Source organism: Phascolarctos cinereus, unplaced genomic scaffold (assembly GCF_003287225.1).
Source record: "Phascolarctos cinereus isolate Bilbo 61053 unplaced genomic scaffold, phaCin_HiC Scaffold_4;HRSCAF=312, whole genome shotgun sequence".
Lineage (NCBI taxonomy): Eukaryota > Metazoa > Chordata > Mammalia > Diprotodontia > Phascolarctidae > Phascolarctos > Phascolarctos cinereus.
The window spans coordinates 385903031-386047209 of record NW_027555847.1 but is presented as its reverse complement, the minus strand read 5'-3'; positions in this window follow the sequence as shown (position 1 = coordinate 386047209).

Below are 144179 nucleotides of genomic sequence, written 5' to 3'. Positions count from 1 at the left end.
CCATGAGGCTTCTGTAATTTAAATACCCTATCTTACACCAACCATTAAGCCAGCCATAAAGAAGGATCTTTGGAACTTCAAATGAAGCTGTCAGAGATCTTTCCTGCCATCATATGATTTGCAGCTGTGTGACTCATTTGTATCTTTATAAGAATTTGAAATAAAAAAAAGGATTATTAGCATTTCAATTCCTGTCAACTACTGTAGTTGATGATGCCTGAAGATCTGCCTGGTTCCTACATGCTGGAATTGAAATGAGTGTTGGATTCAGTGATCTTGGTAGGGATGTTAAAGGAAGGTATACTTAAAAAGAAAGCATTCATTTGTACTGAACAAATTATTACGATCAAGCAATACCATATGCACATGCAGACTGTCAATTGTCATGCTCAGCTTTACTCCATAGGCAGTGGATAAAGCTCTTTATTTGAAAGGCAGACCTACTAAGTCAACAAGATAATAAAACTCTGGCAGATGGGAGAAGAGAGCTTTGGGAAGTCCCCTCTTTACTATTCATATAATTTAGTATCTACCAAAGGCCTGGAAGAGAGACAGTAGCATGGCATGGTGAATGGAGGCCTGGCCTTGCAGGCAGAAAGGTTCAAGTACTGCATTTGACACATACTAAATATGTCACTGGACAAATCACCTAATCTCTCAGTGCCCCTCAAAACTCCGTAGGACTATAAATTACATAAGAGTTACAGATCTGAAAAATGGAGTTTCCCATGTTGATGAAATCATAGGTACAAATCACTCATATGCAGAGTCTAGGAAAGACATATATTACTACTTTCTTTTGTAAAATTGAGATAGAGTTCACTATTTCTCTTGTTGCGAATCACTTCATTCCTGTAACTATGACTTTTCTTCATGCACTTTCTTAACCCCCATCACTCTGGGTCAAAGCTACAGGAAAATAATGTTGGTGGTAGCTCCATTTATGTGGATTGTAAGGGACACAACTCTTTGGCTAAAAAAGATGTTTCTCTTACTCAATGGCATTTTTTCTTTTCCAAAAATACAACTACCTGGATCTAGTAGTTTATATAAAGGAATCCTATCTCTAGGTGCTTGATACTGGAAGACTGAAAAAAAAATAAACACACACACACACACACACACACACACACACACACACAAACCGGTATTATTCTGATCAATATATTAATGAATTAGAAAAAAAACTCATTAATTCACTTAGTATGTAAATTTCTAACTACTGCAAACAAGTTTAACTTATAAGGAAGCATGATAAAGTAATAGAGTGGCATTAAGGATATAAGTTTGTCTCCTCACTGTCATGTACCAACTTATACTTTGGAGGTCAATTGACCTCTCTAAGCCTCCATTTTCTCATTTGTCAAATGGAAATGATATTGTGTGGCATTCTTACATTACAGGGTTATGGTGAGAATCAAATGAGTTATCACATGTAAAATTCTAAGTCTGCCACAAATGTAAGCTATTTAAGTTCAGAAGCTTATGTGGGGGTGAGTGGAAAAAAGAAGACCTTGTTGAAGAAGACTCTTTTAAAAATAGTATTTATCAATGCACATATCATCTGCCTATGACTATGAATAGTCATTTTTGTACATTTAGCATAATCCAGGGCCCCACAATGAACTGGTCCCTTCATGGGTACATATAACCATGTGTGTTTACACCAATATGTTAATGAAAACACTAACTTCAGAGCTATATTGTGATCTCTTTTATAATCATCTACATTTCCAGCAAAGATGTCCAATTTGGTATTTGAATCTTCCTTTCTATGTTTGTATCCATGGTGATAGGGATGTCTTTTTTGTGAATGCTTCTCCCCTCAAAGAATGAACCTTGGTTTATGATGTTTTCATTTCATTTGGTTCATTGGTTCGAGGTGAGCTCTAGTCATTCTTATAGAAAGGTCTGGCAGGGGGTCATCTTAATAAATGCAGCCATATTGAAAGAGACTTAATGATTTCCTGGTTGACTTCATAGAATAACAGCATTCTAGCACTGCAAGAGCTCTTAGAGACAATCTAGTCAATCCTTTTATCTAAACAATGAGGAAACTGAGGTTCTGAGATTTTTAAGAGATGTCTGTTATGCAGGTAGTTAGTGGCAAAGCTGAGATTTCAATCCGGATGAGCTGTCTCCTTGTCCAGTACTCTTTCCATTATGCCACAGTGCTTGCTTGCTCCTGCTTCTCACAGCATCACAGGATTTGAGATTTGGAAGGTACTTCAGGGACCGTAGAGTTTAATTCATCCAGGAAAGGAATCCTTACTCTAACATACTCAACAATATGGATTTTTCTTGAAGACCATTCTTCTTGCTTTCATATTTCAATGTGCCTGTACTTCACTCCTCTTATGGCTAGAGGTACTCTTCTCAGTGGTATAAGAGACTCTTTCTTAGGCATGTTTAAGGGAAAGTTCCAAAGGGAAGGCTACATGGCTTAAGTAGAAACACTCAAGGGATCAGAAAGTAGGGACAAGTTCAGGGCACTATCACAGCCCAGTGAGGAAGGATCATGACTCATGCCTCTAAACTTGAGTAGCCTATCAACCCCCTCACACTGGAGTTAGGAATGACCCCTCCAAAGTAGGATAGCCCTCCAACTTCCCTCATACTAGAACTGGGGCTAATACCTCCAAAACAGAACCAGGAAAGGGCATAAAAAGGCCATAAGCAGGGATATCATTTGGGAACTTTGGGGACAATGGTCTTTAGACCATAGAAAGAAGATAGAGTCCATAATGGACTATGATTTCTTGGTCCCCACTTCAAGACACCTCAGGCAGTCGGGAGTCAGAGCAGTTGGGTTAGTTTGCAGCCATGCCAGCTTTTGGATTAGATCAGACTGAGTATTTTTAAAATGTGGAGTGGCCCTGCTCAGGTAATTCTGATTGGTTTCCCAAGCCTAAGGTCACAGGCATGTAGGAACTAGTTTGCTTGGAAAATGGAAATTTCTATTTAAGGAGGAAAGATTCTAGATAAGAGGATTCCAGAAGACAGGGGTAGGGTAGAAAGAGCTGCCAAGTAGAAAGAAAGGACAGGGCTAAGGAGAAGACAACCTGTTGGACAGAAAAAGAATAGGGCAGCAAAGCCAGAAGTTTTTCTGGACACAATACTCCTGTATTTATTGGATGTTATCCTTCAAATTTTGCCTTGGAGTTTTTGCTACCTCAGTTTCCTCATCTATTAAAGGGAGTTGATTTAATAGCACTTATCTCACAGGGTTGTTTTTGAAATCAAATGAAATAACATGCTTTGCAAACCGTAAAGCACTATATAAATGCTAACTATTTTTTTTTATTGACACTACTTCTGTGTATCCCTCCTTGTTGACTTTTGGGTGACCTTCAAATTTACTTCTTCAATCAACAACAAATCAATAAGCATTTATTGGCTACTGTGTACCAGGCACTGTGTGGAGCACTAGTGGTGCGGATAGAAGGAAGGAAATGATCCCTAACCTGCGATGAGCTACATTCTGGAGCTCCATAACTCACAATTATATAAAGCACTTTGCTAACCTTAAAGTGATACATAAATGCTATATTATTATTATTGTAAGTTAAGCTTTTTAGACTTTACAAAGGGTTTTGACTTGTGGTATCCCCATCCAGTCTACCTTTACTTAAAAAGTCTGTAAATTTGTTCAATAACTCTTTTTTCTAACTCAACTACATTGTTTTCAATTGTCTAATATTTCACCTGATTTCTCAAGAAATAAAAGTGATTAGTCTTTCCACAATAGGTTTGGGGAAGAGCATAGAAAGTCATCAAGCCAAATGAAGTTGTCTTTTCCTATCCCTCCTCCCAGTCTAATATACTTCCATGGGTCATTTTATAACACCCAGGGACTAATCTACCTACATTCATTATGTTAATAACTTACTTTGAAGCTTCTTTCAGTGTATATCCAATACTAGCAGATTAAGTCCAAACTTGGTATTCAAGGCTCTTCACATTCTGACTCCAGTCTCCTTCCAACTTCTACTTGCTCTCTAGAATGAGATTCCTATGTACTTTTGATTTTGTTTTTCTATTCCCATATGCTCTTGAAGGGTGGAAGAGAATATTTCAAAGGGCTGTGAAGCACAGTTATAGCTAACCAATTCCACAGTCATGAAACTGTAGTTGAGTTAAAATAACACAAGCTTTAATGAAATCCTTTAATCATGTGAGAGACAAGGAAAGAAGGCAAATATCTTGTAAGTAGAGGAAGATTAGTTGTTGTTGTTCAGTCATTTCAGACTGTTTGTGATCCCATTTGGAATTTCCTTGGCAAAAATATTGGATTGCTTTGCCTTTTCCTTCTCCAACTTCTTTTACAGATAAGGAAACTGAGACAAACAGGGTTAAGTGACTTGCCCAGGTCACACAGCTAGTAAATATCTGAGACCAGATTTAAACGTAGGAAAATGAGTCTTCCTGACTCCAGGCCTAGTACTCTATCCAATACGCGAACTAGCTGCCCCAGGGGGAGAGTAGTATTAAACTATAAACATCCTTTGAAAATTGAGAACTAAAAAAAAATTGATTCCTGTCATCACTTTACACACATAAATATATAAATACATAAATACACATACCTCATCCCATGCCTCATTGTAAATTTCTTTATACTGCTTCATGGTAAATTCTTTTTCTAATACCTAAGATATTGGATTATTGTCATCAGAAAGCAGGAAATGGCCTAAGTGAAGAAAGCCCAGAAGGGATCTAGACTTTGGGGAATATATAGTAAGGAGAAATGATGGTTTTTGGAAATACGAAAAGGTATAAGTGAGGGTGAGACTAGAGAAATAGGATAAGATTGCAGGCCACAAGTAGTTTTCTAGAATCATAGATCTATACCTAGAAATGATCTCAAATCTATTCCAAAACCAAATTTTACAAGCACTAGGAGGCACTGAGGATAGAGTGATAGTCCTGGAGTCAGGAAGACCTCATCTTCATGAGTTCAAATCTGATCTCAGACCCTTACTAGCTGTGTGACCCTAGGCAAGTCATTTAAACTTGTTTACCTCGGTTTCCTCATCTATAAAATGAGCTGGAGAAGGAAATGGCAAAACACTCTAGTACCCTTACCAAGAAAACCCCAAATGAGGTTGTGGTGAGACAGAACTGAAAAGCAACAAATAAAGTTTCTATTCTTTCTGTAAAGTCAGCAATTTTCTTACTAGTCCTCTCAGGAAATAATAGATTTAATTTGGACATTATCTTGACATTATAGAGTGTGACTCATTTAAACCAGGTCCTGTTTATTGTCCCTCTGACTTCTCTAAGGCTTGCCTGGCTAAGCCAACCAACATTTGCTGAGTCAATCAGCATGTATGCCAAACAGAGGACCTGGCCCTTAGAGTTATAGGTACGGTCAGCTTGGAACATTCATTGGGAACCTCCCCACAGACCAGTTTCTGACCAACCAGTATTCCTCCTTGAAGTGGTGGTGCTGCCTCTGCCCACCAACAGAAAAGCAGCCTGGAGTCAGGAGTGTCTATGTATCCAGATCATGGGCCCGCCTCCAAGGTTTTGCAGACAACTACTTTGGCCTCCGCAGCTGCTAATCTATGAGCACTAAATCTACTTTAAAAAACATAAAAAGAAAAATAGCAGCACACTAAGGAAAATAAATGTTTAGATGAATTCATGTGCTTTCCACTGGAGAGGATGATAATAAATCTGCTGGGCAGTACAAATCGCCCTCCAACTTTAGCGTCCCCTCACTGTTCCCATAGAGATCAGCTGTATTAATGGACAAACATGTTAATGGAGTAATGGACTTTCTTTAACCATTCCTGGAGGGTTAAAGAAGAGAGGGGAGATATTGGATGCTTATTTTATGGCAATTTATGTCAGTGTGAAAGTTATAAAGATTACCAGAAAGTAAAGGAGTATGATGTAGAATCACCGGAGAAACTGTAAAATCAATATCTCTAGGGTTTTCAACACTGTACTTGGCAGGCCCTTTCAAATCCATAGCCCACACAATATTTTATGTATATAACTGGCACTGGTGATGGCAAATGATGTTCAGCTCATGGAGTGGGCACCAGATCAATCACTTTGGAGGAGAACGTGTAGGTCTTTCTCTCCCCAGTCTATTTCCTCATGTGGTCTGCAAAAAGATCCTGAAACCAGAAGAAACCAGTTCACATCCAAGCCTGCCACGAGGAGTTTGGAAAGGGCCATAATCACAGAAAGAAAATTGGTACTAATCGATTTTCCTGGGTTAATTGAAGAAACTAAAATAGTTGAGTAATTGCACTTTGAACTTTCATAGCTGATCATGGGATACAAGTTACATTTGGGGAATGTCCGCTTTAGGATGAATCCAGTTGCAGTATATTCAGTGAATATAAATAAATGCCATATTCCCCTAATCCTCTCTTTATAAATGTTTAATAACCAGGAAGCTTACCACTCCAACCAGGCTGTTCTCCACATGGTTCCCTGGAAATACCTGTGCATTCTTGCCTTGAAGCTTCTATTCCTACTGTTCTCCCACCTGGAATGCTCCACCTGCTTTCCCTTCTGCCCACATTAACTGAATACATCCTTCTCATCCTATATTGAGTCCTCTGTAGTACAAGTAGGGCTTTCTCTAAGAATTCTGTTCAACAACGATCTCTTGTTCTTTTGCACACTTATATGACATTCTTGTTATCCCTTATTCGGACATTCAATCATGGCCTTGTGCAATGACTTCTCAAGTAAACCATTACTTTCTGGGATAACTCAGGTGCTACCTCAAACACAAAACCCTTAATGATCCTTCTCCCTTTGGTTAAACACTCTCCTTTTGAAATTTTTTTGATGTGCTCCTCACCTATTGGCAGAGATTTGATGAATCACAGGTACTGAATTAGGCATACATTTTCAGAAAAGGGGAATATGTTGATTTGGTTTACTTGATTCTACTTATTTGTTAAATGGAGTTTTCCATGGTTCACATGTGTAAAATATGTGTGTATATATAAACATATGTAAAATATAAATATATGTAAAATATACTTGAAATGGCATCACCCAGGTAGGAGATATGTGGGACCTGCTCCTGGAAGATAGGACAACTGTCAAATGTAAGGACATTCTGTGCTGGCCTTTCATGTGGTTAGGAATAGCCTATTTGAATTAGCTGCATAGCCAGAATTGTCTGCTTCTTTAAACTGACATGATTAAGCATGAATATTCCTTTTCTGGAGAGACCAGGGATGAGGATTTCATTTACTAACAGCAGGTAACATCATCAAGTTATTAGGAACAGGGGTCTGAAGGGTCTCTTCTACCTTCCCTTAGGCCATGTGACCCAAAGAAATGGACTTCAAGTTTTGGTTAGTGTCATTTGTCCTTTTCAGTTCTAGGTGCAAGGAAGGAAGTCCAAGACCCATACCACAAACCGGGGGATCTTAGAGTTCATGATTACAGACCAGCAGCCAGCCCAGACGAGAAGCTTTGAGGAACAATGCTCTAGAACACTAACCAAGTGAGACTTTTGACTTTAACTTGTTGAAACTAATGTGATGTTGGGACTAAGTGGATCTGTGAACCAAATCCCTCTCCCCTTCTCAAAGACTGAAGCAGTGTGTGTGTGTGTGTGTGTGTGTGTGTGTGTGTGTGTGTGTGTGTGTGTGTGTGTTGGGAATGTGACCTCAATGTTTTGGATTTGATTTTGGTGTTTGACTTTATGATGCTCTTGAATTAAATATTCCTTTGCAAAAGATAATCTGAGGTTAAGTGATTAAAGGAAACTGGCATGTTAATCACTATGTTCCCTAAAAAGTGGAAACAATCAATGGAAGTTCTAGGAAATGACAAACAGGAGAGACCTCCAACTTCTTTGTGGTAATAAAGAGCCCTAGAGTCAAGGATAAAAAGGAATCTGGATTTTAGACAGTGGGACCAGTGTAACGCAACATGTATTGAATAAAAGGAACATCAATAAGACAATTAAAAAGAATTGAACGCTAAAATTAATTAAAATAGAATTTTAAAAAAACTAAAATTTTTTGTTTATTTATCTCTATATATGTTATAAATGATAGTAGAATTTAAACTCTTGGAGCAGGAACTTTTTTGTGTTTGTATGTTTTATACCTACTATGTAGCTTAGTATCTTGCACAAAGTAGTCACTAAATAAGTCTTTAGTGAATTAAATTGAATTAAATTGTGACTGTGAAACAGTCTCTGTGCAAAATATTGAGGGGTTAAAATTGATTCAATATGGGTCAACATGCCATTTGACATGGCAGGCAAAACAAAACAAAATATTATCTTGGGATGCATTAAAAGAATTAGTGTCCAGAATGAGGAAGACGAGAGCACTTTCCCATTCTGCAGCTGTTAAGTTACATCTGGAGGACCAGGGTCAATTCTAGATACAACATTTTAAAAAAGACTAAGACCATTTGGCCCATGTTCCAAGGAAGGCAACCTTGGTGGCTTGAAGAGGATTAGAGGTCATACTATGTATACATGGATTACTCAAAAGAAATGGTAATGTTTATTCTGAGAACAAAATGTTAGAGAACATGATTGTTGTCTTTAGGTATTTGAAGCTTGCCATTTGGAACACAAATTAAACTTATTCCATCTGGCCCCAAAAGACAGACAAAGTAATAATAAGAAGTCACAGAAAGGTGGTTTTAGAATGGTATAAAGGAAAAAAAAAATCTCCAAATTGGTGATATCCAAGACTACACCAAATTGCATTGGGAGCTAGCAATTTCTTCTTCATTGCTATATTTCATGCAGAGAGTTCTTCCTCACATTAGGGGGATTTTTGCTCATATACGGGTTGGACTTGCTCATATATAGCTTAATTTTAAGATCTCTTCCAGTTCTTAGATTCTATGGATGTGTAAAATACCTGATGTCAATAGCTAAGGCAGGGTAGCCATGGAGTATTATGTCTGATGCTGTGGTTTAATCAACCCCTTAGCAGAGATAGGCAGAAAAAAAAAATTCTTAAAATGAATTTGTCTGTGGCAAACAAGAAATCAAGGCCCCGGGGCAGCTAGGTGCCACAGTGGATAGAGCACTGGCCCTGAAATCAAGAGGACCTGAGTTCAAATCCAGCCTCAGATGAAACACTTGACACTTACTAGCTGTGTGTCCCTGGGCAAGTCACTTAACCCTAATTGCCTAAAAAAAAAAAAGGAAGAAAAATAGAAATCAAGGCCCCTATTAAAAAATCACAGTATAGGCAATAACTGAGGCAGGAAGTAAGGGCATAGATATGGCTTCCATTCAGCCAAAGTCTGGACCCAGCTGCTTCAAATGCCTTCTCAGCAGTAGAAATTGAAAACAAGGCAACATAAACCAAAATCAGAGGAAAAATGGGGAAGCTACCGGCAAACCTCAAATCCTCCAGGGAAGTTCCTAGCAAAAGTGACAAAAGACTAAGGATGCTTATTCTTAGCAAGAATGGAGAGAGCAGAAAGAATTGTGCAGTGACCATCATAAGTGTGTGTGATCTGAATTTCTACCACGAACAAATGATTTTTATCCATGCTCAAAATGCTGGCTAGTCTTCCTCAAAGATGAAAAGGAAAAGAAGTTCAAAGAATGACTCTGCTTTCTCAGGATAATCCAGATTTTAAAATAAAGTAGGATTTCAATGTGAAAAGAGATGGAAAAGTGACTCAAGTGGCAGAGAGGCATCATAACATCTATTAATTATCAGGTAACAGGGTGGAAGCCCAAATAGAGGGAAAGAGCAAAAGGAAGCTTGGGCCTAAATAAGAGATATGTAACTGTCCCCAAAACAGGGAAACTAGGCCTTCTGAAGAGGAAGCTGCTTGTCCTCCTTGGAATGATGATGTGGATCCTCAGGTTTAGTCAAGTGAGAGAACACTCACTAAGGGGCAAAAGAGATAAGTGATGGTGGCTGATGACTCCCTCCTGATGGCAATGAATCACCTCTTGATTAACCTGATGACAATAATGTCAAGTTCTGCTGTTTTCAGGGAAAGTATAAAGGTCATGGTAGAGAATCTCCCTAGACATATCATCCTCAATGACTACTACCAACTGACAATGCACATAGATTATACTGCCATAAATGATCAAGAAATCATTGCCAATGATCATGAAGTTTTAGGTAAGAAATCAAAATCCTTGGGTTTTATCACTAGTATTAGTAATGTTAATAATAAGTTCACATTCACATAGCTCTTTAAAGTTGGCAAAGTGATATACATATGTGTATGTATATGTGTGTGTATCTGTATGTCAGTATCAGCTAGATGGCACAGTGGATAGAGCTGGGCCTGGAGTCAGGAAGACTAATCTTTTTGAGTTCAAATCTAGCCTCAGAAACTTACTAGATGTGTGACCCTAGGCAGGTCTTGTAAGTCTATTTGCATCAGTTTCCTTATCTACAAAATGAGCTGGAAAAAGAATGACAAACCTCCCCCAAGTCTTTGCCAAGAAAACTCCAAATGTGGTCACAAAAAGTAAGACAAGAGTGAAAAACAACTGGAGTTGGAGAATATATGTGTGTGCGCATATGTATATGTATATACGTATGTACATAGATATGTATATACATGTGTGTATATATGTATGCATGTGTTTCTCATTTGATGATCATAACAACCCTGTGAGATATGTGGTATTATTCTCCTCATCTTATAGATGAGAAAACGGACTCTAAGGGAGGGTACATATCTTTCCCAGGATCACACACATAGGAAATTTCTAAGGCAAAACTTGAACTCAGGTCTTCCTTTCTCCAAGTGAAGAAGTCTATCCACTACAATATGAAGCTATCTCAAATCTTTGTAGGAGGGTGGGGAAGAAAAGAAAGGAAGAGTTGGAAAGTGAACAGAAATGTCAACACAAAGTGAAATAATATGGTGTCTGAAAATGAGTTTTGGAATCCTGGAGCACAGTTTAAAATATAAACATCATAGACTTATTAAGATGGTGAAATCATGCCATGTGAGGTTCTACTGAAGGAAATGAGGATAGTTAGCTTAGAGAAAAGAAGACTTGAAGAATATGCTGTCTTTCCATGTAAGAAGAGATATTGATTGCAAGAGTTCAGATGAACCTATCCAAATGTTCTCAAATACAAAGATACCAAAGAAATTTAAGGAAGGAAAGCCTATTACAAAAGCACCTTATTTTTATCTTTTACTGTCAAGATCAGTTCTGCTTGACCACAAAATACAGAACTGGGAGCAAATGATGGAAGTTACCAAAAGACAACTTTTTTGACATATGGAAAGAACAAAATCAGCCTTCCTAGAAATTGCAACTATCCAAGAATGGAATTGAATAACTTGAGAGGAAGTAGTAGGTTGCTCCTAACTGGAGGTCCTTGTGTGAAGGCTGGAGAGCCACTTGTCTGATATGAATGTAGAGGAGATAGTTGTCACCTGTGGGTTAGAACTATAATATTACCCAAGTCTTTCTTAACTATGAGGTTCTGTGTTTTGATGGTTTGTGGTTTCTAGATCCATATTTCCTTACTGGGGAGTTGATATCTTTCCCACTTGTTTCACTTGAAAGGATTCAAACTTAGTATTTTGATGCATTCATTCTGTATTCTGAAAGCATGGATCCCAGATGGAAACCTATTAGATATATTTTATCATTAAGCACTAGGGGCTGGTTAACCTTCTCATGCCATAGTGTGAATCAGTCTATGATAATACCTGGCCCCAGACACTCAAAATGAATATTCCAGATGTATGTCTATTTCAGTTTTTCTTTTATTAATTAATTAAGAAAGGTGTTTCTTAACATATATGAGATAAAAACTAAGATCTATCACAATAACCTCCTTTTTCAATTCAGTTGTTTGCTGTTCCTGAGACTATCCAGGTATATTTACCAATGTCCATTCTCAGTCCCTTTCCTCTAATGCAGGGTTTAATCAGATATGAAGATGGGTTATAGGGCTGTTTCAGAAGAAAGAAAGCAGATTCATTTGGCTTTGGGAAGACAAGTTTTAGGTTAAATTCTGATGTTACTTTGCTTCTGGAGATGAGGAATCTTTAAACTTCTATCTATCGAACCCTTTGTCAAGATGCTGGAGATCACAAACAAGACTATGGACTATTAATGTATTTTTGCACTTGGTTGAATCTCTAACATTACAGTTGCTTGAAAGTATTGTTTAGAAATTATTAAAATATATATGTAGCAGGCATGGTTGGGCATGTGCCAAGAAAAATAAACTCTATTCTAATCTACTCTTTCCTAGACAAGGCATGACTTTTTAACAAAGTGATCACCAAATCAAAACCTTAGAAATTAGTGTGTTAACATTCCTCAGATGAACCTTTGGCTTGTTCCGTTAAAAAAGAACTAGAGACATTTCAGTCAGAGATGGTGAACAAGTAGGGAAGAATATTGTATACATGGTCAGATATAGTTTCTGTATTGGATATTTTTGTCAGATCCTTTTTTTTTCCTGTAAAAGGAAGAGTTCAATCCAAGGCTGGAATAACTGGGTGGAATAAATGTGACACATGGGCAAAATGCAACAATAAAGTGTACTTTAAGAAGAAAAGGAGGTAGATCATGAAGAATGCTGTCAGACACAGAACAAAAGAGATTGAGACACAAAAAGAAGGGGAGGCCAGGCTATGCATGGACCTGGAAAGATCCCTGTGTATCCATGATGTCTTTATAAGGAATTACATATTTGTAGGAGCAAATGGCAGATCAAATGTCTATAATTTAGTTACTATATGTTATTCTCCTGGTTCTGTTCGGTTCAGGCTGCATCAGTAAATGCAAGTATTCCCAAGTTTTTCTGGAACCATCTCTTTTTTCATTTCTTACAGTACAATAATACTCAATTGTATCCATATACTACAATTTATTCAGCCATTCTTCAACTGATGAATACTCCACTTTTTTTCCAGTACAGATATAATGTCTAAAGAAAAATAGTTCTTTTACCAAAATTTGACAAATGAAGGTCAGAAGGGATTTAGACATGTCCAAACTGTCACAGACCTATAAAAAGGCCCACAATTGTTGCAATTTACATGACTCCAAAGTGAAAAAGAGTCAGCATAGCAGGAATGACTTGTGTCTTGGAGCCATTCAGAGCTTATACTGCAAGTCCCTTTGCTTATACTGTAAGTCATGCACTGTAAAATTCTGAGAGAAGGTGAGATGCAAAGCAAGGATAAGTCATAGTCCTCCAGAAATAGAGGAGAATTTTCCTGACTATTCAAGGATTCATTTATAAGTCCACCCTCTGTGTTCTTATAGATTAAAAAATCTTCCTATATATGCTGTCTTGTCAGTATGAGGGGAAGCTGAGGACACTTTAAGGAAGAACAGATTGAACCAGATAATGATATTGTCATGTTTTCCCAAATAAAGGCACAAACCAAAGACTTCTGGGGAAGGTATAAATCAAACTCTGAATTTCCAGGAAAATCCTTGTTGGGAGCACATACCAAAGAGATTTATGAGAGCTCCCCCAAGATTGTCTTTGGATCTGTAGTGTCAAGGACCAGGAATATATACATACACACACACACACACACACACACACACACACACACACACACACACACGTATGTATATATACATATATACTTAAGTATATTTATGTGCATATATAATTATACACATGTGTATATGTGTATATATACACACATATTACTTCACCTCAGTCTAATTTTCCTATTTGTGAATTGAAAGACTGCATGATCTCTAAGAATACTTTCCTTCTAAATTCTGTATATGCTTTCTTATATTTAAGCATTTACAAGTTCAGATTATCTGGTACGAGAATAAATACCACTTCATGGGTATGTCCTTAAATTCTAAACTACATTTGGAACCATGGACAACTCCATATGTTTCTGACCTCCACTAATGGTCAGTTTGTCTTCCTAGCAATGAGTATGGTGAGAGGGAAATATCTTCTATGAAGATTTCACCAGAAATAGTTCACCAGAGAATTGAGTGCTGCCAAAGTGACTAATCTGAGGGCAGGGTTATATCTGCCAGATACTTATGTCATTTGGCTGGACACTGAGAGAGCCATGTATTAATGAACATAGTTAATGTTTCTCCAAATGTTTTTGAAATATACAAGTGGTATCTCCCAATGAAGGTAGATTATTCTAGCAAATACTGCTTTTCTCCTGGTATAATACAGGGACATTAAAAGAACAAAGAAAAGGACTTTTTATAAATCACATCTAGATGCCAAAGATAAAGGCTCATTACTTTTATAACAGCATAGTTCTTTTCACCCAGTGCCAGGCCACTGGGCTGGATCTGGAACTAGGCCATCTCCCCCACCCTCATACCCATCTCCCCATTCCCTTCCCCAAAATCTGCCCCCCTCCACCCAGGCTGAAGTGTTTAATGATACACAATAAAATATTAATTATTGTGCTCATTACTTATTATTATCACAATTAATATGCTTCTCTCTGATTAGGAAAGGACCTCCTAAGCCCTCAAGTCATGGAATCACAGAATGTTAGTGGTAGAAAGACATGATAAATGGGCAATCCTTGCTTGCAAACAATTTCATGAGCCCATAACTAAAACAAGACAAATGTTACATTCAGGAAAATAATTTGAGGAAATCATTTAAGGAGACTGAGATGAGTTTTGTGAAAGAACTTCCATCCAATGAGGTCATAGGGAAGAGCCATTTTAGTCCTCAGATGGAAAGATTCATTTCTGGGGTGCCAACTCAAAATGTTACCAAACAGCAACTGGAGAAACATGGGAATTACATCTCTGGCTCAATTTGGAGAAGCCAAACATTACTTCCTTAAGCAAGCAGAGGAATGGTCCTCCAAACATGCAGAATTACATAATGATTCTCAGTAAATGTCTTGTTGTTGATGGTGGCCTGTGACCTACCACTAGAAAAACTTGGCCCTCCAGAAATACTCTCCACAATTTTAAAGGCATATTGGTGCTCAACCCAGATGGCACCACAATTCCAAAAGATTTACTATGACCTTACGAATTTCTAAAAACTTAACTTTGATTTATGTTTAGGTCTTTTAAGAAAAGTGTTATGTATCATTAAGAGTAGTCCTCCCTTCCACTCTCAACCCCCTAATCTTTCAGAGAGTAATTTCATAGCCTCCCAGGAGACAAAGTTCACTACTGCAGGGAAGGCATGTGCCCATTAGCAGAGATTTTGTAGCCTGGGGCTATATAGTTTCAAAAGCATCACTCTGCTCCTCATTTCTCCTGCTCCTGCCCTATGGAATAGAATGTGGCCACTCTGAACCTCTTTCTCTTCTTTTTATTACTAGTTCTAAACTTTATACAATTGCTTTATATAAATATTATGTCTTTCTATCCTAAAAGCAACCCTGGGAAGTAGGGGCTGTTATTATCCCCATTTCACAAATGAAGAAACTGATGGAGATGCACATTATGTACCATACTGAGGATCACACAGCTAACCAGTGTTTGAGTCCAAATTTGAACTCAGGTGTTTCTGCCTCCAGGTCCAACACTCTATTCAACGTATCACCACCACTTAATGAACATCTCTTAGAAGGCTATGTAGTCCCTAGAAGCTTAGAAAACCTCTGGATTTGGTAAGGTTCTTAGATAGGATTATAGATTTAGAACTGCCCATCTAGTTACTGGGGAATTTCTCAATCTAGAGGTCCAAAAACCCCAGAGAGTAATTTATCTTACCTACATTGCTCTGACTGGAAGTCAATAAATCAAGAAGTAAGGCTAGAAGACCAAAACCAAAGTTTAATTAACATCAGCTGATGGGCAGTTGCCAGGTGGCTAGCCACTTCCTATAACAGAGGGAAATAAACACTTAGGGTTTGAAATAGCTTTAGGGCAGGTTACAAAAGAAAGAAACCTATCAGTTAAGGCTGCTCATTTTCCTTTTCTTAGAACCTGAGTAATGGGGACAGGTTTTTAGATGATTTGATGGGTGGGAGGAGAGAAGGTCTTAACTTTGGAAGAACTTTGATGTCAACCAAGATCAGGTCTATTCTAGTTAGGGATGTTTTCTATATTTAATCTGATTAAATCGTCTAAATTTCTAGGTAGGACCTGAGGTCTAAAATTGTAGAAGCCTCCCTTTGAAATGGAATCAGGCAGGTTACATTTCTTTGGTCTCTTAAGCTACCATTTCTGGGGAGATAACTCTCCCAAACTCACAGCATCCAGGTTTTGTACATTTCCTCCACATAGTCCAACCTCCTCATTTTATAGGTGAAGAGCTTGAGATCCAGAGGGGGTTAAAGGATTTGTTCATGGTTACATAAGTAGCAAATGGCAAAGGCAGGATTTGAACCCAAGTTATTTAATCTCACCAACCAGATTAGCAATAATAGAGGCATATATTTAGTGATGGGGCAAGTAGGTGGTGTGGTGGCTAGAGTTCTGGGCCTAAAGTCAGGACCGTAAAGTCACTCATCTTCCTGAGGTCCGATCTGGCCTCAGACATTTACTAGCTGGTGTGACCTTGGGCAAGTCACTTAACCCTGTTTGCCTCAGTTTCCTCATCTGTAAAATTAGTGGAGAAGGAAATGGCAAACCACTCCAGTATCTTTGCCAAGAAACCCCAAATGGTGTCAAAAAGAGTGGGAAATAAACAACATTTTACATATATGTAGACAGATATTCCTGACTGAAATTTCCATGCTAGTCCCTAAATTTAATAAAGGCAATAGGAGCAGGGTAAAAATGCAACTATGTAATCCAAAAGCCATTGTATCTGCCATTAACATTATAGTGTGGATCAGAAGAGGTCAGCAGGGCCGTAAGTGCATTGGGCATAGAACAAATATGATTTAATCATAAATTTATAGACTTCATAGATTGTTGGAGCTGGAAGGGAAGGCAGTAGCTTACAGATCATCAAATCCAAGCCCCAGTCATACAGATTAGGACATTAAGTACCCTGACAGGGAAGTGATGCCCAAGATGGTTGAGAAAGTCAGTAACGGTCAAGAGCACACCTCCAGCCATGTCACTCACAGCCCAGGTTTCTCTTTACCTTGCTGCCTGAGGAAATATTTTGAACATAACAAACCAAGAAAGGAAGCCCTTAGTGGGAACCTGAGGGTTCAGGGGAGAACATAAAGACCTCAGGTGCATGTAAACAGGGACCATTAAAAAAAGGAGGAAGGAGACAGTTTGAGGGGGAGGAGTCATCGAAGACTTAAGGTCATGTCCTCCACAACTTCTCTCAGGAGTGACTGTGTAAGGTCAGGGGATTAGATATTGGTGAGAGAGAACATTCCTTTATTTGTATCATGAGACACTTGTAGAGAACGAACAGGGGTTAACCTCCTTACACTGGGTATTATTCTCTCATCTTCTCACTGTCATCGTCTTACCAGCAGCAGGCTAACAGCTATACCTTCTGCCCACAGCCCACATCCTGCAAGATTTAAACCTTTCAGCCCCTGTACTTTAGAGATCTGCTATATCTCACAGGGCCTGGTATTTTTAGGTAGCCCCAGCCTCTCTTCATCTTCCATTCTGACCATCTTCTTACCAGTCACTGTTCTGCTATACAGAACACTGTATATACACTGATATACAACATATATATATATATATACATATATATGTGTATATGTATGTGTGTATATTTGGATATATGTATATATATGTATATATGTGTGCATATATATGTGTGTGTGTATACATATATATATGTGTGTGTGTGTGTGTGTGTATATATATATATATATATATATATATATATATATATATCATGTTCTCTCCTTTTCCAGTTCTACACCATAATCAAATCCAAATCACTGCTGCTGTCAGAATGGGGAATCTCAATCTACTCCCTTTTGGCTCCACTCACTATTCCTGTGACTTTTTAGACCAATGCATCCTACTGTTGATCACCATTCCCTTACAAGTGCCTCAGTGAGTACAGTATCAGACCTGAATTCAGGAGGACCTGAGTTCATATCTTGCCTCAGATGCTTAGTAGCTGTGTGACCTTGGGCAAGTCTTGTACACCTGTGTTTTCCTCAGTTTCTTCATCTGTAAAACAGGGATAATAACAACACCTGCCTCCCGGAGTTGTTGTGAGGAACAATTGAAGTAATATTGGTAAAGCACTTAGCATAGTTTCACCCACTCATAACAAACTAGAGAAGAGTGTGTGATAGAGGTAAGAGTCCTGACTTTAGAGGACCTGGGATGGAATATCATGCTCTGATTATTAACTTTGTGACTTTAGGTAAGACATCTTTCAAGTTTTCAGTTTCCTCACCTATAAAATGAGAGGGTTAGACTAGAAATGACTTCTAAGATCCTATTCAGCTGTAGATGCATGATCCTGAGTCATTTCACCCCAACCTTTGGGTGTCATACAATTCAAGGAGTCATCCTTTATAAAATGTGAGGATTGATATCTAAGGGATATCTAGGGTCATTTCCAGTTCCATAATCAGAAACATGTTTCAACATTCTAGGAACATTCTCTCTTGTTCATTATTTTCCTGACAGCACAGGGCAAGAAGGAGAAATGAATCAAAGAGGATGTGGCCTCAGATAAACGTACCTTCTATGTGGCTAGCAGTCACTCTTCATTAATTCATTCACTCAAGAAACTGGCATTTTTCAGTACTTTTGTAAACCTAGCACCTTAGTTGCAGATAGCGGAAGAAGATCAATACCCTTCCTTACAGGTTAGTCAAAGAAATAAGACTTGTTTCCATAAGAGAGTAAAAACAACTGCTTTAATTCACACTGCTGATCAAGTGTCAGTCTAAGGATGGGGTCAGGGTGAGGAAAAGGAGTGAAAAGAGAAATAGACTGACAGCTAAGAGATAAGCGTTCTTATCTCCCCCCAGTTGCTGTGTGACCTTGCTCATGTCTCTTTACATGTGGCCTCAGTGAATTCATTTCAACTGTAAATCCCTTAAAGTAAGGGACTTGTGTTTTGTTGCTTCTTACTAACCCCAGTGATTAGTATAGCATCTCCCCCCCACCCCCCGCCCCTTGCCAAAGAAATAATGAACACATATCAAGCATTTGTTGAATTCAATCAAATCTGTAAAGTGAGGGAACTAGTGTAAAGAATCATTTCAATCACATGATGTTCTAAAATTTTATGATTCTTTGAATGGAAATAAGATGATATCCACAATACAATCTCAGGGAAATGTATCTACTTAGTTGAGTGACATTGAACATATTCCTTAAGCTCTTTGCTTCTCTAATTTTCCTCTAGAACTGTAACCTTAATCTGAGTTGAATTGTATTTTTGTCAGAGGACCTGGTTTGGACTTCCTATTGTGCCACTTAATACTTGTGTGACACTGGGCAAATTATTTAACCTCTCTGAGCCTGCTTCCTCATCTGAAAAAAAAACACATTTTTTTCTTTCCTTTTTTTTTGTATCATGGATCCCATTGGAGTCATAGTAAAGCTCCTTTTTATAATAATGTCATAAATGCAGAAGATGAAATAAATATGCTTACAAAGGAAACCAACAATATATAAGTACAATAATCAAAATGTTGAAAAACAAAAAAAAACAGCTCAGAGATTGCAGAATCCCTGCTCTAAATCTATAATTCTATAATCCCTAAGGTCTTTTCTAGCTCTAACATACTGGAAATGTCATGAATAAGATTTATTAGGGGTGGTAGTAGATGACCTTTGAGGCCTTTTCCAAAACCAAGATTCTATGAGGCTATCATTTTACTCAGGAAGGGAAAACTTGAGCTATATCTCCAAGTAAGTAAGGGACACAGATCAACAAAGAGGGGTCAGAGACCTCTATTCTTTTTTTTTATCCCATTAGCACCCTTTCATTCAATCTGACAAATATTTATTAAATATTTGCCATGTGCTGGGTGTTGGGTATTCAAAGACAAAGTGGAAATATCCCCTACCCCCAAAAGTTTACATTCTATTGAAGGTGAGGGTGGGGGAATTGTGTACAAAAATAAGCAAATATGCCCATATGTGCATGATATGGATATCCTATAATACATATATAGATGCACATCTTTATGTATATGTGTTTGGGTGTGTGTGTGTGGGAAGCACATTGTCCTCCACTTCCCCAGTTGGTGAAAAACTGCTCTTACTCCTACTGTATTCATGCTCCATTTTGGCTGTAAAAATGGTAATGCTACCCAACCCCAGGAAGACTCTGCTTTAGGAGAATGAATAGAGGTTCTCAAAAGAAAAGAACCACTGGTGCACTTGAGGAAGGGCACTGTCTCTTCAGAAGAATAGAAGGCCCTTCAGTAGGCCTGGTTTAACTGCCCTGGCTCCTGTGTGCTAATATTAAGAGGAGCTTCCCCGCCAATGTACTTAGGCAGCACAATAAAGCATCTTTACAGCCCAGCTTCACCACAGCTACTATTGATTCACTGGCATGTGCTCCCTCAATAGTAAAAGGCTGCCAGGATTTACTCCCAAAGCTTTTCCCTTCTCTAGGCCGTCATTATTCAGTGTAAAACTCCTTTAACCTGGTGGAGTTGTTGCTGTTGCTAATACTGCGTTAGCAAATTATCGATCCAAATGATGAGAACAGAATCGTTTCTCCTGTTGCAGGATGTGCAATTGGATCTACATTCTGCCCCAGTAATTTTCTCTATAGATCTTTCAGGGGGACTAGACAAATGGACCATTAAAAGGAGGGGGGGAGCTGCCTGAGGTTGATGGTACACTTGAGCTGAATCCAAACTTTATTGGTGTTTCTCAGTTTCTATTTGAAAACTTGTAAACACTGCTCTTTGGCATTTTATGGTTTCATTTTGTTTTTTCGTTGTTTTGTTTATTTTATTTTATTTTTTATTTTCTCTTGCTTTTAGAGGGGAAAGGGGGACAAATTGATTTTCCCCCCTCTCCTTTTTAAACTGAAATTAAAGCTTACCAACAGCTCAAGAAATCCTGACAAGGCCAACACAAAGTCAATGGCCCCCTGAGTAAAAATGAGAAAGAAAAGATAACATGGGATAATGGAAGTTGGGTGGGTTTCAAGAAATCTACACCTTAGGGGAGAATCAAAGGGCATAATATCTTGAGAGGGAAAGTCACATCAGTTTCCATCAGACTTTTATTCTTAATGAATTATTCTATGTATTTTCATTAATCCAATTGTATTTTAGCAGCTGGCTAATAAATAGATTAATAAAATCTCAGGTAACATTAATTGAACTAGAGTATCTAAAATAAAGCAGGTGTAGTCCCACTGTAACCTGACCTCCACATTTTGGAGCTTTGTATTCAGAGATTGAGTGCCTCCTTTTAAGTGGAATATTAGCAAAGAAAAGTAAGTAGTTTGATCACATAGTGAGAATGAGAGACAAGAGTTAGACTGAATGAATGTTGTACAGGAATCTAGAAAACATTAAAAGGCTAAGTGGAAATAACTGTGGTACATTTTATAGATCTCCACTGGAGGCTTTAAAGAAGGACTGGGGGGAAAATGCATCCTATGAGAACACATGGATAGGTTGTAATCTGTGCTAGTTGGAAGAGTGGAAATGCTTATATCTGAAGATGCATAAGGGTGTGTCGAAGAATGGAAGTAACAGTATTGTAATATTTTAATGTTTCACCATGACAGTAACCAGGATGGAAAAGGGCACTTGAGACAAAGTCATACGAGGAAAAAATTGAGTGAACTGGAGTTCTTAGTTTAGAGAAGACTTAGGAAGTGATTATATTTGTTTTTAATGCCTATAATTCCAGAGAGCAAAATTATGTGACAGTTGGAGGGAGACATATTTCCATTAGAAATGAAATTCCCAAAATCAAAGCTATCCAAAAAATGTAATGAGCTGCCTGGTAAGACAGTGAGTTCCATATAATTAGAAGTTCCCAACCAGAGTCTTCATGACCAACTGCCAAGGATATTCTAGGTATTCTAGCAGGTAGTTAGGAGTATACAGGTGCTATCTGTTAGATCTATGGATAAGGGAAGAATTTAAGGGCCAAACAAGATATAGAGGGTTAAAAATGCAAAATAAAAGATTTTGATTAGATAAAACTAAAAAAAATTCAGCAAACAAAACCAATGCAACCAAAATTAAATGGAAAGTGGAAAATCAAACAAAATTTTGCAACTACTTTCTCTGATACAGGTCTCATTTCTCAAATATATGGTGTACTGAGTCAAATTTATAAGAATACAAGTCATTCTCCAATTAATACATGGCATATGATTCTGATGGAACCTTATTGTGCTGCAAGAAATGACAAGCTGGATGATTTCAGAAAAACCTGAAAAGACTTATATGAACTGAAGCAAAGTGAAATGAGCAGAACAAGAACATTGTACACTATAATAGCAGTATTGTACTATGAAAACTGTGAATGACTTCACAGTTTTGCAGTAATACAATGATCCAAGATAATCTCAAAGGGCTTCCAGAGAAGAACTGATTGAGTAGAGACTGAAACTTTTTTTAAACTTACTTTTGCTCTTTCTTTTCCTTCCTTCCTTCCTTCCTTCCTTCCTTCCTTCCTTCCTTCCTTCCTTCCTTCCTTCCTTCCCCTGTCTTCCCTGGGGCCAGATTTGAACTCAGATCTTCCTGACTACAAGCCTGGTGCTCCATCCACTGCATCACATAGATGCTCCTTTGACTTTCCTTGTTGATGGTTCTGAATGATCTTGAAATCAGCCAGCTAACTACCAAGTATTTATTAAGTGTCTGTTTTGTGGCAGACACACTCTGCTTGAAGATGAAGATACAAGGACAAAGAATGAAACAATCCCTAACCACAATGAGTTTATTTTTAACGGGTGCCCCTCACTTCTATCTGAAAAATCAAGGGTTGGACTAGATGATATCTAAGGGTCTCTTTTAGCTCTATATCTATGATCCTATCAGCATCCCTCATCTACACCTGCCACAATACCCTCTACAATCACCCTACATGACCCAAACTGGTGATTCAAACCAACTTATTTCACATGAAAACAAGCATTCTTTTAATTTGCTTTCACTCAGTTTCCTCAAGTATACCACATTTCCTTGGTAACAATAATATTGTTAATAATAATACTTAAACTATCCATTGTTTGCCTGATAGAAGATACAATCGGAAGCATACTCGGGTCAGCTGGTACCGGGTGATTGTTAAGTTTTCACTATCTGGAAGAGCAACTGGGTGGTGATGGAGAGAGTGCCAGACCTGCAGTCAGGAAGACTCCTCTTTGTGAGTTGAAATCTGGCCTCGGACACTTTTATTAGCAGTGTGAGAAAATGTTAATAATTCACTTTAGACTTAAAAGTGTGTCATGTGTACTTTGTTTTTTCCTGGAGAGCCGGTTCTTAAACATTTAGAAGCACATCCCAGACACTGCAGATCTCAGCCTTACTATTAGTTGACATTCCATGTGAAATCCTGGGTCCAAAAAAAGTAATAACATCTATTGTCCAGCCTGATCCATGGGCCTCTCAGAACTGAATTGGGCCCCTTTTAGATGATAGCTGAAGAGACTCTCATCAAAGCCCAGGGAGAGCTGGTGTCTCATTTGCATAGTCTTTGAGAACTCAAAGCTGCCATCATACTACAATGAGATGTTGGAGGACTCCAATGCAGCAATACTGAGAACATTTAAACATCCCTGACCCCAGCATAATCTTTTTTTTTAACTTTTCAATTTGTTTCTAACATATAGAGTTCCCCTTAAAGTAAAATGACTTTATTATTTCCATTTTAGAGGTGACAGAATAGAAGCTCAGGAAGGTTGAGAATTATCCAATTTCACATGGTCAGATGACAACATAGTTAGAACAAGAATCTGTATTTTGAGAGTGAATATCCAAGACTCCCAATGGGTTAGTCTGTGCAATACTTCCATGAAAAAGGTAGCTTCACCCTAATCCAATTGGACTGCTGGGTGGCTCAGTAGATAGAACAGTAGGCCTGAAATAATGAAGATCTGAGTTCAAATGTGACTTTGGATACTTACGAGGTGTGGGACCCTGAGCAAGTCGCTTAATCTTTAGTTTTAGGGTGTTTTTTTTTTAAGTTCCTTCAGTTAGAAAGTTCCTGATGTGCTGCCCTCCTTGTTCTCCAAGGCAAAGGCTAAGTCCATAATGATGTTTGATGTCTGACTTCTTCCATTAGAATGTGAGCTCCTTGAAAGCAGGGACTCTGTTTTTGCCTTTGATTCCTCACTAATTAACATGACACATAATAAGTGCTTAATAAACTGCTTATTGATAGCGCTGTGCATATTGAGTATAATGCAATGAATTGAGTAGATGGAGTGAAAAGGAAAGAAAAAACTCAAGTTCTTTCTTTTTTCTGTTTGAGCTCAGTTCAAGAATAGTTCAGTTCAAGAAACAACTTTAGTGTCTGGTAGCTTATTTTGCCAGGTGATCGTCAGAATGTTCTTAAGACAATTCAAATGGAAGTCATTCAGTTTCCTGGCATAGTACCGGTATTGCTATTCAGGTTTCAAAGGCATATGCAATGAAGTCAGAAGACCATTTCTGTAGACCCTCAGTTTGGAAGGCAGTCTAATACTTCTTCTCTCCCACACTTCCCTTCGTTGCCTCCCAAACACTGAGCTCATCCAAGAAGGAAGAGGATTGAGAAAAGACTATTAGATATGGCAGTTAAAGGATATTGGTTAACGTCAAAGAAAAAAATTTCTGTTAAATGATGAAGTCAGAAGCCATATTGCACAGGATTTAACAGGAAGTGAAAGAAGAAGGAATAGAGGCACCTAAAATAAACTCCCAAAGACTTTAGCTGAGAAGGAGGAGAGATATGAAATAATAGCTTGTGGTCATAGTTGGATCAAATGAGGTTTTTTTTGTTTGTTTTTCCTTAATGGGTAGGCAGTGGTTGCAGGAAACAGGGAAGGAGCCAATAGATAGAGATTTTTTTTTAATAGACTGTGAGGATAGTAATGGGGGGCAATCTGTTGGAAAAGATAGGAGGATATGGGATTGCTGTGGCAAGTAGAAAAAAGATCTTTTCATCTGTAACAGGGGTGAAGGGGATAGTAAGGAAAGATATCTGAGTGATAGGAGAAGTAGAGGGGACAGGGAGAAGCTTGTAGCAGATGGCCTCAATTTTATTTTTATGAAGTATGAAGCTGAGTCCTCATCTGGAAGGATGGAAGGGGGGATGGGAAGCTGAGGAGGGATGAAAAGGTTACAAATAACCATGGTGATGAGTAGAATAGTGAATCAATTAGGGAACTATGAAAGGACTGCCTTCCTAGAGAAAGGAAGGGTCCTGCTGAAATGATGTAACACAAATTTGGAGTGGACCCAATCATCCCTGATACATGATCACAAGTTGGCTTGTATCTTCTTAATAAGATGACAATGGTCCAGTCCAGATTTTATAGGGAGAAAGCTGTAATAAAAAATTTGTTAAGAAAAGATCACATTCCTATAAGTTTGTCAAACTGATCAGCTACAAACCCTGCCTCCCTCCTTGCTTTAATAAGAATCAAAGCTCTGAGAAAGAACCTTTGAATGAGAAAGCAAAAAATATAATACAGACAGAGCTAAAAAGAGGATTGAGCCCACACCAATTCTATCATATTTAGGTCTATGAGAAGGGTGTATCTGTAGGACAGGTTTTTGTGCTTGCACTGGAGTAAGAGGTTTGAAGGAAAATCCTTTGCTATTGAGAGACCATCCTAGTACACTTTACATGTCATACATTCAGCACAAGATATAATCTATGAGTAATAAATGTGCAATTATGGGACACCAAATTTGATCTGAAAAAATAAACTCATGGATGCAAGTACTGTAATTGAAATTCTAATGTTCCATTTTTGTATTTTAATAGAAAAGAAACACACTTTTCTCTGCCCTATCTTGGCTCATTTTTGTAAATAGCATCTATGAATATCTCAATTGTGAAGCTTAACCACTTTGGTTTAGTGAAACATGCCTGATTAAGTTTTACTGAGATTTCCAAAATGAAATAAGAAAGAAATTTCTCCATTGATTCTGCCAGAAAAGTACGGGGGTAAGGGGGGAGGGTTGGCGAAAGGACCATGATCACATTTGACTACATATAACTACTGATTCAATCACATTCCAGTCAAAACTAAAAATCATCTTAACTTTTAGGAACCACAGTGCATAAAACCATTAAGTATTCCAACATCTCAGAGTTTGCTGAAGTCCAACCTTTTCCTGGGAGGGTAGATATAGGGAGAAGGGTGGGGGGAGAAGGTGCTGACAAGAAGGGACTGCCCTGCAGTGATGCAAATGACTATCATCAGAGAACCACTTTTTGATATACTACAAGCATAATGAGCAAAAATCAAATATACATATATACACATATACACACATGTGTGTGTCTCTGTGTGTATATATGTATTTCAGGGATTCTTATTAACTGTAGGCATATAATATGGTCGTACATTTGAATAGATAGGAGAGCAATATCCCAATCTCTCTCTTAAAAAGTTAAAGAATGTAGCACAAAGCCATTCACCAAAGGAGAGATTAATCTCAGGGTTTTGCGTGTTTTATAAAATATTTTAAAGCACTTCTTCCTTAACAACAGAAGGACTGGAGTATATAATTCCTGCTGTAGATGCAATTATAGAGCTTCAGTCTATGAATATCTACAATTGAGTCCTATTTTTCTACATAAATAAGAGAGGTAGGGGTGGAAGAGTCACAAACACTCATTATAGCTATTGGTTTCAATTTCTTCCTCTATAAAATAACTTTCTAGAGTTCTTAAAAATTGAACAGTTTAAATTCAACTTCCTGTACTTTCCATCAGCAAATATTTATTAAATAGCCAAGATGATGTTGAAATAGAGTGCTGGACTTAAAGAGTTACAAAGCAATGGATTTAAATTCTACTTCTGATACTTCCTAGCTATGTGACCATGAATGAGTCACTGCTCTGTGAATCTCAATTTCCTCACCTATACAATGGGGGGATTACAACCTGTAATAGTTCAGGATTGTCATAAGGCTCAAAGGAGATATTGTATATAAAACAATTTGAAAATATCAAAGTGCTATCTAAATATGGAGGAAGCCTCATGCTTTTCAGTTAGAAAGGACATTGGATTTGACATCAAGAGCCAAGTTCTCAAAGTCTGTTTATCTTCAGAGAGAATCCTTGAGAAATATCAGTTACAATTTATGGAATCATAGATTTGTTCATAGGCTTATACAATCAGAGTTGGAAGGGATCTTCTAGATGATCAAGTCTTCCTCATTTTGCAGTGAAGAAACAGGACCAAAAAGTTTAAATGAATGATTCAATGTCACACAGACAGTAAGTGTCAGAGATAGTTTTGAACCCAGGTCTTCTGATTATAAATCCAACATTCTCTCCACTACACTACTAAAGCATTTTTCTTTTCCTTTATGTATTATGAAACTAATGCTCAGAAAGGTTATCATGTTGTCATCACTACTACCAATACCCCACTACCATCACAATCACCACCTATTATGTGCTCATCATTGCAGTATATTTCATGGGAATACAAAAGTATAAAGCAGAAGTACCTGCCTCCAAAAGCATATATAACAATTATCATATATCACATATAACAATTATCATTACAAAAATCATGTGGAGGAAAAAATGATGACCACAACTTACATTTGTGTATCACAACAGTTTTCAAAATACTTTCCCACATATCATTTGATCCAAATTTCCTGTGAGTAAAGAATCAACCTGGGACCTAGAGCCTTGAGGAACTAGTCAAATGAAATGATTATGTTCACTGTAGATAGAAAGTCATTCAGCCAACACTAAAGTGTGATCTTTCTGTTACCTGCCATTCTGATTGGGGAATCTAAGACTAATGAACAAGGCAATAGCACACAAAAGCAGCCTTCTGTTATGAGGTAATCTGTGGGTTATATGGGATGGAAAGATGCAGAGAAGTGATGACCTGGGCTTCAAAAAGAGGGTGCAAGGATTCAGGTAAAGAAGAGGCCATTTTTAGAAAAGAGAAGTGAGTTTCTGTTTATCCTTTGGTGAAAATAGTCTTGAACAATTAAATGATTTTTACAAATGGGCCAATGATGTTACTGGAACATTGAGCCCTCCTTGAGGAACTCCCTTTTCCAAAGCAGGTCTTATCTTCTCCACAACTTACTACATCAGAGCAAAGCTCGTGTGTGTGTGTGTGTGGTGTGTGTGTGTGTGTGTGTGTGTGTATGTGTATGTATCATAGACACCTTTGGTAGTCTGGTTAAGCCTTTAAACTGTTCTTAGGATAATATTTTAAAATGCATTAAATAAAATGCTTAAGGTTATAAAAGAAACCCATTACATTGAAACACAGTTATCAAAGTTCTTTTTTAAAGCTATTTTTTGAACAAAGAAGCTCATGAACTTCACAATAAAAACCTTTGCATTAGAAAGTGTTGAACTGATTTGCCCAGGGTCACTGAACCAATGTGCATCAAAAATGGGTCTTGAACCCAGGTCTGTACATCTGCTTCTTCAGCAAGTGTTATATCTAAATACTGATTAAATGTCTTTCCAATAAAATGATGAACAAGTTCTAATGGCTTCAATATTTAATTAAGGTTGGTCGTACACAATAAACAGGAGTGGAATTGGACCAGTAAAGAGACCCAGCTCCTTCTCTTTTTATGCCTTAGCCTAAATTTAATCCCCAACACTATATGCTGTGCCTCTTTACCATCTACCCTTTAGCCACAGCCTTGCTAACTCTTGTGTACCCTTCAGAAAGGCAATTTGATAATAGCAGTCCTAATTACAGCACTAGATGTCATTCAGAATACCATCTAAAAAGTTGGACATGACTATAGAAGAAAACTAAATGAGTTGTGTATATACAGTATGCGTGCATTGAATTAAGTAAACACTAATGTAGCACTTACTATGATCAAGACTAGATAGCAGAGAAAGATACAAGGATTAATAAAAGATAGCTTTATATATGGAAATTTCATAAATAGAGCAAGCATTAAGGAAAGGATCTCTAGACTGTATGATATAAGACCCTTGGATTCAAATCTCAAGTCTAATGGTTATTAGTTGTGTGACCCTGAGCAAGTCTTGTGCCATTTTGAGTCTCAAGTTTCCACATCTGAGATATAACCAGATTTTTTTTTAAATTTAGGATAAACCAAAACAATTAGGGTAGGGGAGGGTAAGGCGTAGTAACAGAAGTAGAAAAGAGGATGGTCTGCCCATGGATACAGTTGTACAGGGAGAGGGGGAGGCCCTACTTGCACCATGTTCCTGCAGGAGTAAAGGGGAAAGACTATACTCTTCATTACGATATTGGATTCTAATGGTTTCTGTGCAGTACTGAAAGGTAAGGCAAGGTAGGAGAATAGCTATCACCATGGAGAGAAAGTGCACCCCCTAGACTAGATGTTGCAACCAAATTAATCATAGTTCTACTCATTGGCAAATTTGGGTTCATAAAACCTTCTATACATGGTTATTCTTTTGAAAGTTCTTTATAAAGCATTATATAAAATATAAAGAAAGAGTCATAGCCCTCAAGACATTCACGGTATACGTAGAATAAGGTATGCATTGATATATAGTACTATATAGTGAATGAATGTAACTTTGAGAGATAGAAAGTGCTGTGAATATTTACAGGATGCATCCATTGAGTATTGCAATGATTCAAAAAGTGTTGATTGCTTGATTTTATGAATTTAGAAAAAAATAAATGGTCAAAGTGCTATGGTGAAAAAAAGATGTAAGAACTAGAAAAGATTAAACTGGGTTAAAATATGAGAAAATATTGAATATGCTTTCAGAACACTCAATGATTTGGTTCCATTGTCATAAAGACTGTTATGGAAACTCTGTCCTACTGGCCTTCAATGCAGTTTAATTTAGGCTGCCTTTCCAGAAGCTACTCAATTTTAAAATTAAACATATTTGGGATAGGTACAAGAACTCAAAATACCACCCTCAGTGATTAGCACAGTTTCTTGCCCATTTCTTTTTATTTTGATTTCTCATCACTAATTTGAACCTGTTAGTTCTCTTGCATTGGGAACTTCCAGTAAGGTTGCTTCCTCTACCAATGCAGATTGTCAACTGTTCTCCATTTTACAGGTTTGGAAAATATCCTCCCTAAGGCAATTTGCTAAATAACATTTCATCTAGTAGAAAATTAACAAATGCATATGATATTGGATTGACTAACATCAAGTCTCTTTGATGTAACATCTACAATGTACAACATAATGTACTAGGAGCTAGGGATACCAAAAAGTATAAGGTAAGGCCAGATTGTATATGCCAAATGTTCAATTATGATTCTGGGCAATAAGTGCATTAAAACAATGAACAATCAATTATAATTTCTGTTTTAAGCAAGAGGAAAATAAAGAAGCTTTGGTTTAAGTAGGTGAAACTTGCATTTTGTACAGACAAGTTCTGTCTATGTAAAAACCTTCTGTTCCAGTTTGACTTTGTCATCCTTCTGAACAGGGGCAATTATTTGGCTTATCAATGCAAGCAAAATAACAATGAGAGCTGCTTCTCAGCAGTACTGCCTTTAAGCTAGTGGTGGTCCATTTTAGAAGAAACAGTCAGTGGTCCTGTCATCCCTTGAGCTAGCATAATCCTTTGGGAGCCCACTGAATAGAGAATACAGTTTTGCCTGAGCTAGGCTCTCCAAGTGATGCACACACACTAATTGTAAATATCTCATAGATAGAACAGCCACCTGCTTCCCAGACTTACATCATTCACACTTAATTTATATGCAGGTGGCATGCACATCATTTTCTCTTAATTTCTGCATAACAGTTCATTTTCACTTTAGTTGGAATCAGCGTTTCTCTTAAGCATTTTTTAAAAGTACAGCTTTGCCATAACCTGGACCAAAGCCATGAAATCAATGACAGATCTATTTTGAGGAATGTAAATAAAAACAATCAAGGAAAACTTCAAAACAAAAGAACTTCTTTTAAAAAAAAAAGAAAGAAAAGGAACAATCAAATCTTGAATTCTGGCTTGAATGTGAGACTGTCCCTTTAAAGAAAAATGCCATGAGTTCATTATGTATTCTCAAAGAGTCTTCACTGGGGGGAGGGGGAAGGAATGAGGAGGAAGGCACCTTAAATTCTTCATAGCTGTCCTGGTTGGTTTATCTACTGTGATTTACTGTTGTGATTGTTGACTAGCTGACCACTGATTTTAACACTGGGGTATGGAAGAGACAGATTGACATGGGTTTCATTAAAATTCAAGAAACTCAACTCCACAGAGAGCATGACTAACTTCCTTATACATGACAGGAATCCCCACAGATGGTACTTCACCCTTGCTAAAGGAATTAAGTCTACCAAAAGAATCCCTGTCTATAAGCAGCCAATTCCCCAAATCTACAGGCTCATCTGCACAGAAATTCTTTATACTGTCATTCTTAAGTACCTTAGGGTAGCTCTGAAAGACAGGGGGCCGAGAGGGAGCAGCAGCGGCTGCCTTCACTACCCCTCAAGCATGCTGGTGGCATGGGGATGATGGGATTATAAAGTAAACATCATAAAACACAGGGCTAGGGCATCCAGTGGCCACAGTCTATTTGCTGGCTTCCCTTTGCCCAGGAAGGGCCGGAGATAGAATTCTTATTACAATTACACAGAATCTCTGTACCAAATTGGCAGTTATTAAACCATTAAGTGAGTGCACAAATGAATATTATATTTGTTTCCTGGGTCAATTAACTTCTTCCTTATCCCCTGTCCCCCACATTTTTCATGCTCATAATTTCTATGTTTTGTCTTCAAACGTTTAAGTAGTCTATGGAATAAAAAAAAGTCACACAGAGCAGCCATTACACATTCATTAAATTGTGTCATACAGGAAATAAAGAAGGCTGCCTTGTCTTTCCTTGCCTGTCTGCCTGTCAATCAGAGGGAGCATAATTAAAACAAAGGAGGAGGGTAGAGGAGGAGAAAGAGTGATGTCAAGACATTTTCAAATTAAGAATAAAAGAACAGGCATTTAATAAGGAGAGGAAAACAGTAATTTAAATAAATAAATAGCCTGGTTATCTGCATTGCCAACGGCTAAACCATGCAGTGTTTTTGTCTTGCTGGATTTTCTATCTCCAACCCAACCAGACACAGGGGTAACATTGGTTTTGGTCACTAACAATGGAATATTAGAAAGGTCTTCTAGTTCAGCTTTCAGTTTATATGAAATCAACTGAAATATAGATTCAAACAGTACAAGCACAGCTGGTCAGCATAAAACGTATGGGAGGTTCCAGTACAATTGCTGTTGAATTAGGAAATATACACATTTGGCATCTTTGTTCCTAGAGTAGGAGTTGTAATAGACCGTACAATTACCTTCTCTAATCCTTCCCAGATCTCGCTTCTAGTTAGGTGATGTGGTACTTTGTTACTGAGTCCAGAATGAAAGTTTGCATTGTGCTTTTGTCAATAATTATCTTCTTTCTTTCTCCTTCTACATTTTGGTAGTGGTTGGTGCATTGTTACTTGATCAAAATAGAGGTAAGTGACTTATGTGCCTGAGAAAAGTTTTAAAAAATTATCTCCCTGTATTTGAGAATTGTACTCTTTGTGTTACTGTCCATCAAAAGCTCCGAGTCTTCCCTGTAACAAAACACTTTGGTACATCATGAAAAATACCCATATGCCATGACGGGTGCTGAGAGTGGGGAGGATTTCTACCATTAAAAATAATTCATTCATTAATGTTAATGATAATTGCATCTTTTGTGCTAGCAAAAAAAAAAAAAAATTGGTGACAGAATATGTACTCACCAGAAATCCAATCTCATTTTTTGGAACGTGCTTTTAGGCAATGAGACCAGACAGTAGGTATGGGACTTGTACATTAAAAAAAAATAGAAAATGACATGTTTGATGCTCATTTTCCCAACCCCCCCAATGTAAAACACTGCTCAGAGATGAACAAAAACTTTTTTTATGTATACCTTTGCACTTCGAGTCCAGGTAGAAATTATTGTCCCTAGAAAAATGATCTTATCATTATAACATGATACAGCATATCACTGAATTGGGACAACTGTGACCTGAAATGGGGGTTTCTGCTAAACCTGAAATGCCAGATGGTAAGAACTTCTCCTTTCTATGATACCATAATCTTTCCAGTTGTAAGTTTGGGATGAGGGAACAATTCAGAACCAGCTTTCTCTGAATTAGCAATGGCATATTCATGCTTGTTTAATGGGAATAGTCATCTCCTCTGCCAACCACAAAATAGTTTCTTTATATAGTTTTATAAGGAGCATATAGTAACAATGAATTAATAATTACATGATTAAGAGTGAATCTTTTGCTGGCTTTTCACATGTCTTTATGTGGAAATCCTAATCCTCTGGAGCTACTGAAAGGAGTGGATTTTACACTGTTGAATCTGTAAGGCCATCCTCATTTAGCATCAGTCCTGTCTGAGATTTCTCTCTCATGCCTAAAAATCAATCTAAGTTGAGGTGGTCCGAGATCTTAGTGAATTTTTGCCGTTGTAGTTTCCACACTGGTGGTGTCAAACTCAAAGAGCAACATGGGCCACTAAAACTACCCATAAGGAGCCCTGTGGGTCACATGTTGACATAGGTAAAAGCAAGTTAACATTATCTTTTTTAAAAATTTATTTTGTTAAATATTTTCCAATTATGTTCTAATGTGCTTCAGGCATACTTGGTGGTATTTGGGGTTATGTGCATTTCCTGGGCTGCATGTTTGACACCTCAGTTCTAGACTAGAGGGGAGAAATTTTGTGTGTGCTTGTGTGTGTGTGTGTTTGTGTGTGTGTGATTGCATTATTACAGGGATTATCTTTTTTGTTTATGGCTTTCTATCTAGGCAGAATAATTGCATATATACCTGTTCTTAAGACAGGGAGAAAGAGTGAAGAAAGGAGAGAGAGGGAGAGGGAGACAGGCAGAGAGAGAGAGAGAGAGAGAGAGAGAGAGAGAGAGAGAGAGAGAGAGAGAGAGAGATTAGGATTTTGTGATTTTGTTTATCTTGGGATGGGTTTTATTTCTAACCTGCTAAGTATCTCTCTAGAGCAAGAGTGTTGGAGGACTGTCCATCATTGAGGCAGATGTGTCAGGCATCAATTTATAACTTTTTTTCCATTTGTAGGAAGGCTAGAGTCATCTATAATGGAGAAGGGGTGAGGTACAGGGCACAAGCCACCATCAAGAGACTTTGGTATGTTCAAAACAGAGGCAGTGAGGGCAAGAAGTGAGCCTCAGAGATATGCTCTGAGGGAAGACTATGCTCTGACCAAGACTAGAGCTATAAGCAAAGGGAAAGAGCCCCTTTCATCAGGGTCTGTTTTAAGAATTTCCTACATCCTATGTAGAGGAGCCATTGTTGTGCTTTTTTAAAAACATGTACTTCACTTTATCCATGTAGATTTGGCCCACCCTTTAAATCCACCTCATCCATGAGGCCTTCTCTTTCAGCCCACAGAGTGACTGAGGGATGTAGCAGAAAACCACTGACCTGGGAGTCAGATGTTCCAAGGCTAGAACTCAGGCTTGCCACTGACTTATTGGATAAGAATAGGAAAGTCATCACCTCTATGAACCTCATATTCCTTATCTTCAAAATGCAGGGGTGGAAGGGAGAAGGGTTAGACTAGAGAGGATTGAGTTCAATGGTATCTTTTTTCTTTAAGAGTTTTTTATTCTCTATACTTACACCTCCCATACTCTTTACTCTCTGTCTTGCCTATACCCAATTAGTTTCCAAATCTTGTCAATTCTGACACCAGAACATCTTCGATCCATCTACTCCCTTCTATAAACTCAGTCACAAGCCTAGTACAGGCTCCCATCACCTCTTGGCCTCCTAATTAGTATTCCTTCTCCTAGTCTCTCCCCCGTCCAATCTATTCTCTATACAATCATCAAAGGATATCGCTAAGACATAGATGTGATCAAGAGACTCTTTAATTCAAAAATGTAAGTAACTATTTTCTCTGGAATGAAATAAAATTTCTCTGTCTGGCATTTAAAGCCTGCCTGGCTTTTGTCTGACTTTTCTAGCTTTAGTCCTGATGACTTCTCTTCATATTTTTGATATCCAAAACTGTCCTACTAACTCTTCCTTATAAACAACACTTCATCTGCCATCTAAGCATATATTCATATGCTGTGCCTTTGCGTAGTATGTCCTCCCCATCTGTAATATACTGCCTCCTCCCCTCAGCATATTAGAATCCTTTTGTTGTTTTTGTCTAGCCGTTTCAGTCATGTCTGACTCTTTGTGACCCCATTTGGAGTTTTCTTGGCTAAGATAATGGAGTGGCTTGACATTTCCTTCTTCAGCTCATTTTACAGATGAGGAAATTGAGGAAAACAAGGTTAAGTGACTTGCCTAGGGTCGCATAGCTAATAAGTGCTGGAGGCCAGATTTAAACTCATGTCTTCCTGACTCCAGGCCTAGCACTCTATGCACTGTACCACCTAGCTTTCCCTACTAGAATCCTTAGGGTTTTTCAAATTCTCAGCTCAGGTGCCACTTCATTCAGGGGTCCTTTCCTAATCTGTCATGTTGTTAGCTCTCTTATAATTTGGAAATTACTGTTTGCACTTATTATGTACTTTTCTCTCTATAGATTGCCATATTACCCATAGAGAAGCATAGGGAGCTAGACTGCCTTCAGAAAATCACAGTCTTTAATACCTCAAGTTTCCCTAATAGACAAGGGACCATATTTGTTAATAACAACAGTATATTACTATTTCTGTGTGGCAATGAGACAGAGAACACAAAGCATCAAAAATTATAAATAAATATGACTTAGAGGACCACGGAGATGTGCGTGATAGGTATGAGCAGGCAGTAGCTTATTATTATAATGGGGAACTTGGAAGAATTGTATTGTATATGAATGTCATCAAGGAAACCTGTAATAAGATGACAAGATGAGTAGCCCATATGGTACAGTGGAGAGATTATAAGCAGACAGTCATAGAACTATATTGATATTCTTTCAATTTCAGGGGAGGAAATGAAGAAGGCCTGCAGCATATTGGGTGTATCCTCTGCAGCGAACTAATGGGAAATCAGGCATAAAAGTTGCACAGAATAGGCAGAAATGGATGGGTCGTAATCTACAATGCTACATAGAGAAACCAAATTGATGAAATCACAGACCTCAAAAGTATCATTTATTTTATTATCTCCCATACATTTTGAATTTTCCATGTTAGAATGTAAGCCCCTCCAAAGAATTGGAAATTGAGGGGATGCCCATTGATGGGGAAATGACTGACCATGTTGTGATATATGAATATAATGGAATACTATTGTGCTATAAGAAATGATGAGCAGGTAGACTTCAGAAAAACCTGGAAAGACTTGCATGGACTGATGCTGAGTGAAATGAACAGAACCAAGAGAATGTTGTACATAGTAACAGCCATGTTGTGCAATGACTAATGTTGATAGACTTAGCCCTTCTCAGCAATGCAAGGATGTAAGACATCTCCAAAGGTCTCATGATGGAAAATGCTATCCGCATCCAAAGAAAGAACTATGGAGTTTGAATGCAAATTGAAACATGCTATTTGCTATTTTTTTCTTCTGTTTTGTTTTCTCTTTCTTGTGGTTCCTCCTATTGGTTCTAATTCTTCCTTACAACATTACTAATGTGAAAATATGTTTAATAGGAATGTATATGTATAGCCTATATCAGATTGTGCACCTTCTTGGGGAGGGAGGCAGGAAGGGAGGGGGAGAAAAATTTAAAACTCAAAAGCTTATGGTAGTGATTGTTGATAAACCTAAATAAATTAAATTAAAAAAAAGAATGTAAGCCTCTCGGGGTAAGAGAATGTTTCATTGTATCTCTGGTGCCTAGCACACAGTGCTTTACATGCAGCTGGTACTTATTTGATGTTTGAATGAGTCTTGCATAATTCTATATTATTTATGAGTTTACATTTATGTATATGAAATTGTTAAATGCTTGAAGGCAAGCACTATGTCTTCTACCTGTATCCCTCAATATCTAGCATGTTGCCAAATTCAAATCAGTCATTTGTTCTCCTGCTCCAACCACACTGTCCCCCATCCCCACCCCCACACATCTAAAGAATAAAGTTCCAAATTCTTAGACTAACAATTCCCAATATAACTCCAATCTAAACCTCCGATATTATTCATTCCTAAGAATTCTCTAAGTGAAACCTGCATGTTTACTATGAGAATCTTTTTTATTCTGCATTGTAAATTTCACAACATCTTTTTACCATATTTTGTAAGGACTAGGTAATCCTCTCTCTCTACTCTCATTCAAGAACGTGGACTAAACATTGGACACATTGTTTTGTGAAAGACTGCCAGTTCAAGATGTCAGCTAAACATATGATGCCAGATCATGGTGATGACGACTTCAGGCTTCTTTTATCTGTAACTTTTGGTGGGGGAGGGAGGGTCTTATTAGTATGGATAAAGAAGACCTGCCTTAAAAGGATAGATGATACAACTCTGAAAGGTGAGCAAATATCTATTGTTTTCTTCTCTTTCAGGATAATACCTCAACTTTATGTGGTAGGGAAAAATTATTGATATATTTTTGCTTTCACATGATTTTCATTTTTAAACAGATCCTTCATTCCTTTCCCACCCGGAGAGCTTTAACTTTTGTCTTTCTTGGTATCCTCAACTATGAAATGGGAATCATAAAGTACCTGCTTCACAGTGTCATTGTGAGAATCAATTGGGATAATATCCAGTAAAGCACTTTGCACAGTATTAGGCACATAGAAGGCATTTAACATGTTCTTATAACCCCTCTCTCCTCCCCCATATGACCATGTTAGAAAGTAGTACAGCTAGGATCTGAACTCAGTACTCCTTGCTTCATAATACTTATGACTTCACCATACCAAGGTGAATCCTTGTTATCAGTAGAGAATTTAAAACTTAAAACCAAAAGATTTATAAGAGGAAAATATGATAAATGTGGGTCGCTGGAAACAAGGAGATTTTATATTATTTAATATTGATGATCCTTATTGTATTACTCTAGTTTTAACATTTCCTGGTATTCATGTTCATAAGAGATGTAAGCCCAAATTCCTTCTATTTATTGTTTGGTGATCAGGGCTATTCTTCCTACAGCTTTTGGCTAACTCAAAACCTGTCTTCTGTTAATATTAACTTCATCTCCAAAACCTGACTTATGGAATAACAGTGTGAACATTTGACATTCTTCCAGTAGAAGCCAAAGGGAATTTTGAGCTCCCCAAAAGTATTTATTTATTTGTTAGCTCCCCTAGCTAATTGTGTAATTGTGTAAGGAGTTTCCCCTGACAAAGAGTTTTCTTGGTTATCTTGGTAATATGCAAATCTCCTTTCTCAATCAGTCCATTATGAACACTCCAAGTGTAGTTTAATCTATAACTTGATTTGGTTTATCCATAGATTCTGTTTATTGAGGTTTGTCTAATTAGGGGATGTATGAGATTATGACACTGATTAACTAAATTTGTTCAACTTTTATGACGTTGAAGGAAGCATGTGACCACAATTTTTTATTTTTGGTGATACTCTGGCTATAAGCATTTTTCTCTGCTGTTGCTTTCAATGCCTAGGAAATTTCTATGCATTGTGTAGTGTACATTTTTGTAGTCACAAGTCTAAGACCCTGACTCACAGCCACTGAGATTTGCTCAAATTGATTCTTTTGATGATGAGAGTTTAGCAAAAGTTTGCTGTTAACCTGGCCTCAATCCCTCTTTAAAGGAATTTTACCAAGCTTTAGAAAAGATAGTAAGGAGGGTGCTTCCATTGAATTAGGTTATTTTAATGAACTTCCTTTGAACTCTTAAACCAGCTCTCTGCTTATGATAATGCTGGGCTTTAAAAATCCCAAGGGAGGGGAATTGTGGGAAAAAAGCCTTATTATTTATTAATATTGTTTCACTCTACCTTTATGTGGGTAGAAACTGTATAACCTGAAACCTTCCAGGGAATCTAGAATGTTTGTTTGGGTTCACCTAGGTCTTGGGTTCACCCCAAAAGCTTGCATTTTGGTCTCCACATTAGCTTGTTTTTGCCTTTGCCCAAAAATAATTGAATGTTTATACTTAACCTATATATATATATATATGTGTGTGTGTGTGTGTGTGTGTGTGTGTGTGTGTGTGTTTATATATATGCATGTGTGTATGTTTGTGTACATATATATGTATGTGTATATGTGTGTGTATGTATGTATCTCAAGCACCCATAATTGGAAAATGACCTCTTCTGCAAACTGCCTGTCTATATGTTAGCCACCCAGGTGCTAGTCTTTATGCCTTTGTTTGAATGATATATAAGGTAAACCTCAATAGACTTAGGGAGGGAGCCACAACTTTTTTTTTTCCTGCTTTTTTCTCTGCCAAACAGACTTAATGACGTATATAAAACTTGTCTGTTTGTTTGTTTCAGGGTTTGTTCTTGATTAACATTGGACAAATGTATAAACTCATAATAATTGCTGACTTAGAATTTCCTGAATTGTCACATGTTATAGAGGGAATAATGTAAATTACAAGTCATATATAAAGAGTGAAATATTTAGAGATTCAAAGCATTTTGAGCCAATCCTATTGAGAATTAAATCTAGGAAAATTTGAGAATTTCTGGCAAAATTTTGCCCATTTCACAGCTTTCCTGTGAAGCTTTGAACTATAAGTGCAGAGAGTCATAGCTTTAAGAACTGGAAAGGATCACAAAGATGATCTAATCTTAATGTCCCATTTGATGGATGACGAAATTGTTGTTAGAGGGCTTAACTGATTTGGTCAAATTCATAACAGTAGTAAATAGCAGTAAATGTGAGATTCAAGCTCAGATCCTCCAACTTCAAATTTGGTGCTAATTCCAATGTCTCTCACTACAAAAGCTAGGTATTTATTGACATGGTTCAAGGATCACAAATTATATAATTTGAGAATGCAGCATCAAATGTGTACAAATTATTCCTTATAAATGACGGCAGAATAAATTAGGTACCAATAGAACCATAAATGTATCCAGCCCTGTCATGCTGGACCACTTGGAGCATACTGAGGGTAATGGGGCTTAGAAGCCCACTAATAGAATAAATTAATTCCTGGAATGCTCTTTTCTTATCCAGTGATTATTTCTCATTTTTATTTTTTTTCTAGTTGTTTTCTTAATTCCAAAATTCACAACTCTTGGTGCAACAGCCATCCCCTTTCTCTATCCAACTCTGATTTTGTGTCTCCTTGTACAGACTTACAATCAGACTAAACCTAAATGAATTCTATTTAAAACAAGTCAAATGCTGCATCACAATATAGTGGATACACAGCTGATCTTTAGGCCTGCCTCTGACATATTCTGGTTGCATGACCATGGACAAGTCATTTAACTTCTCAGGGACCCAAGAAACTCTCTAAATTATGTATAGATGAACTATAGAACTGTACCTGTAGGAAGAATTTCCATACCAAGATATCCATACAAGGATAAAATGACAGGTCTGGAGAAAAAAAGAAACCAAAACTCCCTCCACAAAGACTGGGAATTCTACCTTCTGATATTGATTCCCACTCTGGCTCTATGTAGCTTCCTCAAGTAGAAGTCCTTATCCAGGTTTCTGGGGTATTCTGACTCCAAGCTCTCTTCTATATCCTTGCCTGCACTCCAGGTACTATAGACAATTTACTACTCCATCTTCCAATTTCTCAAGTCCAGTACTTTCTATGTCAAATGTCAGATAATTTTTTGGGTGGTGGGGGGAGAGGAACTGACTACTTGTAATCTGAAAGAATGAATATTTCCTAGGAACTCCTAGAGACTAACTTTAAGGAGACTAAATTATCCAGTATGGTTTCTTGTAGCTTGATTATACCTATTATCATGAAGCTGTGTGGACTGAACTCAATTACCTGATATTATTAGGACTAAGTTATTCAATATTTTGAGTGCAAACAAAGACTCTCTAAGGTTACTGATCTGTGTCAACCTCCAGGGCATCATTACTGACCAGAGACAATGAGTTGTGGCAGAAATGCTGATTGGAAGGCTACAGGACATTTGTAAAAGCCAAATTTAGACAGGGATATCTGCAAATCCCATTTGATTCCTTTGAGCATTTCTAATTTATGGAAACATCTCTGAAACCAGTAGGTGATATTTGAACTTTTCTTACAGGCTGGTTGTTCCCAGGAGATAATGATTGTGACCCTGACTGTTCACTGGAATAAAAATTAAGTCTCTCTGCTACACAATAGGATACATTCCATTGTGCCATGTTGGGAGTAGAGACCAGATGGCTATTGCATGCTCTGCCATATTCCACTACAGTCAACAGCTATCTTCCTGGAATCCAACTAGTCATCCTGGAGGTTAAAAAAAAAGTAAAATTATCACATTGGTATAAAGAATTGGTTAGGCTTTTCCTGAGTTGGCAACATGAGTGGATAAATGACAAAAAAAGGGGCTTTCAAAAGTTCACTTCTAATCCACTGTCTTTCTAGGAAGTCCATTTCAATGGTTTTGTGCATCAGAAAGACAACATTTTGTTATCAGGATATTTTAACATTCTTTACTCCATTTTATAAATTTTAGACCACATCATCAAAAGGTAATGAGGCTGCTGTGTGTGATAGAGAGAGAAAGGAAAATAGCCAGTGAGTGCTTGTGCGTATAAACACATAATGCGATGGAAGGTAAAGCAGTATGAGTGGACAGATGGCTAGACCAGAAGGGTAGGTAGAAGATGTCTGTGTTACAATATTCCAGTGTGTCCAGTCAATTCACAGATATACGATGGGATGAAAACATGAGAAGTATGACTCTAGATAGTGTGAAGCTTTGTCAAATATGGCTGCAAATAGAATTCAGCCAAATGGTATATACTGATGTGTCAAGTCTTTCAAATAGGCAAAATCTGATTCATTATTAGATATTCCATTAGGACGTGTCTCCAAAGAAATCAGGGCAAAACTTCTCAGTTATCCATTGGGCCCCCTTTGTATGCCTGGAAACTGCTTTTGGCTCTGGACGTCCTCTACCCATTAATCAAACTGCATTGCCAAACTGACACTGCCTCTAACTATCACCCCCGCTGGCATGATGCCCACAAGAATCATGGGGCCAGGTAAAGGAGATACTATACCCACAAAAAAATCACTTAAAAAAACACACTTCTACTTTCTCAAAACTAAAGTTTAATTAAGAAAAAAAAAAGCTGATCATGTGGTGTGAACTCAAGGACAGAAGAACTCCTACGCTCCAGAATGACTCTGGGGGCTAGTTGTTTGGATAGCTTTGCCTTCTTGCTGTTTTATTTCTGGGAGTGGTGGGGGTTGGGGGCATATTATAGTATTTTGAATGGATGACTATTGCAAAGTGCCAGGCACTAAAACATCTGTTATAAAACATGTGCTGTAGCTTGGGGGTATAGTCTGAAACAGTCAGTATTATTTGTGAGAGAGACAAGATATGAAGAAATAAATGAATACAACCTTCAATTTTTTTTCAAGAATTTCTTATTCAAAATAGTCTTTTTGTCTTTATAAACATCATTTAATAACAAAAATCAAACATTTCCATTGCTGTCATCATGCATTACTACAATATTTCAAAGAGAAAGAAAAAAATCTTTGAGTTTAGCTGAGACTGGAATTCAAATCATGTAAGCGTTGAAAGACTTGCCAACTCAGCACATTCTTAAGTATAAAAGGGAGATGAAAGTGATTCTACCCTTTCTTAATGAAAAGAAGTCAACCTTAAGTACTGAAGACCTACCATGTGCATAGCCCTGTGATAGGTCTTGTACAGGGTAGTGTAAGAAGCATAAAACAGCCTTTAAGGAATGTTTCATCTAATTGGGGAGCACACACATGAAACACTATAACAATATGGGATTCACAAGGCAGTATATATGTAAGTGGTAGAGGCAATAAATGCTTCCAGTTTAATGATAAAAGAGGTCATTGTGACCTGGATTAGTCAGGTAAAGCTTTATGGGAGATTTAAAATTGAAAGGGTCCTAAGGAATAAGCAGTATTGAGCTAGCTAGGAAGAGAAAGCAGATATGGGGAGAAGAGTGCAGAATAACATAAGTAAATGTATGGAGTCTGGAATAAATATGAATTATTGGGGAAACAAATAAAAAAAAACTTCCTTTGATATGACAGTTTCTACCATACCTCTTTTTCTTCTTTTTGGCATACTATCTACCCAGAGTACCTATAGAATGGCACCTAGGTTTCTACTCTCTTTCCTGTTGCCTCTAAAATAAATATATGCAATTCTTTAGCTTTTCCAAGTTTTTCTTTTTAAATTATTTCTGTTGATGACTATTGAAGAATAAGGGTTTTAAATATGAAATTTATAAAAAGTCTTAAAATTCTATTGTAAACGGTAAGTATCCTGGATTTTTGTTGAAAAATGAGATAGTGTGTTAAGTTTGTATATCACTTTTCTGATTCATCTCTCTGTTCTTGTTTTGGGAATCAGCCTTCATATGAATGAATCAAAATTATAGATGAGAAAAAGTTTAACTGAGCACAGAAGTCTTATCCTAAAGCCACTGAAATCTTATGATATACTGCCTTAAATGTTGTAGCTTATTAGGTATCCAACCTCAACCTTGTTCCTATCAATTGTCCTCTATCTAGACACTGTGCCTAGACAATCAAACTATGACCCTAAGGAGAGATAGTAGATTTGAGTTGACAGTTCCTACTAAGAATGATGATATTTTCAATGTGTTCCACAATCCATTCCATAGTCTTTGAGTATAGGTCCAAAGATCATCCGTTCTGACACTGGACTAAACCTCCATTCCATTACTGCACTTCCCACGTCCCTCACCTTCTGAATGAGAGATAGGTATTTCCTTTAACCTCAAACTCAAGGGTTTCAAACCATTCTGGATAATTTAAACCACTCAACTCTAACTCCAACTGTTTTTCAAAATCATAGAATTTAAATTGGAAGAGATTGCAGTGAAATCTCTACTGGATTGAGAATCTCTTTTCCAACATCTCCAACAAGTGGCCATTGATTTGTCTCTATAGTACTGTCACTGAATAGAAACCTATAACTTACTAAGACAGCCCATTTTATTTTTCAGTAGCTCTGATTCAATCCAATAAATATTTATTTAGTGCTAGCTATTTAAAAGACACTGTGCTTGGTGCTGGGTATTCAAAAAGACAAGCAAGCAAACAAAAGGTCTCTGTTCTTTAAAAGTTTAAATTCTAATGAGAAATAGAACATATAAACATATCAGTAAATCCCAGATAATTTGAGCAGGTAGAGAGCACTAATGACTAAAATGATTAGCATGGCTTTCTTTATTCTGGGCCACATGTGCTGAGCCTTGACACGAGCTAAAGATTCTGAGATGGAGATATGAAAAAGAGTAGACTACAGCTTTGGGAAACAGCCTGTGCAAAGACCAGGGGATGGGAAACAAAATGCCAAATTTGATGAACAGAAATATTAGTTTAGCGGGAATGTAGAATGCGTGCAGGTGAATAATGTGAAACCAGCGAAAAGGTAGCGAGGCATAGAATATGGAAAGCCAAAATGCTAGATGGAATACTCGTATTTTATTCTAGAAGCAGTAGGGAGCAACAGAAAATTCCTGAGCAGGGGAGTATCATAATTAAATTTTGTTTGTTTGTTTTTAAATAATATTCTTCTTGGGACTTTGAGGAAGATAGATAGATTAGATAGAGTAAGAGCTTGGAACCAGAGAGATGAATTAGCACACAACTACAATAGTTTAACCAAGAAATGATGAGGTCCTAGATTAGGGCAGTGGTCATTTAAGTGACAAAAAAAAAGGGATGAACAAAAGAGATATCATAGAAGGATATTTAACAAGGCTTGATAACATATTAGATATGGGAGTTAAGTGAGAGGGAAGAGTTGAGGATGACTTGAAGGCTTTGAATATGAGTGACTAGAAGGTTAATGCTACTCTACATAGAAATAGAGAAGTTCAGAAGACAGATGAGTTTGAGGTAGGATGGGTTCAATTTTTGGACATGTTGATTTTGAGTCGTTGGTGGAATACATGGATGATGATGTTTGCTGGACAATTAGAGACAATCCTGGAGTTCAGGAAACAGAGTGAAGATCTGAGGGGGACTGTGAGGTAATGGAATGCTGGGGACCTGGACCACATGGCCAAGGGAGAATGGAGCCTAGCTAGTATTAAGGGTGGGAAGTGGCTGGGGCCATAGAGAGGTAATAGACAATGCAGGGTTAGACTAGGTTAAGGGTAACAGAATTTGTATATTGGGCTAGGCAATAACAAAAGGCCAGCTGATGGGATTATAGCCTCAGGTGAAAGCCAGAGATTTGACCACTTGAGAAAGTCCACAGTTTTTTCTTTTTGGGATCCAGATCCCATCCTCATCAAAGAAATGAGTTCCAAATTCTTTTGTGGTAAGGGGAAAAGGTCTTGGCTTCTGAAACTGCTTCTTTGCTGGCAAGGGGTGTAGAGCTTTCCCTGCCTCTAGGGAGTCCCAAAGAGGAGGTTGACTGGAACCAAGCACAGGCTGCATCCATGCGGGGACATTGGCTGGTACCCTCTGTTTGGTACCAACTGTAAGGGTCCAGGTTTTTTCTTTCCTGTGGTCCTGATCCTAACACCATCAGGAATAGTTCAGCATATCAATTAACCAGTTCCACCCCCCCCCAAGCACCTTAGAATATTGTTCTTCAGGTTTCTTGCCTTCAATTCATCAAAAACAAGTACTTTCTGTCTGACCAGCTAATCACACTTATCTTGGATTTCGATTCTCTGTTAAACATTTTTCTTCTGGTTTTCCCTCATCTAAATATTTTCTTCAGAAGGATAGAAGAAAGAGCAAAATAAAGAGTTGAATAATCCCCCCTCTCACCAATAATTCAGGGAAGGGAATATTTAAGAAGAAATTTAGACTTGTTAGAGTCAACTGGCTTATTTTTTTGGCATCCTTTTTTGTGTGTGTGTTTAAGATGTCTAGAATAAATTTGAAATATTCTAAGCAAGTATAAATTTTATTGGTTCTTGTCATGTACATTCCATTCTTCTTCAGGAAGGCCCATCATTCCTGCATTTTAAGCCATGGTCTCCAAGTCCAAAGATTAGTGTTGTCAGATACTACATGCATAGCAAACAATGTTCAAATCTATTCTCCTCTTTTGAATTCCCAACCTTAAAATCATCAGTAGTGAAGAAAAAACACCACCTATCCTCTCAGTTTGGGACTCAGTCAGTATTTTATAATCCTGATTAGTATTTTCTAGGTTGCTCTTAAAATTATTATTTTTTTTTCCTTATATGAATCTCTAGAAGTAGGTAGTTCTTAACAGATTTGGGCCTCAGTTTCCACAACCATAAAATCAAGGAATTTAACTAGGTGGTCTCTGAGGTCTTTCTAACTCTAGATATATTATCTATGATCCTTTTCGGCTTAATAAAGGCTTGTTGATTGGCAAATAGATCTCCCATAGCACTTACCATCAGTGAAGCAGACAGTAAGCCTTTAGAGCTCTTAGTCATGCTTTGTTCTCTTTAATTCTGTAATTCTTTCATGTTATAAATTTCATTTCTGTAGCTAGATTGAACTCCCTTGAGGGCAGGGACTGATTCATAGCTTTTTATTCACCACAGCAAACCCAAAAATATCATTCAACTGATTTGAATTGAGGTTATTTTTAGTAAACCAGGAAAACTTTACCCTAGATTAAAAAATCCAAAATGGAACTATCTTAATTAATCTCAGTCTTTTTGAAGCCCATTGCAATAGTGGGAGCTGGCTAAAACAGTAGTTCAAGCAGCCCTCTCTCTCCTCTTTTATTGCTTCTCACCCACTAGGATTTTGTATGGGTTAGGTGGAGGGGTGGAGGATGTAATTTTTTGTCATTTTTCTCATTAAGTTAAAAAAGATATCACAGAAGCTAATTTTAGGGAAAATGAGTTTGGACTCCATCTCACTATTCTCTTTGGCTGCTAGCACCAGGGAGGAAAAACAAAACAAAACAGTATTACATATGTAACTTTGTTGTCCTGTTATCGTTAGGTGGGTGGCCCATTTAGTCCTGACTCTTCCTGGAATATTAGCAAATGAAAAAAAAATCCTATCAGATCTGGGAGGAATTTAATAAGCCTTGCTATTAACTCTCTCTCTCTCTCTCTCTCCTCTCTCTCTCTCTCTCTCTCTCTCTCTCTCTCTCTCTCTTTTTTCTCTCTCTCTCTCCATATGTATATGATATCTGATCCCAGTGAATGAGATCTGAGTTGGTTCAGTTTTGGCAAAAGAGAACAGGAACTAGACTTTCATAATCAGGAAATTACAGCATCTGGGACTGGAAGAGACCCTCGTAAATGAGTGGCATAATGAGAAGGGCTGGACCTTCCTTCCTGTGTATCAACTACAGGGCCTATAACAAGGCTAAGTATATCCTATTTTCTTAGCAAAGGCTTCTTCAATGTCAGAGAGTAGATCTGAGGACAAGACTCAATTGCTTTTTCTTATGTGTCACTGTAAGTGTCAATCCTTATCTAGCACATGTTTTCTCACTCCTTTCCCCCCAACCACATTCTTGCTTTCTCTGTTCCCTTTTTCCATGAAACTTCTTTTGTGTTGATAGTGAGGGAGAGAAGAAGAAAGGGTCAAAGACAGAGAGATTCAGCATAGGCTTTTCATTGTCTAGATCCAAGGATTCCACTTTGTCCTTCCTTTTATCTTTCTTTATATTGTGGTCTACTCATTTATAGCAAATGTTCCCAGTAAAGAAATAGCAAAGAAAATCAGTTTTTTTTTGGTTTATTTATTTATTTTTTGGTCAGCAAAGAAAACACTCTATAAGAGTACATGTGAAGGTACATCTTACATGGATAACATTTAAAGAGAGCAGGTCGGCAATATCATTTCCTCAAGCAAATAGTGAGGTAGAGGAGGAAAAGGAAGTGGAAAAAGGATGAATTTACCAGGTTCTGGCATTACAGCACTACTTATCCAGGGAGATCACTTCTTAAGCAACTGGTTCAGTGATCTAGAAAAGGCTCCAAATGATAATGAAGATATTTTAGTTCAAAATGGCAGTTTCCTTTCCTAGCAATCATCTGGCCTTGGGGATCAAATTTTCTGGGCTTTCCTTTCACATTAGTCCTCTTCCAGATAAAAGACTATCAGAGGATCATAAGGTCATAATTGGAAGGGAACTTAGAGGCCATCTAATATAGTTACCTCATTTTACAAATGAATTAGCCAGAGAGGTTAAATCATTTGTCCAAAGCCATATATGTTTGTGTGGCTTACTTTCTCCAGAAAAGGCATATTATATTCCCCACAGAGAATCCAAGAGATCTGATTTCAACAAGAGGACATCACAATCTGACTAATGCTCTTCAGAGTGGCAGAGTCAGGACAGGAACCTGGGTTTTTTGACAACAAATTTAGTACGTTTTTGAGTGTATCATACTATTCCAATGACCATTTTTTAATATTCCAACTCAAATAATAACTAGCTATTGTTGTAATGGACAGGTCACTTAAACTCTTTGTTTTCTTGTCTGCAACAAGGGGATAATACTTGCACAGAGATGTTGTGAGGGGAAAAAAACACTTCATAGTATGTAAAATAATATATAACAATGAGTTATTAATACTGCTAAAAGTACAGCCAAATAGGAAATGCAGAACAAGATATAGTAGACAAAATTACCATTAAAATTCTATAAACCATCAAGATTCCTCTTAACAAATTTTTTAAAAAGTACTTCATTTTTAAAACTTGTTTGTATAACATTGAAAGTGACTGAATAGAAAACCATGAATCTCAAGTTAAAAATCAATTTATATCTTTTTTTAAAAAATGCCTACAAAGTATACCCTAAAGAAGTTGAAGACAGAAAATACAAATATCTATTGCAACACTTTTTATAGAAGTAATGAAATTGGAACAAAGTCAATGCCCTTCAGTGGAAAAACGGCTTAACAAATGTTGGTACATGAACGTAATACAATATTTCTGTCCCTTAAGAATGATGAATTTGAAGCATTCAGAAAAACATGGGAAGATTCATATGAACTGATGCAAGATAAAGTAAACAGATCCAGGAAAATAATACACACCATAATAAAAAGTGAAAGAATTACAAACAAAAAACAACAACCAATAACTAATAACCAAAATGAAACTGTGCAATTATAGTGAAAAAGTTTGGCTGTAAAGAAAGGATTAAAAAACAACAGCCCTACATTCCTGCTTCGTAGAGGTTGGAGTGCAACATCTCATACATTAGACTTCCAGAATTACTTGATAAGTTAGTTGACTAGTTTAACTGAACTTTTTTTTAAACTTTTTTTTTTATCCCTTTATCACAAGGGATATATAGGGGAAGGCTAGAAAGAATATATTTGGAAATGATAGTGATGTACCAATAAAAATGTCAATAAAATCTTTAAAGTAAATTTAAAATAACATGCTTACATAACACATAATGTGAGAATAAAAAGAGTCTGTTCTTTTAGGGAATGTCTGGTGAGTCATTGACACAATCAAACAAAGATTATGGCAATTTTCAAGTTTGTATTTAAATTTCAACTTAGTATATTAAAAGATATGGCAAGTCAGTGGAAAGCCAAAGACCACAAACATGGTCACTGAGGCTTATTTTCTGTGGAAATGATATGTTGCATTTTCCAAAGAGAATCTAATAGATCTGATTTCAACAAGAGGATGTTACACTGATTAAAGTTCCTCAGTTGCTTCTTTTTTTCTTTTCTTCCCCCCCCCCAATATTCAGGAGTATAACAATAAGAAAAAGTTGACTTTGTATTACAGTATTATGGAGAGATGTTTTAAGTTGCCACCACTGTTTTGTAAGTCACAGAATTCTCTAAAGAAGTGAACATAAAATAAATTGTCCATGCATTTACATAATCCTCTACTAAAATGTTACCCTGGCACAGAAGTGACCCTGGGTTCTCGAAGAGGAAACTAGTGGAGTCCAAGTTCTGATAGGTCTTGCTAATCTGGAAATGCTTCAAATAGGATCTTGGTATAGGAATGTAGATTTGTTTTCCAGGGACAAATCTGGCTTAAAACAAAGAGGCTCACTGCCAGGCTGACTATCAGGTGATTTTTTTTTTTTTCTGGACAGAGCAACTCTTGAAGATCAGGGGTTGTGATCTGTAGTAGTGGAGGGAATACTTACTGATAAATTTACAGTTCCTTAAAGTATTACAGAATGCCTTCATGAAAATAATTCAGGTTTTTTTGGGTTGTTAGGCAATGGGGTTAAGTGACTTGCCCACAGTCACACAGATAGTGAGTGTTATGTGTCTGAGTCTGGTTTTGAACTCAGGTCCTCCTGACTCCAGGGCCAGCACTCTATCCACTGCACCACCTAGCTGCCCCCAAAATAATTTGGTTTTGAAAAGGATCAGATCCTGTCAGGTGTTTCATTCCTCTGGGCTTCCAAAGGTTAAGGGAGGTAAGGTGAACTTGGAAAGCTACCAAGAGAATATAATGGGAGTGGCTAAGGAATCTGGATCAGTTCTGTTAGGAGAAGCTAAAGGAGTCTGATTATGAAGAACAGCCAGCAGAGAACAGATAATAATAAAAAAAATGTTCTTCTCAAAGAGTGATTATTTACTTAGGATCTGTTAACACAACCCTATCTTTCTCTCTCTCTCTCTCTCTCTCTCTCTCTCTCTCTCTCTCTCTCTCACACACACACAATAAATCTACATCTAGGTACACATACCTATATGTATATATTTCAAAATAAGTGATTCCCTTTGTAGTGCTATATCTTGTATTTTATACCTTTAAAATATTATTCTGAAAATGATCCATAAGCTTCATCAGACTGTGCAAGGGATTCATGACACAAATAAAGTTAAGAACCCCGTTACAAAGAATTTATGAAAAGAATTTAATTACCACCTGCCACTATCCACTTCAACTCATGGTAAGACAGGTGAAAATGCAGGTAAGTTGCAACAGGTGGGCCTCAGAAAACTTCTGGACTCTAAAAATTTGAAAAACTGGAATATGTTGGCAAGAGAAATTGCACATCTATTTCTCTGAAGACTTAAATGTTACTGGCTGAAATATCCTTTTTAAAAAAGGCAAGAGAATGGACCTATAAAGTCTCTTCTACTCTCACCATTCTTTGTTTCTAGGTCTTATTGATTGTATGATGCCCCAAAAGACAAAGAGGAAGTAGCCAAGAACAAGGAATAAATATTAGTATTTAAAACAAAAACAAAACAAAAACAAAACCCCAACATATTGGCTCCTGTTCACTAGGGTCCAACCTTTTCTGATGACCCAAGTTTAACAAAGTAATGGTCTTTTGGTGGGCCATGGTGCAGAAGAGTTAGGAAATGGAGATGAATATCTAAATGTTGAAGCTCCAAATACACATTCCAACTCTAACCTGTTAAAGTCCTCCCAGGGACATCTATCCTAACATCAGTGGTACTGCTATTCTCTGGCATCTCTGGAGTGCAATAGCAACCCAAAGTCATCACACATTACTCCATTCTTCCTTTCCCCTCCCCCCAAAAAACCCCCCAACAACTTTATTAACTCGGGTTTTTTTCAAAGAGCCTCCAGGAGTAGGCAGATGGCATTCTCCTATTTGCACTATTCCACTGCAGAGAACTAAAGTTTAAGCTATCAGCTACCTGCCATTTCTGGAATTGCTGTAGATAAAAACTCTTTGATGATTTCAGTTTTCTGCTCTTGCTTGCAGGCTTACAGAGAATAATTGCTACCATAAGAAACACTACTGAAATAGCAATAAACTGAATTTGGCTGGAAGTATATTGTAATTTTGTTCTATATTGGTGAGCTGCACTGCTGGGACAAGTGTTTGTTTAAAACCAAAACACCAAACAAAGCCCTGGATTTAATGAGAATGTATTAAAGGCATCATCTCTGAGCTGGTTATGGCTACTAGGATCAAAATAGTTTATTAGGAAGAAATTAGTTCTTTTGTCAAAACCAATGATTCTTCACGAAATTTTAAAAGTTCCCATTGAATATGGACATGCCAAGAATGATATGGGAAAGACTTCAACGAGCAGAGGAAAAAAGAAAGAAGAGCAACAGGGGATAGCCAGAAATAAGCAGAGGACCAAAAAAGGGAAAGAAAGGAAACAATAAGAATTGATATTTAAAGGGCCCTTTCAGGTTTGCAGACAGGTTTATTATCTCTCTGACAGAAATTATTCTGTATAGCTTACATATTATTTTTTTTGTTTACATGCTATTTTCCCTTAGGAAAATGTAAACTCCTTGAGGGTAGGGGGTTATTTATTTATTTTTTTAAATTTATCTTTATATCCTTAGGGCCTAGCAAGTAGCAGCTCTAAATTAACACTTGCTAAACTGAATCAGTCTCATCTGAGACTCAGAAAAACTCTATTCAGTGAGTGCTACAATTATTATTTTGGCCATTTCATTGATTAGGAAACTGAATCTGAGAGGTTTAAGTGTGTTTTAAATTTAAAGATTTAAATTATGCCTAGGGACAAATTGCTAGTAAGGCTCTTAGGCAGGATTTGAACTTGAGTCTTCCTGATTCTCAAGTCTCACACTCCAGACACTTATTCATTTAATGAGAGAGATGAGGGAAAAGAAGAAAAAAAAAGAAAGAAAACTATAGTAAAACACACAATGCTAAGGAAAATAAAAATTAAAAAAAAGAGGCTCCAAATATATTTCAGGGGAGGGGGAAGGCCTTTTATAAGGCTAGACCCCTTACTCTTTCTCTCTTCTCTGATATTGCAGAGAAATCTTGCCACTAACCTCAAACCAGAATTGTTTCATTTTTTCCCCCTCCCTATTTAGGAGTGTTTTGTAGCCTGGAACAAAACCATAGCCCCTGTCTTCTGATTGCCTGCCTTGTCTGATAAGAATGACAAATAGGCCTTTGATTTCAGCAAAACCAATTTGCCCCCCTCCCTCCCAATCTGGTTTTACAGGTAAATTATGGAGAGATTATCTGTTTTACAACAAGGATTTGTCATAGGATTTACCATTACCTTTTCACATTATACCTTCCATTATATTTGCTCTTAGACATGTCAGATCTTCCCTACTAGATTGTAAAATCCTTGAGAGCTAGAATTATATCTTCCTTTGTTTCTTTCCCCAGGATTAAGCACAAGATATGGCCAAAGCCAGCATTCAACAAGTACCTGTTGAATTGATTTAAGTGTAATTTTTTTTTTTACTTCCAGAAACATATTAGCTGTGTTCCTTTCTCTCACTTGACCAGATTCTACAGTACTTAGCACAGTCCCTTGCACATAGTAAAGCACTTGATAAATGTTTATTGAGTTGAACACATGCTTCTAATTTCTCTTTCTTAGTAACATTTCCATCACTTTGTTTTCTACGATTAAAAAGAGTCAGCAGTACATAGAATAAATCAGTATTGAGGGGCAGCACCCTAATGGCCCTAAGAGAGTTAATAGAGCATCTCCATAGTGACTTACTTATAACCAGGGCAGAAATTCAGCATTTAAAGAATTTGTAGGTAAAGACACACATATACCTAGTTACATCTGGGTTCTTTTACTGTACCTGCATCTATTTCTTCCACAGACCTTATTTCATAATGTGCCCTGAAAATTAAATCATCTATTTAGTTCCAATACAACCCAAGATTCTAATTGGATTTGGAGGCAGTAATTTATGTATTATTAATGGATACTTTCAGAAAGTTGCTAATTAACAGCTGACCTTTATTTTTCCTTAAAAAAAAAAGGAACTGAGCATTATAAAAGAGGGAAAAAGAAAGGAAGAAAGAAAGGAAAAAAAAGCTTTTCTCCCCTACTAACAGGAGTGTAGATTTAATTAGCAAAAGGCAGCACACATCAGGGACATTTTAGAGAGCTGCGTGATACATTATGTATCTGATTACCTTATGCCTATAAAAACGGCTAAATAATTTAAATTCAATTCAATAAAAATGTATTTTCAATGAGTAACTTAGGCTTTGGGTGATAGATTAAAAGCTTCCTATAACACGGAAATTTTATAAGATACTGCCAAACAAATTCAAAGTAAAAGATTATGTTTTGTTTCCCTTTTTATGTAGCAAGATTTCTTCATTTTGTGCTGTTTTCATAACAGCCTTGAATAAATATATACTGCATCATTTGAATGCTTTATGAAAAGGAAATGGAAGATTCAGGGTTATCATTACAGATATAAAAAAAAAAGAGCCACCACACACAACAAAACAGCTTTTCTCTTCATTTCTCAACCACATTTCAACAATTTGAATTCCTCCCCCCTCTCTACCCTTCTCCCCTGCAGGAGATGTAAGACTTGTTTCCATCAGCTGTAGGATCATACAGATCTTTAGCCCTTCAAGAAGCTGATTCTTCATCTTATGCAAAATGTGTTAGTGGGCTTAGGCCAGTCCCCAGTGGAAAGGGATTTGTTTCAGAAAAAAAAAAAAATCACAATAGTCTTCACTAATTGGCCCCTTTGTTGGCAGGCTAAGCAGAGAGGCCAAGGACTAAACGGGCCATGAAAATTTAGCTACAACCTTAGTCCTGGAAATGGTTCCTTCAGGTCAGGGTTGGGGCACACTGGTTAGGGTATGTTGGGAAATATATTCCCTCTGTTAAGACACTTTTTTTTTTTTTTGGTCCATAAAGAGAACACACAGATCTTGTCTATGCCCCTTTCATAAGCATCTAACAATTTACCCATGACACTTCCCCAACCTCCCTGACACATGCACACCATTTTTACCTGGTAGAATTGAGACCAATTCAAAATCTATTCACCCACTTAGATTTGCACCAAATTAATTCTTAAAAAGCTTATTCTTAGAAGGAAAAATCATAATTTCCACACACAATCACCCTGGCACATAAAATATACATCTCAAAATCACCAAACAAATGTTTTGGGAAATAAAAAAGATGAAGAATCAGCTTCTTGAAGGGCTAAAGATCTGTATGATCCTAGAGTTGATGGAATGCTTTGACCTTGAGTATCTTAAGGGCCAAGACTTTTAATTTTATCCTTTGATCTATAAGTACTAGTTGCTAGACTCTTGTGATTGTTTTCCTTCTGACCACTTGATAATGGCCCATTAAGACAACACAATAGATGTGATTAGTTTTGTTCTTAACCTCCTCCCCTTCACTCTCACTTGTTTGTACAGCTTGATAGGCCTGTTTCTGGCTGGAGAGACTGTTACTTTCCTCTGGAAAGCTACGATTAAATTGGTTTGCTCTTCAAAGCCTGCTAATGTTTACATTTAGGTTCAAGGGTGAAAAAAGGATTCATAAAGTTGTGAATTATCCATATTAGGCCAAGGTTATATCACTTTTAGGTTATATTACTTTTCCCTCCAACAAAGTGATTCTCTGTTATTTGCTTTGGCATATAGCAGTCGATTAATACCAGTGCCTTCTCTGTGAGATTATCTCTAATTGACCTGTATGTATTTTGTTTATTTCTGGTTTCTTGCATGTTGTCTTTCCCTGTGAGCTACCTGGGAGTAAGGACTGCTTTTTTGCTTTCTTTGTATCCCCAGAGATTACCATGGGGCCTGGCACATAAACTCTTGTTGACTTGACTTGTTAAATATATTTCTCTTAACTGATTGAGAATCATTTGGCTCAAAGTTAGGTATAATCTTTCCTTTTACAAACAGGTTTCTGACCCTCCAACCAATAAATTAATTAAAAAAAAATTGTTTATTGCCTTCTTTGTGCCAAACATAGTGCTAAGGGGCTTGAGACAAAAAGGAAAAAAAATAGTGATACTTCCTGCCTTACATTCTGCTAGGGCAGAGTTCTTAAATTTATAGATTTCAGTGGTCCCATGACTTGGAGAAAAAATGGCTAATTTAGTTTCACTAATGGATATCTAATTTTAATTAAAAAAAACTCCAACATTTTGCGAAGTCTTCACTAGAGTGTCATAAGTATGCATGACAAACACAAACAGGTTAAAGACCCCCTGCATTAGGAAGATTAACCATTCATTACATAAGTAAGTAAATAGAGAACCATATACGATATGGCCCAGAGAAGTATTTCATTGATATAGAGATTTCCCAAGTGAGGAAACTTTTGCCATCAAGATAGATAGGCACCTTCTCTGCAACTTATAGTCTTAGAGAGATGCCTAGAGGAGAGAGAGTGTTAAATGATTTGTCCAGAATAAAAAAAAAATCAAAATATGTCAGAGATGGGGCTTGAACTCAGGCCTGCTGGCTCAAAGGCTAACTCTTTATCCATTCTGCTATGGCTGAACAAGGTTCAATGTATTTATGTACACACAGGCACACACTGATGGGGAAGGACTCTATCAAATAGGAGAATTAGAATTAAGAAAGATGTCCAGGCATTTGAATTGATCCTTCCAGAGAGTTAGGATCTCCAAAAGGTGAAGAGCATCTTGAGCATGGGTGCTGGCAGCCAGTTGAAAGGCAATGAGGAAAAAGATGGAATATCTGAGCAACAAGTAAGCCAGTTTGGCTAGAACAGATGTACAAAGGGCATAAAGAGAACCACATGGAAAAATAGGCTGGACCCATGTTAATGAAGGCTTTAAATGCCAAACACTAAAGTATGTTTTATCCTAAAGGCAAAGGGAGCCATAGAAGCTTCTTGAGCAGTGGAGTTACAGGGTTAGACATGCGTTTGAGACCAAGAATCTGGCAGCTGTATGAAAGATGGATTATTTCAAGTGAGGAAGGGGAAGAAAAGGATATATGTGCCAGACATTGTGCTAAACACTTTTCAAATATCATCTCATTTGATACTTATTACAGGTTTGAAAGCTAAATGCTATTATTATCCCTGTTTGAAAGTTGAGGGAATTGAGGTAAATAGAGATTAAGTAACCAGGGTTATACAGCTAGGCAGTGAGTGAGCCATATATGAACTTAGATCTCCCTGACTATAGGTCCAGAACTCAATCCACTGCACCAACTAAATGCCTTAATAATTGTTTCAATGCTAGAATTCATAATTTATGAATACCACCACAGAAGAAATAGCTAAGCAGCAACAATATTCAGTTAAGGGACATACAGTCATATATTAACACATATTTCCTTTTGAAAATACAGGGCACTTAGGAAGCCAAGGACAATTTCTAGAAGAATTGGCTAACTACATTATCTTCATGCTCAGAGAGAACTTTCAACCATCTTGTAAATGAATTTACTAGCATAAATTTAGTGCTAGAAAGGACTTTACAAAGTTATTTAATTCAATATGATAATTTTATAGATTAAAGAAAAAAAGCTTGAGGCCCAAATTGTTTAAAAAGGATTTCTGAGGAAAGAGAATGTATGGCCTAGCTTGAATCCAACCTCAATGGGAAAGTATTATGAAGTGAGGGGAAGAAGTGGATCACAGAGCAGTCCCAATAGTTTTGATGCTTTGGAAACAGTGGTGGATTTATAATCTGAGGAGCTGAGCATGAATGCTACCTTTGCTGCTTAGTAGTTGCATAACTGGGTTCCTTCTGAAAGAGAGAGAGAGAGAGAGACAGAGAGAGAGAAGAGAGAGAGACAGAGAGAGAGACAGAGAGAGACAGAGAGAGGAAACTAAATGACCTCTGGATTCCCTTCCAGCTCTAAACCTATGAGCATATGAATCTAAGTTAGAAAATCAATAGTGCCATCTTCACATAGGATGAATAAGAGCAATAGGAGTTCAAAGAAACATGGCAGAATAGCCTTAAAGGAGATTCTTAAGAACAAAAGTTAATAGAAATAAATCTGAAAGGAACAAGTCAGTAGAAAACAATTTCCATTTGATTTCTTTGCTATAAAAAGTACAGTTGGATCTCTTTGTAATGAATACAACTTTTTTTTTCTTCACATCTCACTCAGTGAAGAGATAGATGCATTTCCCACTAATTCTTTCAACTGCTAGATTAGTATAGCCTTAAAAATCAAGACCATGGAACTCAATATATTTATTGAATTGCATTAAACCATAAAAAGAAGATAGTCATTGGAAGAGATCAAAACAGGCAGCAAATGTGTCCATAATACAGTTAGGTAGACTGACTTTTATGAGGCTTTGAACTGGATTTCAATGGCCCAAATTGACTATGTTTTTTTCTAAGCAAAAAGGTGACTATCCAGAGTGGATAGCAAAAGGCAATTTGTTCCCAAGCCAAAGGGAGGATGTTGGCAACCTGGCTTGAGTCATTGCTATTGCAGTTGACCTCAAAACCAGCAGCTAAAATGGCCCATGCTTCTCCCCATTCCAATGCAAAGCTAAGCTTTTTAGTCATTCTCAGCCTTATTAATAGCCATTCTGTCCTTCTGTACCTGTATCTGTCTATGTATTATGCCAATGTCTCCTGTTCACACACACACACACACACACACACACACACACACACACACAAAGCAGCAGTGTTGTTTTGGAAAGAGAAAAAGCATGAGGCTGTGCATAAAACCATAAATGTAGTAACTTTATAATTATAAAGCTCTAGGGGGAAGAACGAACTTAGATTAACCATGGTCTACTCTGGAGAGTTTTTAATTACCAACCCCAGTGGGAAATGAGGGGCGACATAAAAAACCATCCTGATCTGAAATGGACATAAGTTGAGTATTAATAAGAAAATTTCCACCTAGGAACAGATGAGATGTATGATGGTGTTGCCATCTGCAGTCATTAGAATACGGATTAGCTCTCCCGAGCTCTCTTTCTCTCTGTCAGCCTGAGTGATCACGGAGATATTTGCTTCTCAGTTAAGTAAACTAGCTAATTACCATACTAAAAGTCTGATTCTTTAAAAGGACAATTGAAAAATCCATTCCAGAATTAGAGGGGAAGATTTGTAAGGCTGTATCCTTTGAAACTCAGGAATTGAGGTGTATGTGAGGGAGACAATTCTTACCAGCACTGCACTGTATTCCTCCTCACCTACCTTTCTCAAACTTCCAGGTACCTATTGGAGGCAATTATTTATGAATTTTAAGCAAATTAACATAAAGCGGATTCCTCTCTCCTTCCTCCCTCTTCTTGGACCACAAAACCCTTTTCTCTTAGCAAACCTGCCCTAATCCAAGTGGATGCATGGAAATGCTTGAGTGTGTTCTATGTGGCAAATAAATTCATCCATTTAGGCAAAATACTTATTTTTGACCATCTGCTGTGGATGTCAGATGTTCAATGCTAATCACACCACCCCAGAAGCTTTTCATAAGAAGATTTTAAAGACATTTAGAAAGACCTTTTCCATCAATACTAATTGATAGAAATAGAGAAAGAAGTGCATTTTGTTCTATTTAAAAGAATGCAGATGTCACAGAACAATTTGAGAACATGGCTGATATAGTTCAAATGCAACTTCAACAAAGGCAAAGTCATTATCAGATCACCTGGAGATTATGTAACCATCCTTTAAAATCCAAAGGAAAGGTTGTGTCCCAGTCTGTTCTCCACGGTGTCTTACCTAAGGGCTGAACCAAAATGGGCCCCATTTAGCCTCTTGTTATTCTGCTGTTCATAAATTGTTCTTCTTTCTCTGCCTCTTCTTTAATTTCCTCCTGCAAGCTCAGTTAATTGTTTGGGAATGCCATGATTAAAACCAAATTAGAACTTGCCTGCTAACCCCACACTTTCAGTATTGCCAGCACCTGTGCTTTCTATAGTTTTTCTAATTCAGAAAATTTATTTTGAAAATACCCATTTCCAAATCTGTTGTTAATTTTCTTCAAGCAAAAAAAAAAAAAACAATAAAATGACTCAAGAAGAAGGAAACCTTGTGATGAACTTTGGATTAAAAAGGCCTCCATTAATAAGTTGATTGAAAAGTCATTAATAATTGAATATTTATTAATTATTGCTGCTTAGTACTTTGCTGGGTCTTCTGGAGGCTATAAAAAAAGATAAAATCTCTGACTTCAAGGAGTTAGCATTTTTGTGCAGGTATGAATTTAAACTCAAAGAAATCTAGAGAGACTTTTCCAAGAGAATCTAGGTGTCTTAGTGAAGATAGTGCTGGACCTTTAGTCAGGAAGACCTGAGTTCAAATATTTACCCAGATGTTTACTAGTTATGTGACTTGGGCAAATCACAAATCTCTCAGCCTGTTTCCTTAGAGGTAAAATTGGGACAGCTAGGTGCCACAGTGGATAAAGTGCTGGTCCTGGAGTTAGAAAGACTTACCTTCCTAAATTCAAATCTGGCCTTGGAAACTTACTAGTTATGTGACTAAGGGCAAGTCACTTAACTTTGTTGGCCTCATCTATAAGTTTCCTCATCTATAAAATGAGCTGGAGAAGAAAATGGCAAACCACTCCAGTGTCTTTGACAAGAAAACTCCAAATACAGTAAAGAATACTTGGACATGACTGAAATAAACAATGACAAAAAATGGGGATAATAATAATACCTACCTCACATGGATATCGTAAGACTCAAATGAGATTGGTGAATGCTTTATGAACCTTAAAGACCTACATAAATATAGGCTAGGGTGAAAGTGATGAAATTCCAGATGAGTTATTTAAATCCTAATAGATGATGTTGTTAAAAGTACTGCACTCAATATTCCAACAAATCTAGAAAACTCAGCAGTGGCTACTGGGTTGGAAAACATCAGTTTATGCCCCAAATCTAAAGAAAGGCAATGACAAAAGAATGTTCAGTTACCAGAGGATCAGGCTGGTTTTAAAAGAGGAAGAAAAACTTGAGACCAAATTGTCAACATTTGCTAGATTATGGAGAAAGCAGGGAGTTCCAAGAAAAAAAAATCTACTCTTGCTTTATTGGCTACACTAAAACCTTTGACTGAGTGGATCACAACAAAATGTGGCAAATCCTCAAAGAGATGGTCTCCTGACCTATATGAGAGACAAGAAGCAGCAGTTAGAACTGAACATGGAACAACTGATAGGTTTAAGGTTGGAAAAGGAATAAGACAAGGTTGTATATCATCACCTTATTTATTTAACTTACATGCCAAGTACATCATGTGAAATGCCAGGATGAACAAATCAGAAGCTGGAATTAAAGTTGCCAAGAGAAATATCAACAATCTATATATGCCCAAGATACCTCTCTGGTGGTAGAAAATGAAGAGGAATTGGGCCTCTTGATGATGGTGATAGAAAATTGTAAAACCTGGCTTGAAGCTTAACATAAAAACAAAACAAAACAAAACTAACAGAAAACCTAAGATCTTGGTAATGATACCATAACTTCCTAGCTAATACAAGGAGAAGAAATGGAAGCAATATCATATTTTATATTTTTAGGTGATTCAGTGGCTAGAGGACTGGGCTTGGACTAAGGATGACTTGAGTTCAAATCCATCCTCAGAAACTTAGTATCTGTGTGACCCTGGGCCCTCTTCCTAGGAGGTAGTTAAGTGGCTCAATGGATAGAGTGATTGGCCTGCAGTCAGGAAGACGAGTTAGAATCCGTCCTCAGAAACAGTATCTGTGTAACCCTGGGCAAGTCACTTAACCTCTGTTTGCTTTAAAAGGAAAGGGAATACCATTTTAATATCTTTGCCCAAAAAATCCCCTGGACAGTATGGTCTATGTCGACATAGAGTTGGACATGACTGAACAAGTATTGCAAGGCACTGTGCTGTGTACTTTACAATTATTATTCCATTTGAGCCTCACAATAACCTGGTTTTGGGTGCTATTATTGACCCAATTTTAAAGTTTAGAAAACTGAGGCAAACAGAGGTTTAGTAACTTGCCCAGGTTTACACAGATAATAAGTGACTGAGGCCATATTTAAATTCAGGTCTTTCTAATTCCAAGTTCTGTGTTCTATACACTTTGCTACCTAATAATTTACCTTACCTCAATTGAGTTCTTATCTTATTCTCATGACATACAATAACTCATAGACAAGTAAATCTTCTCCTAGGAAACCACAGGAGGAGAAATTGTCCTTTCTACTTGGAGAAATCTGCTTTAGAAACCTGAATCATGAGGTAGTAAGTAAATAAGATCTCAATACCACCAAGGGCATGGATGCTATATTGATCCTAATTTCCATTTCAACTTCTTATTTACAAGATACTTCCACTTCCTCACCTCACACTGCCCCCACCTCCAGTGTTTCCTCAAGTCTAAAAATGTGCAGCTTGTCTCATAAGCTAATTAGCAATGTTAGTGTCAGTGTTAGACAAATAATTTTTAAAAATTTTTTATTTTTAATTTATGATAATTAGGGCAGAGCCAGGATGGTGGCGTAAAGTGAGAAACTCACCTGAGCTCTACCCCAAACTCCTCCAAATACCTTTAAATAATGATTTAAAAAAATTCTAGAGCAGCAGAACCCACAAAAAGATGGAGCCATCTCAACACGACTTGGTTCAGCAGGAAAGGTCTTTTGTACCAGGTTGAGAGAGAGAAGCTCAGTCCAGCTCAGGCTGTGCCAGCACAGACCTGTTCCCAGTACACCAGGAGAATGTCTTGGGGTGACTGAATTACTGGCAGCAGCATCCGTTTCCAGCCTCTCAGCCGGCAGATGCCAAAGCCAACTTAGAAGGTTAGCAGGAAAGGTCTATTGCACCTGGGTGAGAGCAGAGTACAGTCTAGCACTGGTGCCAGCACAAACCTGGCCCCAGCAAACCAGAGGCAGGCCTTGAAAGCCACTCAATAAACAATGGTAGTGACTGCTTCTGGAGTTCTCAACCTACAGACAGTAAGGGGTTGAACAAATGGTGAGAAGGAAATTACAGGTGTCTCTTCACTAGCATTGGGGGCAGGACTCTGTTGCTTTGTCAATCCTTGGATCTGTGTCACAGGCTTGGGTGCCATTCTCAGGGCAAGGAGAAGCACTAGCACACCAGAACTTAGAGCCTCAGTGGAGCGGGGACCTTCTTCACAGTTCCAGGGCAGAAAAGAGTGCTCGTGATTACTCACAGACCAGATCACAGACCAGGAGGGTAGTGAACACACCTCTCCTTACAACATACCACCTCGGAAGAACTGAAAACTTACAGGTCCCTGGAAGTGTCTCTGCAAACAGATGTACAAAACCCCTGAAGCTTGGGACTATGAGCCCTCTACCCTGTAAGGAGAACCCTAGTTTAACAAAGAATTAAAAGTCAAGTAATAGGCTGGAGAAATGAGCAAACATAAAAAAATTCTGAACATAGGAAGTTACCATGGTGACAAGAAAGGTCATTATTAGGGCATGCCTAATACACATAATGAGCTCAATGATTTTGTTGTTGTTTTTCCTTTGTTCTAGAACAGAACAATGACATCAGGGTGGTGATGCCACGACATGCAAGCAAATTGGATTTAAGTGAGAGAGGGCTGTGCAAAATCATCAGCCTCATTTTCTCCTCCAGAGCCATCACTGTGGTATAAGAAGTGATGAGCTCAATGATTTTCAAAACAAAACAAAACAAAACAAAACCAAGACTTGCATGGAATAATGAAGAGCAAAATGACCAGAACCACAAGAACATTGCATACAGTATTGCTTTATGAATGACTTTTGGCAAATCATTTTACTTCCTTGGGCCTTCTTCTGCATTAGAGGATATCCAAGTCCCCTTCTAGCAGTAAGATTTCAAGTTTCTTATTTAAAAATCTGGACCTTACCTTTCTAGTGTCCTTACATCTTACTCCCCTTTCCATACACTTTGATCCATTAACACTGGCCTCTGGGCATCTTTCCCTGGCTCTTCCCTATGCATGGAATATTCTCCTCATTTCTATCACCTACCTTCCCTGGCTAGCTTCAAGCCTCAGCTAAATCCCACCTTCTATAAGAAGCCTTTTCCTGGTCTTCCTTAATCTTTTGAGAATATGTTCAATTTGTCCTGTATATATCTAATTTGGGCAAAGTTGTTTGTATGCTGTCCCCCATTAGACTGTGAGCTCCTTGAGATCAGGAGCTAATTTTTCTTTTCTTTGACTCCCCACTGCTTACCACAGTACTTAGTGTGGAGTACAAGTTTAAAAAAATGCATGTTGACTTGACTAATTCATTTAACTGCATTATTTATCAGTCTCAATTACTTCGCCAATCAAACAAAAGCAATAATATTTATACTTCCATGACATGAGTATGAGAATTCTTTGAAATAATATATATGAACATCAATTAAAATCAACAAACATTTGTTTGTCCTCACTTCTTTCTAGTACTCTCCCATATTATCCTTCAAAACACAGTTCAGTGGCCACCTTTTACATTAGGCTTTTTCTGAACTCTAGAAGTCTGAACTCTTGAAATTGCCTTAATGCCTTTTGTATTTTCTTGGGGACAGATTCTTTTCTTTTCATCTTTGTAACCCTAATACCTACTATAGTGCCTTGTATATTTTAGGTGGTTAATAAATGTTTGCTGAATTGATACGAATTAAAGTTACTACTATGTGCAATATATAGTACTAAACAGATGGTATGCTTGGTGATGGGGATGAAAGTACTTTGCAAAATACAAAGTACTTATATAAGTAAATGTCAGATATTAGAAACATTAAATTTTCCTTCAAAAAGTAATTTACAACTAAAAACCAAGCATGTGGTCTTCAACATGGAATATCTTATAACTTTCATATATGATTCCCTGTTTTTGATCTTTGGAGAGTTATGTTTTATTTATTTTGATTTTAAGTTCTTGCTCTTTTTTAGAAAAATAAACGTGTGTCCAAGGTCTGAGTAGATGCAGAGGACTATCTCCTTGCACTGAATTCACTTGATAATTGCTCAGCTGACTGACAGACTCATCTTTCTGCTTCACTGGGCCTATGCAGCTCGCCTCCTACAGAGACTCATCATAGCTGAAGCCTTTCACATCTCATCAGTGATTTTTTTTTTAAGCTTAAGTTCACTTTCCCTGTTTGGGATGGTTAAGCAAGCCCAGTTCAGTGAGGTGGCTCAGGGACCACATGTAATCCTCTTCAGAGTTCAAGTTTTTACCATCTTCATGGCATAATTATGGAAGAATTGGACAAGTGGCTACAGACTTGGACTTCAATTCTGAGGAAAAGAAATTTTCCAAGCCAAAGGATTTATAGAGGTTTCACTCAGAATCATAAAGGACAGGAAAGGAGTTTTGTAATGGTCTAGTTAAAAACTCCTCATTTTATAGATGAGGTGACTAGATCTATGATCCTATGAGGCAATAAAATAATAATACCAAAGAGGTGAAGTGATTTTGTCCAAAGTCATATAAACTAGTTAGTGGCAGAGCTAGGGCACGAATCCAGGTTTCATGATTCGTAATCCTGTTATGTGTACTTCCTACTATATCATACTGCATGTAACTTCTTGCAAAGTGTCCAAAGCTCTTTCCTTTTAGGCCTGAGTCTTAGTAAAATATGCAAGCCAAGTTTGGGTTCAATACCTCTTGTTTCTCCTGTCCTTCAATGGAAAGAAAATATTTTGAAAAACTCATTACATTAAGGTATAAAGAATCTAACATGTTACTCTTCTCAAATAAATTTTGTGCTTTAAGAAAATAACACAGGAAAAAGGCTTGTCTTAATTCAAAATAATTAATTGCTCATTAATACTAATGGGGTACAATAGAAAGAGTAGTCAGAATCAGAGGAACCAGAGTTGAAATTCTTCCTTTGATGTTTATTACTACTGTTACCTTGGACAATCAACTCTTAGGGTGGGCACAATCTTTGGAATTCTTAACCCAGAAAGGACTGTTCTTCCTCAGTGTTCTCCCTTTGTGTATGTGCATGTTCTTGATGTGGCAAATACTAAATTGAACTAAGGACCACTTACAGCCTATATTTTAACATTCCTAAAGAGATTCACAGCCAGGCTACAGAATTTTCAATATTCTCTCTGACTACTTGTACAATTTAAGGAAAAGGTTTCCAACCACATTCACACTATTTCAGGGGAGAGTACTCCTTACTAATAGATACTGATTTCAATCAGTCAGTGAATTATCAGCAGCTTTCAATGGCAAGAGAACAGCTTTCAGTTTTCGTTCAATCCTACCCCCTGTTCTTCTCCTAATTTCCTTCCTATCAGTATAACTTTTCACCATTTTGACTCCCAAAGAAGCCCACTAGAATCTTAATTGGCCCATTTGTAACTTAAATCTCATTTGAGATCATGCTTGCTTCTGTTTATCAATACACTCAAGCCAAATGACCACATTTTTATTTGTATTTAGTTCATACCCTGCTGTTTCAACATATGTTTCATAATCAAAAGGTGCCCTGTGTGACCTCATTGGTAAATACAAATGCTGGGGTGTCCTCTGCACATGAAGCTATGGCTTGAAGACATCCATTTCCTGACCCATGAATCTGAAACAATGAACAGGTTTGAGTTTATCAGCATGGATCTTTGCCAAAGGGTCTGCAAGAACAACCCAATGGAAATGAGCAGACGAGATGGGAACACCTGCTTGATGCTTCTGCTGTTGGTTGCTTGCCCAAGTCAACCATTTCATAAAAGGAATGTGAGCTACAATTAGATCCCAAGTTTTGACATGGTTGTTGAATTGTAATGGAAAGCCATATGCCTACTCAATTTGAGGCTAGAAAATCATGTTGTGTGCAATTAAATGTTGTTGGTTTCATCCTGATTTGGAAGCCGCTAACAACCAGGCTAACTTTAGCATGTTCTTCAATTTCTTTTAGGACAGCTGGGAAAATTTCATCATCTGTCCCTTAATCTAGGCACACCTGCCTGTGTATTTGAGCTGTCTTTCAGAATTCATCTTAAATTCCTGAAGATGGCCATCAACATGTTTTGTATTTGCATGGATTCTTGCTCTAAAGCACTGTCCCCTTCCTGTTTCACAGGCAGAGCTACTCCATTCATTTGCTTTCCAGGCCCTGTTTATCTGAGTTACATGGCCTCTGTTTATAAGGTTATCACAGACTACAACATTAGCATCAATGGAAGAGGAAAGGAATAAGAAGACATTCGGAAGGATACATCTTGCATTGAATGTATGATGCAGATTTATCACTCTCACACCATTTAGTGGTCTGAGTGCTCAAGACATTAGGCAGTTCATTAGCATGGCCTAGCCCATAACAACAATGGGAAAGCAGAGATACTTCAAAGGAATACCCATTCAGGGTAGGGACTAGATCCCCACCCCCACACCCGTAGCAGCATTTAGTATGTGGAAATTTTCTTTGGCTCACCATTTGTACCTTCTTGAGCCACAATTAACTTTTCCAAATGGAGTATATTGAACTGTCCTTCACAACTACCACCCTATAACCCTGCTTCTCTTAGGCTGCATATAGGGGCTTCAGATAATTCTGACATAAGGATTAACATAGAAGAGAGGGTAATTTCAGGCATATGCTGCCTTACTTGGCCAAAAGGAGGCATTTAATAGATGATTACTGATTAATTGATTACCAGGCACAAAAGTTATATATTCTAGGGCTTCCTCAGTAAGGTAACAGCAAGATCCCTTTCCCTCCCTTATGATTGATATAGGGGAATGGGAAGTGGCCTGGCCTCACTGACTCGTATTTCCAGACATGGAAATAATGGCATTGATGTATTCAGAGAATTTCAAAGTTGGAGTGAATGTCAGAGGCCTTCTAGTTTAACCTATGCCTGACATACTGCTGAGAAAGCTACTCTATGCTTTTCAGTGTTGGCGACCCAGACCATTGCTTGAGGTTTGACCTACAAAGTACTATCTATAAATGTGCAGTCTGGGCCTAGATTGGCCATCTGCTTGCTATGTGAAAAGGTCTCTATGGCCCCTTTCAGTACTTGCTTCATTTTTCTTTTTCTTCTATGTGAGGATTTCTTTTCTTTCCTTTTCTTTTTTTTTCTCCTAAGGAACTTGGTTGCATAAGAGCTACTCTTATCATTGCCCTTTTTTTCTTCATACTTTTAGGGACCTTCCAAGAATAGTTTACCACAGACTCTGACACTTTCTTTTCTTCCTTTGGACTCTATCAATACTTGGCTTGGAGGCCTGAAGTAGAGGCCTTTTCCAAAAACTTCTCATTTTACTCAAGGTGTTTTAGAGCCTACCCCTTATACTTGGGAAAATATTATTTAGTGCTGTTCTACTGCCTGAGTCATCAAGGTCTTGGAAAAAAGATTTTTAACTTTTTAGTGGGGTCATGGAATGATATTTGGAATAATGTTTTAAAATGGATAAAATGCTTAGGATTATAAAGGAAAATAATTCTAATGTAGCATTTTTATTAAAAAAAAATAAGAAAAGTTTGCAGGTCATAGATTAGAACTTCCTCAAAGAACCTTGTGACTCCTTCCTCCAGCTGACTTGAAGCTGGTGTCCTGTTCATACGATATAGTCTTAGTAGTGGGAGGGATGGTATCTTCCTCTAAGGAAGATTCAGTTCCTTAATCTCCAATTGCTGTGGAGACTGTTGTTTTTTACCAGCAAGCTATGTGATTAGTGCTGCCACATCAAAAACATATAGTACATGTAGCTTATATTGCTAAATGAGAGAGCCTGAAACACAGAGCAAGTTGAATTTAACATTGCCAACCCCACAAATGTTGACATTACCACCTAATCTTCAGTTACATCAGATCAGTGTACTCTTCATTATCTAATGGCATAGCTATATATGTGTGTGTGTGTGTGTATGTGTGTGTGTATGTATGTATATATGTATATACGCACACATATATACATACATACATATATGTATATGTGTGTACATGTATGTGTGTGGGTGTGTGTATATATGCAACCCCCTTCTCCCATCTAGAAACTTTTATTCACTCAGGCAAACTGTTATGTTTACTGGACTGATCACATTATGGCAACCTTAATTTCATCATTTAAAAGCACGTCTATTAACCTACCTCACCCAACCTGCTACTCCAGCCTAAAATATGACTTTTATCTGGTAGGGTATGGAATATGTGAAAGCAATGATCTTATCAATAAATGGATGAATAATTAAAAAAATTTACTAAGTTCTCAACATCCATCAAACACTGCACTAGGGTAGGAATACAGATACGAAGTAGCAAACAGTTCCTACCTACAGGGAACTAATATATATTGGTTGAGACAACACACACACAAAAGGAATGGTAGGTAAGGAATATATTAGTATATTCTTTATAATATCAATGGAAATATTGATTTGATTATAGTTCCAGAGCTGGAAAAGTGATGATGAGATAGCTTGTACTATTTTGATAGCAATCAAAGACTGCAATCAGTCATTTGTTAAATACCTAGTATATGAGATAGACTGGTGCCAGATATTGGGGACACAAATTGAAAAGCGAGATAGTTGTTACCCTCAAAGAGCATAATTACATTTCACTATGGGGATAAAACATGTTCTAAGATAAGTAAATACAAATTCTTAAAAAAGTTTTGGGGCACACTAAAAGCCAGGGGAATCATATTAAATTGGGAAAATATACAATCTTAATTTCTGTTAGGTTATTCAGAGAGGACCAGGACCCCAATCTTGACATGCTGTAATTCTCCAGTAGGGGGTCTTCTTCCCTAGTCAGAGGAACTATCCAGTTAAAGGTAGTCCAATTGTAAAGGCATACAGGCTATATTCCATGGATTTATAGCAAGGTCTAAAAGGGCAGTATATACTGGTACAGGAAGGCCAGTATTTGATATAGTTGTTTTGTTGTCCTTGGAATATAGTTGGGAAAATAAGCCTGAAGACAATCATCAGCAACATGAACCACTATGGCCAAGTGTCCTAGTGAAGGATATCACCTTTCGGGCTGCCTCTGCTTATCCCCAAGCCAAATCAAAGCCTCCAGATTAAAGTTGTGAACAGGCACAGTATCATACTGTTGGTCAACCAGAGAACTTGTCTAATAACTCTGGAAGGCAATGGCTTAATACGTACATTTTTGTGGATTTATTGAACTCAGGAATGCATGGGAAGACATTTGAACTGATGCAAAATGAAGGTAGCAAACCCAGGAAAACAAGGTACAAACTGACTATTGCAATGCAAATTGTAAGAGCTATAGGAAGAAAGACAGGAAGGCAGGAGGGACAGTAGAAAGAAATAGAAGGAACAGAGGGAGAGAGTGAGAAAAGGGAGGAGGGTGAAATAAAGGGAAGGTGGGAGGAAGGGAAGGAGGGAAGAATGAAGGGAGGGAGGAAGAAAAGATGAGAGAAAGGGAGGAAAGAAGGAAGGAAAGGCTGGAGGAATACCAAAAATAAAACAAGCTTACCATGCTTAACACAAGAAGAAGACATCAGAATACAAATCCCTTCTTTTCTTGAAGAGGAAGGGAGCTAGGGGTATGGGATGCTACAAGCAATGTCAGACTCAGTTGATGTGTTTCAATTTTGCTGAATTTGTTTTTCCTCTCCTCTCCTCTCCTCTCCTCTCCCTCTCCTCTCCTCTCCTCTCCTCTCCTCTCCTCTCCTCTCCTCTCCTCTCCTCTCCTCTCCTCTCCTCTCCTCTCATTTCTCGGAATTCCTCTCTGGGAAAGGACTATTGGAAAATACAAGCGATATAAACACAAAACACATTCACAAAAAAATAACAGATGAAAACTTCTCATAAGGAGTGGTTTATTCCATCCATGTATCCAGGGGTGGGGAACCTGTGGCCTCAAGGCCATATGTGACCTTCTAGGTTCTTGGGTGTGGCCTTTTGACTGAGCTCAAGTTTTACAGAACTGATCCTTTCATTAAGGAGATTTATTCTGTGAAGTTTGGATTTCAGTCAAAAGTCTTCACTTGATGACCTAGAGGGCCACATGTGGCCTTGGGGCCACAGGTTCCCACACCTGTATGTATCCTTTCCAATAGAGCACATATATCATGGTGGGTATTCTCTATGGTGCTGATACTCATCACTTGGCTCTAGGCATTTTTTTTTATCTCCCTTGCCTGGAATGTTCTCCTTCTTTGCCTACTGACCTCACTATCTTTCTTTAAATCTCGCCTAAAATCCTTTATTCTACTGAAAGTCCTCCCAAACTCCTCTAAATTCTCATGCCTTTACTCTATTATTTCTTATTTATCCTGTATATAAATTGTTTTGCATATATTTATTTGCACGTTGTCTTCCCCATTAGACTGTGAGCTCCATGAGGACAGGAACTATGTTTTCTCTTTTTTTTTTTTGTATTGTGTGTGCTTAGCATAGTGTCTGGCATATAAAGGGCTTAATAAGTGTTTATTGACTGATTGATTACTGTTATGATTTTCACAGTTTTGTTGCTGCAGGCTCTCTATAACCGGTGATACAGGAATGCCCAAGAGAATAGTGAAAGTTAAGAAAACGTCAAGGGGGGCAGCTAGATGGTGCAGTAGATAGAGCACTGGCACTGGATTCATAAAGACCTGAGTTCAAATCCAGCCTCAGACACATAACACTTACTAGCTGTGTGACCCTAGGCAAGTCACTTAATCCCTTTGCCTAGCCAAAAAAAAAAAAGCAAGAAAATTATGCCAAAGATGCAGCAGTTTCAAATCTTGTGAAAGATGCATCATCACCAAACATTTTCATTGTTATCCATGTCCAAGGCCTTGGGCAGAATCAGAGCACAGACCGATCAAAAAACAAAATATGTGCCCAGGCATGCACAACACATTGGAACATAAAGACATGTGATGCAAAGTACCCCATGATTCCTGTCTCTTAAAAAACAATGCTGTTCTATCAAAAAGACACCAAAAAAGTTTGAACTGGTTATATAATGTCAACATAGTTGGCCAATCTTTCAAACACCTTATTTTTTTTTTATCAAAAATCTTTTATTTTATATACATTAAAATTTTTCTTCATGAAATATTTGTACTAAAATGACCTATTAATTAAAATATTTAATACTTTATTTTTCCTGAATTGCATGTAAAAACAATTTTAACATTCATTTTTTTTTAAATTTCAAATTCCAAATTTTTTCTCTCTCTCTCCTTCCCCCTCACTGAGAAGGCAAGCACTTTGATATAGGTTATACACATACACTCATGCAAAACAAATTTCCATATTAGTTATGCTATGAAAGAAAACACAGACCCTTCAAAAATAATAAAGTTAAAAAAAAAAAGGTGTGCTTCAATCTGCATTCAGACTCCATCAGTTCTTTCTCTGGGGTTGGATAGCATTTTTCATCATACAGCCTTCAGAACTGTCTTGGATCATTGTATTATTGAGTCTTCCTGACTCCAGGGCCAGTGCTCTATCCACTGTGCCACCTAGCTACCCCTCATTTTCACTTTTTTTTAAAGTAGGTATGTGGTCATTAAATGGGATCAGCCTATTACATACTAGAAACCAGTAGCATGTTGTGGTCATGGACCTTCATTCTCCTTTCTGGATCATCCCCCAACACTTTTTCAACAATCACTTAGATAATAAATATAAAAGATTCAGACACATGATATAAACATTTCAAAAATTACCTATTTCTGAGTCACAGTCTGCTCAAGGCAACTTCTCCTGGTAGCTTTGTCTCTATTTCCTTCCCACAATTCAGTAGACAAGGCTAAAAACATGTTCAACATGTCATATGGGGGATGAGGCAGGGAGCATGCAAAATACTCCTCTCTCCCCACTAAGGGTATCATAGACCTGCATCTAGCAGTAGTGAAGGTTTTTTCCTTTTCATGGTCCTTCCCTTGAAATGTAAAAGTTACTTTTAATGGTACTTGTACCTACATAGGTTTCTCAACATGTAACCTAATAAACAAAAATGCCAATTAATTTCATTTATCAAAAATATATTAAAGAGAAACCATAGGGGATTCAATGAAATTAAACTCTTTACATTCCTACATGGGAAGATGATATTTGTAACTCCTAAGAACTTTATTATTATTATTAGGAGAGTTAGAATGAGTATATATAGACAGAGGGAAATGGTGTGAATTGAGTATGATGGGATGATATCTAAAAATATAAAATTAAGGATCAAGAAAGAGGAATGCACTGGGAGAAGGGAAAAGGGAGAGGTAGAATGGGGTAAATTATCTCACATAAAAGAGATGCAAAAGAGTTTTCACATTGAAGGTAAAGATGGAGGTGGTGGAGCACTTGAATATTTGATACAGTAAAGGAGATGCAGAATATGAAGTCTGACACTGCTTCCATTTCTTCTCCCTTTATTTGTCAGGAAGTGATGGGACAATTGTCAAGAACTTAACTTATTTATTTTGTTTCATTTTTTGATGCTTCTTGACCTGCATACATTTTTTTTTTCAGGAGACAAATAAGATAATCTGGTCTTCCTATCTCTTTGAGGACTTGCAACATTTGGTTGCAATCCATATAGTTAAAGCTTTAGTGTAGTCAATGGAGTAAAAATAGATATTTTTTTTCTGAAACTGCTTTCTCCATAATCCAGCAAATGTTGGCAATTTGGTCTATTGTTCTTTTGCTTCTTCAAAAGCCAGTCTGCTCTTCTGGTTGTTATAAGGTTCACATATTGCCAAACCCTAATTTACAGAATCTTAAGCATAAATATAATGGTATGTAAAACACGCACAATTATTTGGATAATTTGAACATTTTTTGGCATTGCCTTCTTTAGGATTGGGACACAAACTGATCTTTTCCAATCTAATTGCCACTGTTGAGTTTTCCAAATTTTCTGGCACATTATATGCAGCAATTTAACAGCATCATCTTTAGAATTTTAAATAGCTCAGCTGGAATTTCATCAACTCCCCTAACTTTGTTGTTAGCAAAACTTCCCAAGGCCCATTTGACTTAATTCTCCAAAATGTCTTGCTCTGGATCAGTAACCACACCATTGGGATTATTGGTGATATTAAGATATTTCTTGTATAATTCTTTTCTGTATTCCTGCCACCTCTTCTTAATCTCTTGTTTCTGTTAAGCCCCCAATGCTTTTGTCTTTGATCATGCCCACTTTTTTGCATGAAACCTTCCCCTGACATCTTCAATTTTCTTGAAAAATATCTTGTCTTTCCTATTCTCTTGTTTTTTTATCCCTGGAGATAACTCAGGCAGAGGCTTATTTGTCAGGAATGCTACAAAAGGGGCCCTTTAATTTGGTTGGGGTAGATGACTTTTGAGTTTCCTTACAACTTTGATGTTTCTGTCTTTCTGTGAAACAAAATCTGCTCTAGAATAAGAGAAGATCCTTGAGAAAGCAAACTGTGAGACATTCATATCAAGGTATGAATGAATGATGCATAGAACAGATTATTATGGGAAGATGAAAGAATGGGGGTGCAAGGACTCAGGATACTGAAATGAAGAGGGGTTCAGAGACACCATGAAGAGCGCTGAAAGTTGGGAAGCTCTGTGAAACAAACTAATCTAGCTAACTTTACTTTGTTGAAGGCCAGAGAACATATTCTTTGAGAGATCATAGTAGAATAAAAGCTCCTTAATTAAGAACAAAGGATACTTAATTTTAATTTTTATATCCTCAGCTCCTCCTAGGTTACTTTGTACATGGCAGGCAAAAATTGAAAATTTTTTGAATTAAATTAATGTGATTGTTACCAAATTATATCTTCATTTTTATCATGCTGAGGAGCCTACTATTTATTCTAAATATTCAATTTCATATAGAGTGTCTTGCTTGCTTGCCCCTCAAATCAGACATGGTAGATGAAAGATTCTCCAGGGATCCAGTGACATAAGGATCTTCACATCTTCTTCCTCCTCTTTCTCTTCCTTTCTCTTTTACTTCCTCTTTCCTTCCTTCCTTCCCTCTCTGGTGAAGCTCTAAGGAAATACCTTTAGCATACTCAGTTTCCTTTATTTATTGATGGAAGCAGTGGTCACATACCTGTGACCTATGGGCTTTGCCTCAGAGTACCTCCCTTACAACTTACTGTTATGCTATTCTTTTCTCCTCTATTGATTAAACTACATTTATTGAAGTTCTAATAGGTTAGACAATGAAAGGGAGCCAATTGGCTTCAGAAGGCTTCCCTTATAATATGTATATTACTTGTAAAAGCACAGAATAAGGAGGGCAGTTAGGTGGCTCAGTAGATAAGAGTGTTGGGCCTAGAGTCAGGAAAACTCACCTTCCTGAGTTCAAAACTTGCCTCAGACACTGATTAGTTATATGACTCTCATTTCTAAGATGAGTTGGACAAGGAAATGGAAAACCACTCTAGTTTCTCTGGCAAGAAAATCCCAGATGAGGTCACAAAGAGTGGATGTGACTGAAAAACAAAACAAACAAGCAAAAACAAACAAACCAACAAACAAAAAAATGACTGAACAACAAAAATAAAACAATTTATTAGCTGACCTAGTTACTATGGACCCTGAAAGGATCAAACAATTAAGAAGTATTTATTAAGCTCCTGCTATGTTCAAGGGACTAAAAATCACTTCAATGATACAGGACTAGAAAATTTCAATGGAAAGGAATCATGACAATACCAAGCCCTTCTGCATGTTGTGGGGGAGAATAAATAAGAGGAAAGAGAGGTGCACCTAGGAATCTGGGACAACTAGATTGGGGATTTGAGAGATCAGCTTGGAGAAACAATTGTGAAATAGGTAGGTGATTTTTGGCATCCTCTCACCTCCCTTTTCATCATCCTACTCTTTTATGTCTATCTTGTGATCCTCTAGAGTCATATTCTTACAGGCTTTCAACGAATCACAGACTAAAACATAAGAGTAATTCAAGAACAATAACCTTCAATCCTAGAGCTGTAGAATAATAACACTAGTTAAATCATTAGAGGATTATGTTCCCCATCACTCACAGCAGATATTCAAGTAGCGGTTGGATGATCAATACCAAGTATGCCATTAACAGGGTTCCTGCTCTAGTTATGTTGTTGGGTTAGATGACCATTAGGATCCTTTCAAACTCTATGATTCTGTGAATTTGAATATTAATTGGCAATCTGTAAGTACACTAACAGCTCAGAAAGTTATCACCCTATCAAATAACAAATGTTTGTTAAACACTGATTATGTGTATACCCTCAAATCACCTCATCTAGGCAGGTACTCTATTTCCTTGTAGAGAAAACCCAATTTGAAGAGCATGAAGTGATCGTAAAGAAAAGTGTAAAAAAGGGAAGCACTACCATATATTTGTTGATTCCTTACAATTTTGCTTAAGATTGGCTTATTCCAGTGGCATTTTCTTTTGGCTTTCTGACCAACTTCCCCTCTCTTTCCAAGGGAGGGGTGGGGAAAAGGGATCAGGTTGATAGACTCATGAAACATATTACCAGAACATCTCTTCTCTAACAGTTAAGGCTGCAGAAGCAATTTGTACTTTACTTAGAAGTTTATTGCATTTTGATAATTGCTTTTCCCCTGAACTGTAGAGTTTTAAAATATAATTTTTGACTGACTATAAAAAAGAAAAAATCTATATAACTTTAAGAGCATTTTCAAAGCTTTTAAAGTCTCCACTAAACTGAAGCAGTCTAAAGTTAGCTTGTTAAGCTGTTTCATGTTAGCAAAATGCTCTTCCTTTAACCCTCTGGCATCCAGGGGGAAACAAAACAAAACAAAACAAAACAAAACAAAGGTGAACTGGGCTGCATCCCCTCCTCTATTTGTAAAGAATAATTTCTGGGAAGAATCTGTCTACGTAGATATCTGAACCTGAGAGTGAATATATTTCTCAATAAACTTACGACACTGCTGAACTTGGAGCTGGCATACAGTGTAGTATAATAAAAAGAACACTGGATCTGGAATCAGAGGGTAAGTTCAATCCCAGATCAGCAACTTCCTACCTATATGACCTCAAGGAAAACAAAAGCTTTCTGGGCCTCAACCTCCTATTTGTAAAATAAGGGACCTGGGAAAGGATGTTGCTTGAGGTCCTTTCAAGTTCTGAATCTATAATCTTAAATATATGTCTTCTTACGCATACATATGCCTAGCTGACCTAACGTTGACCTATTCTAATATAAGCTCACATAATTCAATGGCTGATGGACTAGCACCATCCACCAAATTCATTATGGTTGTACAGTTCAACCCCTCTCCCCAAAAATGTTTTCAGGAAAGGACTTTGTATCTAATTCATTACAAACTGATTTGCAATTGCCTCCCTTCTCAAATTCTATGCAAATAGAGAGAAATAATGCTTTGGACATATAATTTTGAAATATATGCCTGCATTAGACCTATTCACACCATCTGAATAATGCCAGAAAATAAAACAAAATAATATCTTGTCTTCACAAATGATTGTTTGGGTTACTGCTTGACTCTCCCAGTTTATTTTGACTAAGTTATAGGCAAGGCAAGTGGTTCTAGGCAAGTGGTCTCCAGTATTTTTAATCCCACACTCCTATCATTAAAAAAGAAAAACTTACATACCAATACAGGTATATGCATTTATTCATAAATTGTTTACACTGCTGTGATACTGGTATTACATACATTATCATATGTATAAAAATACCAAAGTGGTTAACTAATGGAAGAAAGATGAAATATATTTGATCTTCTGCATAGGTAAGCATATTTCAGCCCTTCTCCTATTCTTGTATTACCTATGAACGAGGTCCCTCAGTGGATAGAGTGCTGGCTCTGGAGTTAGGAGGATCTCAATTTGAATCTGGCTTCAGACACTACCTGTGTTACCCTGGGCAAGTCACTGAACCCCATGTGCCTCAGTTCCTCATCTATAAAATGAGCTGGAAAAGGAAGTAGCAAACCACTTCAGTATCTTTGCCACATCATCCCCAAATGGGGTTACAGAGAATTGAACACCATTGATAATGACAACAATGAAGAGCTAAGATTTTTTAAAATATATTTTTTAAAAAAGCTTGTAGTTTAAAATGTATAAAACATTGCTAGCTTGCAGGCTGCTTGCTGATCCGTGCAGGCAATAGGGAGCCCATGGAGATTGCGTAGAGGATTGACATGGTTAAGCCTGTGCTTTAGGAAAACAACTCTAGCAGTTGTATGGAAGGTGGATTGAAAAGAAATACTTGATACGAGGAAACAAATTAAGAGGTCACAAGGCTCGAATGAGTGTGCAGAGAGAAGACAAGTTCGAAATTAGTCATAGAGATAAAAAAGACACAATTTGGCAATTGATTAGATATGTGGAATAAGGAAAAATGAGAAGTTGAAAGTATGGTTACCCAACCAGAAGGGTGGTGCTATTCTAAAAAGGCTACCCCTATTTTTTTTTCTTCAGCTTAAGCACAATAGATTTGTTCCAGCCTTTTACTTTTACTTTGTGTGTCTCTCCCTGTTTCAAATGTGTTTCTTGTAAACAACACATTGTAGGATTCTGGTTTTTAATCCACTCTGCTATCCAATTATGTTTAATGGATGAGTTCATCCCATTCACATAAAAGGATGCTTTAATATTTCTGCCTTTCTGCATTTGATTTTGAGGGTTTTATGCTCTAATATACGGTCAATATTTGTATAGGTGATATTTTAAAAGGGAACTTTAGAAGAGCAGTGGGTTGGAGGTAGGGGGTGGGATGAGGACAATTTAAAGAGATCTTCCATAAAGATCAGAACACATTCATGCCTGCTCAGACTATGGTATTTATTCTATCCCATCCCAAACTAGAAGAATTCAGAGTTCTTACTTATTGGTAAATGCCTCAAAGGAAAGATTATGTCCTTTGAGGGTTGCCTTCCGAAGCTAGGAAGGCAATCTGTGGTGCCCAGGGATATGGTTAAGATATGATCACCCTGAGAACCCTGCCTCTGCTTCAGAAGTTTGGAGCTTGTGCAGTGCACAGAAGGAGGGGAAAAGCTAGAATGGGGAACTGTTGACCGATAAGGTGTGGTTGTATTAGAGACAAGCCCCATATCCTGGGGGAGGGTGGGATTTAAATAAACAACAACAACAACAAAAGACATATCTTCCTATTTTCTGATAGACAGATCTTATTCCTCTTATGGTCAGGTTACAGACCCCATTTTGGAGAACATTTGGAAACATTGGCAAGATTCTAAGACTCTTAAATTGTACATCAGCATTGGTAGTGAAGGAGAGAAGGGAATAAATATCTATACAGAGCCTTGTTTGGGCCAGGCACTGTGATAAGCTTATTTGTAAATATTATACAATTGAATTATATCAATGGTAAAGGAAGTTTCCTCACTTGGAGTTTCCTACACCACTGTATTCATACCCAAGGTCTAAAACAAGTGATGTGGGTCCAAAATGGACAAATATTCTGACACTTTGTGGTGTAGTAGAAGAATGCTGAGCCTGAAATCAGAAGGTCCTGAACTTTTCCACTTATAAACTGTGAATTTGTGTAAGCTGTTCCACCCATATATGCCTCAGTTTCCTTATTTGTAAAATGGGCATAATAATATCCATCCTACCTGCTTCACAGAGTTACTATGAGGACCAAGTGAGACCATGGATTTTACAGTGTTTTTGTAAATTGCAAAGTGCTAAACCAATGTAAGGTAGTTTTATCATTAGGCAAAGTTAATTTGCACAATTCCTTGAGACTCAGCAGCATGATAATAAAAATAGCAATCTTTTGCATTTCCAGTACTTGGAACTTCATTGCTGCATGTGAATGTCATGGTGTGAAAACTTCCTCCAGAGAGATGCAGACCTGCAATTCATTTGTCACTTATTGGTCTTAGAAAATTGCCAGAGGCATCAAAAAGTGAAGTGAATTGCCTAAGGTCACTCAGCCAAACAAACAAAACAAACAAACAAACAAAAAATTGAAGGGATGATGTTTGAACTTAGACCTTCCTTACTAGGAGGGCACCCAGCTGTTCTTTATGCCATGCTGTTTTATTTACATTTTTATGCAACTTTATATTTAGCTGAAAACATTTCCAAATCTATTAAATCACTTGATCATTAAAATGACCATTGGAGGTTGATTTGCAGTTATTTATAATACTTCATTTCTACATGGTTCATACTGACCTTACCCTTAGAATCTCACATAGTACTTTGATTTGCACTCCTTGATTACCTGTTATTTAATGTATGCTATAATTATGTTTTGTCTTCATCTCCCAGCTGTAGTCCATGAGGACAGAGACTGTATATCTTAACATTATACCTCTCTATGCCACCCAGCACAGTGCTTTGCATAAAATTTTGTTGAATAAATGTTTTTGGAATGAATGAATGAGAAAACTGACACAAAAAGAGCCTATTTAAGTTTTCTTCAGCCATATGAAAGTGATGGAGCTGACATGAAAACTCAGATCTTTTGAATCCGATTTGATGCTTTCCCTCTAACTCGTCTCTGGTGTTCAACTCCCCTCTCTGTGCCTTTGAACTATCTAGTCCCATACCTGTAACGCTTTGAAGATACTACCTCCTGGAGCAGCTAGGTGGCACAGTGGATAGAGCACTGGCCTTGGATTCAGGAGGACTTGAGTTCAAGTCCAACCTAAGACACATAACACTTACTAGCTGTGTGACCCTGGGCAAGTCACTTAACCGCATTGCCTAACCAAAAATTAAAAAAAAAATACTACCTCCTGCAGGAGGCCTTTCCTGTTTTCCCTTCCCAATTCCAACTGCTAAAGCCTCCTTCTCACTGTTAATACTTTCCATCTACTCGGCATGTATCTTATATGTACCCTTACATATACGTTTTTTTCCCAAGTTATAATGTTAATTAATGAGTGTAAACATTCTTTTTTTCCCTCTTTTTTCTTTTTATTGAGACATTTGTGGTTAAGTGACTTGCCCAGGGTCACACATCTAGTAAGTGTCAAGTGTTTGAGGCTGGATTTGAACTCAGGTCCTTCTGACTCCAAGTCCGGAGCTCTATCCATTGTGACACCACGCTGCTCCTAACGATTCTTTTTTACTTCTTTATTGTTGTTGTTACTGTTTTGTAATTCTGTCATGTCTGACTCTGTGTGACCCCATGGACCATGGATAGCATGACGAGTGCTTCTATCCTCCACCATATCTTGAAGTTTATTCAAGTTCATATTCATTGTTTCTATGATACTGGCTAATTACCTCATCCTCTTCTGTCCCTTTTTCCTTTTGCCTTCAATCTTTCCTAATATCAGTATCTTCTCCAATGAGTCTTGTCTTCTCCTTATGTGGTCAAAATATTTAAACTTCTGCTTTAGTATTTGACCTTCCAGTAAATAGCTCGAATTAATGTCTTTAAGTACTGCCTGATTTTATCTCTTTGCTGTTCAAGGGACTCTCAAAAGTCTTCTACAGCAGCACAATTCAAAAATGTTGATTCTGTGGCACTGAGCTTCCCTTGTAATCAAACTCTCACAATCATACATTGCTATTGGAAAAAAAAAAAACAACAACTATAGCTTTGAGTATATGAACCTTTGTTGGCAAGTTGATGTCTCTGTTTTTCAGTACGCTGTCCAGATTTGCCATAGCTTCGTTTCCAAGGAGCAAAAGTCTTTTAATATCATGGCTACAGTTACAGTCTGTAGTGATCTTTGAGTCTAAGAAAACGAAATCTGACACTGCTTCAATTTCTTCTCCCTTTATTTGCCAGGAAGTGATGAGACCAGTTGCCAAAGTCTTAGGTTTTTTGATGGTCATCTTCATGGCAGTTTTTATACTATCCTCTTTCACTCTCATCAAGAAGCTTCTTAATTTCTCTTTACTTTCTGCCATCAGAATGGTATGATATGCATACCTGAGATTGTTGATATTTCTCCTGGAAACTTTAAATCCAGCTTTTGATTTATTTAGTCTGACATTTAACATGATGTACTCAGCATATAAATTAAATGAATAAGGTGACAATATACTGCCTTGTCACATTCCATTTCCAATCTTAACACAATCAGTTGTTCCAGGTCCAATTCTAACTGTTGCTTTTTTGCCTGCATATATGGGGGATCTATAGATTCCTCAGGAGACAGTTACGATGATCTCCCATCTCTTTGAGGACTTGCCACATTTTATTGTCATGCACCTAGTCAAAAGCTTTATTGTATCAATGAAGCAGAAAAGGATTTTTTCTTTGGAATTCCCTTGCTTTCTCCATAATTCAGTGAATGTTGGCAATTTGGTCTTCAGTTCCTTTGCTTGGAATGTAAAACCTATGAGCCAAGGTGAACTGGATGTGGTGAAACAGGAGATGAAAAGATTAAACTTTGACATCTTGAGTATTAGTGAACTGAAATGGATGGGAATATGTGAATTTAATTCAGAATATCACTACATACACCGCAGTGGGTAAAAATCCTCTAGAAGAAGTGGAGTAGTTCTACAGTCAATAAAAGGTTGAGAAAAGCAGTACTGGGGTCTAATCTCAAAAATGACTGAGTGATATTTGCTATAATCCAAGGCAAACTGTTCAACATCATACCAATACAGTCTATGGTCCAACCAATGACACTGAAAAGGACCGCTTTAATCAGTTCTATGAAGACCTTCAACACCTACTAGAAATAACAACCCTCTTCCCCACCACAAAAAAAAAAATAAAAAAAATTAAAGATGTCACATTTGTCATAAGGGATTTGATTGCTAAAGTAGGAAATCAAAAGATAATTGGAATAACAGGCAAGTTTGGCCTTGGAGTACAAAATGTTTTTTTTATATATAAATTTATTTATTTTTAGTTTTCAACATTTACTTCCATAAGATTTTGAGTTCCAAATTTCACCCCATCTTGCCCCTCCCCCCCACCCCAAGATGACATGCATTCTGAATACCCCTTCCCCTAGTCTGCCCTGTCTTCTATCTCTCCCACCCCTTCTCTTATCCCCTTCCCTTTCTATTTCCCTGTAGGGCAGGATAGACTTCTGTACCCCATTTTCTGTATTTCTTATTTCCCAGTTGCATGTGAAAACACTTTTTTTAAGCATGTGTTTTCAAAACTTTGGTTTCCAAATTTTCTCCCTTCCTCCCTCCCCACCCACCCTCATTGAAAAGGCAAGCAACTCAATATAGGTTATACATGTATATTCTGCAAAACACTTCCATAGTAGACATGTTGTGAAAAACTAACTCTATTTCCCTTAATCCTATCCTGCCCCCCATTTATTCTATTCTTTCTTTTGACCCTGTCTCTTCAGAATTATTTGCTTTTGATTATCCCCTTTCCTCTCTGCCCTCCTCTCTATCATCTGCCTGCTCTTTTGTCCCTTTGCCCCCCTATTTTCCTGCAGGGAAAGACAGATTTCCATACCCAACTGAATGTGTATGTTATTCCCTCCTTAAGCCAAATCCTATGAGAATAAGATATACTCATTCCCTCTCACCTTCCCCTGTTTCCCCTCTGCTGTAAGAGACTTTTCTTTTCTGTTTTATTATTTTTTGTGTGACATAATTTACCCCATTCTACCTGTCCCTTCCTTCTTCTTCTTCTAGTGTAATCCTCTCTCATCCCTTAATTTTATTCATTGGAGTACAAAATAAAGCAGGGTGGAGACTAGTAGAGTTATGTCAAGATTAATTGCTGGTCATAGCAAACATGCTTTTTCAACAATGCAAAAGGTGATTCTACCCATGGACATCACCAGATGGTCAACATAAAAATCAGATTAAATAAATACTTTGCAGACTTTCTGTATAGGAAGCCCTTAAAAAACATGTGTATTGGTTGATTGAATGGCCACAGACATTGTTCCTTAGAGAAGGTGGGTAAGTTCATCCTAACTTTTCATTCATGCCTATTCTGCAATATGGCCCTATATATATATATACACACACATACAAATATATGTATATATATGTATGTATGTATACATACACACACATATACATATATGTATATATGTATATATACTATATATGTGTATATACATACATATATGTATACATGTATATATACTATATATGTATATGTATATATGCACATATACATATGTGTATACATATGTACGTGTGTGTGTGTGTGTGTGTGTGTATGGCCCTAGTACTATGTGACACAACTAATAGAATTGGTACTGCTAGAAATTATGGATATAAATCTTTTAATGATAGATATGCTCTCAGTTTCAAAACATTTTCAATCTTAGTGATTACTTCACATAATTTGTAATGTAAGAAAAACTAAGCTAAAAACAATACTTTATAGTTATGGAGTGCTTTATACCTTTCAAAGAACTTTCAAAAATATCATCTCATTTAATCTTTATAACACCCCTGAGTTTAAAGATAGGGCAGTGATTATTATCTCTATTTTTATATGATCTCCATCTTTTAAAAGAGGAAAACCAGATAGAGGTTAAATAATTTGCTCCAAATTAGGCGTGTAGTTAAATAGCAGAACTGGTAGCCTAGATTTACAATATCAAGGTCCATCTCTAAGCTCTAAGGTTAATGACAGAAAAAATGACCTCACTCTGCCATTATATGGAACTGAAGGTGGCAATCCTGATAGCTTGATAATAAGAAAGTAACACCCTCTCCAGAATAAAATGCTATTCTTTTTCCCATGTGTTTTATGGACATTTTTTTCCCTCTCTCTGCCTCACAAGGTTGCTCAATATTGTATTGTGAAGCACTTTGAACTCCTAGGAAGATAAGTGCTATTTAATTTCAAAGTGTTATTAGTCCTACAGCTGTCATTATGCACACTAGCAAAATTTTACAGTTAATGCATCTCAATAGTGCTGCTGTTGACATACTTCATTTTTTTAAAAAAATGACTCAATGACAGAATTGGATGTCTAAAGGGACTGGTTATTGGAAATCAGATTCAAAGTCTCTTGCTTTGGACTTTAATGTACAAATGAATCACAATATTCTCCAACATTGAGCAATATTTTAGGAGTGTCAATACTACCATTGCACCTAGCTCATGATCCTGCAGCACAGCGCATGTCTCCTGGACAAGAAATACACATTTTGAAAAGGGATAGAATACTTGGCCATAGATATCCACATTCTGAAGAAGGATAGAATACTTGTGGATTGCACTGAATCCATCTGCCAAAACATTTCATTCCAGTAGTTATGAAATCTTGTTTTTTCTTTATTTGTAAAGAGGATGTTGGCAGTTTACATCATTAATCAACACTTGTTAAAAAAAAATCTGAAATAATATCACTAGCCAGGATCAAGCTTCTCCTAAGTACAATCTGATAAGTATGTGCTTTTATATTTTAGATAAGACTGTTCCACCTTCAAAGAATCATTTCTACCATTCTTTTCACAGAACAACTCTTAGACTAGTTACTATTCAACTAATCAATATTTTCTACTCCCCATTTCCCACTATTTAATATCCTCATAATATCTTTTCTCACAACTTTGATTCTAACCTTTATGGAACTTCCTATGAATCACCATTTTCATTGTGGTGATCTACTCTGTGCCCATCCAAACTTCCCCTTACTACTTATATGGGCCAGTAGCAATAGTTCTGCAAGGCAAAGGAGTGAAATAATGTTTTGGAGCACAGTGGGTTAACAAATAATTTTACTGACTTGGGAAAAACTTCACAAAGTGTAACTTCAAATAAACTTTTTTTAAAAGACAAATTCAGTTTGCACACCACCATGCATAAGACGGAAACAGAGCTCTAGGATGCTACAAGGCTGATCCTGAGAAGGTTGCTACTTAGCATGTAGGGTTTGGCAGTAGTGGAAAAAAATGTAACAGGCACCTGATGAAGAAAAGAATGGGGAGAATGTGATTATGGAAATGTTGTGAATGTGGGCCTCCACATATTTCCTGGAAGTGTTATTATATGTATCAAAGGGAGGCAGAGTAGACATTTCTAGCCTCTTCTCTCCCTTTCCTTCTTGAAGGGACAATTTATTTCCTGCAATGAGGGGAAGTAGGAGGTTAGGGCCAGAAGCTTGGCCACTCTGCTTTCTTTAGAGATAGGGGGTAACTGGCTAGAATCAAATCTAACATTGTATCTATCTATACCTTTAGGTATTATTAGTCTAGGGGATGTGAAAAGTTCAATTTAATTTCAGGTCATTATTCAATTAATGGCAAGAAAGGAGGACTCCAAGCTTTATATCCAGGGCCTAAATACCTTTCTATCAAATACCAATATCAAATAAAACTATGTAGCAATTAAGAAACCCATTTATACAAATCATAGCAAAACAGAAATCAGAGAAAGTATATGTAAGAGTATATATATCAGACAAAACATTGTTAAGGAGCTCTCACTGGCAATGAGGTAACTCAGCTTAACCAAGGAAGATGGTCCTAGAGCTCACTGAAGGGGAAATGCCCTGAAATCTCTAGTTTATCAAGCTTGGAATATAGACATGTTGAACTTGCCCACTTCCTCTAATGTAAGTTTCTTCTCAGTCCTCCTTCAGCAACCTAAAATGAGGTTGGTATCTTCAATCTTTTTACCAGAAGGATCCATAGCCCAAAGAGACTAAAGAGACCTAAAGAGACTTAGAGATAGTGAAGACTCTCAACGCAGCTCCAAAGACTTGAAAAGGCTGCAACTTTCTTCTCTGTCTTCTTGGGAACTCTACTGCAGTCCATCATATAGAGGCAGGGCATTGATCTCCATCAATCAGGAAAGAGTCCCATCCAATAGGCTTTGGGACTTGGGTTACAGGAAGAATATGACATTTGGAGTCAAGGAACCTGACTTTGACAAATTTCAGCTCTGATATTAACAAGCTGTGACCAAGATATTCTGGAACTGTTTTCCCGACAGAAAAATCAAGGGTTTGAACTAAATGATCTCTAAGGTCTCTAAATCCTATTATCCACCTGTTCTTGTGGGTAGGACTACTCTTGTCCATTATCGACGTTAATGACTAATTACATAGAGTTAAAAAATAATTCACCCACTCCTCCATACCAACTACCTTGCTCACTGATTTATATTTAAGTCAAATCTGAAAGTTGCATGATTTTAATAGCAAGAATTGGGTAAGAGAAATACAATGACTCCTTGCATTCAGAGCCATGCCCAGTACTTGAAGGAGAATAAGACAATGGGAGCAAACATGTGCCATAGGGTTTTTAAAAAAAGGTTAATGAGGGGAAAGCCACACAAAGCATAGTGCCTAGAATTGTATTTTCAGTGAAGATGTGAATAGGGAACAGTCTTCCTAAGGGTCTAATGAGCTGATCTCCATCTGTGGGACAAAGGAAAAGAAAAATATCCCACATTCCCACTTCCTACTCTAACACTGACAATGGTGGGACTGTTCTGCTTTCTACCAAGGATAATAATTTCCATTTTGACACATGCCTTTCCAAAGACCCTAAAGCGCTGGACAAGTGATTTTCCCATATGTCCTCAAATCCCTTTGAACAGAGCTGCAAAAATACTGGCAGCTTCCTTTCATAGACTAGAAACAGGTCTAAGGTTTGAATATACTTGGTGCTTTTTCTCTGCAGAAATAGGAACATAGGTAAGAAAGAAGACAGTCATAAGCAATATGATGCAGAGAGAGAAAGAGAAAGAGAGAAAGAAAGAGAGAGGGGGGATAGAAAGGAAAAGGACAGAGAGAGGGGCACTGGTTAAAGATATAAGAGAAAATATGTGATCTAGAGAATGAAGTCCATAGAGAGGTAGGAAGGGATTAAGAGAGAATGAAGAAGAGAAGTCTAGAAAAAAAAGGGAGGGAAGAAGAAGAAGTGATAGACAGAGATTCACAGATGGGGAAAAACAGAGAGAGAGAAGAGGGAGTGAGACAGAGAGACAAACAGACAGAAACAAAAAGAGAAAACATAGAGATAGAGACATAGAATGTATTACTTATTTACTATGATACTGCCTATTCAACCTTGAAAGTCTTCACATAATTGGGGTAGACACCCCCCCAATTCACCTAAGGGTTTGAGGCCCATTAGTTATCCTCAAATTGGCTTGGCCCATCTGCCAAGATGGTTTAACAGAGTGTGGCTGCTGTGTATGCTACAGCTTCTTGGAGCCACACGTAAGAGTTGAGTGAATGAGGTGTACATCAAAGTTGGATGAGCAGCCCTGAAAAGGCCTTCACACCAGAGGTACTAGTCCTCTTTCAAACACCCCACACATACCTCTTCCATTAGAATTGTCTTGGGATGATTCTGAAGATCACCTGGCAAGATAAAAATTCTTTCTTGAGCTGAACTGCCAAACATTCAAACTAAGGCAGAAAGTGCAACTCCAATGGGCTGGCCATATTATTTACCAAATGTACCTTTGACTACAAGCTTATTTATGGAGAACTCACATAAAGCAGGTGCTCACATGGTGGTCAGAACAAGTGATATAAGGTCTCTCTGAAGAACTTTGGTATTCATTGTGAGACATGGGAGGCACTGGTACAAGATTATCTAGCATAATATGCCCACAAAAAAGAAGGTGTTGTGCCTTATGAGCAAAGCAGAATCATAGCAGCTTAAAAGAAATGCAAAATGCTTAAATTCAGACAGCTCAATCCCAAATGTTCACATGGACTATTTGTGCTTCACCTGTGGTAGAGCCTTCTGCACTCATATTGGTATGATTAACCAGCCAGATACACTGTACATTGACTCCAACAACATAATACTACTTTGGACCTCTTTGAGCACAAAAGACAAATGACATCATTAATTGTGATATCAGACATGGAGATAAATACTGAGGATACAGATACAAGCCATCCATGCAGTCCCTACTCTCAAGTAGCTTACATTTTAATGGCATATGACCCTACATGAAGAAGAACTGAAAAACAAGCTTTTTTTTTTTAAAATGAAGCATTTGGGGTTAACTGACTTGCTCAGAGTCACACAGGTAGTGAATCTTATGTGTCTGAAGCTGGATTTGAACTCAGGTCCTCTTATTCCAGGGCCAGTGCTCTATCCACTATACTACCTAGCTTCCTCTCCCCCTTTTTTGCTGAGGCAATTGGGGTTAAGTGACTTGCTCGGAGTCCCACAGTGCTCTATTCACTGTGCCATCTGGCTTTCCCAAAAAGCAATCTTTTCAAGGAAAAGTCATGGCAAAGGCCCCTCCTGAAATAATGGTTTGGGTGAATACTTACTGAATAGAAAATAAAACAGTGAGGGTGGAAGTTTCTCCAAGAGGGCAAAACATTTGACAGGAATAGGAATAGAAGGAGAAAAAGTCCAGATAATTGAGTTGTGAGTGAAGCAGAGTCTAGTCTTCATCACTAGAAGTTTGTCTGACAGGAAGAGATTTTTTTTGGGGGTGGAGATTTTTGATGTTTTTGTTGTTTGTTTTTTGTTTTTCCTCAGAAATTTATAATGGTCGTGTAATGAGGCCCAGAAGGTTACTATCTATATCAGTGGAAGAGGCATATACACAACAATGAAATAAAAAATCCATAATTATATGTGTTTTATAAGTATTGACAAAAGAGACAATGTCCTGATCGTGAGGACCTATGTTGTGAAGCAACTCAAACTCATAATGAAAAGGAAATCATAAAATAACTTGTGATGTTTAGCTTGGAAAAGAGATTTAGTGAGACATGAACTTTTTGGAAATATTTGATATACCGTAATGAAGAAGAGGGAGTAGATATTCTGTGAAGCTAACAGAAATTCAGAGAGATTATTCCAATGTAAGAAAGAACTTGGATACCTCTGAGGTTTTACTTCATCCCAGCAAATTGGTAAAGATGGAAAAGATTGAACCAGTCAATGCAAAGAATAATTATCACTGCATGAAAGCACAATGGGACATTTTCTAGGGTAGTGCATTCTCCACCAGAAGAACTCTTCAATAGGAATGTGGGTGAGGACTCATCAGGGATGGCGAGGATTCTGTTATGGGGAAGTTGTTTGGCCTAGGAGATCTCAGAGGCGCTATGAATTTGTAATAGGTTAACATGCCTATTAGATGAGGTCATAAGTAAAAATCCCATGTCATGTGATACTTACTTTCCTAGATTCAATATTTGGAGGAAGATGAAAGAAGATAAAACAAACGCTGGTCATTGATACTATCACAGTTAACACTTGATTATATTCAGTTTACCTTATACTGTAGCTGCTTCATATGTACTGGTCCTGTCTCCTCAGTGAGATCGTATGCTCATTGAGCATGGGGATAGTTTCATTGCCTCTCTATCTATTTAGGATGGATCTGGGCACATAGGAGATACTCAATAAAGATTGGTTTAATAGTGATGATGGTGATTTTGAAGATAGTGAACCACTAAGGCAATAACTGAAAGAATCAAACCTCAAAATGACTCTACTGTCTCCCAAAAGAAGTGGGGCAAACTAGATTTAGTTATATTGAGGAATATCATCAATCTGGTAAGGCTATCCCTGGGCTCATATATTTCTTTTATTCCAATCCTTGATTAAAATCAAGTCCTCTTTTAGGATCATGGTATGTCAGAGATGCAGAGTTGGAAGAGATCATAGAGGCCATCTTATCTAAGCCCCTCCATTTTACAGATGAGAAAACTGAGGCCACTGGAGTCAAATGACTTACCCAAGGTCACTAGAGCATTAAATGTTAAAGCCAGTATTCAACTCAAATTCAGTCAAATGTTCTGCATTCAGCATTCTTTCCACAGCACTACAGGAAAATGTTCTTTTCCTTTAGGATTTTTTCCCACTTAGAAAGTCCTTCTCTTTCTTGACACTCCCAGCTTATAGTGTTAAGTGACTAGTTACAGTAAGTGTGGCCATGAAGATATTACTGTCTGCAAAAATGTTATTTTGAACTTTGACTTCCTTTTCTTCACTTTGTATGGGAAAACAAGGAGTAGAAAAGTATGTCAGCATTGTGCATAAACAGAGTAGGTAGTCTATTTGGAGTGATGTGGGGAGAGAAAAAAAATATATTTTCTGTATTAAATACAATGGTGCCTGAAATTCTCCAATTAAAAACTCATTCCTTTGCCTTAAATGTTGCCTTATATTTAAAATCCCAATCCTTCTTGGTAGGAGGTCATTAAGCCCCAAGACAACGTGAATGAGATTATCAGGTGTTTCTCTCATTGTCAGGATGGAGCCAGCAAAGTGTAATGTTGGAGTCCTGTAAATGGAGTAAAGATATAAATGGGGAATCAGGTGTATATTAAAAACAAATGTCACATAATTTACATCTTTTTTTCCTGAGATCTCACTCTGATAGGAAGAATATTTAGCATACTGATCCTCCTACTCCCAAGGTGATTTATTTGACATATTTAGAGTTAGGAGCCCAAGTATTCTAATACCCTCTATGTCCCTTCAATATGTATCAGGTGTTGTTCTCCATTAATCACCCTGGCCCCTAAGGATTCAGCATTGGGGATTTTCCCTGACAAACTTCTCACCATCTATTGCCCCATTTCTGCATGGCTTAGCAGCTCATGAGATTTAAAAGTGAAATGTATTTTGCATATTTTCCTTTTTGATATAATCCCTCATTATGACTCACAATCCATTGCAATAATTACATTCAATCATTATGGAGAGGCTCTCAAAAAGTTTATTATAAGAAAGTTAAATACTGTGCAGTTTCCCCATTGGTCTTTAACTAAAATGTTCTTTATGTTAGAGTACAGTTTTATGAAGCTAGGGAAAGCCACCATTATTGATATAGAACCATGAAACTTGTATGAAAGTGTTTGACATATGCTGTGAATAACTTGGCTTCAAGTGATGCTGAGAATTCTTTTAGGCCATCTCCTTCTTTTTGGGAGGCAACATGACAACTAAGCCATGTCATATGGGCAAAGATCTACCCTGATTTTAATGAGATAGCATAATATTGCAGTGAAAAGAGCACTGGGTTTACATATATGAGACCTGAGTTTGGATCAAGCTTCTGTTGCTAACTCTCTGAGTGGCAAGTCACTTAATTTTTCTGGGCATCAATATCTTCATCTATAGAAATAAAAGGTTGGACCATATGACCTCTAAGGTGAATTTCAGCTCTCAATTTCTCAATATAGCCAAAACTCTAAAGAAAGGTTTTTATTATTAACCCCACAATAAATATTTAATGAGACTCACTCTAGATCAGCAGTTCCTCATGGTTTTTTGCATGACCACCTTTGGCAGTCTGTTGAAACCTATGGAGCCTTTCAGAAGTCTGACTCCCAGAGATAAAGATAATAAAGGAGAAAATTTGCTCTGAAAGTACTGGAGAAATGTTTGCATACTTGTCTTTGCTAAATCTTTTAACTATATCTTTCTTTGTAAAATTTAATCAATTTTGAGAGATTAAATGGAACTAGAGTCCTAGTCACTGGCCTTTAACAATGGGGAGGAAAACAGCTAGTGGAAACTCAAGCAGAAGACAACAGAAAAAATTGCATCCCTTATCCCAATGCTTCAGGGTGATATAGCCAGCTTGGGCTTGAGAGAATGAGCCATTTTATATTCTTTATATTAGGAAAGACTAAATGACTAAGTTGTACTATTGATTAAATATTAAAAGCCAGTAGCTAGGAGAATTCCCTATGGGTGGGATTAGAGTTTGAGTTGTAGATGAGGTTGGGGAAGGCTGTACAAGAGATTGGATTTGGAAAGTGATGAATAAGTTTGGTCAAGAGCACACAGGTGGTAAAATCCAATTCATTAGGGGTTCCTTGTTTTAAAATGGATCCTTTTCTTCGGTAAGTCCCAAGAAAAGGCATAATGTGTGGCATGGGGTCCAGGCAGTTCATAGTTCATGAGACAGACTAGCCCTGAGAAACTGTACCTAAATTTTACATTAGGCAGCAAATTCTAGCACCATCTAATCTCAACTAGAGAGATTTTTAAAATGTTGCTTATATTACGTGAAAACAATTTTTATAAATTTTCATATCCCTTAGAAATAAGTACTAGGGGGAAAATGAAGATTTTTCATTAAGTGTGTGTTAACAGGGTTTCAAAAAGCAGAGTTTGGGGATTAGACGTAGGTACATGATACAATAGAAGTTAGAAAAGAAAAAAAGAAAGATGATGTAGAGTTGGGAGCAAACAATCTCTAATTCAGAGAGATAAGCAGGTTCTAAGGGTATTTTATGGGACCTTGGTATCTTGAACTGTGCTTAAACATCATGGAAGTTTAAATGATTATTAAAGAAAAAAATTCCAGGTTTCAAAGGAGTTAAAATAAAAAACAAAGGTCTAAAAGATAGCAAATAGTTTTCAAAGAACTCTTTGTGGTAGTAAAAACTAAACTCAACATGAAAGCTGATTGATTAGAAAATGGTATGATACATGATTATAACAGAATATTGTAGTGTGGCTAGAAATGATAAATATGAGGAATTCAGAAAAAATGGGAAGATTTATATGTAGAGAGAAATCACCAGAACCAAGAGAGAAGCATGTGTGATAACTGCAAGGTAAATAAAATTATCACTATAAGCAAGTCAAGAAGAATAAGAATAATGAGAAAAGGATAAGGATAATGGGGAAATCAACCAACTAACCAAACACTGAAAGTCCCAAGGAACAGGCAATGAAATATAGAGCCTTTATTCCCTGAATACACAAACATATCTCCATAAAGTCAGGAAATGAAGGAACAGATTAATGTATTTATTGTCCAACAGGATCAAAGAATGGAATGTTTTTGCTTTTATTTTGTCACAAGTAAGAGTTCAAAGGAAAGAGAGAAATGGGTAAAAATTATTGTGACTTAAGGCCAAAGGTATCAATGAAGCATACATATGGTTTTTTAAAATTTATTTTATTATTTATTTTTTAAGATTCTTTCTTTTTGGATTTTGAGTTCCAGATTCTCTCTCTCCCTCCCTATACATTGAAAAGGAAAACAATAAAATATCAATTAAATATATGTGAAATCACAGAAAACATATTTCCATATAATATATTTCCATGTCACAAAAAATACAAAAGCAAAAAAAATATATTTCAATTTGCAATCAGAATTAATCAGCTCTCTCTCTGGAGGTGGATAGAGTTTTTTCATCATAAATCCTTTGGAATTGTGTTGGATCATTGTACTGTTTTGGAGAGCCAATTTTTCACAGTTGATAATCGTTACAACACTTCTTCTGGTTCTTCTCACTTCACTTTGCATAAGCTCATATAGGCCTTGCAATTTTATGTTTTTTTTCCCCTGAAACCACTCCCCTCATCATTTCTTATAGCATAATAGTAATCCATCTCACCGTATACCCCAACTTGTCCAGCTAGTCCCCAATTTATAAATATTCCTAAATTTCCAATTCTCTACCAACACAAAAACAGTTGCTATAAATATTTTTGTACATATAGATTCTTTTCCTTTTTCTTTGATTTCTTTGGTGTATAGACCCAGAAGTATAGTGTTGCTAGGTCGAAGGGTATGCAATTTTATTGCCCTTTGGATATAGTTTGAGATTGTTTTTCCTAATGATTGGACCAATTCACTACTGTACCAACAGTTCATAAATCTACCTATTTTCCCTCAACCTCACCAGCATTCATCATTACTGATAGGTATGAGGTGGTACCTTAGAATTGTTATAATTTGCCTTTATTTATAGTGATATAGAGCATTTTATTTTCCCCATTAGCTTTAGTTTCTTCTGAAAACTGCCTGTTCATATCCTTTGATCATTTATCAATTGTGAAATGGCTCTTATTTTTCATAAATTTGCTTCCATTCTCCCTCTATTTGAGAAATAAAGCCTTTATCAGAGGAACTAGTGCTAAAATTTTTTGGTATTCCTTTGTTGTCTATTGTCATTTTTAACAAAATGGAACTTCTCTGATTATTTCTTTCAATTAGATATATTTTTGCAAAATTTCTGTCCCAAGTATGTTTGTTGTATACAACATATTGTTGGATTCTGGTCTCTTCAACACATTCTGCCATTCACTTCCATTTTATGGGTTAACTTATCCTATTTACATTCACAGTTATGATCACAGGCTTTGCATTTCTCTTTATCCCATTTTTCTCTTCCTCTTTGTCTCTCTCTGTCTCTCTCTCTCTCTCTCTCTCTCTCTTTCTCTCTCTCTGTCTTTCTCTCTATCTCTCTGTCTCTCTCTTTCTCTCCTGTACCTCCTCAAAAGTCTCTTGCTTTTTTGTTTCTACCGCTGTTTCCTCCAATCCACTCCTCCCCCTCAAAATGCCCCCTGTCTCTTATCCCCTTCCCTTCCTATTTCTCTATTTGGTAATATTGAATTCTATGCCCAGTTCAGGGTGTATATATATATTCTTCCTTCTTTAAACCAATTCTGATGAAACTGAGGTATAAGTATTGTCCACCCCCATGTCCCCCTCCACCATAAAAGCTCTTCCTTGTGTTCCTCTTTTATGTGAGAAAAATTTCACTATTCTGTCTCTCCTATCTTACTTCATTCAGTGCATCACTCTTTCTCACTCCTACATTCTTTTTTTTTTTTGAGATTATACCAGCATAATCAACTCACAGTCATATCCTCTGTCAATGCCAACTCCTTTTAACTATTATAATAATGGTAAAGTTCTTAGGAGTTGCATATATCATTTTGACATATATCATCTTGCCATATGGAAATGCAAACATTGAATTATTATTAAATCCATTATGATGATTATTTAGTATTTACTTTTTGATTCTTCCCTTGAGTCTTCTCTTTGAATGTCAGATTTTCTATTTAGCTATTGTCTTTTCATCAGGAATGCTTGGAAGTCATCTCTAAATGTCCATTCCCTACCAACCCACCCTGAAGAATTATACTAAGTTTTCCTGGGTAGGTTTTTCTTGGTTGTAATCTTTGCTCCTTTACCCTCCAGAATGTCATATCCCAAAACTTCTACTCCTTTAATGTGAAAATTGCTAAATCTTGTGTAATCAAGACTCTGGCTCTATGATATTGGACTTATTTCTTTCTGACTCCTTGCAATATTTTCTCCTTAACAAGGAAGTTCTGGAACTTGGCTAAAATATTTTTGGGAGTTTTCATTTTGAGATCTCTTTCTGAAGGTGACTGGTAGATTCTTTCAATTTTGTTTTTACCCTCTGGATCTTGGATATAGGGTCAGCTTTTGTTTATAATTTCTTGAAATATGATGTCTAAGCTCTTTTTTTATTACCATGGTTTTTAGGTAGTCCAGTAATTTTAAAATTATTTCTCCTCAAAATATTTTCCACATAAATTATTTTTCCAATGAGATGTTTCACATTTTCTTCCATTTTTTCATTCATTTGACTTCACCTTATTGTTTCTTGATTTTACATGGAGTTATTAGATTTCACTTGCCCAATTCTAATTTTATGGAATTGTTTTCTTCAGGAAAAAACCCTACATTTTTCTTCTATCTAGCCTATTCTGTTATTTAAGGACTATTTTTTTTTGGTTTCAGGGTAATTTTGTACCTTCTTTTCTATCTGGTCTATCCTACTTTTAAAGGAGTTCTTTGTTTCAGTGAATTTTTGGCCTCTTTTCACCATTAGGCCAATTCTGTTTTTTAAGGTGATTTTTTCAATATTTTTTTGTGACTCTTTTACCAAGATGTTAACTCTCTTTTCATAATTTTCTTTCATCACTCTCATTTATTTTCACAGTTTTTCCTCTACCACTCATCTCTCTTTTAAAGAATTCTTGCTGACCTTGGATCCAATTAGCATTTTTCTTTGAGTCTTTGCTTTTAGCTGTTTTCACATTTTTTTCTTCTAAGTTTATCTCTTGATCTTCCCTGCCACTGTAGTAGTTTTTATCATTAAGTTCTTTGTGTTGTTGTTGTTGTTGTTATTGTTGTTTGCTCTTTTTCTAGCCTATTTATTTACCTTGAACTTTATGTTAAAGTGGGGCTCTGATTACCTGGTGGTGGGGATGCACTGTGCTAAGCTTCAGACTATTTTGGTGCTGCTGTTTTCAAAGATAATTGTGGGAGTCTTAACATTTTTGGTGTTTTCAATTTGGTGTTATCCTGTGACAGGTATGGTCACTGCTTTCCTGGACTGCCCTCTCCTTTTTAACCAGAAAGGGCTCCTGTTCCCCTGTAGCTGCAAGTACTAGTGATCTTCTTGGTTCTGGAGCTGTGACCATATTTCCTGTTCTCCTGCAGCTATAAATACTAAACCCCTATACTTTGGCTTTGCAATTGTGACCAAGATCCATGTTCCCATGGGACTGTTCATAACCATTCCTCTCCATCCTAGAATTGTGACACAGAAATGATTATGGACAATAAAGTTGCCAATCAATGACAGCTGTACCTAATGCCAGCAAAGGGTCTCCTATAATTTCCTTATGACCAGTTGTCCAACCCCTTTACTGTCTCTGGGCTGAGATCTGCCCAAGCTGCTACTTGTGCTATTGCTGTCATGGCCACCTCCAAGGCCCACCTCTGATGCTTTTGCCATCCTCTGGGACTGCACCCATGCTGGCGTTGCATATATAGTTCCTGCAGACCTCTTAAGTTGTCAAAGGCTAGAAAACTGTCTCCCTCTGACCTTTTGTTGTTCTTGCCACTCCAAAACTTGATTTGAAGCATTACTTTAAAGTTGTTTGGAGGGGAATGTTGGGAGAGTTCAGCTGGATCCTGGCCTGTACTCTGCTATCTTGTCTCTGTCTCCATGTATATGTATATTTTCAATGTAATATTATGCCATGTCATGTCATATCATTATATTCTCAGAGAATAACATCAAGTCCAAAACAGTGAATTTGTCCAAGGTTACATAGTTAGTCAGTGATTGAACCTAATCTAGAATCTAAGTAGCTAGATGGTGGAGGAAAAATCATGCTGGAGTTGATGTCAAGAAGACTTGAATTCAAATCTTACCTCAAATATTTATGAGCTTCATAATTCTGAGCAAGTCATTTTACCTCTCTCAGCCTCAGTTTCCTCAACTACAAATTAAAGAAAGATGATAAGGTTGAAGCCAAAAACTTTGACCAAGACCTTATTGCTAGTTTCATGGCAGAACACAGAACAGAATGTGACTACCAGACCCGGATTCCTCAGAATCTGGACTTACGTGTTTACCTCTGGATCAGCATGATGAATTAATAGAATAAGGTTTTTTGGGGGGTTTTGGTTGTAGCTCCCTATAAATTGGTCAAGTTGATCAAGTCCTCCCAGATCAGACCTCTGATTCCCAATCTCTCTAGGCAACATTACTTTTTCTTTTTTGCTCAGATCCTTTTCCTTCCCTTTTGCTCTGTTTCTTGGCTGATTTCCTAAAATTTACCCTTTGCTTGATTGCTCTTTTGACATTATTAGATAGGTCTAGTCTACTCGACCCAGCAATACCTATCAGCCACCTTGCTTTAGTAGTATTAGGCCTAGCCATCACCCAAGTTCTCTAGGGTAATAGGTGCTTTGACAGAGACATAGAGTATAAAACAGCAGCGAAGTAGTACCAGCTGTAGAAAATAATCAGAGGGCAGTTGTTGAATATGCTGTTGCTTATAAGGACATCTGGTCATTTAATATTTAGTTGCATAGACACATAACAAGGACTTCCTGTAGTTCCCTTTTTGAGCAGGAAGGAGCATTATATAAATAGTGCTTATACGCAAGAACAATGATTGTCGCCACTGTCCGACAGATCTTTCTGGGAGTCTACTGGGAAATTAGTCCTCATCACTGTCATGTTTCAATCCCAATCACCTCACCAAAGTGGCAGAAACTTTCTGGCTCTGCTGCTTTGGTCTGGACTCTTTGCACAAAGGCAATCAGATGGATGATACTCTAAAGATTATTGATTAAGTAGGCAGCCAACCTCTATCATTCACCGCCAAAAATTCTGTATTAACCCAATATTTTTATAACTTTTTTCCTGTCCCCAATCCTTCCTGCTTTCAGAGTAAACCAGATCTAAGCTTGGAATCTGAGGAGGAAGAAGAATAGCCAATACCAAATTACACCTGGTAGGACTTGACAGCTCCTGGCAATGCGAGCTGCCTTGAGCTGTTGTCCCCCTGGGGGGCTTCCTCAAAAATGACACATGTAGCTCATGAAGATATCCTAGTGAGCCACATTTGAAAATAAATAAATAAGGCTCACTATTGAACACTGTCAGGTAATAGGTGTCTGGCAGTTTCAGTGACTAAAGATATAAACCTCATGGGGATATGTTAATCTGCTTATGTCTGCTAAGGGGAAGGATGAACTGGCAGATGAAAGCACTAGACTGTCAGTGCTTACGGGGTAGTGATGGGTGAACATCAAACTTCCATTCGGATGAACATCTTAACGTCTGGGTGCAAATTCTGCCGTCTGGGTTGCTTTACTCTACGTGCGGGACGTGAAGCAGGGAAGAGCCCAAACAAATCTGAATGCAAACTTTCTGAGAGTCTGGGAATAGAAAAGCTGTGGTGTGGAGGACAGAGCTCTGCATGCCTAGGACACTCAGTAAACATTCATGACAGGGATGAAGACATATCAAGACAGATCCATCACCAATTTTAGCCCGAAGTAAGTACAACAGAGCAAATAAAAAACAAAAATATCAGTGAAATGAATTTTGTTAGAAAGATGGGGAGAAAAAATTCATTTTAAATCAGTGCCCATCCAAAACTAAAATTGAATAGGGAGAAAATTGTGTGTTTGGAACAGAGGTGGCATAAAGGTATGGTGGAAATGACAACACTGGATTGGGAATGACAAGACCGGATTGTTAGGTGAGGATTTATCATTAAAGACTTCTGTGTAACCTTGGGCAAGTCATTTATCAATAAGTAAGCATTTGTGAAGTGCTTAGTGTGTCCTAGTCAGTGTACTAAATGGTGTGCGTACAAAGGAAGGAAACAGGACAAAACAGTCCCTGCCCCCAAGTACTCATATTTGAATGGAGAAAAAAAAAGAGGAAATAGATACAAGATTGTGTGTGTGTGTGTGTGTGTGTGTGTGTGTGAGAGAGAGAGAGAGAGAGAGAGAGAGAGAGAGAGAGAGAGAGAGAGAGAGAGAGAGAATGAGAGCACATATGGAAGGAAAACTCAGTGGGATGGGATGTTTGAAAATAATGAACTCTAAGGTACATTCCAACTCCAAGATTATGTGATAGGATTAGGGTAGGCAGTCTAATTTTTATCCTGTACCCAGAAATTAGTCTAATTTTTAGGTATCATATTCTCCATGTCTGTGGAGACATACTTCTGCCACCTGCAAAGCTTGCTTTTGGTTTTTCTCTAGACTACGACTATTCGGTTTTTAAGAAAAATGAGGACTGGTAAACGATCATTTTCTTCATTAAGAAACGATCATCATCTCTAGTCATCCAGGGAGATGAACTCCTCTGTGCTGACTCCTTAGCAATAAGTTTCCAGTGGGTAGGATCAGATTGGCCTTTAGGTACATTAACTCTGAACTCAAATGAGAAGTATCACTTAAACTCCTTCAGGTGCTCTCTAGGTGCTGCAGTTGGACAGAAGTTGATGCATCTTCAACGTCAGCAAATTAATCCCTCCTTTCAGATAAAAAAATGAAGACATATTATTTATTCATGCAACTTCTTCCTTTCATTTTTGTGGAGAGTACTTATAAAGCATCAGCATCCTTTGAAAATTCAGCCATAATTTTAAAGCCATAAAAACAATAAAAACCACAACAGTCATATCAACAAAAGCCATACTGTTATGTTTTAGTTTACTCAGGATAGTATGGCTGAATTTTTGCAAATTCAGTTTTAACTCTAACACAAAGAACCAAAAGGCTGGTAGCCTCATGAATAAAGGAATTTCTGAAGTCATAAAATACATATATTAGAAGATTGTGCCTATTCCTTGATTTAAGAAATGTATAAGAAATACCTGTAAATGGCCATTTCTATATATTGAATTATACTTTCTCTTGACTACTATTATAAAATCAGAAATGAGGTTTACAGAAAAAAGTAAAAAGGCTTAATGCTACGACACAATGTGTTGATATTTAAGAACGTAACAAATGTGAAAAGATAAGTTTAAATATTTTATTTTCCTTTCTTTCCTTTTATTTTTCTTTGTCTTTTTACTTTTTGCTTTCCTTCCTTTCCTGTTATTTTATTTTTCTCTCTTTTCCCTATTAAACTTAATATATTATGTAACAAGCTATTTGTTACATCCTCCTTTGTTCATTTCAAATAAGAATTAGATCTACCTCTTCATTTCCCCCATCTTCCTCTACATGTGTATACTCTTCTCAAGCATCTTAATTATGAGAAACAGCATGTTCCAACCCTTTCTGCACTAGTGCATTTTGTTTACTTTTTTTTCCTTTTCCATATATTAGAATGTTAGCACCACATCATCATACAACCCTTGTAATTACATAAATAGATGTATTTATCTAGTTTTCTCTGTATTCTTGCATTTGTACTTCAAAATTCCCATTCAGCTCTGATCTTTTCATTATAAATTGTTGAAACACCTCTGTTCTATTAAAGGTCCATAACTCCCCTGATATAGAAATATACTTCATTTTAATTGTTTTATTCTGGGTTCTATGCTCTTTTCTTTTGGTTTTTGAAATATTATATTCTAAGATGTCTGCTTATTTATACCAGACGCTGTCACGTGTTATGTGATCTTAGTTATGGTTCCCTGGTAATTCAATTCTTTCTTTCTGTATGCATGCGGTATTGTTTTCTTTGGCATGGGTGTTTGCAATGTTGTTAGTTGCATCTCTAATTCACTGACCTATTGTCTCTCTTTTTTGTTTGCAAATATGTTTAAAAGTATATATATATATATATGTGTGTGTGTGTGTGTGTGTGTGTGTGTGTATGTATATATATATATATACACTTTATGTATATAAAGGATTGTAAAGACTACTTTGGCTCATCAAAAATATTGCTATGTTTTATCATCATTTTTGGTGAAAGTATCTATTGTTTTTATGATTTATTTCTTTATAATAAATATTGGATTTTATATATATACAAATATACTTCATACCCACCAGATTGGCATGAATGACAAAAAACAAAATTACAATTATTGGTGGGACATAGATGCATTGATGGACTGTGAATGGGTAGGAAATTCTGGAATGCAATTTGGAATTATACACAAAACACTAATAAAAAGTGTCAATCTTTTGACCCAGCTACACTCATATACTTATACCTCAAAAATATCAACAAAATTGCAAAAGGTCTTATATTATGGAAAATATTTATTGTACCTTATTTTTTTTAGAAGAAAAAACTAGAAATTAAAGGGATGTCCATCATTTAAGGAATGATTGAATAAGTTGTGGTATATGAACAGTATTGTCCTGTAAAAATGAGCAAATGGATGTTTTCAAAGAGATATGGAAAGACTTGAAAGAATTCATGAATAATGAAGTAAGAGGAATCAGAACAACTTATATTATTATAGTCTTTCAATGCAATAAAAATATTCAATATTGTATAAATGAATGATTTTGAAGACTTATAAACTGATGATGAATGCACTGAAAAGAACCAGGACACTTATGTAAATAATAAAACAACACTGTGAAGACAAATAACTTTGAAAGATGTAAGAACAATGATCAATACAAAGATCATCCATATATCCAGAGAATGGATAATGAAACTTACTATTCATCTCATGAACTCCTATATATGTATGTATATGTGTACATTTGTGGGTATGAGTACAGATATGACTATGTATATGTGTCTATGTCGCCATTCTTTATCAACAGTTCTGCATAGCTTTTATACCAGAGAACAACATGCCCTTGTGCCCAGGATAAGCTGATTACCTGAAATCTCATCAAATCAATGTAACTCACATTATCTGTTCTGGAAGTCCTTCTATCTATGTAGAGACCTTGTTCAGAATCCTTGTTGTCATTGTTGGTGGTGGTGGTCTTCGAATATTCAAATATTTTTAATGTCAAAACAAAACATATCAATAAAACTTATAAAATTATTCTTGTGACTTCCTTTTTATTTTTCCTTTTTTTGGTAGCAATGATTCATTTTGTGGAGGAAAGGAATATATTCAGAAGAGATGATATGAAGATAGTCATAGAAATTTAAAAAAAAACCTCTTAAAAATACAAAATCATATTTTCCTATCACTAAGGTAATAGTGAGCCCAAATATTGTATTTTCCCCCCTGAGGGTAAGGAGATGATATTTGTTTGTACCTACCAACAGGATGTTATGTCATAAGACAAAAGGTGCCCCAGTTTCTCCTATTTGCTCAGACTTGCTTGAATCATCAGATCAAATTGCTTCAACATATTTTCAAAATAATTTTTTGTTGAAATAATGTGCATCTTGATTTGTGAATATTTTTTTCTCTCATTTCCTATTATTATCCAAGCCATTCCATCATTCTACTCCATTTGAATTAATTATGGAAGAATGTTTGATTTTGCTGGTATAGGGATCACTGATTGCGGAAATTTCTTCCACCAATGTAGATAATTATCTACTTTTCTATTTGTAGTCTTAATACATTTTTGATGCATCGAGGAGTTTAATGCCTTGCCCAGGGTCCAGGAGCCAGTGTGGACCAAAACTCAGAATGATCACAGATAATGGATTTAGAGTGAGAAGTCCTTAGAAGTCATCTAGTCCAACTTCCTCATTTTGAAGATGAGGAACTAAGGCCAAGACAAATTAAGTGACTTGTCAAAAGACACAAAACTAGTATGTATAAGAGGCTGCAGTTATACTCAGGTTTTCCTGACTTCAAGGTCCATTTTCTACACACTATGACAAGCTATCTTCTTATACGCCACAGATACAGAAAAACAACACCTCAAATAACAACAAAAATAAACATCAACATGAGAAGTATACATGCTTTACTGTTTCAATGACATGTGGCACAGCTTTAAGATATGTTGATTGCAAAAAAAAAAAAAATCTGAAAGTACCAGCTTGTACCAGAAACACTTGAGCAAAGAAAATGCCTAATATGTAGAATGATTAAGCTGATGATATGGCTATTGACTTGAAATAGGCAAAGTTTTTGGGACTTTATAATTTTTATAGATATTTGTCCCATTCCTCATCCCTATTAGACTGATGATCATGATATCTAGTACAGAGTCTTTTTATTGTAGGAGATACATTCAAGGGAAGTTTAAGATTTGGTTATAGAAAAACCAGTATTGAGAAGAAAATTTATGTTGGATTCTGATGTGGGTAAACCAGAAATAATAGGGAGAATATGGTTAAGACTCATATTTTTCACTTTATTTCCCCATATCAATAGTCACAGCAAGCTGCATCACTGCCACTATTGTTCTTCTGCTCATACAATTTCTCTGCGCTGTCTCTACTCTTTTTACCTCTCCAACCTTCTTATACATTACTCCCCTTTACAGAATCTGTGGATCATCCTTCTTGCTGCTACTCACACATGGCACTCTATATCCTATCTACCATACTTGGAAAGCTCTGCCTCCTCCTCTCCACTTCTTGGAGTCCTTTGAGACTCAACTAAATAAACTTTCTGCATAATGTTTTACTGGTTCTGTCAACTTGTTAGTGCCTTCTCCTCTAAGGTAACTCTGTATCTGCTTTATGTGGGTTTTGTATGTGCCTCTATATATGTTGGCATCATGTATATATGAATATATTTACTTTCCCTTTTATTAGAATATAAGTTCTTTAAAGCCAGGAAATGTTTCACTTTTATATTTGTATCCTCAGTGCCTAGAACAAAGTAGGTAATTAATAAGTGTTCAAGTAGTTGATTGACTGGTGTGATATTTCTCTATAAAAAGTTGGAAATATCAAAACCTCTGACATTTGAAGGGGCATGTATTTGGCATTCTGGCTCTCTTCTTCAGCACCTTTTGTTGCATAATTTCCAATGAGACTAGGAATCAGGTACTACTTCCTCCTTTTAATTACTTATCCTTTAGTCCCCCCCCCTTTTTTTTCCTGTAGATAACTAAGAGTTTACAATATTTTGGAGTTCATCAGTAAAATTTGGTAATTAGAGGCTAGTGAATCTCCTCTGTGATCTTAAAGGAACATTAGGATTGTGGAGATAAGTGCATTTCAATAGTTTTGAAGAAAGCTTATATATATGTAAAATTTGAAGCCTTTATACCTTTTTGCTATAGTATCATGGAACAAAAGTTGGAAAAGACCTTAGAAGCTATCTAATCTAAATCTTTTATTTTGAAGATAGGAAATAAAGGCCCAGGTAAGTTACATGACATGCACAAAGTCACATCTAGTGTTTTTTAGATATGTAATTTGAATTCAAACCTGCTGATTTTTGAGCTGGTGTACTTTCCTTTATACCACAAAGTATTCATGGGGTCCTGGAAGTTCATTTCTGCTCTGTGAAAGCTATGGCTGATTCTACAATTAAAGGAATTATTTTTTTCTTTGTTACCTAAAGGAAGCTTTTAAAAAAATATTTCCCCCTTCCTTGTCATTTTCTAAACAGTGAGTAAGTTCTTCAAGTGCTTGACCAATTGTAATTGACTTTTCACTGGGGAAATATTCAGCAAGCATGAAGAAACTGAGGCACAGAGTGGGAGAATGAATAGCCCAGGATAGCAAAAGTAAGTAGCAAAGTCAAGATTTAAACTCAAGACCTCACTGTCTGATTTGACTATGCTCTCTATTGCTCTCCAGACTTGAAAATTGCCTGATGTAGCTAGGGAATATTTTATTAGAAAGCAGATAGGGTACAAATATGTAAGAGAGATCTGTTTCATCATATGTCATTTTAACTCCTTTCTAAAAAAATAGCTAAATGGACTATACTATTTTTTTCCCCAGGAGCAATGGGGCATTTTCTACATTCAGGTGGTTGGTTCTATAAAAAGCTAGATTATAAGAAATTGGATGCTTTTCTATCCAATCTTCTGAACATTTTAGGCTAATAATAGATTCTGAATATTGAAGGACCTATCTTACTTGGCACTGACTTAGGAAGATAAACATGTTCTGGCTTACATAAGAGAGATCAAATGAATTGGCGAAATTAATTGTTTCAGAAGAATTCTCATTTTATTTGACTGTCAGAATGGGGAGAAAAGGCAAAATAATTAAAGTCTACATTTCAGAATTCTGAAAAATTTACATTTGTTTTCTTGGATTATAAAGAAACAACAAGAATCATTTCTTAAATTAAGGCAAGAATGAAATAGTGTATTCTCTGATATAGTTACTCAAGTATAGAGTAGGTTATTATTTTTTAAGGTAACAATTTAGGCAGAGAAAAAGAAGCAAGAGTGACTATTCTTTCATTTCATATATTAGAATGAAAATTCTCTGGCTCCAGTTTGGAAGGGTTAAAAAATACAGTTTCAAAATTAATTATAATAGTTTCTGAAAAGCTATTGTGACACATCAGATTCACTTTCAGAAAAAAGAATAAGTTTTAATGTTCAAATTTTAGTGTGTGGGCTTTTAAAAAGTTATTCATTTTATTCTGAACTTAAGAAATAAAACAAGCATAACATAGTAGAATAGAGAAAAAGATGATTGTAGATGCAACTGCAAATCTATTATGTACAACTTGCTATTCCTTTAAAATAAATAATAAAGTTACCATGTAACTGTTTCCCTTTTTTAATCTCCTCTCTCCAGCTTAAAGACGGCTATCATTAGACGTAATATGTGTCTAATATATGTGTATTTTTATGTATATGCATATGCATATGTATAGGTATAGATACATGTGTATGTGTTCATATGTGTGTGTGTATGTGAAGCCATTCTATACATCCATTTATCAATTATTTCTCTGGATGCAGATAGTATCATTCTTCATATGTCCTTTGTAGTTAATTTGAGTATTTATAATAGTCAAAATGACTCAGTCACTCAAAGTTGTTCTTAATATTGTTGTTACTGTGTACAATGTTCTTTTGGTTTTACTCATTTTGCTCTTCATTATTTTGAGCAAGTCTATCTATGTTTTTCTAAGATCATTAAGCTCATTATTTCTAATACTACAATAGTATTCCATCACAATCATATACCACAACTTGTTCAGCCATTTCCCAGTTGATAGGCATGCCTATAATTTCTAATTCTTTGCCACTACAAAGTGAGCTGCTATAAATATTTTAGGACATATAGGTTTTTTTTCCTTTTTGCCCCAATTATCTTTGCAAACAGACCTAGTAGTGGTATTGCTTTCTCAAAGGGTATAGACAGTTCAATAATCCTGTGGACATAATTCCAGATTACTCTCCAAAATGGTTGGATCTGTTCAAAGTTCCACCAACAGTGAATTAGTTAATTAGTGTCTCATTTTTTCCACATCCCCTCCAACATTTCCCCTTCAATCAGTTTAGCCAATCTGATAGGTGTAAAATGATATCTCAAGGTTGTTTTAATTTGCATTTCTCTAATTAGTGATTTAGAACATTTTTTCATATGACTATAATTTTTTTTTATTTCATCATAAAACCACCTGTTTATATCCTTTGACCATTTGTTAATTGGGAAATGACTTGTATTCTTATAGATTTAACAAAATTCTTCATATGTTTGAGATGTAAGTTCTTTATCTGAGAATCTATCTATAAACACACAAAAAAATCTTCCATGCCACAAGTTTTCGGTTTTCCTTCTGATCTTGGCTACATTTGGTTTATGTGCACAAAAATTTTAATTTAATGTAATCAGAATTATCCGTTTGATACCATACATTGCTCTCTATCTCTTGTTTATCATAAATTGTTCATCTAACCGTAAGTCTGCTAGGTAATATATTTCATGTTCTTCAAATTTTCTTATATTATCTCCATATCTAGGTTGCCATCCATTTTGATCATATTTTGGTAAATGGTGTAAGATATTGGTATGTGCCCAAATTTTGCCAGACTGCTTTCAAGTTTTCCCAATTTTTTTTACCGAATAATAAATTCTTATCCCCAAAACTTAGGCCTTTACAATTGTCAAATACAAGGTTACTATATTTATTTGTTGCAGTAAATTATATTGTCTACTCTATTTTACCAATCTATCTTTCTATTTCTTAGCCAGTACCAGGTAATTTTCATAGTTATTGCCTTATAATGTAATTTGAGATCTGGTACTGATAAACCTCTTTCCTTTACATCTCTTTTTTTTTTTTCATAATTTCCTTTGATATTCTTGACATTTCGTTCTTCCAAAAAAATTTTGTTATCTTTTTTTTTCTAGTTCAGTAAAAAATCTTTTTTGGTGATTTAATAGGTAATTTGATTTAATTTAATTTAATGAATTTATGAATTAGTTTTTATGCAATTGTTGTTTTTTCTTATTGGCTCTGCCTACCCATGAAAAATCAATATTTCTCCAATTATTTAAATCTGATTTTATTTCTTTAAAATATTTTTTATAATTTTGTTCATATAGCTCTTGGGTTTATTTTTGCAGGTGTATTCCCAGGCATCTTATACTGTCTAGAGTTGTTTTAGATGAGATATCTCTTACTATTTCTTCTCAAAGAGTTTTGTTTGTGAAATATAGGAATAGTGATTTATGTAAATTTATTTTATATCTTGCTATTTTGCTAAAATTATCAATTGTTTCCACTAACATTTTAGTGTGTGGGCTTTAAAAAACTCTTAGAGATCAACTATAGGGAAAGAGGTTTTTCATTTATGTGGGAAGCATGTGTTTCTCAGAAAATATGAAGATTTCAGACACACACACATACGTATGTGTGGTGAAAGACTGGAGCAGGGATAGAGTTTGATCACAAATTGTCCCTATGTTAAAATAGTTATCTTTTGCTAAGGAGGAGGAAGAGGAAGGAAGGAAGGAAGGATGGAAGGAAGGAAGGAAGGAAGGAAGGAAGGAAGGAAGGAAGGAAGGAAGGAAGGAAGGAAGGTGAAGAAGGAGAAGATGAAGAGGAGGAGGAGGAGGGAGAGAAATATGGAGAGAGAGAGAGAAAAGACTACAGAAGAGAGAAAAAGGAAAGAGAATGTCCTCTCTTCTAATTTAGGTATATTCCTGAAGAAGGGTTATAGTCCATTGAAATCAGGAACTAGTTGGGGAGAGCAGCTCAGTGTATGGCAGGTGGAAGGGGACATAAAAAGAAGATTCAATATAAAAATTCTTAAGTGAGTATAGACTGAACAATGAAAAGGTCTGATCATGTCACTCTCTTGTTTAAACCTTTCATTGCCTTCCTATTAATTCTAGGAATTCACACACACACACACACACACACACACACACACACACACACAAACTCCTCAATCTGGCATGTGAAGCCTCCACAATTGGTTGCCTATTTACCTTTCCAGAATTATTTTGTAATATTCTCTTTAGTCCATTATATTCTAGCCAAATTGATCTTTTAAATATTCTCTTAATTCAACTTTTTTTTCCTCACTCACATCCTGCATGCAATGGAGTTCTCTGTTATATTTGCAAATGAGAATTTTTATCTCCCTTCAAAGTTTATCTTCTGCTTGAAGCCTTCTTTTATCCTTGCTCCTTATCCCTGATGTCAGTACTATTAGCCTCCTCAGAAACAGCTAGGTTGCATAGCAATGTACCTCCCACCTTGGAAATCACAACTGGAATAGAATCAGCACCAGTTGCTTTGCCATAGGAAAAGAGCCTAATGGCATTCAAAACCTCTTTTTCAGTTGGGAATTTGGGTAGAGAGGGATTGACTTCAACCTGAGGAAAATGGTCAGTTGCTTCAGTGTTGATTGATGATGGTGTGTTGTTAACTCTATGGAAGTGTTCAGCCCATCTCTCTAGGATCTTGCCTTATCAATAATCAATGTGGCTCCATCAGCACTGAGTAGTTGAGATACACTACATGTCTTTGGCTCATAAATAGCCTTCAGGTCATTATAAAAGAACTTTGGATTGTTATTATCACCATAAAACTGAATTTCATTTGCCTTCATACTGAACCAAACATCCTGCATCTCTAAGCTTCATTTGTATTTTACTTTTGATTGAATTAAATGCTGCCTTCTTAGAGATGGATGAACTATTCTGCTGGTAAATCTCGCGGAGTTCTTGTTTTTCACTAACTGCTTATGAATTTCCCCATCATTTTCATCAATCTAGTCTTGAGGTTTGCAAGTGTTCTGACCCAGATCAGCAAATGTATTGTTGTATAGAACATCTCTGAAATCTTCCCACTCCTTTTCTGCCCCACTGTTGCCAACTGTGTGTTGGCTCAACTATCTCTCCAAATTAGCAACAAATTTTTCCAGAAGAGCTCTAATTGACATTAATTCTTTTGGTAGTCATTTTCCCTTGGGCCCACTGCTTTTGTTGAGTGTGAATATTTAGCTTGGAGAGGATAAGTCTAGGATCAGTCCCTATGTCACTCCCACATCCTGTCTATCCTTTCCCCTAACAATCACATAGTCTATTAAATGACAATGTTTGCTGCAAGGGTGAATCCATGAAGTTTTATAATGTTTAGGTAAATGGAAGACAGCATTGGTGATGAGGTCATAAGAAGCATAAGGCATTATTAGTAAGTTACCATTGCTGTTGCTGTTTCCAACTCCATTCTTCCCTAGGACTCCCTGCCAAATATGGCAATTTGAGCCTATTCTAGTATTAAAGTTACCCAGAATTATAAGCTTGTCTTCTTTTGTCACATTGGTGATAAGGGTCTCCACGTCTTCATAATTTTTTTTCTTTTACCTCATCAGGGTTCATCATGATCGAAGCACAGCACTGATGATGGTGCCATGGCATTTTCCTGCAAGTGAGAATTGCACTGTCATGAGTCTATCATTTACTCCTTTTGGTAAGCATACAAGCTTGTTAACTAGGTTAGTTTTGATTGCAAAATCTACACCAGCTTAATGGTGTTCTTCACTGTGGCCACTCCAGAAAAAATGTGTATCCAGCTCCAAGTTTAACAAGCTGGCCTTCATTTGCCATCCTTGTTTCATTCAGGGCTGCTATTTGGATGTGATACCTGCTAAATTCTCTCACAACAAGAACTATTCATCTTTCAAGTCTACTGGATTTTGTGTTATCTATAAGAGTGCACACATTCCATGTACTGATAGTGAGTGGAATCATCTTTGCAGAAGTTTTTGTAAATTTTTTTTTTTTATTTAGACCACAGGATAGGATCCCTGACTGCCCTGGTAATCTGGCCAGGGTTGGGTAAGCAGACAATTTTGGGGCACTTTGTCTAACTCCTTCCTTATATCAGGAGGTGAGGAGCGCAATCCTTAAAAAGCTGCTCAGACACCCAGGGGACTGCCAAATCCCACTGTTGCTTCCATTGTGAAGAGGACCCTATTACCTGTGCCACCTGTGTGCAGGGTTGTGACTACAACTACCACTTTATCTAAACCCACTGCTTCATCACTTGCCTGTCACCACAGGACTTTGAGATGGGTAAAATTGACAAAATGGTGTTCATGCACAAATTAGATTTAAGTGAGGCAGAGTTACACAAATTTGTCAGCCTCACTCTCTCCTCCAGAGTCATCATAGTCCAGTGGCAGGACAGAATCAAGACAACTGACAGATCAAGATAACTTGAGATTCAGTGGATGACCTTGGTGTCTTTGATGTCTAACCAAGCTGTAAGTGCTCCACAGCACCTGCTTTAGCTTTCTTCCTGGCAGTTGGAACAAATTGTTTTCATCTGCCCATTCTACTAGTAGAAGTCTTCACATGCTTGGGATAGATACTCTCCCACCCCAACTCACCAATGGGTTTGAGACTGCTTGGGTTGCCCTCAGCCTGATTTAGCCAGTCGGCAGAAATGGTTTATATAGCCTCTGTGCATGCTACAGCTTCTTAGAGTCACATGAGTTATATGGAACAGGTGGATACCAAAGGTGGAAAGGAGCCCAGAAGAGGGCTCAACTGCCCTCACACCAGAGGTATTAGACTTCCCTGAATATATCCTACACACCTGCTTCCCTTAGCCACCACTGTGCTATATGTACAGTTTTAGTTGTTGTTGAGTCATTTTCAGTTGTGTCTGACTCTTTATGCTCCCATTTGAGATTTTCTTGGCAAAGATACTGGAGTATTTTGCCATTTGCTTCTACAGCTTATCTTACAGATGAGGAAATTGAGGCAGACAGGATTAAGTGACTTTCCCAGAGTCACCCAGCTGATAATTGTATGAGGCCAACTTCAAATTCAAGAACGTGCATCTTCCTGACTACAGGTCAGCTACTCTATCTACTGTACCACCTAGCTGCCTGTATGTATAGTTACTTCCTATTAAATTGTAAGGTGTTTGTTGGAAGAGGCAATATCATTTGTATATCCAACACTTAGCACTTTTCTTGGCATAGAACTGGAGCTTTATAATATTTCTTTTTCCCCATTCACACACTACTGAATTGAATGCAGCTACTCTATACTCAACCTTGTGTTAAGCGCGCTAGACACCACAGAAATACTGAAAGACGGGGACTCTGTCCTATACAATGGCAGGCAAGAGCACAATCACATGTTAGGTATGAGGATGTACTAAGCATTTTCACCTACAGAGGTCTTCCTTGAATATCTTATTGTGGATCAAAGTAGTAGAAGAGCACTGAAGACTGCAAATGCTAATGGGCTGTACGAGGCTGGGAAAAAAAAAATTGAGTATGGGACCAGGGAGAGATGATTCCTTCCATTTGATGAATAATAGATGGAGAGACTTAGATCAAATGATTGTCCATAAGGACAATTCTTTTTGGGAGTGGAGGCATTGTAACACATAAAGAATCTTTACAAGGTATGGAAAAGCTTCAATCTATGTTGGTGGTTGGAATGCCCACATTTATGAAATCATAGACCTTGTAAGGTATACATACTATATATACTGCAGGAATTTCACCTGCAGCTGTCTGTTCTGTGTAGTGGTCACTGCTGTTTATACTATTTCTTACACTTAGAATAACTTTCCCAAATATGCTATAGTTTCTTCAGAGGGTCTTCTCTGCTACTTCCTTTGATGCTGACTTGAAGTCTTTCACCCTCAATAAAAATTGAGGCCCTTTGAGAGCAAGGCATGGATGGAATTGAAATAAAAATATATAAACTGAAATTGAATTGAATTGATTCTAGACTATTATCCAAGTAGACTAGATTCCTCCTTAGTAAACCAATCCATTTTTCATTATGTTAGGCTCTTTACTTGGCTTTCCTCTTCAGCAGATATCATTTGGGGAGCAGAATGTAGCAGAATGCATGTGCTGGAGTAATTATTATCAGAATTCTTTGTGCATAAAGGACATCTCATTAACTTTAGTGGCTTTCTTCTGATCTCTGACAACTTAGACTGCCTCTAATCATTACAATGAACCATCTCTAATAAAATCCTAAAATGCTTTCCCTTTAGGGTTATTTTCTTTTATTTTTCTTGAATCAGACAAAATGTATTTTCTCAACAAGCTTCATTTCTATGTTGCGGGTCAGATTCAATAAGTGTGTTCAATTAGCCCACACCATACTATTCTACATCATGACCTGTCATCACTGTACAATCCTATATGATCATCAATATTTTACAGGGCTAAATATTTTATGTACCATTTTTCCTTCTCTTGCTTTATTTGCTTTATGTGGGTTCAGTAATTCTCTTCCCTATACAAACCCCAACTTGAATTCAGTAATATTTCCTCTGTGCCTTCTATGACCCTGACATTTTTGTGTTTAAGGCCTTTTTTTAAAAGAGAAAGATGAGGAAAATGGAGCTCAGGATCCCTGAGGAAAGCATAAGTTTGCTTCACATTTATTTGTGTTGCAATGTAATATATTGGAAAGAGTATTGGACAGGAGACATAGAAGATGGCCTTGGCTGATCACCAATTAACTGATGTGATCTTGGGCAAACATCTGTTTTCTGGGCCTCATTTGCCTTATCTGTACAATGTGGTAGGTGGATTAGAATAACCCCAAGTTTTTTTCAAGCACTGAAATGTTATTCATAATATTATAAACTCCATTGCAAAAATAATATCCCCAAAGTTTCCACTTTAAATTTCATTTTTTTTATTACCTGCAATAATCCACATTTCTGGCCTTATCTCCTTTTACTTCCTAAAACAAAGCACCTCCAGTCCCACCATGCTCAGTACTTCACTGTACCCAGAGAGCAGTCTCTACTTGCCTTATATGCCTTTGCTCACATCATTCTCTTGAGAAATGTTGGGATGCCCTCCCCCATTAGTAAATTTTAAGTTTGTAGTGCTTTACAGTTTACAAAGGGCTCCCTGACAGAAACCTGCAAGGTAAGGAGCACAATAATTTTATTATCATTTTACAGAAGGGGAAACTACGTGTTAAGTGACTTTCCCAAGGTCAGTTAGCAAGTGAGAATTAGAAAACAGGTTTTCTCCCTCAAAATCTGGTACTCTTTCAAATCTGTCATACTTCCCTTCTCTTATTTATCTAAGTTTTATTTCTTCTTCATAAATCAGCTAAAATTCCACCTTCTCTTCCTCCATACATTTATAAAGGTTATCTTCCTTACCTAAAGTACATTCTCATCATACCTGTGTATATAAATCTTCCTTCAAAGCCAGCTTAGGTGTTATAACCTTTATGAAGCCTTCTCTGATACAGATAATTGCAAGTAAAATCTTCCTCTAATACTCTTACAAGCCTTTGTCTGAATTTACCCATTCCTCTTATTACATTCTAACCTATATACTCTTTTTTTTAGACTGTAAGATTATAGAGAGCAGGGACACTGTTGTTTTTCATTTTTGCATATCTAGCACCTAGGCCTGTTCCTCACACAGATTAGGTACTTAATAAATGTTTGTTCAATTAAATTGTCAGCTTTTTTGTTTCAGGATCCAAAATTGTGGGAATAGAAAAGGCCACAGGGCAGGTAGGTGGTGCAGTGGATAAAGCACTGGACCTGAAGTCAGGAGGACCTGAGTTCAAATCCGGCCTCAGACCAAACACTAGATACTTAACTAGCTGTGTGACCCTGGGCAAGTCACTTAACCCCAATTGCCTAAAACAAAAAACAAAACAAAGAAACAAACAAAAAAAAAAAGAAAAAGCCACCATGAGCATCCTGTTTGACACATGGATTTGCCTAAATATCCTTCACCTTTCCATTATATCTCGTTTGGCTTCATTGTCCATTCAGTATCGCAATGAGCCCTGGTCCTCTTTGAAGTCATTTCTCCTCTATTTGGGTTTGCCAGTACTTGTAGGAAAGGCTGCCATTTGAAGTGGTATATAAGTGGTAAAGTTCTAGTCATACATATTTAAAACTGAAGTTGCATGAAGCTTGGAAGATAACACTGAAAGTTTATTTATTTTTTTCAGCATTGAGTGGCTGCTGAAGCTTTCTTTGACAACTTATCTATCATGGTACGTCCACTGAATATTCTAACACTGTGCCTATTTAATCTTCTGATGTAAACAAAAGCTTATTTTTTTTCATGTCCCCATCACTACCTGACAAAAGTGAAGACTGAATATTGATTTATCTGCAGAAGGCAACTATCCAAAGGCAATTCAAAATATCCAAATACACAAAATGTCTAAATACCTGTTACATGATAGATATTCAGCTCTCTCTGCCTCTCTGCCTCTCTGTCTCCGTCTCTGTCTCTCTCTGTCTCTCTCTGTCTCTCTCTCTTTCCATCTTTCTTATTATTTCATCTTTCTCTGACTCTTTTTCCTTGGAATACAAACATAGATGTGTATTTGGGAATACAAACATATGAATTATATATAATATGTATGTATATATATAATATATATATGTGTATATATGGTGTGTGTGTGTGTGTGTGTTGTGTATGTACGTGTGTATATGTATATTATATGTGTATGTGTATATATACACCTAGGTAGCACCATGGATAGGATCTCGGGCCTGGATTCAGGATGACCAGAGTTCAAATCTGGTTTCAGACACTTACTAGCTGTGTTACATTGGGCAAGTCACTTAACTTTGTTTGCCTCAGGTTCCTCATCTGTAAAATAAGCTTGAGAAGGAAATGGAAAACTACTCCAGTGTCTTTGCCAAGAAAACCACAAATGAGGTCACAAAGATTCAGACACAACTGAAAGGACTGAATAATGATGACAACACCACATATAATACATATATAGTTAATATGCATATATATATATATATTTGTAATGAATGCTTCATTATTACCAACAATAAACAAAATTTACTAACCACATATTATATTTAATTTAATCACAATGAAAATGTAAAAAAAAAACCATTTGCTTCTTCTGAGAACTTAGAATTTAGGTGAAGAGACAGTTTTATCAATTGTGACATAAGGAAGTTTCTCCAGTTGATTTCTAGTCTTTTCTAGCTCTATAAATCCACTTATGTGAAGTAGCTAAAATATTGATACTATAACACTTAACAATATCAATGAAGCTAATGAGTGATATAGATAATAAGTGCTGTAGAAGATAAGGTTTGAGAATTCACCATGTACTTTTTTGGTTGGGGAAAAAATTTAGGAAAGATCAACGAATATATCTTAGAGAAGGTGACACCTAAGCTAGGCATGGAAGATGGGTCAAAGTTTTTATATGACAGGATTTAGATGAAAGTGATTCAAGTCATTGAAGAAATGCTACACAAATACATAAAGGTAGGCTATGCCAGATGGAGACTAGAGAAAAGCAAGTAGTCTTGTTTAGATGGTACATTGAGCTCATGAGAGGAAATACTAATAAACACAGTTAGAAAAATAGAGTGGAATCAGAATTGTTGGGAATAAGGAAGGTTTTGAAGCATAGGAACCATGTGTTCAGACCTGTGCCTCAGGGTGATTTATTTAATATGGAGGATAATTTGGAAATGAATAAGAAACTATTATAACTTTACAGGCAAGGAAACTTGAATATGATAGTGGCAGAGTGGAAAAGAAGGAACAGATGTCAGCAATCTACAGATGGACACAGAATGACAGAGTATACAAAATAAGCAGAAGTTGTAGAGGAGGTGAGAGTGGATTGAGCAAAGAAAAAGAGAATTTGGGAAGAGGCCACCTTTTGTAGGGAGGAAAACTAGTTCAGTGTTGTTTTTGATAAATTTAAGGTGTTGGTGATACGTACACAGATACGTACATAGATGATGCTATCCAACAAGCAGCTGGAAAGGGAGACAAAAGCTTAGGGCAGAAATATGGGTGGGACATAGGAAGTGGAAAGTCATTTGGAGAGAGGTGAGGATTGAAGCTAAAGGAATAGATAAGTTTGCCAAGGGAGAGGAGAGATAAAAAAAGGAAAAGATGTCTAGAAATAGAATTTGGGGGGATGACCACACTTAGGAGAACATCTTGAGGAAGGTGAAACAATGATTGAGACAAAGAATGAATAGCCAGACAGGTAAGAACAGTCACAGAACAGAGATTAAGGGATTAAAATCAATAATTAAGATTTTAAAACAATAATTAATATTAAGTGATCTATAATAATATATACTATTGAGGAGGTAGTCAACAGGGTCAGATGTTGTGAAAAAGGTCAAGGAGGATAAAAATAGAGAAAATACTATTGAATTTTTACAATTAAGAGGTCTATCACAACCTTGGAAAGAACAATTTCTATAGAGTGATAAATGCAAAAATGAGACTGCCTAAGCTCAGAGTGAGCTGTTGGTAAGGGAGAAAAAGCAATGAGTGTTTGCAAGTCTTTCTAACGTTTTATCCAAATAAGAGGGAGAAGAGGTAGCACATTGCTTGAATAGGTAATTAGGATTTAAGCATAGTTTAAGCACAAACCATTCAAATAAAATATGGAAATTTATTCCTTTTATATATAGACTCTTCAATATTTAAATTTTTTGGATATATATATAATAATAATAATGAAAGATGACAATTATGTAGCCCTTCAAAGTGTACCAAGTGCATTGCATGTGTTATCTCATTTGCTCCTCACAATAGCCCTGAGAGGGGATGCAATTATTATCTCCCATTGCACAGATTAGGAAAAACAAGGCTGAGAGATACTTACCCAAGAGCCACACAGCTAGTAAGTATCTGAATCAGGATTTGAACTCAGGACTTCCTGACTCAAAATCCAGTGCTCTGCACTGTACCACTTAGCTGCCTATATGGGTAGAAAAAATATCTTAATTTTTCAGTGAACTCCTAGGTTGAGTTTTAGGTAAGTAGAATCAATGAATGACAAAACTCAAGCTGACATGATCCAACTACTCTGAAGAGCAATTTGTAATTATGACCAAAGGACTACAAAACAGTGCATACACTTTGACCCAGCAACACCAGTTCTAGGTTTGTATCCCTAAGATATTATAAAAATGGGAAAATGATGCACATGTGCAAACATAGTTATAGCAGCTCTTTTTGTGGTGGCCAAGAATTGAACATTGAAAGGATGCCCATCAATTGGGGAATGGCTGAACAAGTTGTGGTACATGAATGTAATGGAATACTATTGTTCCATAAGAAATGAAGAGCAGGCAGACTTCAGAAAAACCTGGAAAGTCTTACATGAACTGATGTTGAGTGAAGTAAGCAGAACCAGGAGAACATTGTACATAGTAATAGCAACATTGTGTAGTGATCAACTTTGATAGACTTATCTCTTCTCAACAATGCCATGATCTAAGACAATTCTGAAAGACTCATAAAGATTCATGGTGGAAAATGCTATCCAAATCCACAGAAAGAACTTTGGAGTCTGAATGCAGACCCAAGCATACCATTCTCTCTCTCTCTCTCTCTCTCTCTCTCTCTCTCTCTCTCTCTCTCTTCTTTCTTGTGGCTTTCCCCTTTGGTTCTAATCCTTCTTTCACAACATGACTAATGTAGAAATATGTTTAATATGATTGTACATGTGTAGCTTATATCAAATTGCACGCTGCCTTGGGGAGTGAGGAGCAGAGGGAAAGGGAGAAAATTTGGAACTCAAAATTTTATAGAAGTAAATGTTGAAAACTAAAAACAAGTTAATTAATTAATTAATTTAAAAAAAACTGAAGTTGAAAAAAGGTTAATGGATTCTTCTGCCAAGCCCAGTAGACTAAACTTTGTTTATTCCAATTTTAGGCTTTTCCTCTCTCCTTTTATGTCTAGATATCTTAAAAGGGTTGAGTATACATTAGGTACCAACCAGTTTTCTGGTTGTAGTTATTTAATGGGAGAGAAAGATAGAGAGGTAAGGGAAATATTGTCATTCAATGTGTCCTTGATTATAGACTTTGGGCCATTGGACAATGGTTCTTTTTGTATCACTAGTTTATATATAGCTGGTGCTTGTAATTGTTACAGATGTAGTAGTAATAATAACTCATATCATATGTATTGAATTGAATTATTTTGAAATTAATTTATACCTCTTCCATCCTTCTTTCAGTATCTATTTCCTTTCTGTGATTTTCAATCCCTCATAGGGCACCAAAAGGCATCATATTGCTAGTCATTCATTTCTCTAGAAACCTCTGTTGCACCATTGTATCTGGTAGAAAACATATAATATCATAATTATAAACCAATGCCTTCTTAATTTTTAGCTATTTTAGTTCAAGGATGGAATATAATAATATCCTTTTCTACCTTAGGTATAGTTTAATATTATTTTTCAGAGACAGGAATCATTATAGATCATGAATGGATTGAGGAGATTGCTTGCTGCAATCATAGGAGAGCACTTAAATGATTCAGACGTGGCCTGAGATCTAGCACAGGCATTGAGATCCATAACCTCTGGATGAAATGAGCACTTTTTTTTGCCTGACAGATTTTCAATAGAATAGAAGATTTTATAAACATAAAGGACATTAATTCAGGAGCTTACTCTTCCCTCTAAGCCATTGACCAGATTGTATCTTAGACCCTTTCTTATTCCTTGTATAATAAAGATTTTGAATTGGATGTGATTTAGAATCCATGAAAGATCTAGATCTCTGCATTTTGATCCCTACAATAGCAGGGTAGGGAAATTTTCTGCATGACCACTTATTTTCCTTACTACTCTGTCATCTATTAGAAAGAAAATTTGTTGACTTTATAGGTGGCTTTAGGATTTGGATAGGAGACAATTTGAGTTCATCCTTTATCCTGTGGATTCAACTTTTTTTTTCTCTTCATGGTTTTTATGTTGTTCATGTCATTTGTTTACATTTTTTTGGTCCAGATTTTATCAGAGTGGGACATTCCTGGTAGGGAAGCTCTTCTTACATTTGCTGATTGGCACCTCTTCTTCTTCTATTCTTAAGAGAATTGTTCCCTGGAAGCTGTAGAGGATAAGTGACTTATCCACAGTCATAAAATTTGCCACAACTAGTACATGTCAGAAGTAGGACTTGTTCTCATGTGTTCTTTACCCCAAGGCTTATCTTAAATCCATTATGCCCTGCTGCATTTTTAGGGTTATTGTTAAAAACATTCTCAATTCTTAATCTGAAACTCCTGGAGTAAAAATGCATTGCAGAGTCACAATACATTGAATTCTAGACTTGGAGTAGAGAAAACCTGGGTTCATATCCTTCCTCTGAAACTTATTAGGTATTTAGCTATGGGCAAGACAGATGTTCTGAGTCTCAATTTCCTCATCTTTAAACAAGGATAATGCCCCATCTAGTATTGTGTGCCTTTCTTACAGGGTTTTTGTACAGTTCAAATGAGGAAATCTATATAAAAAGTTTCATAAACTTTACAGTACTATATAATGGTATATGACTATTGTGGTGATGGAAAATTCAGGCTCCATGCCATGGTGATAGGTGAGATAGATTTTGTATAATGCAATTTGAGGGGCAGTATTGGTTCCCTCCTTTCTATATCCCAAATGGTTCTATAAAGAAAGCCACTTTTGCCGAAACCCATTTCTACATCATTGTATTGTCCTGACACTAGTTGCTGCTCCTAGGGAATGGAACTTAGAGTAAAACCAGCAGCAATGATGGCAAAAAAGGCCTCAGCCTCGCAATGGGATCACTCAGAGTCAAGTGTAGGCTGAAGGGATTTGTGTCTCTGGCAACAAGAGTAATGGCTTTCCTAAAAATAAACAAGCAAACAAATAAACAAATAGATAGATAGATAGATAGATAGATAGATAGATAGATAGATAGATGGATAGACACATTCAAAATCAAATCAAACCAAACCAAAATAAAACCTCCTAAAATAATAATGAAAGTCTAAGGTGGCTAACATTTCCAAGTGAGGACATTTGAAAGCCTATGACTAGTACCACATGGTAGTAGTACTCAGAAGGGGAATTTGCAGGTACCTCAGGACTCCAAGGTCCTTTGAAGACCTCAGTGCTCTGAATCTTAAAACTTTTTTTTCTTTTCTTTGCCTTCTCTTCTTTTTTCTTTTCCTTCTTTCCTTATGTTTTCTTTTATGTGTGTGGTGTGGGGGAGCAGTGGTTAACCCCTATAGGTGACAGTCAAGGAAGGATTTCAGGTGACCCAAGGAAACACAAATCAGGGTCTAAAACTCCACCCAAAAGCCCAGCAGGGATGGACCTGACATTAACACAAAGATGAAGTTTATTAACTTTCACTTGAAAATGAAGAAATCAAAGAAGACACCAGTCAGCTATTCAAAAGTTAAAAAACAACCACAATGACAACAACTAGATTTCCATGAGAAATGCGAGTATTTAAAAAAAATCAAAGAAAAAATTTAGAAATAAATGTTCTAGAGGAAAAAATTTGAAGGAGAGTAAAAATTTTAGAAGAGAAGGGCATAATCTCACCTAAATACCAAACGCTTTGAAATCTAGAATAGAGCAAAAAGATAGCATTGGCTCCCCCAGAGAGCAGAAGACATTAGAAAAAAAATCAAAAGATTGAAAAAATAGGAAAAAATGCAAGATTTTTGACATACAAAACAACTCACCTGAAAAACAAGTCTAGGAGAAATACTTTAAGAGTCACTAGACTTCCTGAAAATAATGATAAAAATAAGGCTGGACATTGTATTTCAAGAAACCATAAAAGAGAACTGCTGAAATCTATTAGAATCAAAGGACAAAGATAGAAATAAAAATGCAGCTAGAGCTTCCTGAAAGAAACTCAAATAAAACATACCAGATCTTCATAGCCAAAATTCAGAAATGCTATTCAATGTAAAAAAAAAAATTCTTAAGCATCTGGAAAGGAGTTAAAATATGAAGAAAGCAATAACAGGACCACAGAAGATGTAGAAGTTTGTACCAAATATGAGAGGAGAATTTGCAATATATATTTTTTCAGAAAGCAAAGACACAGTCCTACAACTAAGAACAGTTTATTTTGAAAACTGAGTTTCATTCTACAGAGGAAAAATAGACCTTTGATGATATAAAAGATTTTCAAACATTTCTGACCGAAAAATTGTAGCTGAGTAGGAACTTTAAAATACAAAGCAATAGTCAGTACAAATCTAGAAATTCATAGTTATATGAGCAATTGGAAGTTATGATAATGTAGTGTTAATCATCTAATAGAAAGTACAAGAAACTAGTGAGCAGTAGAAGAAAAAATAGAGGGTCATTAAAATATTTTAAAAGCACAGAAGATAATAGAAGAAAGTTCAGAGGGAAGCACAGACAAGCAGGACAATTTTGAAAATATGTGAAACTTGTATTAACATTTTTATTTAAAGGGAGTAGCATGAAATGGAGAGGCAGGGTATTATATACAAGCTTGTTTGTATTCTGTTGTATATGTGGGAATGTCATCTTTTTTGATGTTTATTTTCAAAATTTTAACATAATAGTTTTCTTAAAAATTTGATTATGGATGTCAGTCATGTACTTTTGGGGGAGATGTCCAGCTTCCCAGTGCATGCATTCTCTGTGAGAGAATTGTTATACTCTGCTCATATCAAAAATCACAGTGACAAAGATGCTAAAGATATACCCATGCACATCACAACTCTGTATGCCAAAGGGGCCACAAAACCAGTTTTCATTATCTTAATGGCAAAAGATGTTTATTCAGGCTAAACCTTTGCATGGTGATTTGGTGATAAAAGGAATGGGACTCACATTTTTGACAAATAGATTTGTTGTGACTCATTAAATACTTACACTATATGGAGGGATTAAAAAAATATATGAATTCTAACCGCTGTGTCTTCCCTTGAACACCTCATCTTAAAATGTAGTTAATACAATAGCTTCCTACCTGGTGTCTTTTTCAGTCATCTTGATCCCCTTCAATCCATTTAATATACTGACATTAGAACAATCTTCCTAAAAGATAATTTGACAACTGTTTGCTTAGAGTATTATTTCTTTATAGTGTGTAAGACCTCAGGACACAAAAATGAAAAAATAAAGATATTTGCTGTCTTCAGGAAGCTAACATTCTACTTATATTCAGCAGCTGTCTCTTTCATTAATCCTACCTTGTCCCTACAAGCTAAAGATATTCTTTTCCTCTTTCAGATTGTGCTAGAATACTTCATCTGGGACTCTCTTTTAATCTCATTGCACAAGAAACTGACATGCCTCAGTCCTCAAGTAGAATGTAAGAACCTTGAGGGCAGGGAAGGTGTTGTTTTTCACTTTGTATTCCTCATGCTTACCACAATGCTTTATGATTAAAATAATACTTTTTTGATTAGCTAAAAGATAAAATCTAATTGTCTGAGCCTGGCATTAAATATTATTCTTCAATTAGATCCTAGCCCACATACTTAAGAAATGTAAAGTGCCAATGTACATTCCCAGTTCCCATTTTAATTACTGACATGCTGTCTCCCTCTCTCCCTTTATCCATATCCTTCAATATTCATATTTTTGGTTTTTTTCTGTAAAAGATTCTCATACCCTTCTGTCCCACATTTATTCCTTTTTTTCCCCTTCCCTTCCCTTCCCTTCCCTTCCCTTCCCTTCCCTTCCCTTCCCTTCCCTTCCCTTCCCTTCCCTTCCCTTCCCTTCCCTTCCCTTCCCTTCCCTTCCCTTCCCTTCCCTTCCCTTCCCTTCCCTTCCCTTCCCAAAATAGAATTACATTAGAACTTAATCATATTTTATATATGAATTTATTTTATACAATATCTTGCATTGTTATTTAGCTTTTTTTGTGTGTGTTTACATTCTATTTCCCTAGATGGACTATCTCAATCATAGCAGGGGACATGTATTATAATTTTTTTTTAATATAGCTCTATCATGACTAGCAAATTGCTACACACATAGTGAAAACTCAATAAATATTTATTGAACAAATGAAAGAATGAAGGAGAGCCCCACCTAAATCAGACAGACCAAATATTTTAATCTCTTGTTGAATTGACCTTTATTTTACAGACATAGACTAAATTTTGCTTTCTAAAGGTCTAATATTTGGGAAAACATCATTTTGATATGATTTCCTTATTTTTTTGAACTTTACCTTGAGTGATGAAATACTACCTCTGAACTCCTCTGGAATTTATTATCTGCACTATACATTTTGTTACTGAATCATATTCTGCATTATATAGTTATTTAACTATTTCATGAGTCTACGTCCTACACTTGAAGTCCCTAAATTCCTTAAGGAGAAAGGCTGTATGATGCAATTCTTGGTTTCACTTGGCAGCTGGCAAAGCACCATACACAAAATAGAGACTTAACAGATATTTATTAAATTGAAATGATTATATTGTCGTTCAGAGGTAATGCCATTTTCTTATTCCTTTTCACCTTAGTGGCAATATTTGGATAGACAGAACTAAAGTAGATTTTTGTGGGGTGTCTGTGTAAGTATACCCTTCCACATTGGCAGATTCCTTCTTTGAAAAATACAGATGTCAAAATTAGAAGTACTTTTTTTTTTTTTTTGCTCACCGTATGCAAAAACTCCTAAGAAAATGTGGCTGAAATTCTTTTTAACCTCTTATGACAATCAATGTATGTAGGGCATTCTGGGAAGGAAGAAAAAAACATCCTGTACCAATTGCAATCTCAATTACTCCAATGCAAGTTGGGACATTAAATTAATTTGGACAATCAGTATTTCTGATAAGTAAAGTAACTTTTTAGTGGAAATGATGAACAATAGGGGTCAAAAGCTTAATTTCAATCAAAAGAAATTTCAAGTAATTGACATTTCAATAAATTATGCTGACTGTGATGAAGTGAGAACAAATAGTGCAAAATAGTGAGACTGAATTTGATTGTAAATTTTATCTTCTGAATCATGGGTCAGAACCTGAGCTTGAGTACCTGGGTACATATCAGACTAGGAAATTTTGGGACCTAAATTGCAGGCCAACTCTCCAGGATGGATGAAAAATAAAATCCTCAACATAGGAGTAGGATAAAGATTTGTTTATTCTATGGATGATAAAACAAAGAAATAAATCTGAGAGAAGTCAGAGTCCAGAACATAAGTACATATGATAAAAGGGCAGTTGAGATATGAATACTGTTAGTGGTAGGTTCCAAATTAAGGCTAAAATATAGGATGGCTATTTAAGCTGGGGTGTAATTCTAAACAGCAAGCATTTATTACATGATAGATGGTCTGTATGAAGGTCAGGTGAGAAATATTAAGGACTAATACACAAAGAAGCAAACATCAGGAAATAAATCAATAGATTGGGAAAGAAACCCACAGCACAAGTCATTCACTTCTTTTACATTTTATAGCTTTTCTCAACCCACTAAATTAAGTGCTCTGTCCTTGTCCCTTTGCCAAAAAGGGTCTCTCAAAGATCAATGTAGCTCCCAATCTAATTGCTCTTTCCTCCCCGTCTCCCACCCTATTCTTCATTTGCTTCTCCTCCTGACACTTCCCTAAATTTGTTCTCAGAGATAGCCCAACTTTTTTTACTGTTCCTCCTTCATGCACAAGTCAAGACATCGCCCTCATGATGTCATTAGTCCTCTTCAAGAATGGAGGAACAGTAATAATCATCCCCAAATGCTCATTCCGAAACTTCTTTGTTAGTTCCTAATCTTCTATCGCACAACATCAAAGGGCTTCTTCAACAAGGCTTTTACTTGACTACTTTAACTTCTCCATTCTCTCCCTTTGGTGATCCCATTCACTTCTGCCACTTCAGGGATTATTTTTACACAGACGTCTCTCCAGCTCTATATATGTATCCCTTGGCTGTCCTCTGAGCTCCATTAACAGGATCTCTGCCTATCAATAGGACATTTCTACCTAGATGTTCTACTGGTAATAATGATGATGATGATGATGATGATAATGGCATAGCAATTTAATGTTTGCAAAGTGGTTTATATGTGTTATATAATTTGATATTCACAGCTTTGTGAGGAAGATCCTATTGTAATCCTCATTTTTACATATTAAGAAACTGAGGCTGAAGTATTAATTGATTTGCCCATGGTCATACAATTATAAATTATGTAAGGAAGATTATGAACTCAGGGCTTCTTGACATAAAGTCCAGCTCTCTACTTGCCACACTACTTAGAAACCTTAAGGAGAACAAAAACAAAAATGAAAACAAAGTTACTATTTTTTCTCTTAAACCTAAGTATACTTTCTGCCAGTAAGACAATCATTCATCTAGTCTCCAAATACTTGAAACAAAAAGGGGATAAATTTTGTTTCTTCTCACTCCACACTTTCCCTTACTCATTGTTACCGAGTCCCTTTGATGCTATTTCTCACTTTCCTTCTTATTTCTCTGTTTCCATTGCCAAAATCTTAACAAAGACCTTCCCCTGTGTTTACCCAATTACACAATAGCAATGTCCTTTTTCCTGTCTCCATTTTCTTCCCACTCCATCCTTCATACTGAGGATTACAATCCTTTTGTTTTTAATAAACCTGAGGAATTAAAACATCTGCTAAAAACTCTGGGTCCTAAATCCTATTTGTAAAGTAAATTTCAAGTTCACTTACCTATCATTCCAGGCTCTTCATAATTTAATAATCCCTTAGCTTTCCATTCTGGCATAATGAATAAAGCTACAGACCTGAAGTCAGGAAGATCAGAATTCAAAACTGTTCTGAGATATTTAATGGTTAGAAAACACTGGCAAGAAATTTAATTTATATCTGTCTTAGTTTCCTCATGTATATCTTGGAAAAAATAATAGTACCCACATTTCAAGCTTATTGTGAGGATAAAATGCAATGCTGTTTTTCAAGTGCTTTGGAAAACTCCTAGAACTATATAAAGGCTCATTATTGTTATTATGGTTATTTTACTCCATACCTTGTGTCTTACAAACCAGTTAAATTAGGCTACTCTCTGCCTTATGAATATGCTCTATGTTTTCCTGCCTCCATGCCTCTATTCACACTTCCCTAATTCTTGGAAAACCCCCCTTCTTTTTTTTTTGCCACACAAATTCTTAACCATCCTTTAATGATCTACTCAAATACCATTTCCTCTAGGAAGCCTTTTCTGATCCCCTTAGTCATAATTTTCTTTAGCATAGAACATAAATAGCACTTTGTTTTGTTCCTCTTTAATATATTCTCACATATTTAAAAATTCTAGCTTCCTTCTCTCTGTCTGCCTCTCTGTCTGTCTGTCTCTCTCTTTTCTTCTCTGTCTTTGTCTCTGTCTCTGTCTTTGTCTCTGTCTCTGTCTCTGTCTCTCTCCTCTCTCTCTCTCTCTCTCTCTCTCTCACACACACACACACACACACACACACCACACACACACACACACACACATCTTCAAATAGACTAGCTTTCCAGGAGAAATGTTTCTCATTTCACCTATCTTTCCTAGATTCTAGCCAATGACTTCAAAGGAGGTGATTGATTGAATATGTTAAGTTAAACTCAATCCTTTCCATTTACTTTACTTCTTTTTTTAAAAAAGAGCCAGTTTATAATGAGCTAGTATGCAAGGAATGTGTGGCCTAAATAATATCACTTATGAATATGAAGTAGAAGTGATGAATAGATTTAAGGTATTAGATCATGTAGAGAGATTGCATGAAGAATTTTAGACAGAAGTCTTCAATAGTGCAGAGGATACAGCAACAGCAACAACAATAACAAAAATTCCAATGAGAGGGGGCAGCTAGGTGGTACACCTGCCCTGAAGTCAGGAAGACCTGAATTCAAATCCAGCCTCAGACACATAACACTTACTAGCTGTGTGACCCTGGGCAAGTCACTTAACTCCATTGCCTAGCCAAAAAACAAATCCAATGAGAAAGAAGAGCAAGTAAGCCAGATGGCTTTCTGAGGGGGCTTTATAAATAGCTGAAAAAATAAGGAAAGTGAAAGGGAAAAAAGAAAGGGAAAGATATACCCAACTAAATGCAGAATTCTAGAGAATAGTAAGGAGAGATAAGAAAGCTTTCTTAAATGACCAATGCAAAGAAATAAAAGAAAATAGTAGAATGGAAAAGACAGATCTCTTCAAGAAAATCAGAGATATCAAGAGGACTTTTCATTCAAAAGATGAGCATAATAAAAATAAAAATTGTAGGGACTTAAAAGAAGCAGAAAATATTAAGAAGAGGTGGTAATAATACAATGAAGAACAATACAAGAAAGATCTTAGCATCACTGATAATAACAATTGTGTGGTTACTGATCTAGAGCCAGACATTCTAGAGAATGTAGTCAAGTGAGCCTTAGGAAGCATTGCTAGCAATAAGTCTAGTGGAGGTGATGTAATTCCAGCTGAGGTATTTAAAATTCTAAAACATTTTGTGCTCAATATACCTGGAAATTTGGAAAACTCACCAGTAGCCACTGGATTAGAAAATACCAGTTTATGTCACATTCCTAAGGGCCAATGCCAAAGAATGCGCAAGTTACTGAACTGCACTCATTTTACACACAAGCAAGATTATGCTTAAGATCCTACAAGCCAGCTTTCAGCAGTATGTGAACCAAGAGTGATCAGATGAATAGGCTGGTTTTTGAAGAGGCCGAGGAACTAGAGAACAAATTGCCAACATTTGCTGGATTATGGAGAAAGTAAGGGAGTTCCAGGAAAAAAAGTAGTTTTGCTTCACTGACTACACTAAAACCTTTGACTATGTGGACCACAAGAAAATGTGGCAAATCTTCAAAGAGATGGGAGGACCAGATCATCTTATTTATCTACTGAGAAACTTGTATGTGGGCCAAGAATAAATAATTAAAATCAAACATGGAAAAACTGATGGATTTAAGATTGGAAAAGTAATATGACAAGACTCTATATTGTTACTTTATTTATTTAACTTATATGCAGAGTACAACATATGAAATGTCATGCTGAATGGATCAAAAGTCAAAATTAAGGTTGCCAGGAGAAATATCAACAATTTCAGATTTGCAAATGATACCACTCTGATGTCACAAAGTGAAGAAGAATTATAATGCCTCTTGATGAGAGTGAAAGAGGACAGCATAAAAGCTGACTTGAAGCTTAACAACAACAATGATAACAATAACCTAATATCTTGACAATTGGTTGTATCACTTCCTAGCAAATAGAGGGAGAAGAAATGGAAGCAGTGTCAGATATTATCTTCTTGGTCTCAAAGATCACTGCAGATGGTGACTGAAGCCATGAAATTGGAAGACTCTTGCTCCTTTGAAAAAAAATCATGGGAAATCTGGATAACATACTAAAAAGCATAAGAAGGAACCATGCTGACAAAGGTCTATATTGTCAAAACTAGGTTTTTTAAAAAATTTTTAGTAATAATGGATAACTGTAAGAGTTGAAGTACAAGGAAAGCTGAGCACCACAGAATAGAAGCTTTCCAGTTGTGGTCCTGGAGAAGACTCTAGAGAGTCCCTTGTAGAACAAGGAGACCAAATCAGTCAGTACTTAAACATATTAATTCAGACTATTCACAGAAAAGTCAAATACTGAACCTGAAACTTAATTACTTTGGTCACATAATGAGAAGACAGCACTAATTGGAAAATAGGCTGATTTTGGGAAAGATTGAAATCAAAAGGAGAAGGAAATGGGAGAGAATGAGATGGATAGATAGTGTCCTAGAAGCAATAAATATCAGCTTGGACAGATTTTAAGAGATAGTGGAGAATAGAAGGGCTTGGCATGCTATAGTCCATGGGGTCATAAATATCTTGGACATGATTGAACAACAAACAACATATTAGAAACAAGGCAAAAACCTAGTTATTTGGAAAGAATTAATTCTAGACTCAAGATAATATTGAATTCACCAGTGGAGATTAAATAGTTTTATCTAGGAAGGTTAGAGATACTCTAGAACAGAAATTCTTTTTAAAATGAGAAAATTTTTGGAGGTATTCAGAAAATTTCTCTGATAAACAGACAAAATATACAGAATAAAGGATAAAATATGTAGAAGAAATATATAAAGAGAAGAAAATATGTAGAAGAAAATATTCCAACTCAAATACTCTATTAGACATATGATCTCACAGACACGACTATTTCCTTCATTAAAGTAGATTATAACTCATCCATGCCTGCCTATTCTTTGCAATCCTTGTCTATGTCCTCCTATATCTTCTCCACAAACATTCTGGGGATCTATTTTGTCTCCCTTTGTATCTTCAGTGCTTAACTGAGTTCACATAACATGGTAGACACTTAATACATGTCAATTGATTTGTCTTGATTTGGTTTTTTACATACAAGGTTAAGAATGAAGCATCTGGGCAGTTCACTTCTCAGCTATTGCCATGCCATGCTGTTTACTTTTCTCCTCTCATTCCAAACCATAATTCAGATTCCCACTCTTCTAACCATGACTCTGACTGGGAAGCATTCACCTTATTTTACTTGTTCTCAGATCCAACACATCACTTACTGGGCAGCTTAACTCCTCTGACTTCCAACTTTTGCTTTAAAACCAGAACAAAATCGGAACTACCTGGTAAAGATATGTTATTCATTTCCCCTTTCTCTATTCTCTCTGACTTCTCTGTTTAAAGCATTCCTGCTTAGTCACCACAAGTTTCCTATAATGTATTTTCTTCTAGTAGAAAATAAGCTCTTTGTGGAATAAGTCCTTGCTCACTTTTATTTGTACTTCCAGTATTTACAACAGTTTTTAGCTCACTGAAGCCACTTATTAAGTAGTTTTTTCCTATTTATTTATCATTCATTCACTTAATTATTCACCACTTATGCTTCACACTTACTATATAACTAGTCTATTGTCTTTTTCAAATGTATTTCTTTCATGGAATCATTCACATCACTTCTATGATATAAACCACATATATCAAATATTCAATATTCAGTGGACATGAACATGAAATATATGTTTGTTCACTTGAGTTTTATCAATCCAGTATAATGTAATACTGATTTGAGATGCTAACTATAAATGCCAGGGTGAACATAGTGATTCCCTTAAAAAAAAGCTTTTGTATTTTATGACTGCGGAAGGAAAAGAGATCATAAAAGATGCAAGGAAGAGGGAAAAACAAAGGGTTGAATAGGAAGAAGCTGAAACTATTCTAATAAAAACAAAACAACTCTCCATCAGGAAAATCAGTGAACTAATCTGAATGATAATTTACACCATACAGGAGTATTGAGAGAAATCATTATTCCTTATGAAAATAGCTTATCAATTGCCATTTCCTACTAAACATCTAACAGCTGTGTCCTTCTTGCCTCTGGCTTCACAGCAACCATTTTGAAGCCTCTTCTTCTCCTGGCTACTGTGATCATTTCATGAACAGAAGTATCTTTACAAAACTTTACAACTCCATCATTCCCAGCCCTGGACAGAGACTTTCTGCCAAGACAGGTGAAGTACACTGACTCTCTGACTAAGCAGCTCTTTTTGGAATAATAAAATGCCCAAGCCATCTATCAACTTCAGGGATCTAAATTTCCCAAGGGAAATAGGCAATGTTTTGACAGTCTTTTCTTTGGGAAGAGTTACTTGGAGGGGTAGAATGGAAACATGTGAAAGAACAGATGTTCTTCTTGAAATTTTTGCTCCAAATTTCACTTTTCACTCTGGTCATTTTGGGACTTCCTGTAAGTTTCTTTATTAGATTAAATTTCTATGTGAACTCAATCTGGAGGATTGTATCACATGCAGAAGAACCTATTCCACTTAGGCTCCAGATGGAAATCCTCAATGACAGTAGCAAATACTTTTGATGAATATATTTTCCTCTGTTCTATTCCCCTCTCAATGTTGAAAATCATATGAAAGTTTCAGACAATCCAAAGGAAAGATCCATGACAGAATATAAGTTTCTTGAGGTCAGGGAATGTTTTAGGTGGTCTTTGTATCCCTCACACACTGTTTCCATGTAATAGATACTTAATGAATCAATGCTGATTGTTTGCTGAGTGTATGTAGGTTATAATATGCCTAATGATGATCTGCTTATCAAGAGTAGTGTAAGGAAAGTGGTGTACTGTGGTGGATAAAATACTGGATTTGTATTCCAATTAAAATATGACTTCTAACACTTATCTGTCATGTGATCATGGGTAAGTTGCTCAATATCTCTGAGCTTCAGTTGTGTCATTTTTAAAATAAAGGTAAAAAAATCGTATTATCTATCTCACAGGGTTGTTGTCAGGCAAGTACTTTGTGAACATTAACATATGAAAAGATTGTAGGCTAAAGGATATGGAGGAAATATATGATCAGAAGAGGAGGTAGACCAAACAAAGTAAAAGGAATAGACTACTTCAATACTCAAAATCTAAAACTGCCTAGAAAAAGATAAGTACACAGGACAGCTCCCTTATAGTGACACTATGGGAGAATGTCTAGCGTTTCAGAGAATGAGAAGGTATGGATGGGCTGCAATATATGCTAATGAAAGGCATTCCCACATGGATATCTCATGTCCATTAAAGTGTTGAAATATTACACATGATGACATAAATGTAGACTAATATGAAAATTATATTTGCATTTACCCTGGGTAAATGGGCCACAAGATAGGTTTATTCAAATTGCCACTTTAGATGCATTTTGAGGTAATCTCTCCCTGACTCAATAAGAAGCAAGATTTATCTGAACGTCTCTGATTTTCTGGTTATGATTAATGTACCTTAAAGCTCTTAGCTGTGTATTTCCAGTAAAGAATATAAGATCATGCTCTAAGCTAAACTGCCTCTGTCTATAGTATTAGAAACAGTAGCTTATAACTCTCTACTGCTATTTAAGGTTTACCAAGTGCTTTTTTCACAACAATCTTGGGAGATACGTAGTGTAAGCATTACTTTCTCCATTTTACAGATGAGACAACTGTGGCTCTGAGAGCTTGAGATTTGCATAAATATTATTTAGTTGCTTTTCTTCTGACATCTTAAAGACAAAAAAAAAATGAAGACTGCTTGAAAGCCTCTATGATCAATTTCTAATCTGCACAGACCTAGCTCTCTTACATGATCTTTCTAGTTTTGGACAGCTTTCTCGGACTCAGTTCTTACCACCTTGACATCTAGAGTATATGTGAAATTTTCTAGAAATCAACCTCTTGTTTGCCTGATTTTTAGTCCTTATCAACCCCTCTTCCCTTCCTCCTGCCTTTCTTCCTCAGCTAGTATGAATCCCAGTCAGTTCTGGTCTCTCCTAACTAGACTTGAAAAGTTGCCACTAATATCTCTGTATGACATACAATGATTTTGTCAACACACACACATACACACACACACACACACACACACACACACCCCATCATTTTTTCCCCTTAGGCCATTAAGCATCTGAGCCTTTCTTATATTCATATCTTCCTAGAAAAAGTTAGGGAAAAAACCAGAATGTCAATTGACATACTGTGCTTGGAAACATATTACTTATATATTAAGCTTGATCCAATGGAAATATTCCCTGTTATCATTGCAGATAAAAGTTGTCTTTATGTCTTCTTATCCTACAACATCACTGTCTTCCAATTAGTACTATTTAAAGAATATTCCCAATATGCTAAAGACTTTTCTCCTGTTTGTTTTTCTCCCAATATTTCAAAAGTCCCTGGAGCCATTACTCACTCCACTTGCATGGTCACTCCATGCTCTTTTCTACTCAGATACAACACTGGCGCTGTCTTTTACACATCTTCTCATGCGGAATTCATTGTTGACCATAAGCTGCTGCCACTTTATATCTTTTGTTGCCTTTTGAATCACCTTCAATTTAAATTTGTCCCAAGATCAAGGTATTTCATTATTTGCAGTCACAAAATATCACTGGACTAGGTATTTAAAAAAAAATTAGATTTTTTTTTTTTTGGCAGTGAGTGGATTGAGATCAGTGAAAGCATTGTACCACTTTCCAAATGCAATCAAAGTTGGACTCCTCCTCCTCCTCTTCAATTCTGGGCCCAGCTTGTGGTCTCTCTGTAAGCACCTGTCGAAGAAAAATGTGCTGATGGACTAATGGAATGGGCAGGCTGTCCAATTGTGTAGAATAATTTTATGCTTTTGTCTTTCACTGTGGATGGGTAGAATTTCATTGTGGAGGCTTTGTTTCTTTTAGGATTCAATGAAATCATTACAATGTTACCTGTGAACAGGAGCATTTAAGCACATTAAATATCTGGTATTTTTATCAGAGTTTCATCTTTGTTTTTACCTGATCTTCGTGGTTCAAAGATAAATGTACAGAACAGCAAATTAATAGCAAAAGCTTTTCTTTGGTGGCTTTTACATAAGGGTGAGTATTCACACCTCACTTTCTTTTTAGAGAAAAAAATCTTTCAATCTTTTTAAAATAATATTTTTAATATTTAAAATAATACTTTATTTCCCCCCACAAAAATCAGTTTTTTACATTTGGGTTTTTGTTTTGAGTTCCAAATTCTACTCCTTTCTTTCTCCTCCCTCCCTTTTCTAGAGATGATAAGCAATCTGATGTACTTTATACATTTGAAATCATGTAAAATATTTCCATATTAGTCATTTTGTGGAAGAAAACTGGGAAGGGAAGAAAGAGAAAGAGAGAAAAAAGGCAATTAGTATGTTTCAGTCTGTATTCAGACACCATCAATTTTTTCAATGGAAGTAGATAGTACTTTTCATCATGACTTCTTTGGGATTGTCTTGGATCATTATATTGCTTAGAACAGCTAAGCAATTCAGAGGTGTTCATCATACAGTGTTGCTTTTATTGCATACAATGTCCCCCTGGTTCTGCTTACTTCACTCTGTTTCAGTTCATGTAAGTCTTTCTATTTTTTTTCTTCTTAAATCATCCCACTTGACATTTCTTATAGCACAATAATATTCCATTACAATCATATACCACAGCTTGTCCAGTCATTCTCCAATTGGTGGGCATACTCTCAATTTCCACAAAAAAAGAGCTGCTATAAATATTTTTGTACAATTGGGTCCTTTTCCCTTTTCAAAACTTTTTTGGGATTTAGACCTAGTAGTGGTATTGCTGAATCAAAGGGTATGCAGTTTTATAGGCCTTTGGGTATAATTGGAGAGAAAAATATTGAACTTCCTATGGATCACTTTTTTAAAGTAAAGCATGGAAAGACCTACCAACTCTCTCGGGTTTGAGATATTGTGTGGGTCAAAAACACAACTTTGTTGAGATTTGGAGTTATTAAAGAAATACTATTCATACTTATGGAAAGATAAAGGAATGAATTTTCTTTTTAAAATATAATATTTTGCTGCTGTTTATATATCTGGCTTTATAAGATTATAGTACTTAAATACTATGCCTGTAATTATGGAGAATCAACACTAGGTAGGTGATGTCTCCTTGTGGCTTCACATACATTGATAAAGAGTTATTTGGTTACACTACATAAGCCATGTGAGGGGACTTTAGCTGTCTTCAGAAAAGCAAAGACTTTCCATTTAAAAATTAATATAAGTTGAAGAAACAACATTTTACTGTGGCAAGAACTCTTGATTTGGAATCAGAGGATATGAGTCAGCAAAACTAGAAAGTCACTCACTACCTGCATTACTTTGGGCCAGACACTTGACCACAATGTGTCTAAGTGTCTTTATATGTAAAATGACAGGATTAGATGATCTCTAAGGTGTCTTCCAATTCTGAATCTATCTTCCTAGGATTATTTTTCCTCTAAATAACTCATGCCATGCAGACAGCTGGCTATGCATGGTCAACCTAGATATATGCAGCCACTGGCAATCTAGGTTAATAAGAAAAAGGAAACTACCAGTTACAGACTGTGTAATAAGGCATATAAACTCTCAGCTGAAAGCTAACAATAATATAGTCAATCAGCCAACTGATTATGTCTTTAGTGCTGAACAAGTGAATTGAGTGATTAAAAGAAAATTCGATTGACCAAAGTTTTACTGGATTGACATATTCAACAGTGTTAACAACACATAGCTTCAACCCTACAAATAAGCTATATACTTAGGTAATGCCACAAAACAGTTAGTCAATTAGTTCAATTTTATCAAATAATTGGTCAATTCAGTACAAAAAATTAAATGATTGTTTAATTAAAGAGTTGTTTAGCTGAACAAGCCCTGTATGGGTAAAGTCAGATATCAGAAGATGAACTTCCCCCCCTTGTTTAGAAGTAGGGATATTTTCATGGGAAATGACTATCTTATCAACTCATATATTTTCTTATAAAGAGAAACACTTATTTCCCAGCCATACAAAACAAAACAAAACAAAACAAAACAAAGAAAAACCAGCTAACAGTAATTGGGCAATTAGGTAATTGTAATGAAGAAAAAAATATTTATTGATCGAATGTGGATGGTATGTATTTCTTTTTTAGTGGAGATTGAAGTCATGTTGTCATATTTATGTGCATGCTCCTTCCAACAGTACAGATTTAAAAAAAGAATTCCAACCATATCTTCTCAATCTCTGTAATTCTCATCCATTATCCTTCTATCCTAGAGGATTTGCCAACTCACATAAAGCTTTCTCATAGATATTTTGCCATGTTGAGTGTACTACTCAGAAATGTTCTCATCTCTTACTTTATGCTTTCATGTTATGACGAGCTTAACTTTTTTCCCCCAATTATGTATGCCCTTAATGTATGTGAAGCCACTTCTTTCTATCAAGTCAGTGTTCAAATATGCTGAAGTCTATTTAAGCCCACCAGATATCTCTGTTGACTTTCATGTTACCCATGCTTTTAGTTCTTTCAAAATGATCATTTAGATTATGAATCAGAACTATGAAGTGCTACTAGGATATTTCCCCTCAGATGGACCTGTCATTTCATTGACATGGGCAACTCCTGGTAAAGAAATTCCTTCTATGATTAATAGGAGAATATTGTACTACATTTGTGTATAATGTAAATTTGTATATATGGGTCTGAAAAGATTTATAATGGAAAATAAGTTAATTAAAATATAGAAATGGTGTTGAGAACTAAATTGTATCCAAGATAAGTGGGTATGGAGTTATGGGACAAACATGACAAAAAAAAATTCCTTTTCTAGTCAAAATATCACTTTTTTTTTTAAGTTGGGCAGTGGAGGTTAAGTGACTTGCCCAGGGTCACACAGCTAGTAAGTGTTATATGTCTGAGGCCGGGTTTGAACTCAGGTCCTCCTGAATCCAGAACCAGTGCTCTATTCACTGAGCCACCTAGCTGCCCTTCAAAATACCACTTTTTAAAAAACTTTTTTGTGGCATTGATCACACTTCCTTGATCAAATAGAGTGTTTCTGTATTTGTATATTCTCTTATTAATGAGGTATATGATATTAGAGGACAAGGATTATAATTTACTCAACTTTTCATCCATTACAAAAACATGCTCAATGAATACTTCAAAAATAAGTGAATAATTAAGATTTGAATGAATGAATATGATTAAAAATAAAGCTCATCTGGATCTCTCTCTTCATCTAAAAAAAATTCTGTTCAGGTCTCAACATTTGATAGAACTTCTTTTAGGAGACAATATGGAAGGCAGACTTAAAAGTGGTTAAAAAAATGAATGCACTACTACCAAATGAATTGCCTGTCAATCTGTTTTCAGTTTGCCTTTTGGTTGCTTGATCCTTAGCTTACTTATCTTGGAAATTCTTTGATTTGGCTCCTGCTTTTTACTCCAATTTTTACATGTTAATTTGACTGGTTCCCCTGATTTTCTATCTTCACTTTCTTCCATTAGGATGACACTTTCATTTTAGATCCTTTAGTCTAATATTTTGAATGACGATGACCCTGACTATGGCCCTATTCTTTTTCAAAATTTGATTCAGATGACTCGGCATCTGCAGCACTGTGTAAAACCTAGCTGTCCTGTACCTTAGTGTCTGAGAGGTTAATTCTTGTCTTCCAAACAAAGTTGGCCCAGACTTGACACCCAAACAGAAGATACATTATTCTTTAGTTTTCTGGTGAGTTTGTAAAAGTACATCTCTGCCTTGGAATGGGAACAGAGACAGAATAATATTTGGGTGAATACATGAGATACTTGGTAAAGCTGGGTAGAGTCAGGAAAGAAAGAAATAGTTGTGAATATTTGGATTAAGATAAAGTAGAACATAAGAAAACTTCCAGACATCTCTCATATTGGACAAAGCTGCACCTTATAACTATGACATTTTGGTTTTATTCATTTTGGCCTGGGCCAGTGATTTAATTAATATGAGAAATCTCTAGTGCAGAAAGTTCTTTGACTCATGCAGGCAGTAACTCTTTTGCAACTTACACTCTTAAAATATTATCAAGGGCATTGAGATATCTGAGTCAGAGTTAGTACTTGAAATGAGGTTTTCCTGATTCAGAAACCAGTCCTGTATTTACTAAATCACATTGTCTCTCATTACTAAGTTAGTTACCCTTAGTATGCCTCCTTTCTACAATTGAATTCCGGGATTTCTTGAGCCCCATGAAACAAAGCAATTGATTGCATTTTAAACGGCAAGCTTAGTGTTTTATTGCCAATTACTTAAATAGAAGGGGATGTTGAAGAGAAATAAGGGGCAACACTTTGTTCCTACGGTCAAAGTCTGAAGATATGACCACTGTTTTAATTTTTTAATGGGAATAAGAGTGTACCAGACCAGCAGCAGTTACAGGGAGCTTTCTATTTTGGATGACCCTCATATTTTATTTTATAATTGAGCACAATCTGGTAGGCATAGACAAGTACACTTCCCCCTTTGGGGTAATGTCTGGAATGTGAGTGGAAATAACTTTCCAGAATACAGGTGGAATCCTTTTATCTTGCTACTATTCTGTAACTTGTCCCTGAGGTGAAAAATTACATGAACTCCAACAAGAAAATGATTATTTCCCCTGCTTCCTATGGGAAGGACTTCTTATGTCAAAGATACTAAATGTTATTACCATCAACCACTTAATACCATATAACTATCCCTATCCTGAAAGAAACCAGCTGCTCAGGATTTGCTAAATCTAGTTGCAAATGCCTAAGCTTCAATGATGTCTTAACTCTCCTGTGTGAACTTCAGAGACAAACTATAATTATCCTACTACCCAGGCTTAGGTTCATCTTAGGATTTTACAGATTTCAAGCTGTAAGAAATCTTGGGTTATATAGTCCTCCTTTCTCATTTTACAAATGAAGTCTCTTTCATAGAGGGAAAGTGCCTCATCCAAGGTTACCCACATAGTAAGTTACTGATCCAAGATTTAGATGCTGATCCTTTGAATTGATATATAATGTTTCCTAATTATCTCACATTACTGCCTAAAAATACTAGATTCCAACCTGTTGAATTTTATTACAGTCCTACAAATTGAGCATCACACTGGTTCAAGCTAAAATCATCTTAAACAGTTTCGTTATTTTATAGTTTAGGAGACCTGAGGCCCACATTAATTGAGCCTCCAATCATTCAAATGACAAGTAGTAGAGCTAAGATTTGAACTTAGATACTGTGACTGCAAACCTAAATATCTTTCTATAATACCCCATTATCTCATTCGTTTAAATTGTCATAACTGTAGCCATTTGCCTCACAAATTCGCTAACGTACTTTTGTTGCTATCCCTAGGGCTTCTATATTCTTCTTCCTTCTGTGTTATTTGGACCTCGTTGTGGCTATTGTCCCAACCTCTGTACTCTAGATTAGTACATTCTATATCCAGATTTCTTCCTTCTTTCGAATGTGATTTTATCATTGAATTCATAATTATTTCTTGGCGAGTTTCATTGTATCATATTTTGCTTTTATTCATGGTGTTTACCATCATGGGATAACTTCTACCCATCCAAATTTTTTTACCCATCTTTTATAACCTAGAGGAAGCCCTATATCCTTTTTGAAACTGCTCATATATCTACTCTAGCTCACATAGATCTATCCTTCTCTGAACTACAACATGGATAGTCTGTACCACAATGCAGAGAAGTTTATCATAAATTCTTTTATTTTTCACTGATTGATTCATATGTGGAAAGCAGAGCATATTCTCCTTCCCAACTCAACTAGATTCTTTTCCTAGAAAACAAATATCATGTCTTGTACTGCTTCTCTATCAGAGAATCAATCATCTCATATATCAGGAAAAAAGAATTTCGTCTAGTCTAACCTGCTCATTTTATAGATGAACAAACTAAGTCCCAAAAAGGTAAAAGTAAAAGAATTAATTCATAACCACACAGCTAAGTACTTGCAGAGTCAGTACGGGAACTCTTTACTCCCCCTATGATCTGTAGTTTAGTGTTTTTCATAAAGTAGGTACTAAATAGTTGATATATACAGCACATATCAAAAAAGTTTGCTCATTTGTTTTTGATCAGGAAATCCATATACAAATTCAAACATGTGATTGCATATAATTTTATGTCAATTGATGTAGGGGTGAGTTGGGCTGTTAGCCCCTTGAGATCAAGGATTGCCTTTTGTTTTTATTTGTATGCCCAGCATTTAGTACATTGTCTGGAATGTAGTAGGTGTTTAATAAAATCTCCTTTTTTTTTTTAACTGACTGATGACTTTTATCATGGGGAATCCCTAGAGTCACCTGGTTGCTAATCTCACTTTGTTTCTATGTTGTCAAACATCCCTCTTTTTGCTCTTGCCCTGCTTTTAATCTTGTCTGAATCTGCTCTCTGGCTCCCAGCAGGTATCCTAACTCCATTCAGTCATATTGCTTTTCCTTGAAAAGCACCAGTGCTGATCTTTTTCATTATTTATTAATATTATTGTTACAAATAATGCTATTATTTGACTTACTCTCAGGGAGATTTCAGAGCTCCAGAATCATTGCACATGAGTTTCCATCTGAATATTCCAATTGCCAGAATAATCCATATGCCTCCTTTTCTGAAAATTCCCACTAGGAATGTTGGAAACCTTACAAACTTTGATTGAGGTGCCCCAGGTCAAATTGAACATCTGGGAAAGAAGTTCTGCATCAACTGCAGTTGTGCATCTTTAAATACTCCCGTGGCCAAGTTTTAGGAAGAGGCTTGGTTTGGGGTTATATTTTGTGTAAAATGTATGGATATATTTAAACATTTCATTATACAGCATAATTAGATTGTGGCTATATAGGTACAAAATGGAATGAAGGGAGCCATTATCTGATTCAATTGATCAATGTCGACAGCCACTGAGATATATCAGGACCCCATATAGATTTAGGCAGAAAAGGAAAAAAAAAGGATTAAATTTCTAGCTTGTTTCCTTCAACTTATTTCTACCTGGATAAACAAGAGTTTTAGCTTTTCAACATAGGCTAGCCAAGCAGAAATGAATGTACCATTCTAGGCAACATAAAATGAATGATATATGAAAGGATGAATGAATAACAATGAGTATTAACAATCCATACCACTGTGTTTTGGCATGGTAAGTAAAATGCACCTTGAAAATATACCGTAGAGACAACTAAAGGGCTCAGTGAATAGAGTTCTGGCCTTGGAGTCGGGAGGACCTGAGTCCAAATCCAGCCTCAAATATGTAACACTTACTAGCTTTGTGAACCTGGGAGAGCCACTTAACCCTGATAGCCTCACCAAAAAAAAAAAAAAAAGAAAATATACCATGGTATTTTGAGGCCATTCCCATATTTCTGCCCAGATGACTTTAGTCTGTGTCAAGCACCCATATCAAGTCTCAGGCAGTGCCTACATAATACAAAAGGAAGTATATTCTTATTAGTTTACTAGTTAATAGCCACTTGAATTGCAGAGTTTATCTTGGCCTGAATCATCATTATGTCACCTCCCTCAAAATCAAACATATTCAAACTAGAATCTGCTTTACAGAATATCTTACTTGTGATGGTGCCATGAATGCCACCCCAAACTAATCACCCTTTCTCCCAGGATGTAATACATCTGGTATCTCCTAATCTATATTTTCTTCTCATCAAAATTATTTTTAGATTTGTAGATTTTAGAACTGAGAAGCACCTTAAAGATAATTTAAACCAATTCTCTGATTTCAAAGATGAGAAAACTGGGCCAAAGGCTGAAATTATTTTTTCCCAAGGTGATAGAAGTAATTATGGAAAATGTGATATTTGAATCCAGATCTCCTGACTCCTGGTCCTATTCCCTTTCTGTAAGTCCGCATTGGATGACCAGAGAATGTTTCTGTGAAGCAGAGGAGAGGCAGAAATGACCAGGGACAGAAACAAACTATGGTCATTATGAAAGGTGAGCTGAACTCCAAATATTTTGTCTGTAATATCTGTAAGTTAATTGCCAAGATGAAAGGCATTAGAGAAAGAGGGCAGAAGAATGACTATTGTAGATATCAGAGTAAAAAGGTCAGCCATTTGCTTTTCCTGCTTGACCTATTTCATTTTCTCTCTCTCTCTCTCTGTCTTTCTCTCTGTCTCTCTCTCCTCTCTCCCTATAGGTATGTACTTATAAACATATATATAGAAGCAGAAGCAAACAGATCATTTAGTGTGTGTATATATGTATATATGCACGTGTGTATGCATGTATATATGTACGTGTATGTGTATGTGTATATGTATATGTATGTGTATGTGTATGTGTATATGTATATGTATATGTATATGTATATGTATATGTATATGTATATGTATATGTATATGTATATGTATATGTATATGTATATGTATATGTATGTGTATATGTATGTGTATATGTATGTGTATATGTATGTGTAAATGTATGTGTATATGTATGTGTATATGTATATGTAAATGTATGTGTATATGTATATGTATGTGTAAATGTATGTGTATGTGTATATGTATGTGTATATGTATATGTAAATGTATGTGTATATGTATATGTATGTGTATATATATATATATAAAATGAAATGGCATTTAGTTCCAGCTACCTGAGTGTCAGTGAGGATTGATTTATGGAGAAGGAAGTAAAATGCAATCTTCCTAGCTCAAGAGAAGAGGGCTATGATTATCATTTTCAAATATTTCAAAGGATTAAAGACTAGTGATGGGTGAATCTCAGAAGACTAGAGTTGGATACATACCCAGAAAACTTTGGAAGCTCATCTCCATCTCTAGCTTTGGCAGAAATGGGGCGGAAATCTACTGAGGACTTGCTTATGACATTTCTGTTACTTCTTGCTTCCAGGCAGCCTAGAAGCCCCCCTCAGATGATCTTGGCATTCAGAAACTGGGCTGTTCCTCCACAAGGGAAGGGGAAGGTGTAGCAGTCCTAAGCATGTTTGGCTCACAGCCAAAATGTAAAGGATGCCTTTTGTCTTTGGCAGTTTTCTTATTTCCTCTTTTAGTGCTTTTCTGTCCTCTCTCAACTAGCACCCCTCCTTCTCTCCATACTATCTTAACACCATTTTCTTAAGGCCTGTTCCTCTCATATAACAATTCTTGTGAAAAAGCATGTATTGAACCCACACCAACTGAAGTGTTAAATAATAAAACTTATTTTTATTGCTAAGGAAAGATCCAGTACTGGTTGAATTTATTGAGGGAATCTAGAAGACTCCAAAGTCTTTGAAATTTTAAAACAAATATCTCATGGTAAAATTTCAAGAAATTGGCTCTGAGTAAATAGTTTTAGAGTCCTTTCCAATACTCCCCAATTCACACAATGTAAAGTTTGGCCTTCTTTCCAAATTACTCAGAAAAGAAGGTACTTTAAAGGCTATGCCTGGACATTAAGAGAAAAAGAAAAACAACAACGCCAGGCCCTATTCTAGTAGATTGCTGAGGCCACGTGAAGCCCTGTACTCCTGAAACTGAATAATTCCTGGAACTTTAGTACAAATGGGGACTTAGTCCAACCAATTTATTTTGCACATGGGACAACTGAGATGTAGAAATGTGAAATAATATGCCCAATATGCAGTTAGTGACTAGCAGAGTTAGGGTTATACCATGGGTCTATTAACTTCCAGGGCTCAGCTTTTTTCATTACAGAACTAATTGCAAATTCTACTGTCTTTTTATTAGACTAAGATTCTCTCTCTCTCTCTCTCTCTCTCTCTCTCTCTCTCTCTCTCTCTCTCTCTCTCTCTCTCACATCAATATCTCTACCTCCCTTTTTGGTCTAGACATGTGATTATTGTTGTAGTGAGCTCCCAGTGAGAAAATTGCTCTACTGAGGTAGACTGGCATCTTCTTTGCAATATATAGTTTTAGAGAGTGCCCTGGGAACTACAAAACTAAGGTATTTGTCCATGATCACATGGCAAATAAGTTTCAAAGGCAAAACTTGAACCCAGGTCACACTGCTTTTAAGACTCTAATCCTATGAGGTATTATTTGCCTTTTCTACTGCCTTCCCCATGCCCATCTGAAGACAAGGACTCTACAAACTGCATCTCTCTTTGTAACCCATAGCAGTTTGCCCCACCTTCACCTCTGTCAACTCCATCTCCTCCCCAGCAAGCAGCCTTACCAAGTTATGGACTCTCTGCCCTGAGGCCAACTGCCTTCACTATTTCATTAGAGGCCCCAGACATTCTTTCTTCATTCTCAGGTCAACTCACTGCATGATTTCCCTTCCTAATCAGCAAACTTGCCCTCATATAAGTACTGGCCCTCTTCTTTCAGCTCTTCTTTATGTTTTGTCCTCTTTTATTTGAATATAATCTTCTAGAGAGTAAAGACTTTCTTATTTGCTTGTA